The 144,179-nt window shown below is 40.7% G+C and overlaps 1 protein-coding gene and 1 long non-coding RNA gene across 7 annotated transcripts; one reads left to right on the top strand and one right to left on the bottom strand.

Annotated features, from left to right (window-relative positions):
* The first annotated feature begins 61,277 nt into the window (after window positions 1-61,277).
* On the top strand, window positions 61,278-116,482 carry LOC308387840. Of its 6 annotated transcripts, XR_013970003.1 has the most exons (5): window positions 70,049-86,938; window positions 91,487-91,646; window positions 103,574-103,781; window positions 111,751-112,041; window positions 115,319-116,482. It is a non-coding gene; the product is annotated as an uncharacterized lncRNA (long non-coding RNA). The 6 variants fall into 6 exon arrangements; XR_013969999.1 differs by lacking the exons at window positions 103,574-103,781; window positions 111,751-112,041 and adding an exon at window positions 61,278-61,513 and having other exon boundaries at window positions 78,400-86,938; XR_013970000.1 differs by lacking the exons at window positions 103,574-103,781; window positions 111,751-112,041 and having other exon boundaries at window positions 70,049-84,706; window positions 86,829-86,938.
* Window positions 87,379-91,479, bottom strand: LOC308387839 (transmembrane protein 121). Its single transcript, XM_080868141.1, has 2 exons — window positions 90,691-91,479; window positions 87,379-90,407 (listed from the first exon to the last, which is right to left on the bottom strand). Exon 2 carries the CDS (start codon window positions 90,199-90,201, stop codon window positions 89,251-89,253), a length of 951 nt encoding a protein of 316 aa, XP_080724267.1. The 5' UTR covers window positions 90,202-90,407; window positions 90,691-91,479; the 3' UTR covers window positions 87,379-89,250.
* Window positions 116,483-144,179: the final 27,697 nt, after the last annotated feature.

Here is a 144,179-nt window from a genome sequence, read left to right as displayed (position 1 = left end):
GCTTTTTGCACATGAAGATATTTTTATTGCAGCATCTTCAGGTGTCTGTCTGTAACGCGCACGTGGGTGGTTGAACTATGCTTAGGTCACAGCAGCACTTAAACTCTCTGATGTATGAAGCATCAGCAACGTGAGTCAATTATTTGCAGCACGATTTGAGGAGTGCAGGTGTTGACAGGAGCTCCACTGCCTTCACTGTGCTCCCAGACATATTGCGTGCGTCACTGTAAGATAAATATACTGACTTTATCTTTTTGTTGAAGAAAGACAGCAGTGTTTAGAGTCTGTGTATCTGCAAGGTCCTATTAAATGCCATCACTTGGGCTAAAAGGTTGAGAAGCTTGAAAGAGTTATTCTTCTTTTTATATAGAGACATTTTTCAAAGTATGCTTTTGTCACGGTCTGGCTGGCAGACCGTGGGGATGTGGGGAAGGAGGAGGACCCAGGCGCGGTGCTCTATGTATAAACAGTGTGTTTATTTACAGAGTGGAACAAAAACAACAATAAATCCCCGTGTTCTCCCAGACTCCCGTGTCGTGTCTCTGCGTGAATAGTTCGTGTCTCTGTGCTCTCCGCTCCCGTGTCAGCACCCCCCGGTGCTCGCTGCTCTTCATGCCTTCCACGCTCCTCCTGCGGGAAACAATAGACGCAGCCGTCAGGACACAAATAACCGCGGGCATACACTTACACACATTAACTCAATTCAATGGGACGACTAACGTGGAGTCTCAAGGAATGATCCCGCGCCGGTGGGAGCTCCAAGACTCTCTTAAGTAGCTCCCCCGACGAGGCCTGATCAGCAGCAGGTGTGTGGCCAGTCCCCTTGCAGGGCCACACCCTCCAGGCCTGACGCCGCCTATAAACAAGTGCTCAGCCACCCACACACACATATACACAAGCACAGGGAAGGGGGAGCAACACCAAAATACACAGCAATAATAATAATAATAATATAATACATGACTGCTCAGGGATCCTGGGTCGCCCAGTCCCAGGACCCTGACAGCTTTTTATATTAAAGCAATAATTTGACATGATTTTCTCAGTTCTGAAGGCAAAAGGGATCCAACTCAGTATTAGCAAGACATACATTTGCAGTCATCGTGGGTTGAATGTCATGATAATTTGGGAAATTTTCATTATTTGTTTGAACTGTTCTTTTTCCAGGGTGTTACATCTTTAGTTACTTTAAAGAACTGGGTTAACTAGTTTGAATTTTTATTTTTGTTATTATATTGTCTCTAATCCACAGAGAGAGAGTATAGATATACTCTCACTAACATTTGGCTAAATGTCCCTTAGCAAGTTACACTTTGACCAGGCACTTTTGGTAGCCATCAAGAAGCTTGTGGCATTATTTTAGCTGGATATCTGATCGCTCTTCTTGGTGTAATTGGTAGAGTTCATTTAAATTTGCTGGTTTTAAGACTTTTAAGCATAGTCCACAAATTGTCCACAAATTTAGGCTTTGAGGTCGGGGCTTTGGGAAGGGCACTTCAGACGCTTAATGGGCCATTTTAAAATTACTGTGGAGTTCAAGTTACTTGGATATGTCATCATTCTGCCAACGCCTGCAAAAGACCCTCTGGGAGCAAACTGGTTTAGGATGTTCTGGAAACAACCCAGGAACCACCAAGGCTCCCGCCTGCAATGGATCAGAACCCGCTGGAACACCAGCGTCACTTTTTACAGTGACGTTTTATGTTTTTACATCACCATGGACTGTGGATCAAGAAAGAAACCCCTACTTCAAAACGGACACTTTAAAGCTCGACTGAGATTTGCAGCTGCCCACGTGGACAAGCCAAGTGCCTTTTGGAGAAAAGTTTTATGGCCAGATGAGAGGAAGATATTTGGTGAGGCTGTCAAAACCTAGTAACACTGTAACAACTGTAAAGCATGAAGTTGGTTACATCATGCTCTGGGGCCAGTGGTACTGGAACATTGTACAAATAATGGAGACCTTAACCCTGTTGAAACTTTTTGGACTATGCTTAAAACCCATCTCTGTTGGAGTGGATATATACTTTTGATTTTAAATATTGTTTATTAAAGTAATTAAAGATGTATGCTGTGCAGTTGCTCCAATCGGGAAAAAGAACTGTTTAAAGAAATTATTGAAAGCCTAAGATTACCAAAACAATCATGCCCATGATACAGACTCGAAAACAGATCACAACTAAAGTGAATGTACACCATTTTTTTTATTACTCATAAACGTTCCAACGCAGTTCTCAACAAATATCTTAAAACCTTTTCTTTAATAATCTTAATGTTTTGTAAGACTTATTATGATTATAAAATTTGTGAAAGTCTGCAGTATAGGTCATGGCCAATAACTGTGTGAACTTTCACAATAACATAATTTCTAAAGCTACCAAACAGAGGTTCACAGGCACAATAATACATCCGTGACTATTTTGACGTGTATCAATTCACAGGTTTGGACCTTGAAGGTGGAAGGTGGTTGTTACAACCCACACTAATGTCTGTCTGTGAAGGTTCTCAGTCATCCAGGTCATCGTAGTCAAAGGAGCTTGGAAAGAAAAGCGTCTGGACTTCTTTAAGTTCTTTAACTTAAAGAAGTCCAGACGCTTTTCTTTCGTCTGGACTTCTTTAAGTTCTTTAACTTAAAGAAGTCCAGACGCTTTTCTTTCGTCTGGACTTCTTTAAGTTCTTTAACTTAAAGAAGTCCAGACGCTTTTCTTTCGTCTGGACTTCTTTAAGTTCTTTAACTTAAAGAAGTCCAGACGCTTTTCTTTCCAAGCTCCTTTGACACACTAATGTCTCTTATATGAAATATTTTAATTGTTTTGGGGGAATGAAAAGGTCCCTGAGACTGGTTCATATGACTCAGAAACGACTGAAGTGAATTTTTGTCTGAGTGGCAGCTCCTCTTGGCAACATGTTCCACTCCACCTACACGTCTCAGAAACCACAGATCTGCTTCTGATAATTATCATGCATAAATAATATGTAATTAGCAACCAGATATACTAATGACTGAAATCCCTCTATTTCCATTTCTCATTTAATTTCAATTCCCTAAACAAAAAGCTTCATATCAGCCAGTGTGCGTATGACAGAAATGTTACTGAGGTCCTTGACTTAGTCCTGGCTGTTGCTTCTTCAGGTCCATGAATGTGTCAAACAAACATGTCTGGGCTAACATCAGGGGGGGTTTGGGGATCCACTTCTCTTGTATGCTTGCTGAACTGCTCTCTCAGTTCCAGCAGCAGTGCTGACAAGTATGGCAATCTCTGAACTAAACAGCTAAGACAGGTTTGAGTAGCTGCACTCTGAAACACCCCAGGCTGTGTGTTGAACATCCTTCCTCATCCTAACTCTCTTTAGTGCTGAAGGGTGTGAGCAACAAACTTAAAACCTGAAATTAAGCGCGCTGCTGCTGCTGCTGTCGTACAGCTTGGCCAGGTAGGTTGCCTTATATGATATATCACAAGCTGTGCTTCTGTGCTGCAGGTTTTGGGTTTCTAGTGTCGCCAGCAAAATCCCAAAGCTCGGGCAGACAAGAATAATTTATCCCAGACTGTCAGGGAGCATTTAGACCTTTAAGGCAGCTGCAGCTTTCTTTTGAGAATTCTGAGGTCGCTCTGAATTTCTATGTTGAGGTTGGTTGTTTGCTTTCTTATTTTCTTTTTATTGTGTGAGATGTCACAGTGTACACAGCAGCAGCAAAAAATGTAGGGCATCCTGCTGATGTCTCGATTACATTTGAGATTAAATTTAGCCCACCCAGCAGGGATGTGCTAGGGCCAAAGAGTTTGTACAATGTATTTATTCAGTGTTCATCTCACATAGTAAGACAAGAAACACTGAAATTTCTCCCATTGTGTTTTACTTCCAGTTCTGCCAACTAGGTACAGCGTGCAAAATTTTATAATAGTAATGAACAGTTTGGACTAAATGTTCACAGGTGGCGAATGTTAACTGTGGAGTTTTTCTTTTCAGTTGTTCGGCGAAGCTTTGAGAGCATTAGTACCTGTAACTGCAGCTGCTAAATTCAACGGAGCCATCATTAAATTCATTATTTACCCCTGTGCGTAGTTTGGCACTGATATGAAAGCTGGGAGAATCAGCTTGACGTAAAACAATTTAAAACTGATGCACAGCTGTCTCGGCTCGAGCAAAGAAATCAAAGGGAACACGCACGCAAAACGAGGCACACAACAGCATAAAGAAATTGTTACAGTGTCCAAGAAATGCAGGGAAAACAAAGAAAGAAGGCAAAAACAGGAGACCATTCAGATGAAATCAATAACAGGCAGAGAAAACAAACAGGCTGCGGATGGAAGGCCAGACAGCACAAAGACAATCTGGCTGGATGGTAAAACTGTGGCGTAAGAATTCGTGAAACTAATTGAGGAAGCAGATGCATGGGACCAGACACTGGTCTGAAATAATAGGAGACTTACAAACGCCATACAGACAACCATAATGCATAATGACAAAAAGCCAAACTGTGTCACAAACCACCTGAGAGATTCCAGGAGACCAACAGGGAAGCTGCTGCATTGGGCCAGAGACAATTCAACCAAGAGAGTTCTTTGATTTGTTGTTTTGGACTATGTAGGAGTTTGGGACGTTGCCATCCACTTTTTAATAAAACCAAAACAAAATCTGAAATACTTACATCAAAAGCAGAGTTGGAAAAGCCAGAGTGAAATGGAAACACACAATTATTATTAGTGTTTTAGGTGCAGGGCCTCTAACGATGACAGAATTTCTCTTAGCTGCTTGGATTTCAGAGGCTTGGTGTTGCTCACACCGCCATGGTTTCCCAGGAAACCAGAAGAAGATATTTTTCCTACTGTGGCATATCAAAATGTCTGTGGGTAAGTTTCATACTGAATTGCATTGGTGGCACAAATTTTGATGTAGTTTCAGTCCAGAGGGACATTCCAGTGCACCTGATCCTGCCTGGTAACTTTAAAAAAATAGTTCTTTATTGTCATTGTGCATGTACAATGGAATTACGGGAAAACGTTTACTAATTGAATTTCATTTAAGCTTTATTCACATAGTACCAACTCATAACAAAAGTAACTTCAATGCACTTTCTGCTTTTAAGTGCCTTTAAAAAACCCTAATCTTTCTGCCAGTTCTGCTGGCAATTATTAGACTATTTCAAAATTGCCATTTATAAGCAAATTATTGGGGGGGAAATTGTTGGAAGTCATATCCTTATTATGCAAATTACAGATTTCTGAACCTTTTCAATCTGGTTTTCAAAAGCAGCACTCCACTGGACCTGCTCTTTTAAAGCTCTATAATGATCTTTTAATGGCATGTGGTTCAGAGAGCTGTTCTGTACACTGAGATCAAGTAAAATTGTTCATTTTACTTGATCTCATTGCAGCCTTTGATTCTGCTGACCCTAGTATGTTACTTAACAGGCTTAAGGTTTTGGCTGGTCTCAATAGCTCAGCATTAAACGGATTTTCCTATTATTTATGTAGCCCAGCCCATAAGAGACTACGGCAAATGAGCAAATAGTTTAAATGCTTAAATAGCTCAAAGTTCATTTTAAAGTGATACGAAGTTCATAAGTTGATTATATGTGTTAAAACAGTGGCTGACAAAATTATTTACAACATTTTAATAAAACAGATTACATCTTATATTAGTTTATTTCTATGCACCTGAGAGTGATGTGCACAATTTATTACCTACCCTGCTGAGCATCAGACTGCCAGTCTTGATTTTGTTTATTGACATTTCTTATCTGTGAATTTTGGACTAATTGGGGAATGTGAGGCAGGAGATGAGGGGAAAAAAACCTGACATATGTACGGCAAACGTGCTGGGTGAAAACTGCTAAGAATACCAAAGAATAAGTGCCTATTATCTTGGTAAATACAGAGTTTGCCACTTGGTTAAGGACTTTGAAGGTAAATAATTCCGAGATTTGTTTTGAACTGTTTCTATCAGATTCAGTGTATTACGATGTTAACAGCGGATATCATATTAGCAGCTAGAAATGTTAGCACATGTATCACCTGTAGCTGTGTATGTTACTGTGTGCCGAAGTCACAAAAAGCTCAAGAGAACTTGACATGAGTTTAAAAGGCTTTATTAATAAATGGACTGAGATGTTTGTGCATGCTCGCTAAATTATAGGACCAGAAGGCCATCCCTGGACTTTCTTTTCCCCTGGTTGAGCATAGAGGAAGTCAGATGTCTGCTTTCTCCTGTGGGATTTTGGTTGCTTGGCTGCATTTGTCTCACAGGACTTTCTCAGTTAGGGCAAGCCAGCTCTCTTCCACCACTGTTTCTCTAACCCTTGGGATTCAGCAAGGTTCAGCCTTGGGCCCATTATTGTTTTCTTTCCTTTGCCTCTCCAACAATTACCTTGTTTTAGATTCTAACAAGACCGAAGCAATGATTATAGCTCCTCCAAGTCAAGCACTCGCTTCCTTCTGCTCATCTGCTAAATTCTGTTTGTAATCTTGGCATAATATTTGATTCTTCCCTAGGCTTTGACTCTCGTATAAAATCTGTTCCACATTCCTAATTCTTTCATTTAAGGTGCATTTCTAAATTGCGCGCTATAGTATCCTCAACTGAACTGGAAAGAATTGTTCATGGATTTGTGCCATTTTGTCTAGATTACGGTAAAGCCCAGCGTAGACAAATCATCTTTTTCACCCCTCCAAGCTGTAGAAAAATGTCGCTGCCAGACTGCTAAGGCCTTCTACTAAGCAAGCTCACATTTCTCCTATTTTAAACTCTTTATATTAGTCTGTTGGATTTGTTTTAAAATTCTTGTGGTTACTTGAAGAGCACTAAAAGGACGACAAGATTAATTATCTCAGCTTCTTATTAGGCACGCTGCTGTTTGCAATCTTCAGTTAAAGGCTCTGAATTTGTTTGTAAGCAAGCCTTTCAGTCTTTGGCCCCTAAACCTTGCAACAGTCTGCCATGCAAACTTCATTTAGCTGACTCTGTGGATTCCTTTAAAAATCAGTTCAAACCTTTTTTGTATAATGAGGCTTTGTATTGAGATTTTTTTTATCCAGTTTTTCACCTTTTTAATGGGCTTCAGGAATAATTGACAGGTCTCCTTCTCTTGTAGATGAAACTGCCTCAGACTGAACCTCATATTCTTCTTATACATCATTAGCCCATTTTTGTCTATGCATGGGACCTTCACCGGACATTTTTGAAAGCTTAACTACATTTTAGCTAGGGTCTTCTTTCTGTCAGAGACGGCAAAACCTACATTTGGTGAAACACAAGAGAACAAAAAGGACGAAGACAAATAAAGATCAGCATGTAGTGTAACAAGTGTTATGTTGTGAAATTTCTGTCAGCCCAGTTTGCAAGTGTTTGCATCTGACCCTCCCCAATCCTTTGTTTCAGTAAAAACTAGTTTCGAGCTAATACCCTGTACCTTTCAAAGAGGGCAACATTTACTGCAATGAAAGCCACAAACATTATTAGCAGGTAGTTGGGTGATTTGTGTTGTGAAGACACTTTCACCCTCATTAAAATCTCCCAAATCACCAGAGTTTAAATATCAAAACAAGGAGCGATAATGAGAACCTATACGAGCTCAGAAATCCCAAGCGTGTTGAACCACAAACATGCAGGAAGGGACCAATCAGTGTTTGACGTTCCTCTTCAGACCCAACAGAGGCCAGACAGCACATCCCACTCTCACCTAGGCATCACGGACACCGGGAAGCAAAACCCACAACACCACAATATCCATACAATCCCACTATTTCTTTCATTCTATTTTGTTCTGTGTTTAACTTGGTTTTATATTGCTGTTAACTGTATTTTCATTCCATATTGTAATATTTTGACTGCATGTCTGTGTATTTAGCACTTTTGTTGCAATTATCAAAAGTTACTAATGACTCTAACATTCATACAGTTTTCTCTCATCCATGTCTGTCATTCAGTGATCAAATTGATCCATTATCAGATAAATGCTGGCACAACTCAGTATGCATTCTGCAGAATCATATGTATATCTCCCCGTTTTAACTGAATGGAAGTTAATTTCAGGCCATCTGGCTTAAATGATTCTCACCAGCTGGTTCGAGCAATAAGACTTCAATCAAAAATCCATCTACAATCCTTCTAAGATGCATTTACATTTGGCTTTTTTGTGCTTAAATAGCTATGTGATCTGCGTGGTGACTAAATGTAAATGGGTTCTAACCTGTTTCTTCCAGACTCGGGAAACAAAATACAACCAGCTGGTGAAACTGCATATTCTCACACCACATCTGCAACTCTCAGATTACTTGAACATCAATTTATACCAAAACTACACAATAGTGTTTGCAAAGAAGTGGTCAGTTTTACACCACTTGGCTGCTGCAGCTGACTTAACATAACAATGGTGAGGTATGCACAATTAGTGAGTGCAATGACAACAAGTCAAACAATACAAGGCCCGTACAAACCACAGCTCTATAATGGTGTTTCTGAGCGAGGTGGCTGCGCTCTGTTACAGTCCTAATGATTTGTTTCATTACTGGATCATCACTGGAATTACTGCATCGCATTGCTCCATCAGATTAGTTCTATCTATGATTGGAAAATAAAACATTTTGCTAAATTACACTAGCTTATGTAAGACTTAATGGTCAATTTCTTCCCAAATGTAATTGGAAGAGGCTTATTGCCACAGGCAGATTAACATAGAATATAATGAAGACAAGCGATGATGGCAAACTGTTCAAGGAGGTATTTTACAAACTGAAAATCTGAGGCTGGAACAAGGAAGGAGCTTCATGCATTTACAAGTTTTAACACAATGCATTGGAATTCTGTTTGTTATTCCTTTTTATTTTACCCTCTCGTTCAGATCTTATGTTTTATGGATTTTTAAAGAACTTTCCCTCAGGTCTGCTTTTCTGTCTTTTAATTCAAGTCTGATTTACTGATCTAAGGATTTACTGTACAAAACTGGTATTCGCTTCTACAAATTTCCAAGAGTAGCTATGTTACCATGAAACACATGTCAGCATAAATACAAATTCAAGTGGCTGGTTTATACTTGTCTTGACTGTTTTGATTTTAGTCTATCCCCCAAGGCTTTACTTTTGCTCTCCTTCTTCCCTGATTTAGTAAACATAAAGCAGAGCTCTGTATCACCCTCAGCAGTGATAAATGAGATGGACTCAAGGAACTGCTAGCAAGCTACAAAGAAGCAAGGCGTAAAGGGGCAGATAATAATAAAATGTTTAATGTTTGAGTTAAATGGCTCAGGATTTATTAGACCCGAGTGAACTTCTGCTTTTGTTTTTGGTTTTGTTGAACATCCAGAGGAAACCGCATGAAGGCTTTTCTAGAAATTTAGTGAAATAAGCACAGGGACTTGAAATGCAAATGCTTTTTGCACAAAAGTTAACAAAAGACATTTGTTCCACCTCATAAAGGATTCGTGAGCCAAAAAAAGTTTGCAGTCTGACAGTGAACTCTGACAGTGAGATAATGTCCTGACCCCAACGACGAAGTTCTGCCCATCGATTTAAAACGTCCACAAAACAACGAATGACACAGCGTGTATAGTTGGACTTTTAATGAATGAGCATCCCTCAGGTAGACAGTCCTTCAGCGAAACAAGCATATCAGCCTTTTGTTCCTACCATCTGCTACAATAAGTGTATTAAAATATATATGTGCAAGCATTTAGCAAGCAAGAAAGTATGCATAACAATGCAGGAGAGGCAGAGTGATGCCAGACTAGTTAAATAACCAGTTGGCATAAAATGTCTTTGAGGATTGTTCTGCCTCGAGCATCTCCTTTCTGTTCAGATTAGACCATCAGACATAAGCAACAAGACACAAAGCATGCACAGAGCCCAGGAGCTGTCAGGCTTGAGACAGCACTGCTGGAGTCCTTTGGACAGGGTGCACCGTTAACCAACAAAATGAAAGGAGGCGCTAGTCAATACCTTTAGCCTGAGGTGCAAAGACAAAAGGGATGTTAGGGAAGAGAAAGAGTGCAGCTTTTATTCATCACCTGCCTCCAGGTATTTCCTTGTTCTCCCCCCCTTTTTTTAAAAGGTTAAACAAAACAGCTTCAGTGACTGAAGCTGTCATCAGTCATGGACTTTTGTGTTCACCATATTATGGATAATCAAAAGACAAGTTCTTTTTGGGCCAGACATGTTTTAGCAATGGCAGATCAAAGTCATCTTGAAATGTAGAATTCAGCCTTGATTCACTGATTCATTTCCATCTACCTGCTGGCTGTTGGCCCCTGTCACTCACAAAAATTGTCTACAAGGTAATATTATTGATATCAAGGTTGTCATGCCCCGTGGGAAGGAAATAACCCAATCAGACGTGGTATTTGCGATCAAAATGAAAAACACAATTTTCTCTCTGTAGAATCTCCGCACTGCATCGCTGTGTTTTGAAGCCCTCGGGTAAACTTTACTAGATTGCTCAAATTGTCTTCAGCTGTTTCTTTCATTTGCATTCATAAGAGGGCATCTGATAGTTAAAGAGGAACTGATAATCTGAAAACTTAATAAATCCATCTGCCTGTTAGAAACAGGGTGTGTCTTGTAGTGCAGAGCTCAGAAACACATCAGTCATGTTTATGCCAATCTAAAATACCATATTACAAACATGAAGTATCTGACATTTGAAACTGGCTTCTCTTAATGTTAAAATATGTCCGGGTTTTTTGTTTCTCCAAATCAAAACAGCCCAGAAAGTTTTGCAATTGACTTTCTGGTCACTCTACCAAATGCTTCTTTTTTGCTCTGCCATGGCCAAGGCATGTAAGCAAAATATTAAATAAGATCAGCAGTGCTAAACAGTTTTAAAAGGTTTCTGAAAAACAATTGTATGATATCCCGTTAAATTAAGAGATGAAAACTTTTGATTTTTTACACGATTTAAAACCAGGAACTACTCTAATACTCTTATTTTTGGCTGTATGGTTTCTCTAATTTCTCTAAAGATGGCAAAGTTTAGTTGTTGCTTGGTCAAATATTTTCATAGACTGAAATGTTTTAAAGAAGTTCTTGTATAAACACAGCCTCCACAGAAGCAGGATTTGCAGTGATCACTGGCTTTTGGTGTGGTGCCGCCGTGAGACTGCCATGTGGCTTAAGTGGAATATCTCTATTTGGATTGCTAAGGGATTTGAAATATGCATCCCACTCATGTAGAATTCTAACTTATCGCCTATCATTCAGTGTCAATTCTTTCTCATTATGACAAAACACATTTATGAATTTAACATCAGCTGCAGTTTGCACTCAGTGATTTTTAGTATTTCAGCATGTCAGTGTTAGGATTGACATGTCTGTGACTGTGATCATGCTGACATTCATGATGAGTGAGAAGCTGGAAAAGACCATCAGTAAGCTCTCTGTGCTTGACTACATAGTCACGGCTTTTGAAATAAACACTGATATTTTGACACTTCTGAATATCAATTTAATATATCAACACAATGTTTAGAATTTAACCTGTTTCCCATCAAAAATACTTTGGTAAGAAATAGTAATAAGCAATAATAATGCACTTATTATGAAAATGTAGGAGAAAAACCAAATGACAAATAGAGATTGACCAGAGGAGCAAAGCTTTACTTTATCTTGCAAGACTCGAGAATTTTAAAAGTGCATTTTCACTGACATTTCGGTACTTATTAGCTGATCTGCTTTCAGCATATTTTCCACAAGCTCAGCATAATTCTGCCTTTTTTGATTGCCAAAAATATCTGGACAGCTTAATTAATAAGCACGAATGTCTCTGATGCTGCAGATTCAATTGGCTTCAGTTTCCTTCTGAACTCCTCATCAACAAGCATCAGGATTTCAGGACCAACAAAAGCACCTTCTTTAATTTTGGCTTCACTTTCCTGGAGACCAGACTGTGAATGTGCTGTGGTCTGTGGCTTTTGTTTTAATTCTCATTTATGTATTTGAGTTTCAGTTTCTGTTGTTTTAACTCTTGAGGTTTTTGATTCTTGAGTTTTGGTATGTAGAATTTTTCAATACCCTGTTCTTCTTTCGCCTGTTCCCTGTAGGGTTGCCACATTGAATCATCGGTCTCCATCTCACACTGGCATCCTCTGCTGTCACACCAACCCTGTGCATGTCCTATGGAAGTCTCATTCTTAACGATCCACATTTTTGATAATGCAAAGATTCTACAGTATTACTGTAGAAATACACAACCTGGATTCCTTTATTGTTTAACACTCTGTTTGTTTTTTTGGAATATTATTAAGGCTCTAGTTCCTGGTTGAATTTTACTTCCCTCCTTGTTATTGTCTTAATTATATTCATCTTTTCTTTGTTCTCCACCTGTTTCCACTTTCTTAATTAGTCCAGTTTATGTATAAATGTCCTTCTTATGTCCGTTTGTCCTGGTTTTAATGCCTGGCTGGAGATGCTGAATTCCACTTTCTGACTTCCTTACTGGGTTTCCTGGCATCATGTTTTCTGAAACTTTTATCAGCTATTAACAGCTCACTTTTTGTGGGACACCGCGTCTGCATCTTAGGTCGTTTCAACACAGTATCTGTGTATCAAGGTCCTGTTGCAATCTAAGGGATGGTGGCTGTGGAAAGTTTTAGAGAAATGTTCTCAAGTTGATAAAGAGAATGGGGCAGCTGCGTCCACATGCAAGTTTTGGATGACCTGAAAACAGAGAAATGGATACAGCCATGCCTATCACTTTTGTGCAATCAAAGAAAGACAGATAAAAGAACATTTGTGAGGAATAGAGGTTTATTTTTTCAGATAAGACAATAACTGTATAAAGTTTAAAATACTGTCAATTTAAAGTTTCTTACAACACAGTTACATACCCTTTGCCCCGCATACACACACGGTTTATTTGGAGAACTTTTGCTCTAGATCAATAAAAGTTCTTCCATATAAACATGTGAATTTCTGCTGTATGGTCTGTCTGCCCTCTTTCCAGAGGGGGTTGATGTTCTTTGGCTCATCTGTATTTCAGAGCAGCTTGTTATTTAGCACCACGTGGTCCAGTCTTACCCTGTTCCTGGATGTGGAGAAGCACTCTTCCTTCTCACTCCCCCCTGTTCAGTCTTACCACAGATGGATCAAAACATGGGAACAAAGGTTCAGTAGAGTGCACCTACACAGCTGCCTTTTGCTTATTTAGGATTTTATGGATGAGACAGTTTTACCCAAGAACATATTTCACATTATGTGCTGTAGGTCACCAGCTTTACAGACATTGTCATCAGTTTGTATCTGTGATAAAACAAAAGCAATGGACTAGAGAAATTTGTAATCTTTCATATTTGGTTTGTTAAAAAAAATGCATATTTTTAATAAGCAGAAAATGAGAATATTTTTAATGTTTTAAATTTGAAGTTGCACTCACTGGTAATTGGATAAGGAATAAATAAACAACAGCATGTTTGATTAAAACCACTATTGGGGGAAAAAACAAAATCTATTTTTTTACCAAATACTGTGCCAAGACAATGAAAGCAAAATATCTTATTTCAAATTATCTTGCAAAACATTAGTGAATTCGATCTGATAATTCTATAGCTAAAATGTTTTAATCTTTAACACAGATCAATCAAAAAGTTGACAGTTTCTCATCTTAAGTATTGCCCATGCTCTAATGGCACATCTGACTATATGAAAAATCTGAAGGTTGAATGGAGTATCTGTATGTGTCTGGTTATAGTGTGTGTGTGTGTGTGTGTGTGTGTGTGTGTGTGTGTGTGTGTGTGTGTTAGCAATTGTTTATGTTGAAATGTTGCTATGTACTGTACATTGATGCAACGTCACAGGGCCCAGGAAGAATGACTGTTGATGTAGCTAATGGAGAACTAAAGCAAATACTGGAGGAGTGCTTAACACCATCTGCCAGGCATGGTTTGAAGATATATGGTGGTGGTAAACTTTTTGTGTTGGTAAACTTCATTTTTGCAAGGCCCTAGCATACACAGTGCATGCTTATTTGGAGCCAGTGACACAGAAAGTAGCTCCACACTATTCAGCCAAGAAGCACCTGGCTTATATTCAGTCCGTCCACTGACAGAATCTCAAACCTATTGAGCAGTCTGGGAAACAGCTCGACTGTATGATACAGAAAAAGTTTCCATCCAACCAATCTAACTTGCAAGAGGCGCCTCGGCAGGTATGGATTGAAATCAACAAATTCAGATAGAATGTCAAAGGTCTCCAAGCTGTGATTGCTTTTCAAAAAACTGCAGCAAAGTTATTATTGTCTGACCACTGCAGTAACCACTCGGTTGCATTCATTCAGATAAGAATGACTTATGTCACCAGGCAGCTTCAAATGTTAATTAGATGATGTGGTAAAGAAAGAAATGAAAGATTGAAAAGTAGTATTGAAAGATTCATATTAAGTGTGTTGTATTCCTCTACTATCCTTTATACATCAAACCTTCACTAAACTAAATTATACACATTTTAATAGTATTCAGCCCGTTCCGTCTTTCATTATTTAAAGCATGCAAATTGAGTTCACTGCGAAGTACACTCTCAAAGTTCCTCAGCAGAGTGTATAAAACTCCAAAGAGCTAGAAAATCAGTTTGTAAAAGGTCACAGTCAACTTGCAAGAACACAGTGCTTTCAGTGGAAATATGAAAAAAGGAAAGGTCATATTCTGTGACACCACAGACGAACTCTTCTGATTAATATGTTAAAATATTTTTTGCATAACAAAAGTGACAAAGTTAAGGTGTTTTAATTTGGTTTGCATATGGTGTTTCCAAGAGTGTTTGCATGTATTATCATACAGTCCCACTGTGGAGTTTGAGTATGTATACTTAGTTAGGAGGATTAATTATATTGATCGTGCGCCAGAAAAATAGCTAAGAGTGTCCAAATTAAAAAGTTTAAAATCCTGTGCAGCGTATCTCATCTTCCAGACAGTGAGAAGATGCAGCAACACCTTAAATTATTGGTAAGCGAGGACGGACAAGGTAAGCGAGGAGGGACAAGGTAAGCGACTCATGTTGTAACTGACGTCAGACGCCGGAGATTTTGGCGGAAAATTAAAGCAAATGGTAGTTTAGATTTGAACAAATTCATTTAAGCTTCAGCATTACCAAATACACTTATCAATTGTCTTATAACTAACACTATTTGTCTAAATAATCTCCAACACTCTGGAGAACAACGAGGAGAGTTTAGAGACTCTCCAAGATTACATCGATCAGTGCTTTCAGGATCTCGTGATGAAGAAGACCCCGTGTGCAGCTTCCCCGGCCAAAGCTGAGACGCCGTCGTCGAAAAGACAACGCCTGGCAGATTCCCCCGGCTCAACATCGCCAGCCGGCAAAGATATTGCCGACATATTGGAGTCAATCGACAAGCGATTGTCCAGTTTCGACGCAAGGCTGTCCTTGGTGGAGATTCTTCACCGAGAATTTAAATGCTTGCGAGAATCCCTGGAGTACAGCCAGCAGCAGGTGGAAACGCTTGCTGCTGAAAATGCCACGCTAAGGGAGTCGGTGAAATGTCTCAGAGATAATGTTACCCAGCTCAATAAAGAAAATAAAAAAATAAAAGAAACAGTTATCGATCTACAAGCTCGTAGCATGCGTGATAATCTGGTATTTTCTGGTATTCCAGAAGCCGCTGGAGAGGACGCGGAGACCACGGTAAAAAGCTTCATCAAAACCCACCTGAAGCTGCCGGAGGACACTGTGAAGAACATAGTCTTCGATCGGGTACATCGCCTCGGCCCCATTCGGGCTACGGCCAGGAGACCACGTCCTATCTGTTTAACTTACCAGTATCAAATCGCATCTTAAAGTGTGATTTCATAGCAGAATTAACACCGTCACTCTCCGTCAGTGATTTAATTGGAATGTTTACGTTTTGTTTCTGTTTTTTTTTTCTTCTCGTTTTTTTTTTCCTCCTCTCTTTTCCCCCTCTTGGTTTTATGCTGCTCACCCCTGTCCTTGGTTTCTTTCTTTATTCCTTTCACTGCCTCGATCACCTGCTTCGACACTCATCCACAAACATCCTTTATTTCGACACATACGCACCATGCGCTCAACGGCAGCACATTTACATCAGTCAGACAGCGCACACAGTCATATAAGATACACACACACTTAAGCCAAGCCTACTCATATTAGTAACTATGCATACACAAAGTCAGACTCAGGGAGCATCTCGCCACACATTTTTTCTCTCTCTCCTTGTCTTTATTTATGAACAAGTGACGTATTCTCTCCACCTGTCTAAGCAACGCACACAGCATACATCCCTAGTTATACACAAACATCTATGGGTACACTGAGGTTCATTACATGGAATATAAATGGAGCTGGCTCCAGAGAAAAGAGGTTAAAAATATTTAACCAACTCAAAAAACTACAGGCAGATGTTGTCCTATTACAAGAGACCCACAGACCTCTTAGAGGTTCGAATGAACTTAAAACACCTGAGTTTCCTAATGTGTTCTCAGCTTGTTATAATTCTAGACAAAGGGGAGCAGCAATTTTAATACATAAAAATATTAATTTCACAGTACTCGATACAGTTATAGATCCAGAGGGCAGATTCTTAATCATTAAACTATCTATACGTGATAAAAAGCTATGTATTGCAAGTGTATATGGTCCAAATGTTGATGATCCCTCATTCTTTCACGGTTTTTTCAGTGCACTCTCTGAACACTTAGATGGCACACTTGTTCTTGGAGGTGACCTCAACCTTGGACTAAATGAAGACATGGATAGGCTCAATACAGCGGGAACTCAGCGTAATTGGCAGTCCACAAATATAATCAAACAGTATATGAGCGACTTTGGTCTTTGCGATGCATGGCGCTCCCTTCACCCCACCAGTAAGGAATATACTTTTTTCTCACATGTCCATCACTCCTACTCTCGTCTGGATTATTTTTTGGTCAGCAGCTCACTGCTGAACGACATTTCAGACACTGAGATTCACCCTATAGCTGTCAGCGATCATGGTCCTGTATCTTTAACACTAATGCACAAGAATAATACTACGCCAAGAAAAAACTGGAGATTTAATATATCACTACTTAAAGATGAAGACTTTATTAAATATTTTAAAAAAGAGTGGACTTCATATTTGAACTATAATGACACTCCCGAAACATCAGCTTCTGTTCTATGGGAAGCAGGGAAAGCTGTGATGAGAGGTAAAATAATTTCTTTCTCATCACATAAAAAGAAAAAAGAAAACAAAAATATTCAGGAATTAGAAAAAAACATCAAATCACTAGAAGAAGCCTACGCGTCCCACCAAGATCAGGAAACAGTGAACAAAATACGCAAAACAAAACTAGAATTAAATGAGATAATTGATAAAAAAACAAAATTCTTAGTACAAAGACTACGCCTACAAAATTATGAACATGGTAATAAATCCGGTCAATTTCTAGCAAACCAGCTAAAAATAAATAAATAAAAAACAACTATATGTGCTGTTCAAGATTCATCTGGGAACACAATATATGATCCGATACAAATAAACAACATTTTCAGGGATTTCTATAAAACGTTGTATTCACCACAAATAAACCCATCTAAAAAAGAAATTGATCAGTTTTTGGACAACATAACTCTTCCAAAATTATTGGACACTCAAGCAATGGCACTGGATTCACCACTGACACCAGGTGAACTCCAGGAAGCCCTGATAAGTATGCACAATAATAAGGCTCCAGGTCCAGATGGCTTTCCTGCAGAATTCTACAAAGAATTCTGGTCGATTCTAGCACCAGTTTTCTACAGAACGTTGTTGGAAATTAAAGAAAAGGGCAGACTTCCATCAAATATGAATTCTGCAAACATTAATCTCCTGCTAAAACCAGGCAAAGACCCTGTATATCCCTCAAGCTATCGTCCAATATCCCTTATAAATGTAGACCTTAAAATAATCTGCAAAGCTCTCTCAAAGAGACTGGAGAAAATAACCCCCCTCTTAATTCATCCTGACCAAACTGGTTTCATAAAAGGTAGGCACTCATCAACAAATACACGTAGATTACTTAATTTGATAGACTACTCATACAGTAAAAACCTAGAAACTACAATATTCTCTTTAGACGCAGAAAAAGCATTTGACAGAGTTAACTGGAAATTTCTATTTGCAACTTTACACAAATTTGGTTTTGGATCCTCTTTCATAAACTGGTTAAAAATATTATATAATTCCCCAACAGCTTGTGTTAGAACAAATGACCAGACATCCTCCAGCTTCTGTCTCTTGAGGGGCACCAGGCAGGGATGCCCACTCTCCCCTTCACTATTTGCAATTTTTATTGAACCACTAGCAGCAGCAATTAGACAGAATTCAGTAATTAAGGGCATAAAATGCAAGAACGTGGAACATAAAATCAGCCTTTATGCGGATGATGTGTTACTCTTTCTCCAAAATTCACAAACCAATATCTCTGGGGTGATTGAATTGATAAACTCTTTTGCAAGAATATCAGATTACTCAATTAACTGGTCAAAATCTACAGTCCTACCGATTAATTGCTCCTTCCATAATTCCTCTTCTACACCACTGCAATCGGGAAATATAAAATATTTAGGTATTAATGTTTCTCCCAAGCTTGCAGATCTAACTAAATTAAACCATATCCCACTTTTAAAGAAGGTAGAAGATGATCTGGCTAGATGGAAATGTCTACCCATATCACTCATGGGAAGGGTTGCCGCTATAAAAATGATGGTCTTACCAAAAATAAATTATTTATTCTCAATGATCCCAACTAAACCACCACAAGATTGGTTCAGATCTCTAGATTCATGTATGTCCAAATTCCTTTGGAAAAATAAACCCCCACGTATAAGCTTAAAAACACTACAAAAGACCAAGGATAAAGGAGGACTAGAACTGCCTAACTTTCAGCACTACTTCTTAGCCAACAGGCTTCAGTTTATCTCAGGATGGCTAAAACACACCCTCTTAGATGAACCTTGGCTAGATGTAGAACAAGCACTCTGCAATAATCTAGAGATCTCAGACCTACCATTTATCAGCTCAAACATCCAACGACATGAATGCTTTAAAAGCATCAACATCAGCTCTTCTCTGACAGCATGGTGGGAGTTTCTAAAATTGACGGCGTCTTCATTAATCCCATGCAAACGTACACCTATCTGGAACAACCCTGACATATTACAAAACAATAATATGATAAACTTTTCAGATTGGAGTGATAAAGGAATCAAATATTTAGAACATATACTAGAAGGAACAGAATTTATTTCATTTGACGGACTAGTTACACAATATGGGATCAACAAGAAAAGATTTTTAGAATATCAACAAATTAAATCCATAGTAAAAAAGAAATTTAAACCGGGTCAAGTTGAACTACAAACACCACCAAGTGTGGTTCAATTTCTTACTCTTAAACCCCCCAAATTACTATCCAAAATATACAGAATGCTTTCTAAAACAGATGAATCAATATCACTTCCTATTGCAAAATGGGAAGCGGATTTATCAGTTAACTTAGACCTAAACTTCTGGTCTCAGATTTGCTTAAAAACCTTTCATCTAATTAGAAATCCCAGTCTTCAATTAATTCAATACAAAATATTACATAGAGTGCACTATACAGGTCATCGGATGTTCAAGATGGGCTTTACGTCTACCAACAACTGCTCACACTGCCAAACCAATTCACCGGACAATTATATCCACGCTCTTTGGTTCTGTCCACCAGTTCAGAAGTTTTGGCGCGAGATATGTGAAGACTTATCGAAGTGTCTGAAATGTAACATTCCAACTTCCCCCTTAGTGTGTTTGTTGGGCAGCTTAGATAATGTCACTTCAGAAAAGAATATCGCCCATATGGTTTTCACTGCCCTATGCATAGCCAAGAAAACAGTCCTCATGAACTGGAAAAATAAAAATAATCTTAATTCTAACCAATATAGAAATTATCTATTAGATTACATTAGTCTTGATACAGCCTCTGCCACCACATCAGATCAATTGCTCTGGGCTCCTTTGATCAGCTCCATCACCTAGTGGGGGTGGGGGGTCATAGTTTGGTCCCGCCTTCACTGTTGTGATTGGTGTGGGGGTAGGGACAGGCTTAGGGCGTCGGGGGGTTCCCCGGAGGCATCTTCCTTGGGGGGCTCAACCCGGGGTAGCGGTCATGTCCGGTTAGGGGCTCTGTTGGCTCTCCGGTGACTGTTTCCTCGCGGCTGCGTGCAGCGGGGCTAGGGGAGGGTCTGTGCTGACGGACGTGGGTTACTGACCTGGTAGCCTGGCTGCCCCTGGGTGGGTCCGGGATGGGCGTGAGGTTCTGGGGGCGCTCCGTCTCTGGGCTGTGACCCGGACCGGGCCTCGGGGGCTTGGGTCCTGGTTGGTGTGTTGCCGGGGTTGTGGGCGGGTGGGTGCATGGGGGCCCAGCCCTGGAGCAGGGTGCCGCCGGTGCGTCGAGCCACCTGGGGGGCTCTTCAACTGGTGGGGGAGATTGTCACATCTTGCAGGAGCTTTCCTCTCCTCAGGAGCTGCCTCTGCAGGAGGGGGAGATACAGGAGAGGTGGAGGAAGATCTCAGCCTGGGTGTTTATTGTCTTATGTAGTCTGGAAGATGAGTGGATGGTGGGGTGGGTGCAGTTTTCTCTGTGGTGGGGTTGGGTGGACTGTCCCGGGCTCTGTGGGGCCGGGCGGCGCTGCTGCACTGGGCCCGGTCTGGATGGGCCTGGGCCCCCTTTCCCTGGCGGGTCGCGGAGTATGGGGGTGCCTACTGGGGTCAGCGGGGGAGCTGGCCCCAGGGAGGGGTCACTTGCCCCTCCCTTCCTTCCCTCCCCATCTCCAGCTGCCTCCCTCTTCCCGCTCCACCACAACCACCCACACATGCAGGGCCTTGGAGTAGGGGTATGTCACCAGGGTGCAGAGGAGGCTACCCCCCCCTCTGTCCCCTTCTGACTGCCTCAACCTCAGTTTTATCCCACAACTTAGACATTCACATTACTCACACTCTCATTACACATACATATAGGATCTTGGGGGTGGGCACGATACACGGAGTCCAAAGTACCATCAGGGTGTACACCCCACCCCTGGCATCGTTGCCCACCTCTCAATTTTAAATACACGTAGACATTGAGGGCTAGCAGGAGGGACCATGCGCTTACCTGCTGCTCTCTGGCAGGTAGCTCCAAGCCCTCCTGGGTTTTAAATGCACCTTAGAACACACATGCATCAACATTACAATGAGCGGGTGGAGGGAGGTTCGGAGTCTTCTCTCACCCCCGTTCTCTGCGACCTGCTGGAGCAGGGGGGCTAGGAGGAGGAGTTGGCCGTCCGACTGCGGTCTGGAGTGTGGAGCCTTCCTGCTGCTGCGGAGTCGGGGCGGTCTGCCTCCCCCCACCGCAGGGAAAAGGGAAACACCACCTGGGTCTGGGTGCAGTTCCCCCCTCCAGGGGCGGGGGCACCTAGACCCGGTTTGTAGAGTACGCTTGGGGAGTGTGATCGTGTGTACAACGTCTCTTTATGTCTGTCTCCACGTTGGTTGAGTGTGGAGTAAGTGCATATGAGAGCATGAGGGTGGGAATGGATGTTTGTATCTGTGTGTGCCTGTATGTCTGTGTCTATATGTCAGGTTGGGTGTCAGGCGCCACCTCTCTGGGGACATCTCAGGCCCTCCAAGGTTTGGAGGCCTATCTCCCCCTACCACCACTTCCCCTGCCAGTGGCGGACCCCCTCAGACATCGGTGCGTTGGTGGTTCTTTGTGTCCGGGGATGGGCGTCCAGGTACACACCGGCTCACTCCTTGGCGGCCGCTTATCGGGGCCTGGAGCCTGGGGCTCGCTCGGGCCACTTCGGAGGTGGGGTGCCCCCGGCCTCTCGGCCTGGGGCTCGGTCACTCAGGCGCAGCTGGCTGCCGGCGGAGCTCACGGGCGCGTCACTGCAACTCCCCCTGGCTTCTGCTCCGCGGCTGCTGAGTGAGCCCTCATCTGGGACTCTCCTCAGCTCTTTCCGGGACAGTGGCGCAGCTGCCCCTCTGTTGGTCTTCCTTGGTCTCTTGTGTTCTGGGGGCCTCTGGATGTCTGGAGTTTTGATCTCCTTCACACCTGCTTCACGCCCTGGAGGACGGGGCTGTGGCCCCCCCACACCCTCTAGCAGATTATTACATGAAGGAACCTTTTAAAAAAACAAAAAACAAGCGCGTCCATGCTCACAGGTGTACACACGGGTGATCACACCCACAAACTACACCCTTTTTGGCTCCTACCTCAAAGCACACTGTGTTCTGTTGATCTTATGTGCTGCACAATAATGTTTAACATTTAGTATTTACTGTCATATTCCCATATATCATTGTGATGTTGTTTATTCTATTACTCTTGTTCTCTTCTGCTTGCTTTCTTTTTTCTTTCTCAGCAGGTGATCCAGGTGATTGATATATGCATTTTTTTTCTCTGCCCGTTCTGTTGGTTTTTGTCTTTTGCCCTTCTCCCCCGTCCCTCTTCTCAGCTGTTTTTCTTTCCCTCTTTCTTTCTCCCCTTCTTTCCCCCAGTCAAGTCTGTCCCGTATTCAGTAAGTGAAAATAAAATAAACAATAAAAGGTGAATCAAATGGACCATTACGGCAAGGCTGGGATGGTCAGTTTGGTAAAGTAAATCCGTTGGGCATCTTTCTTTGCCTTTAGACAACAATTCTGATGGCAAAAGAGCCAAACGGGACAGGCCAAAAAAAAAAAAAAAAAAAAAAAAAAAATTAAATTATTGGTTTGTTCAAAATGTCATATGGTCATTTGTGCCATCTGCTACATGTCTACAAGATGCCTCGTGCAGTATCGGGTACAGTCACAGTCTGACAGAGGGCAGATGGTACCAGCTTAGATTGCACTATCCACTCTATGTGCACTGCCCAGGCCTGATGTGCACATCTGCCCTTCTAGAAGTGGTAACAAATCACATCTGTGTTGACTCACAGTAAACCTTAGTATAGCTCATTCGCATGTATAAGCCAGTGCATGCATTTCATAAATTTCTCTGTGTATACAATATGTCATCTGCATCTGTGCAGCCCAAAGAAGTTATCTCCTGTTGCTTCCAGGACTTCAAAAACAAAATATTACCCTGAAGTTTATCTCAGAATATAATCAGATATTCTAATAGGGAAAAAAAAATCACAGCAAAGGAGTCATATATCTTACAGGTTAAAATTATTACCCGGTAGAACTGTGTTGCATGAAATAGCTTTGACATGCTTGCTATTAACGTCATTAATTCAGAAAATCTTTCATCCCAGCATTAGCTTAAGGAAGATGAATTCATGCGGTGATCATCTCTTTAAAATGAATCAAAACATTTCTAAAATTATCTTCGATATCAATTATGCATTATCAGTGTTAATATGATATGTGGCCACATGTTTTGAATCATAGATGATGTGCTGCGAGGACTCCACCCGCAGCCACAGCTGCTGCATTCTTGCAAACCTTTTACATTACTTTGATGTTTTTGAAAACTCTATTGTGGGGTTTTGGTGAGCCCGTGTGACACTCCAGGTGTTCGGCCGCCGTAACCCAGCTGCTTCGAGGTTTGAGCTACACAATGAGAGATGTTCTTCGGTATACCTTGGTTGTAGTTTGTGGCCTTGAGGCTGTTCGTTTATTCCATTAATGAACAGTGGATCAGGTGTACCTAAGAGAGTGGCCAGTTATTGTATTTTGTAAAGAAGGTAATAGCTCACCTGGTGCTTTTGTTTCATCGTTCAAAAAAATCAAACATGAAAATCAGAAAACACGACATTTCAAAAAGCCAAACGCTGCTGTCTAGACGCTATTTTTAAGGAAATATGTTTGAACTTTTTTCATGGTACAAAATTGAATATTTTTAATAACTAGCACTGGAAGGCAACATGTTGCTTTGCCCTGATTTGGATGACTTTTAAGGAATAGCTGAAGAAATAAAAACAAATAGGAAAAATATACTTGGTTTAGCATGCTAAACAGCAGATCAGAGATATTTCAACTCACTGACTGCCTCCCACACAGATTCAGTAACCCACAACAGCCAGTGATAAGCAATGTTTTCAGCCACGGGCAAGTCCGAAACCAAAACCATGCTAAAACAATTCTAAAAGTTGGTTTTAAAATTTTCGCTGTGATCTGATGGTGTTACAGATTATAAATTTGCAATGTAACATCCCCTCTAATGGGATGTTGGGTTAGAAACGGGAGTACTTGTTTTGTGAAAAATTGTTGTAATTATTTCTTTTTATTATATAATTTTTATGAACCCACTTTCTCTCAACTTGCCTTGTCCATTTCAATTCAGTGAGTGATTTTCTCTACCAGTATGTCTTCAGAACAGCCACAGGGATGGAAAAGGAACTTAATCCATTTACAGTAGCTGTGACTGCAATATGAATGAACAGTGGTTGATTTTTAATGATTGTGAGGCTAATTCAGACTGCCTTCTATTTCGTTGGCACTGTCAAATGTATCATTCAGTATGTAATTTATATTGAAATTTGCTCAGTCATATACGGAAAGGAATCATTGGCAAAATAAATTCCTAATGGCTTGCCATTTCTAACAAAATCAAAAAGAATATGGATCAAATCTGAGAACAAGAACAATTACTCTCTCCACCTGCTCATATAACTCACAGCTTCAAGCAGCAAAATCCAGCTGTTCTCAGAGCACTAAAAAAAAGAAAGAAAGAAAACACTAATAAAGTAGAAGTAAACCAGCCAGACTGAGAGGACCTGACTGCATGAGTAGATGATATAAAAAGAAATAATAGAAGTTTTTGAAAGAGTCTCTGATTAGGTGTAGCATGTGGAGGTGAGCCAGTGACATGTCAGTGTCAGTGCAAAATACAGCAGAAATTTCTACGGTGATATCTGTCTTTAAAGGGTCTTTAAATTACACTGAGTCAGTTTCTTCTCACTGTGCTTCATAAAAGATGAATGAATAACTGGCTGAATAATTACAGAGTACAGATGTAAGAAGCTCTACAATCAAAAATGACAATGGAATGTAAAATGATTTAACGCTCATGTGGAAAACAGGATTGGAACCTGGAGGGATGTGATTCGGAGGAACGAGCTGCCAGATCTGATCCCAAGTGGCGTTTTCTTACTGGGCTTCTGTGCAAACCACAGTTTGTCCATAACAAACACCATGCTTGAACATAAGGGTGTCCATAGGTGCAGGTAGCACCAGGACAGCCTAGACTGCAGGTCGATGATCGATTTTTGGGATTGTGAAGGGAACCATCAGGCTGAAGAAGGAGTGCTATCAGGCTTGGTTAACCTGTGGAACTTTGGAGGCAGCTGATAGGTAGCAACAGGCCAAGTGGAACACGGCTTGGGCCGTGGCTGAAGCAAAAACCTGGGTGTGGGAGGAGTTCAAAAGGCAATGGATAAAGACTTTCAGACTACCTTGGAAAGAGATTCTGGCAAACCGTCTGGCAATTCAGGAACCTGCAAGATACTAACCTCAAGATACTCTCTGATGCATCCATCAGAGTATGAATGTGTGTGAATGTTAGCTAGGAAGCACTTAAAAGCATAGAAGAGAGTGCTTGTGTGAATGTGTGTAAATGGGTGAATGTGGCATGTTGTATAAATCGCTTTTGAATGCTCCTGGATTAGCAGACCTGGGTTAGTGGTTCCCATCTTTAAGAAGAGGGACCGGAAAGTGTCCTCCAATTATTGGGGATCACACTTCTCAGCCTCTCTGAGAAAGTCTATGCCAGGGTGCTAGAAAGGGGAGTCCGTCAGTTAGTTGAACCTCAGATACAGGAGGAAGAATGCGGTTTTTGTCCTGGTCATGGAACACTGGACCAGCTCTTTACCCTCTCTAGGAAACCTGAGGGTGCATGGAAGTTTGCCCAACCAGTCTACAGTGTTTTGTGGACTTGGAGAAGGCTTTCGACCGTGTCCCTCAGAGTGTTCTGTGGGAGTTGCTTCGGGAGTATGGGGTGTCTCGCCAATTGCTACAAGCCATTCGATCATTATACAACTATAGCCTGGTTCACATATCCGGCAATAATAGGACTCGTTTCAGGTGGGTGTTGGACTCCGCTAGGGCTCCTCTTTGTCACTGATTCTGTTCATAATTTGTATGGAAAGAATTTCTAGGTGTAACCAAGTGGTAGAAGGCTTCCACTTGGGTGGTCTCAGAATCTAAAAGAAGGCTGTGGATTTACCAGTGGATCTATGTCCCTACCCTCACCTATGATCATGAGCTTTGGGTCCTGACTAAAAGATCAAGATTGTGGATACAAGCGGCAGAAATGAGCTTTCTCCAAAGGGTTGCAGGCCTCTCCCTTAGAGGTAGGTAAGGCATGTCCCACCAGGAGGAGGGCCTGGGGCAGACCCAGGACACGCTGGAGAGATTACATCTCTCAGGTCGCCAGCCTCGAGCTTGTCCGGTGTTCCCCTGGACAAGCTAGAGGAGGTGGACCAGAAGAGGGAGGTCTGGGCTTCTCTACTGCCCCCAGACCTGGCCCCATATAAGCAGAAGAAAATAGATGGATGGACCTGTTAATCAACAGCTTGACAGTTGGATGCTCCAACTTATTCCTTGGCTTCTTCTTTTCTTTTGGTTACAAACAATTTTACCATAATTTTATTGATCTATAGTACAACGAGACACTATTTGTACAAGTGCCATATCTGAAATTTGCAAGTAGACTATGCCAACATTTAAATTCTGTTTTCAGATTTATTTAGTTGCACTCAGATCAAACATCTGCCTTTTAAACATTAATTTCATTAAATACTTAATTATAATCCATCAGAGTCTTTCATGTTTTAATGATAGGGGTGCGATGCTGATAAGTATGGGCAGAACTTTGTGCCATCAGAAACTGAATTTGAATAAGTTAAATGAATAACAAAATATAAGGAAACTCAGATTCAAACTAATAACAGCCACAACAAGAATTTAACATACCTTCAATATGCCTAAGAAAAGAAATATGAGTCACAAACCCAGCCCCTGATATATTGGTAACTCATTGAAGTGTTATTGGGTATTCATAACCAGCCACTTTGCGCATACAGTGAGTGAAAGCAGTGGGTGAACTGCATCAGGCTAAATTAAAACGACAGAACTGAGTGGACTCGTACTAATCAGAGAGTTACAACAACTAAAAGAAACATAGATTAATCTGAAAGGAACTAAAATAGGTTAACTGGTAGCTGATCAGGATTTAAAACCAAACCTAACCTGTGAAGGGAGAGAATCATATTTTTGTTTTGTTTTTGTTTGTTTTTCTGTTTGACTTCTTCTTTTATTTAATTCCTTCTGGGATTTGGATCCAACAACTTAAGTATGCATATTATGCATGCACAGAACACACATGCAGCTATTACCCATACATATACATATATATATATATATATAAGAGCCTTGACCTGAGCAATTCAAATTCAAACTTATTCAAATTCAGTTTCTGATGGCACAAAGTTCTGCCCATAGATAAGTCTGTTAAAATTCACAATCAGCATTTTTTTTTACTGCATTAAACTTTATTTATATAGTAGGTCTTATCCAGTCTTTCTGAGTAAACACACATTCATGCAGTGCTTTTAATACTAAACTACTGTGACTCTCACACACACTCAAGCACTCCTGCTTTCAGTCTGTATTTAGCCTCTTCATATTTTTCTATATCCCTCCTCCCTCATCAAATCAGCCTCCCTGCTGCCAGCACATTTATCCATAACTGTGATTTTTCAGATGCTGCCAACACCACCCCTTTCACATGAACATGCAGGAGAAACCTTGGGTTAGCTTGGCGAGGTCATAACAAGTTTTTTGTCAGTACTTATCCCAAATGCCAATGTTAGAGGAGGTGAATCCAGATATCAGCACGATATGCTGAATGTTTTGAGCTTGTAGTATCCCAAATGAAAGATCCAGTCTCAGGATGTTAACAGAGATAAATGTAATGTTGAGAAAAACGAAACAGAGAATAGGACTCAGTGACATCAAGTTACACAACAGTACTCCACAAAAGGTCCCTCAGCTATGAGCGGATGCTAGTGTTGCTGAGGATACAGGAACATTTGGACTAAAATAAAAACTAAACCATCATTTATCCAATTTCTCGCACCGGAAAACTGGCTCCATTCTGCCCATGTCCACGTTAATCACTAGGATTTGGGACCATAGCTACATTATAAAAACAACAGTCAGATGAACACATAATGGTCAGTTTTAGATAAACCCAAAGATAAGCTCAATTTTATTGGAAGAGAAACTGAAAGCACAACAGAGTTGTCTGTAATGTGCCCATCTACGGTAAACAACCTTCAATGTTTACAGTAACTTTCAGATTCAATCTAGCCTTCCTCTTGGCTATTCCTCAAAATAAAGACTCTCACAGTAATTTTCCATAACTCGAGACAATAAAGCCCTAAAAATGTCAAAGGTAATAGTGCTTTTTAAAAAATAATCATTCATAACATTTTACTAGATATTGAATTTATTTAATATGACATGACCTGACATGGCATCCTGAGCTTCCCAATAACAACTCACCTCTACTGCAGAAAAAGTGGGAATGATTGAGTATTCGATGGCTGACATAGCTGTCTTGGGAAGAACAAATGGACGCTGGAAAGTGGGAAGATTATCACCTGAGGCACTCACAACAGTGTTCACAGCTGTGTGATGAAATTTGAGTGAATGATTGTTTTTGAGTAAAACCATGTGAAAGCTTTTCGGGTGGCAAACAAAGAGATTCAGATAACAATGAGTGTGCCGGTTATTTGCACTCCAGTGGGTCCTCCTGTGATAAGGCGGCACCCCAGACTCAAAGCAAAGACCAGCAGAGGGGATTTCAGTCAAAGCAAGAGTGAACGGCACACTAATGAAGACTGAACAGAAGGCGATAAACTCCCTTTAGAATTAACTTCTATTACTGGTACTGGTTCCAATTGAATTTTAAATTAGATGCTGTGTAGCTTTCATCCATTGTGATTAACAAAGTGGGATAACCCTGACTATATGAGATTCTGACTGAATTCAACTATCTACTAGTAATGAAATAAAAAATATATATATATATTTTTTTACTTGAGCAAACGCAAACCCAAGAAATTCAGTGTGTTTTTAAGCATTTTTGACAGTTTGATCTGAGAAAGACTATAAATACATCTAACTCTTGAAAAATTCTCAAAGTAAATGAGCACAGATTGAAGTACTAGTTCATTTAACACAATACCCTCATGTTAAATGGAGCTGGGAGGCAGTTAGAAAGAAACAGAGGAGAAGAGCAAGGATTGCAGTCTTCTAGACTCTGTTTAAGCTATCTAACATTTCATTTCTCAAAATCATGTTTATTTAACCAAAGAAAAGATGTTTTGGGGGAATTACAGCTGGCGGCCTTGCAATAAACTACCATTCACCAAAAATGGCAATGGTGGAGTACTCCATAGTTCATCCCAAATAAGACACAGTGTAGCAATAAAAAAATCCCTTTAACTAATCATTAACAATTAAATGTTGATTGCATGGTGAATTGGAATAATGATACAATCAATGTTTTGATTTGTTCCCTATGAGCCTTGCTGTCACTGTGCTGGGTACAAAACCTCACAGGAAAACGCTTGATTGCATTTACCACGACTAGAGGAGGGTAGCAATTTTGTTTTTGGTAGCAGAAAAGATGGACAGTGGAACAGTCAGAGTGGCTAAACTATGTCCCACAAAAGAAAAGAGCTTGTTTTGGTTCCAGGAAAAGAAGGCGTGAAGTGAGAGTGAGGGAAACCAATAATAAACAGCCCTTCAGAAATAGTGCAAACCTTGAAGGAGAAGCCTCTGGGACAGGAAAGGGTTCAAAGGCAATATTTAGCTGGCATTATTTCTCCCACATCAGTAAGTAACTAAGCCTGCCTGCGTCCAGTCTTTTGCGACAGTGGCATGGTATAAGGAGGGTGCAGCTAGACTGCTTTTAATCTTAATGATTGCTTAATCGCTGCCTAATCTCCCAGCCCCATCTCAGACATGAAAGTGAGATCAGTCTTGTGAAGTCTTAGAAGTAAGTGTGTGTCAAAGTGTTTAAAAATTGTTTGATGGTAACAGTTAAAAAGATTTCATAATGAAAACTGTTTCTGCAGTTTAATGGGTGATTAAATGTGTTCTTTTTCAAGCTTTCTTGTAGAGAGAGACAAAAAAAACCTTGGAAAAAAACTAGTGTTTACAATAATAAAACAGCAATTTAGCAGCACAGGCGATGCTTTTGTTACACCATGTCTAACTTATTTAGAGTACAGGCTCGGCTCAGTTTTTCAGGAGCACTTAAGCCTTATCTCTCTCACTGGAGAAAGCATCCATATCATCTACTTTTTCCTCCCTTGCTTCCTCTCCTTTTCGTCTTCGCCTCTGTCGTACTGTTTATTTACATCCCTCTACAAAGCCGTCTCAATATCCTCCTCTCTGTGCTCCACACGCTGATGAAATGACTTCATTTTCTAGACCTCAGAAGCCAAAGGGAATCGATTGCATGACTCAGAATGTCTTTCAGCTGCAAAACTAACACAACTTAAGGTCCTTAATTTAATCAAGGGGACGGAGTGATTTTGTTATGTGTGAAATGCTGGGGTTTATCTTCTGAGATATTCTTGGGCTTACAGTGTGTACTCTGCTGGGCTGGGCATAGGGGTCATAAATAACCCATTTTCTTTTGTGTCATATTCCTCAATGTTACTGTGTAGTGCAGGACACCGAGGCAATTTTATATATGACCTTAAATCCTTACGGTGTCAGGTTGTAAGTAGTTTGAAATATTTTTTATCCTTTGTAAAGTCAGGAATACAGTGCTAAACACTTTAGGTGAGATCTACTCAAGGTTATTTATAAATTACTTGTTTTTGATCGGGACGTAAGATGCTACTTAGCGCCTGCACAGTCAATGGCTAAATGCAATTAAATTGTCATAAACCAATATAGTTTTGGACTCTGAGGCAGGACCCAAACCACAGTAATCAGCTTTTAAAGGGTTTATTTACAGGCACAAGAGTAAAAGTCTACAGAGTGAGAGAGTTTGGAGCTGTGAGTGCTTATAGGATTGCAGACGGTCTTCTTTCAGAGTGTAGAAATAACGTTAATTTGGGGTCAGCGTTGCACAGTTGAATACTGACGCTGATTTTTTAGTTTGAATTCATACTTGAGTCTCGTTTCCAGAACCAACAGAGGTGGAGGGCCAGAGTTTTACAAAAGGCTGATGCATTAGAGGGTGGACGGGCAGGTGAATGGCAGGTAAATGTACATACAGGAAAAGATCAGCTTGGAATTCCATGATCTTAAGTGTCATCCCATTCTTAATCCATAGGGTTTAATCTGACCTTGGCGATTCTTTGTACCTACGACAGTTTAACCTCTTCTGTGAAGGCTTTCCACAAGGTTCAAGAATATTTTTATGGGAGTTTCTGACCATTATTCAAGAAGCTGATTTGTGAAGTCAGACACTAATGTTGGACTCCAGTGAACATGTCTCCACTGTTCCACTGGCGGTGTGCTTTGCACCACTGCATCCAATGCTTTGTGTCACACTTGGTGATGTAAGGCTTAGAAGCAGCTGCTCGGCCATTGAAACCTGTTCTATGAAATTTCACAACTGAACTTGTTGAACAGATGGGATCCTATCACGGTACCACGCTGGAATTCACTGAGCCCCTGAGAGCATGCAGAGAGCAGTCTGCATGCCTAGGTGCTTGATTTTATGCACTTGTGGCTATGGAAGTGATTGGAACACCTGAATTCAATGATTTGGATGAGTGAGTGAATACGTTTGGCAATATAGTTTTCTTCAGGAGAGTAGAGCTTCAGCCAACCAGAGAATGTGAGTGTTTCACAAAGGCAGGGGTGTCAAACTCCAGTCCTCGAGGGCTGGTGTCCTGAAACTTTTCCACGTGTCCCTGCTGTATCACACCTGAATAAAATTAGTAGGTTATTAGCAAGACTCAATAGAACTTGACTGCATGCTGAGGTTGCAAGCTAACCCTACACAAGTACATTTAAATAAATGTAAGTAAATCTAAGTGTTTAGAAAAATATACTTCTAAAAGTACTTTTATTGCACCGTGTTCATTCACTACTACTGTAACATGAGTCAAATGGCTGAATTGCCACCTTAGCATGCCATCAAGTTCTATAGAGTCTTCCTAATGACCTATTAATTTTATTCAGGTGTGTTGCAGCAGGAACACATGGAGAAGTTTCAGGACACCGGCCCTCAAGGACTGGAGTTTGAAGGCTGTGCACTAATGCAACAAAGATCTGGCAGAGTGGCAGGCTTGAGCTGGTTTTGCGTACAAAGAGGAGATGAGCTGATGGGAAAACGTGTGTAGGCGGAAGTGTGGGAAATTGACAGAGGGGCGGGCCTTCAAAAACTCCACCTGAGAGCAGAGCGAGGATCAGATTGGAGAGTGAGAGCAGAGGGAGAGAAACCCAGACCTGCAACGGACCATGACGTAATTATTAAAGTTGTTAAGCATATTAGTCTATGAGCTTCAATATTTAATTTCATTCAGTTAGTCAAAGATTTTATGAAACATGATCAAGGCCTAAACTGTCACCTCGTGTCTCTTCTACTTGTCGGGTTCCCTTGCATTTAATCGGTTAATGGGGCTTCCAGTGGGTGCTGATTTAAATATCAGTGCAGAGTGTATGAACAGTAATAATAAGTCATTAAGCTTTCTTTATCATCTTGGATTAGACCTTGTTCTGATTGTCTTGCAGGAATGTTTTTGAAAGTAGAGCATAAATAAATTGGGTGATTAACATCAGCTTCCCAGGGTGCTACTTTACCAACAATGTGATTGCAGGGGGGAAAAAAATCATGACATGACACAGCACAATCTTGAATAATTAATCCAAAACAGAATTTATTCCTAAAAATCCATCCACATTTATGTACTCAAAGGGTAAATGGGAGCAATAATTACCTAAATGAAGTCTTAGTAGCTTTGATGTCAGTGTAAGTGGTGCAGGGTGTAATTGAATGTCAGCTACAAGCTTTGCCATAAGGTTCAGTTTGTATATTTCACTTTATGTATCCATAATTTATGATGTCTAAATAGCTACTGGCTATTCTCATCAGGTGCCTGTATTTTTTATTTATTTATTGTTCACATGGCTGAGAAAAAAAATAATGTAATTATAACAGTTCAAGGCTGATATTTTCACCTCACAAAGAAAGGCTTCCTCATGCGATGATTAGATTACTGAAACACACTAGAGGCTTGTGTAGGTGCATCTTTCTGAAGTGACTCGCTTGAATGAATTAATTTAAAACTTGTGAACTCCCCCCCCCCCCCCCTCACGTTTGCTTTTGAATAACATCTTGTATTTTGTTGTAGCCAAAAGTGTGGTTGCTGTGGCTTTAAATATGTTCAATAAATGAAGATGACACTTTCTTCACTTTATTAAAATAGTTTCTCATGTTCATGGCCAAATGCACTGCTTGCCACCCGGCAAGGCAAGACGACTGGAGGCCCCAACTGAGTCACTCCCAATGGAAAAAGGTGTGCACGATTCTGCCAATGTACAGGGATTTCTTTTACTTATGTATTAATCACATTATTTTATTGTATAATGCCTTGGTGCCACTGGGGCAGGGATAGCTCAGTAGGTAAAGTGGTCGCCCCATGATCGGAAGGTCGGCGGTTCGAATCCACTTAACGGCTACCCTGAGGTACTCCTGAGCAAGGTACCGTCCCTACACACTGCTCCCCGGGCGCCTGCTTAGTGGGCTGCCCACTGCTTCACTGAGTGAATGGGTCAAATGCAGAGAAAAACAAGTAATTTCCCCATGGGGATCAATAAAGTATCCATTATTATTATTATTTTAACAAGTCTCACACTCATACATTAAGACAAATGGTGGGGGTGTAGTAAGGAAGTTGGGGGAAGTAGACAACTCCACAGGAAGAATCTTTTGTCTCTTCAAGGACTCTGGGAGGTAGCAAGGCGTGTGAACCTTAAGGTGTGAAACAGCTGTGTACTGCCTTTTGTTCCTGGAGAAGGTATTTAACTGAGAGCCATGCTAGGCTCAGGGAGACTCTGCTGACCGTATGCCCCGCGGTCATGTAGGCTCTCCACGAGCTTGGTTGTCTGTTCTTTGTGTGTTTTGATTAAAGAATGTTAGCTACCGCTCGTCTGCAGGATTTATTTAATGGAAAACTTCCACAACACCAACAAAGAGAGGACAAAGACAGTGGTGAAATTAAATATAATGTTTAATAAGGACCTGCTGCCAAAGATACATTTTAACAACATCATTTCTGCTAGTGTTACATAATTTCTAGTGTTTACTTTGATGTTTAATATTAGTTCCTTAGCTAGCAGAGCGTTTTGTATCCAACTGTTTAATCTGATTTGAGTGTGCATGTTTTCTTTTTGTTTATTGGTGTTGGATCACAAGATAAGTGAATAGTAAATGCTGTTTGGAAGAACCCCCTGTGAATTTGTCCCCAGGGCCCCTGCTCATTGTGCAGGTGTAAACTTTTTCTTTGCAGTTTGCAAAAACAGTTCCTATCATGCACCTACAGTACAAGAGCCTGATCGGAAGATGTGCTCAGTATCATGCTGAGCCCCCCTTAATTTTAGATTACTTTTTCTCAATAGTCACTCGGAAGCACATCCATATGTGCAGAGGTGCTGGGACACTTGGGGTAAGTGGACAGCTTCTTTCTGGGGATAAGGAGCAGAAATGGCTGGAGACCTCACAGCTCGTGCACCTTTACAGGATCCCATCGATTGCGAAAAGGCGACCAATGCCCAAAATTGACTTTGAGCGATTGGAGCCATTCTAACTCAGCCGGTCCTCCAAATGGACCTCATAATGTCATACATCCCAGCAGGACACAATCACCTGGCAACACACTGATTGATAGCAGCAGGCGGCACTCCGGCCCATCAGCTCAGGCAGATTTATCCATCACCGAAATTTGGATTTGATAAGCTGGTTGATATGAGAAAATACCATTAGAGTGGCAGGAAATGCAGCTGGGTGGGCGGTTGGGGGGGAAGGTCTCAAATGCAAAGAAAAAAAAAGAAAGGGGTTTGTAAAGAACAGCTGATATTGATGAGTATCTAATGGGGAAAGGACAATTGCGCATAGGAGTACATCGACATATTATCTGTAGAAGCCGACGATGTGTCGCGTACAGTCCATTCAGGAGATTTTTCTTTTTGTCATACATCTATAATCTCACAATCATATTCACCAGGTTTATTACAGAAGAAGAAGAGTGCTTACTGTGTCGAAATCTGCTGAGGTTTGTCTGCCTTCGAGGCTGTTTGCTGTGGAGGGTGACAACTTAAATGCCTGATATAAAACCTGACACAACTAATCTATCATACATCCCCTGCCTGTCTGCTTGAAATTCCTCTTTTTAAAAAATGGTTTATTGTACAGCCATAAGTCACAGTCTACAATATTGCTGGCTGCGGCCTTGTGTGTTTACAAGATTGCATGTGTCGTGTGGATTTAGACAGCACATGCAGCCTGGAACATGGACATATCGGATCCTATTTTGAAATGCAGTCTTTGTTTGGATAGCTAAAATAAAAGGAAATCATCATGCTGGGTTTATTTACCAAACAGATTACAATATTCAGTATTTGTGAGGCATAATTTCCAAAAGTCTAGTAAGAAGAAAATAAAACTTTAATATGTTAATTATACCATCATTATGGTTGGCAGCGAAAATGATTCCTATTTAAACACAGAAAAAATGTCTCCTTTAATTAGACGTAACGGTAATACTGACGCTAACAATTCTTTAGCGCTTATAACAAAGAGCAGGGCACCCACATTCTGTTTAACAGCTTATCAGCAAGTTGAATAAAGCAAGCAAAGCTTTGTAGGAAGCCAGTACAATTCTATCAAAGGCAAGTCCTTATCTGTGAAAAAGCCCCCAAAATTGTCTTTAATGTAGTGGAAGCACTAAAGAAACTCTCTGCAACCCAAATTACACTTTAGGCTAGTTGTTTTTATTCCCCCACTGCCTTTGACAAACCCATTAAAACAAGTTAATTGTCCATTTTTATTACACAAAACATCAATTAATCATCTTCCCCTCCAACTCCTTTAGAGCCCCATTAAAGCATAAATATGAACGTCCGTCACCAGAACACTTTCAAAGCAGTCCACAGACTTCAGCGAGAAGCAGGGAAAATGAGAAAGAGATGCTCATCTGGGTCATGTTCCAGCTTGATAAACTAAAAGCAGCAGAGTGTTGGGGTTACATAAACGTACCAAATCTTCCGAATCAGATCACAATGATTTTTCATTCTGCTGCTGCTATTGAACTCCAATTTGAAACGGAGTCAGTTTGTGTTTTACTCATTGGCGTCATTGGCTTTATCGTTAACGGAGCAAAATAGTTTTAGGAGTCTCTGCACCGCTTGTTACCACATACAGTTGCGAATGTAACGCCGGGTCATTAAAACGAACCGACAATCACACATCTGTGTTTTGCTTTATGTCCTGCAGCGTTTGCAATTTACAGCGTGTATCAGCATTTACAAATCTGTGCTGGAAATAAGCCGGTACAGCAGATTGGAGTCCCATATTAAGACATCAGGGCAGCCACGGCCCTTCACTGTCACTCCCCTCAACACAACCGTCAGCAGAATGTTGAAACCTCTGGTCTGCATAATGCAACACCCTGTCAAACACAACTAACCTTGTCAGGTAATGTGCATTGCCATGGTTACAGTGGTTTAATCCCGTTCGCGTGTCTGCTGTCCGTGTGAGCAGTAGAAGAAACCTTTGTTGCAACATCAATTAACATTTAAGATGTTCTATTTTTGCCCTCTAATGAGTTCATCTCAACAGTCTGCTTTGAAATGATAGCGAGGCTGTTTTCAGCACTGTAGAATACACTGTTTTCTCATTCCATCTCTTCTTGTCTGGGAACCAAATGATGTATCGCATCATCAGTCTGAGATTTGCTTTGACGTTTCCCTTCTAGGAGAACATTGCATTGGCAATGCATTGATTTAGTCTACCCCTGCCATTACACTCCAACTGAAATTTGAATTCGCTTCACTTTTTGTGTAATGAAATACACAGTACTGACTAATGATAGCTAATTATTATTCATGCATGCAATTTCTCAATACGTTTGTGCTGTTTTGAAGGGGTTATTCCTGTTACAGCAGTTGCCTGCATAATGGCCTTGCTGGTGCTGTGTTCTATAAAACCACATTTCTTACCTTTTTAAACATTTTTAAAACACATACTTTTGACTCCTGTTGGCCTTGGTTTAATATTTTTACCAAGTAAAATTCCAACTGAATGGTAGATTGCCTACCTCGCTAGAGGGCTTTCAGAGGGGGCAACAAAGAGGAGGTGAGGAAGGTCCAGGTGTTACTAAAGGACAAGATCAGAGAGGCTAAGGACAATTACAGGAGGAAGCTGGAGTGGAAACTCCAGCAGAACAGCATGAGAGAGGTGTGGAGGGGCATGAAGACCATCACTGGATTCAGGCCAACCAACAGCAGGGGAGCTGAGGGAGGTGAGAATAGAGCCGACGAGTTGAATCTGTTTTTCAATAGATTCGACACCACAGTGTCTGCTCCCACCCCCACAACCTCACCTGCAGTCAGCCTGGAATCCAGAGCCACACCACTGTGCCAGCCTCTCTCTTCACATGTTGCCTCCTGTGAGATTCCTGACACCCCTCCCCCACCCATCACCTTCACTCAATACCAGGTTGAGATGCAAATGAGGAGACTTCACTCAGGCAAGTCTGCTGGACCAGACGGAGTGAGTCCCCTTGTCCTCAAGGCCTGTGCCCCCCAGCTGTGTGGAGTCTTTCATAAACTGTTTATGCTGAGTCTGAGTCTGCAGAGGGTCCCGGTGATGTGGAAGACATCATGCCTCGTCCCTGTACCAAAGACGCCTCGTCCCAGTGGCCCCCAGGATTACAGGCCCGTGGCACTGACCTCCCACATCATGAAGACCCTGGAAAGGCTCATCCTGGACCAGCTGCGACCCATAGTAAGACCACATCTGGATCCCCTTCAGTTCGCTTATCAGCCTCGTCTCAGAACAGAGGACGCCATCATCTACCTGCTCAATCGTGTCTACACCCATCTGGACCAGCCGGCGAGCACTGTGAGGGTCATGTTTTTTGACTTTTCCAGTGCTTTCAACACCATCAGGCCGACCCTCCTGGGTGATAAGTTAGCAGCGATGCAGGTGGATGCTTCTCTGGTGTCCTGGATTGTTGATTACCTGACAGGAAGACCACAATATGTACGTCTCCCACAGTGTGTGTCTGACAAGGTGATCAGCAACACAGGGGCACCACAGGGGACTGTCCTCTCCCCCTTCCTCTTCACCCTCTACACCACAGACTTCAGCCACTGCACAGAGACCTGCCATCTTCAGAAGTTTTCTGATGACTCTGCGGTGGTTGGATGCATCAGCAGGGATGATGAGACAGAGTACCGGGCTGTGGTCGACTCCTTTGTCACGTGGTGTGAGCAGAATCATCTGCAGCTCAACGTGGCAAAGACCAAGGAACTGATCGTGGACTTCAGGAAGACCAGGAAACACTTGACCCCTGTTTCAATCCAGGGGGTCAGTGTTGACATTGTGGAGGACTATAAATACCTTGGAGTACACATTGACAATAAACTGGACTGGGCTAAAAACACCACAGCACTTTACAGGAAGGGCCAGAGTCGTCTCTATTTTTTGAGGCGACTGAGGTCCTTCAACATCTGCCAGAAAATGCTGAGGATTTTCTATGAGTCTGTTGTGGCCAGTGCGATCCTCTATGCTGTTGCATGCTGGGGGAGCAGGCTGAGGGTCGCAGATGCCAACAGACTTAATAAACTGATCCGTAAGGCCAGCAATGTTGTGGGGATGGAGCTGGACTCCCTCAAGGTGGTGTCGGAGAGGCGGATGCTGTCCAAGATAAAGACAATGTTGGATAACACCTCCCACCCACTCCATGACATGTTGGTCAGTCACAGGAGCTCGTTCAGTGAGAGACTGAGATTACCGAAAAGCACCACTGAACGACACAGGAAATCATTCCTGCCTGTGGCCATCTCCCTGTACAACGCATCCACTTAACACACTGTTTGCTGCTACAGCTACACATGTTTCTTTTCCAACTATTTATTTATAAGTGACTTATGTATGTATATATATGTATATATTGTACTATTCTTAGTTAGCGTATTGTCTGTCTTGTCTTAATGTTGGTTTAAAATGGAGCACTGTAACAAAAAATAATTTCCCCCAGGGATCAATAAAGTATTCTGATTCTGATTCCAAAAAAAAAACAACCTTGTAAGTACCCTAACAGAGCACACTCTGCGTATAAGTACAAATGGCCCTGAGGCTGCATACCTCAGTGGAAAGTTTACATTACTCAGGTGTAACTGACCACAACATCAAATATTTTCTTGACAGTATGAATAGTTCATAATGCCACCTGTCTCCCCAGCCTCATCTCCATCTCTGCCTGTCCATCTGCAGACATGACATATTCCTTACATCTCACTGCTCTCCCTAGACGTGTCCTCTTTTCTTTCTCCCACCGAGTGGGATGGTTACCCTTACTCTTTTTCTGGTGTGATGAAATAACGTGTGAATTAGTAAAAATCTTAATGTTCCATCTTTGCATATTCCACAAAATGTTTCTGCAAATGTATTACTGTAAAAGCCTTGTTTAAAAATGAACTTCTGAAATACAAGAGTGCTTTTTATTTGAGACATATATACAATGTGAGTTTAAAGAGAGATTTCTTTCCTAATGCAGCTGTAGCTCAGGAGTTGGAGCGGGTCATGTACTAATTGGAACGTTGGTGGCTTGATCCTCAGCTTCTCCAGTCCACTTGAAGTATCCTCGGGCTAGATACTGAACTCCAAGCTTCCACTGGAGAGTGAATGTGTGCTGGATAGAAAGTGCTGTATAAATGGACCAAATTTGTGCTTGGAAACGTTCTTACCCCGAGCCAAAAATGAGGCTACATCTAAAATTATGGTCGGATTTATGACACGTTTGCACTGGTCAACCGTGCTGTTAGTGTTGTGTGCATGTTAGTTAATTAGACTCATTCCAAACCCACAGGCTTGTGCTCGCTCCGTGCAATCTGCAAACTATCTGCATAACACTAAACCCCCATTTATGCATATATGGAAAGTTTACCTTCAAAATGAAGTGAAAAGAACAGTGACAAAAACAAGCCTAAACCACAAAGAGAAGGTGACAGTCAGACTGAGGAAACAGTGTCTGAGAAGGAAGCCAGAGAAGATCCAACTTTTCAAAACCACCAATTATTATAAGGAGTGAAAAAAAATGGGGTGCGGAATATGACTTTGCTTTTCTTGCTCTCTTTCTTTCATTTGTTGCTTTTGTATGTCACCCTTTTTAACTGAGTAGTCCAAAATCAGTCAAATCCACAGTAATCTGTCATACAAAGTCAAGGAAAAAAACAATATTTGAGAATCTACTCTTGTTGGGTTCAGTTAGGATCGTAAGGAGACTGGCAGTGGTAACTCAACTTAAAGAAGGAATATCCCTCCACTCAGAATGAGACACTGACAACAACTTAAAGGGAGAAAAGTGATTTGAGTGTATTCAACATTTAAATGCTCCAAAACATAGACATGAACAAAACATTTAGACCATTTCAAACATGTAAATCTCAACAATGTACAATATATCACTTAAAGTGTCCATAAATATATTAGGTAGGCTGTCCTTTTCAGTTCAGTGCACTTAGTATTCAGTGTTCTTAGTAAGTGTTAATTGTCTTTAGTCACAGTTTTTGCTTTTTGATGCATCAGTTTTTTGTGTTAAGTGGAATCAGATCTGACCCAAAAAAAAAAGAAAAAAAGTAACAACATAAAGTGTCCTGAGATCTCAGAAAAAAAACGTTAATCCAAAAAAAATTGCAAATCGTTGTATCCTACCACCCTCCAAGGAAACAGGTGGCCTTCAGATTGAGAACGTCCTTTCTAGGCACCTCCAGTGGCATCCAGTCCTTAGATGGCACCGCTCGGTCCTTGCAGCAGATTTCTACCACGTAAACAAAAAACCAGCCTGCACACAACGTGCAGTGCAATCACTCACTTGTAAAATAAAACGTGTTTCTCTAGTGTTATCCCTTTTGTTCCTCACACATCACACATCTATACAGTTCTTATTGGCCAATAACAATTTATCAACAACAAAAATACATTTCACTGCAAATCATGAAGCATGAAAAGTGTCTCCGTGGTGTGTTAGCTAAAACTTCACATGTAAGCGCATTAGCCCAGGGAGCACATGTGGGTACGCTAGCATACTCTCCACAGGCTAACACAGCTAAGCAATCGTTAGCAGGTTCTAAGACAAATATCACATTTCCGACAAGCATTGTATCCTGACTGGTTTTATGCTCAGAAACTGGACTATGAATCACAACTGAAACTGCAACTGTGAGACTCACCAGCATATTCTTCAAAGAAAACATTAATTCCGTAGCGCAACACGTTACAGGACTGAATATCCACACAGCTTTGCGCATCTAGCTCCGTGCAGGCGGATGCAGTGAAAGAAAGTCACCACGCACGCGCTATGGTGCATTCACGGTACATGGGAAAACTCAGCATTTAACAAACAGTAACACTTCAAATTAGAATAAAAACAGAATACAATTGGCAATAAAATAACCATGGGTTACATGTACATTTAAGTTGATATAAGAAAAGACTAATAGCCTGTAAGATTAAGATGAAAACAGGCAGATATGTCAGCCAGAAAAGAGAAACCAGAATGTAAGTAACATATGTAGCAAGGGCTGAATCTCTGCCTCTGATACTACTACTACTAATAATATTAATAATATGTTTAATTTTGTTTGATTTTAAAGGTTAAAGCCTTCAGGTTTTTGGTATGTTTTGGAAAACTGTAAATAATGACCCAAAATAAAAGAAAAACACTAATACTACTACAGATGACATTATTGGTGGTAGCTAGGACTATTCAGTTTATAAATGTGTGTAAAAATGTTCTCAGACAGCCAGACCTTCACGGTTGTTTTGCATGCACGGTCGGAGGGACTTCTAAATTTGATTGTAAAGTACAAACATATTCAGGTATGAATCACTTGTACATGAAACATCCTTCTGCAGGGTTTATATGCAGATTTGTGAGTAGGTTTTGTTTGTATGTGTGTGTGGTTTGTAGCTTTGAGTGCACAGACAAAGCTGAAAAGCGGTATATGAGTACCATTCCATTTCACCATCTATTAACTGGGCGGCACAGAGCTGCAGTGTTTATGTGGAGTTTGCATTTTCACCCTGTGACTGTGTGAATTTCTATTTTCGTACTCCAGCACGTCAGGTTAACCAGCAATTCTAAATTGGCTGTAGGTGTGAATGTGAATATGTCCATCTCTCTGTGCTAACCCTGTCATGTGAATGGCTGCCAGTCTAGGGTGTACTCTCCCTCTCACCCAATGATTTCCTAGATGGGGTCTAGAACCTCCAACCACCCACACAGTGTAACTGTGTTGCCGTATGCCGCTCAGTGAAACCTTTGACAGTTAAGGCTGTTCTCGTAAATAGGTAAAAGCAGCAGCAGCAGACAAATGACAGTGTAAACGGGATGTATACTCCTTTTATTGCACAGATCAATTTTATTATCAGCTTGAACTTAATGTGGTAAAGTGGAAGAGGAGCAGCTGCAGAGACCTCACCTGGTGAAAGAAAAAAAAAGATTTTGTCACAAAAGGTGCAGAAGGAGGAAAAAAAGAAAAAAGTAAGACAAGAGTGAGCCTTGGACAGCCATTAACTCAATGAAGAGAGCTCTGAGACTTGAGAGGGCTCAAAAAGTGACATTCATACTAGATCACAAAGATTTTATATATTTTTTTTCATCCAGAGTGTCAGGAGCCTTAGCTGACATCCGGCAAGAGGCGAGCTATACCTGCAGCCAGTGTAGAATCAGCAGTTAAACTCACACACATTTCTTTGGATTGTAGCAGGAAATACAGGCTCCACACTTGAACCCAGAACCTTCTTGCTGTGCCATATCGCTCCAACATCAGTAAATAACAAAAAAGACTAAATTCCTGCCCATTAATCAAATACTAGAAATCAAGGTTGGAAAGTTGAAAAGCTCTCTATTGCAACTTTAACTGAGCAGTGCTCGGGCACCCATACATTTATTTTCTTCTTAGGAAAGCAAATTATATCTGTGAAGGTTGGAAATGAAAGTTTGAGACGGCATCAATTTCGGCTGAAGCCAAAAGCATGGCAGAGCATTTGATGAATCTCTAAAGCTCACAGCGGTCCCAAAGTTGAGCAGCAGCATATGATTTCTTCAATCTCTCAGTGCTCAGGTCAAATACATCTCACAGTTTCTGACTACTCTTGCTGCCCTCTGTTGCTCTCTGAATTTTATACTTTTTTCCCCATTTCCCATGGTGCCCGTTTCCCTGTATTTCTCAAATATAGCCATTATGTTGTCTCATCCTCACATTCTGTCAGTCAAAGCCATGTGTAAAACTTTTGTGTTGAAAGGAAATCTCACAGAAAAGCTGAGGTAGTGTGCAGACTTCAGGAGAACTTTTCATTCTTATTTACTCGTATGGGAGGAATCATAAGGATTCCCCACTCCAGCAGAAATTGCTTATATATATGTCCCAAAAGACATATATGGCTCATGCAATGATTTACTAATGAAATAGGCTTTTCTTGCAAAAAATATAATGTTTACTTGATTCATATTTTATTCTTATTCTCTTGTGCATTCTCGCAGTATATAGAAATCCAAAGTTTCTTTACAGAATATTAAATCTGAAAGCAAAATTTGTAGCTTGTTTTTTTATTGGACAGGCCTACGCTGCTTCTGGTTAAGCTCCGGTTATGTTCCACGGACTGATCACTGCTCATGCAAACTGTGTTATCAACACATTTTGCCAACCAGTAAAACCAATTCTGTTCATAAGTGACAAACTGAGCCAGTCTCTAATGGAATAGGGATAATAGGAAGTCAAAAAAACAAAGAAAACGCAGGTTGTTAGATTTGTATTGTTGATTGTCATTTATGCTTAGAAATATTTACTTATATATGCTTATAGAGTTTTGTAATTAGTTGTAGATTGGTAGAGGTTTTGATCCTTGATAGTCTGCAAACTTTGTGTGTATTAGACAGCACTTTGGGAGCATGAGAGGTCATACCGTGTCTTATTGTTTTATGGTAGGATTAACGTAGTTGCGTCTGTTCTAGTCTAAGTGCTCTTTGTTTAGATGAACTGCAGGACTTCCTCACCGTGTTATCTAGGATGAACCATCTAGGGTGAGGGGGAGGCTACCCTCTTCCTGACCAAGGATGTTTGACCCTTTGATCAGCAGGCCACACACACACACACACACACACACACACACACACACACACACACACACACACACACACACACACACACACACACACAGGCAAGGTACTCTTTGTGTGTATGTAGACGTCATATGTTAATGAACTTATGCATATTCATGTAACCTCAATAAAAGGACAGTGTACGGGAGAACGGACGAGAGCAACTGGGGTCAAGCGAAGGAACGGTGCCTGTCCGGTTCTCTCCCGTGCACGAGAAACATGAAGAAGCTTGCCTACTTGTGTCTTGCTTTGCAGTGTAATTATATTGCCTTCAACGTTCCAGCGGATGGGTTCAAGCTGCAAACCTATCATTAATTGGTCCTTCGAGAGCCGGAGCCCTGGAATCGCATTCACCGAGGGGAGGAGAGGCACGCTGAAAGACTGACGTCAGCCAGGAAGTTCCTGTGGATTCGCTGTATGTCTTTTCTCCTCGATGAATGGCGATTGGCGGGATTCGAGGCTGATATTACACGCTAAGCAACACCGAGTAAGTTTAGAGTCCAACTCTATAACTGTACGTCTTCGCCGCTCAGTGGGGCGTTGTCCGTGGCCGCTCAGTGGGGCTAAAATTCGCCGTCTAAGTGGGGCGATGTACAAAGCCGCTCAGTGGGGTTTTTTGTACAGAAGCATTAAGTCGCAGAGTTGCGCAGTTCGAACTTTTTTTGGTTCGCCGTCTTAGTGGGGCGAAATACAGACCGCTGTGTGGGGTACTGTAGTGAGTTCTCCACCGCTCAGTGGGGTGTTGAGAAGTTCCGCGGGGTCCAGATTGTGCTGGACAGTAGGCCTATTTTGTGTTGTTGTCATTGTCGTCGTCGTTGTTGTTGTTGTTGTTGTTGTTGTGTGTGAGTGTGTGCGGAGCAGAACATGTGGTCTGTGACACCGACTGTTGTTGTTATCATGGGTTTCTAAGCAACCAAGAGTGAGTTGGAGGGAGACAGACGTTTGTGCTGGACTTTGCTCCTGGCAGCTGACACAAAATGTTTATTCTTTAGCTTGCCCTGATCGACAACAGCCTGTGTGCCAGACCATAGACGTAATTGAGGTGGATAGTTGTTAAAAGTCATCTACATTAAGCTTGTGGTTGCTTAAATTCAGTACAATGACATGTGAGGTGAAGTGTTATAGGTAAATATTTAAACTAATGAAGTGCATAGAGGCACTTGACCTGTGTGAAAGACTGTCGTCTTGTTATGAGCCATTGTTGAGATATGGAGCACACCTGTGAAAACAACTAATATGCTGAACCCTGTATGAAACATCTAAAAGTACATGATGGAGAAGCTGAATTGAATATGAAAGTGTAAGACTTTGCCGCTGTGGGCAGAGCAACTACTGTGTGATGTTGCGTTGCAGTTTTTTTTCTGAGCTGATGAGCAAGCTACACATTATCAGATCGAGAGCTGTCTAAGAACTACTCTAAGAGAGGGAAACAGCACTATGTTAACTGTGATAACTGGAGTGTGCAGCGTTTCCATGAGCAGTTTTCCTGAATCTTGACTCTTGTGTGTAGAGTGTTCATAACATCAGCATCATGTTTTTGTTTATTTGTTTTGTTGGATTAAAAATAATTAAATAAACTGGTGATCATGCTTATGGATCACCATGGCACATATCTCCAGCCATATGGTTTATTTATGCAGATGAAAAAGTGAGTGTGAATGTGTCTGACATCACAGTGTTTTTGTGCGCTGTGTAAAAGTAATTGCCTTTGATTGTGAGTGAGAGCGGTGATTCTGCAGGTCACCAGCTATTGTAAAGAAAAAAAAGAGTGAAAAAGAAAAATCATAGGAAAAAGGTTTTGTGTTGATCAGCCAAAAACAACTACAATTTCATTTTCTGCTTTTAAGAAAGACTGTTCACAAAAACACACAGAGAGAGAGAGATGTGTGTTGATTAAGCAGTGATGATAATAATGAAAATGTCTTAGTTTGTCACTTTCAGGTGAAAAGCAGACCTGAATCAATTTTCCACATGCAGCAGTCGGAAGAAAGTTATAGTTTAACATCATTGGAAACATGCAGGCCAAGTTTCTGGCTGACTTATTTACAGCGCCATGTGTCTCTCAACCTCACAAGCAAGCAAGCTCTCACCCCTCCCTGAAGACAAGGAATGCAGCTCCAAAGCAATAACATGATAAAGAGACAGCAGCAAGTCCTGAGCAAAGAGTCCCAGCAAAGCAGCAGCAATGTGGACAAACAGTATCAGAGAAGAAGAGCAAACCCATCATCCTGACTGATCGGATGGATGGCACTGTGTTTACAACAGGCTGTGACTTCACTGTGCATGTGAGGAAAACGTTTGAGGAGAACTGAACAGTTGGAGTTTGACATTTGCCACCTGTGGAGTAAAATGGCAAGAAGAGACAGTGGAACACAGGACAAAGCTGAAGGAGAACTGCCGGCTGTTTGGACTGTTGAAGTGGGAGAGGACAAAAGAGTGAGAGGACAACAGAGTGAGAAGACTAGGTGAGAACACAGAGGAATGCTGTTATTTAATGTGGGAAATCAAAATTTGGGTTAGCAAACCTGGGGAAAAGAAAACTGACTGCTTAAGTTGGAAAATTGAGAAGGAGTCTGGATATATGCAAATATAAAAAACATATACATCATATACAAAATCACACACACAAGCAGAACATGCATTAACCCTACTAACACAAACACAAGAGAGCTCATGAAGATTAGACAACATCTTCAGCATGTGAGTCTGTTTATCATCTTGTCCAAGTCACTTAGTGTGATGCAAAGACCAGTGGACTCATAGCACATTAGTTAAGAAATGATTAAATAATAGCAGAGAAGTGTGTAGGAAAGGCAGCTTTAAGAACATGCTCTGCTGGAGATGCAGCTCCACAGACATGCATTAGACCTGCCTAATAACACAAACCCATGCAATGAAAATTAGCTTGTTATCTTTCATCAGTGTTAAAATAGTGTCAATTTAGCAGACACTTGTTATTAAATACTGAATTTATCCAATGCAAAAAATTGACTCTCTAGGTTGCAGGACAACAGTTTAACTTTTGTGAGAAAAAAGATCCTGGTTTGACCAACCAGTGATCAGACAATAAATTTAGATGTTAAAATGGTAAATTGGGAGAAGCTTCCTGCTTGATTGAGGCAGCACATGTAATTTACTGTATGAGGGAAATTGTCTTTTGTGATACTATTTTGAACATGCTTTTCTGTCGTCCTGTCAACTTAGTGGGTTAATAGCTGATATGCAAATTAGTTGATCGGTTTTAGATTAATGAAAGGTGACTGAATTCTAGCACGAGTGAATGAGATGTGTTGGAGTTTGTTGTGTGTTGAGTGGAGACTCTAAAACACTGAGTTTCCTGCTTTGATGTGCGAGTGAATCCTGTATTTAGATACACAACTCTGAATACGTCAGAACAAACTTCTTTTGTGAAGTGCATGACAGCATGTCACATGTTTTATGATGAAGGAAAAAGGAAAATTGAATAAAATAGATCTGTGATTTAGATGAGTGAAGAGCACAGACCTGGTAATTAAACTCATAGCTAATAAGACATTAGGGTTATGTTGTGTGTTGTGCAGCTGATGGTTGGTTTGGAGTGAATCTAGCTGATGATTTTTCTTTTGTTGTGAAGTTGAGCCTGCCGATTAGTATGATGGTATGATAAACCATGCTAATGGTATGATTTACCCTCCTGAGATGAGGAGTTTGTGTCATGACTTAACAAGGCCTTTTTATTTTGATACTTTCACAGTGCACTGAAAGTTTTGTTTGATAATCTCTGTTCTTTAAGCAGATCTGCACGTCGGGAATTAGAAGCGCTACACGTCGTCGAGAAAATTGTGCCAAGTGAGTTCTCCACATTTAAATGGGTTCTGGAGAAAGCCACTTATTGGGACAATTATTAAATGACAGTCCCAGTCCAAAAGGATTCAGCGATGTAATCCAAACTAAAGTTCTTCATTTTCTTTTGAAATGACGTCATTTTGCTGAGAGTGGAAACTAAATGCGACGATAGGTTCCACTATCAGCAAAGAAAGAAAGAATGAATGCATGAATGAGTGAGTGAAAGGAAAACAAAACTGACTGACTGGTAAAAGCTGACAAAAGCTGACAAGACTTTACTGATGTAACACGACTATGTGAAGTTGACCCCCGCCTGGCAGGGGTGCAGATGAGTCTGTGTGTGCTTCCCTTTACAGGAGCAGAAAGATGACAGCAACACTCGAGGTTGCATGATGATTTAACCTTTTAAATGCCATTTTCTGTGTCTGTGCATTTATCAGGTGTGTTATTCATAGGCTTGTGTTGCTCACAGAGATAACTGTGACAAAGTATGCATACGCCTGCGCAAGCGCTAATATTTGCATTTTCTTTTCTTACAGCATGCCAGTTCTTCATGTGAATTGATGATGCGATTTATACCAGGACAACTGGTTGATGTTTTTTCCTACTACAGGATTTCTGGGTTTATGTGTGAGGAAAACTGTGTTTACAGGTTATGAGTGGTGATGCTGTTGCATTGTGTTGATGGGAAAATGTGAAGGTTACTTTGATAATGTGAATAACATGTGTGAAATTTCCTGTGTTGAGAACTGGTGTTACTTCTTTCCACAACTATAGATGGCTAACTTTATGGTCTTTTTATGGCACCTCTGGAACCTGTCGACCTGCGTCTGACCACCAATGGTCACTGTGTTGCTAATGTTTGTTTTTCTATGACTGCGTGTAGAGGATTCGGCAGAAGCGGACAAGTGACATGAGAAGAACAAATAAGAGATACAGTGTTTCTGGGATAGTTTGATATGGGCTCATTAGCTGGCCACTTTTGAGCCCATAGTAATATATAAGTGGAGTGACTTTGCTTAAGAGCAGTCACCGATTACATTAATGTTGCCTGAGTACATGGGATGATCCATGTCTGAGGCAACTTATGAAAATAATTGTAGTTTACTGATTTGAGAAAACCTGCACATGACACTTGTCTTGCTGATGTTGAATGCTTATTGTTCTTATGATACAATTGTTTACAGGTATGAAGTTTGATTTTACTTCCAGATTTTGCTTTCCAGGCCATGATGGTGTGTATGCAGGCTCCTGGGAGAGCCAGGTGTTAAGCATACTTAATATGCAAAACACACTAACATTTTTATTGCAGGATTATAGGTCCAGGGTGGTGCTGCTCCAGGGGAGGAGATGCCCTGATGTTGCCTGGGATATGATCTAGCTAATCTTTTTCTTTAAGACAGGAATCCAGGTTTGGTGTGTTGGCGCATGGGTGTGTCCATGCGTCAAGAGGTGGGGTCCAAGGAGTAACATTAAGCAATGTTTACTATTATTGTTGCAGTGATTTGTGTGATTAGCCGTTTTATTTACAAATATTAAACCTATGCAAGTGGTGCATCCATGTTCAGATGAGGCTTTGATGGCCTATAAGTGAAGTTCACTGAACTAAAGAATGTGGTTTGATGATTGTTGACATACTCTCCAAATAGTTTGTCTTCCTAGCAAGGAAATACAGGTGCAGCAGTAATCTCCTGAGAAATCTTCAGAGGCCCAGTGAGAAGCGCATAGCTGACAGGACCAGGCAGTGGTTGAGGTCAAAGGTCAAGCTGGTTGGGGCCCATCATGAGATCAGACCTTGGAGCCACAGCAAGGACCATTTTAACTGCCTGCAAAATAGCGAGAGACCCTCCTGGATTTATCAGAGCCACTGCAAGAGGTCGAGGGCCCAGGAAACCCCGGCACCCTCAAGACAGCACAATAGAGAAATCTCACACTTGGTTGTTTCAGTGGTGAGGGGGGAGTGCTGATTGAGCCCCCGTAGGGTAAGCTCGCACTTCAACCTCCAGCCTCTGATCAACTCTAGGGCAACCAAGTGCGAGGCGTGACGGACCTGTGTGCGACCAGGACCCTCTTGGTTACCTTGACTACGACGCTCATCCTTATAGGACCCCAGCTGGTGCCGGAAACAGCTGAACCAGGAGGAAGGCAGAGGAGATGGACACATGACAACTCTCACCTAAGAGAGACAGATCCAGCAGGCCCAAAATCAGGACTATGCATGACGAGAAGGAGTGCCTGAGAGGATCGTCCACAGGATGGGAGCTGAGGCCAGGAGAGAGGCTTCAGGAGGATCAGAGATCATCTTCAGCACAGCAGACATCACACAGAGAGCTGTGCTACTGAGCTTCCAGGAGATCAAGAGGAGACTTCCCACAGCAAGATGTTAAATAAAATGAAAGATTCAATATTGACGCTGAGAAAGACAATTAAGGTGTACGACGTGCTCTGCCTTAAATCTTCAGCAGCGTTGGGATATGAAAACTCGAGGGATGAGGGGAGCGTGCCAAGCTCCATCGACAGCGCAGAAGGAGTTCGAGGATGACGTCATGATTCTGTGAAAAGCACAGGAACCAGAAGCTATGGTGGTGATAACAGCAGTTTACTATGAACATCACCTAACGCTGTGCCACTGTACTGTGCATACGATGACACTCTGAAGGCTGCTGGGATCATAACAGCAGTAAGATGACGGAACCCAGCACCCTTTCCACAGAGAGCTTTTCTGCAGAGCGTGGACAATTAAGGAGTCATAAATATCCCCCTCACAAGACGAAGGTCTGAAGTCAGGTGATGGGGGCTGGTAAGAGGCCATAAAACTGGAGTGCTGAGAGGTCTGCAGCTTGGAAATAGCTGAGACCCATGTTGACGAACAACAAAACCAACTGGTATGTTTGAATGTCTATTCTACATACATTTGGACTCTGGTCCTATGGACAGTGATGGAAACAACTGGAAGAGACATTCATGACGCCCTGCAGAGCTTAAACCACTCTGCAGAGAGACATGTGATGTGCACACCCGGAGGAAGCACCACCAAGCTGAGATGTTTTTGGAAATGTTATCTTCTTATTTTCACTATTAAATTAACAATTTCTTTGTTTGTGGGATGCAGTTTGCCATGAGATGAGATCAATGAGGAATGGGATAACTGCTAATACATTTGTTAAACTGTGTACCTTTTCAGTAATTTAGGGTGATTTGACATATGCTGAGTATAAAAATGTTTGCATTGAAACTGTCAGACATGAGGTATTCATACCTGGGAACTTTTCAAGCATAAAGGTCAAAAAGGGGGGAAATGTTAGATTTGTATTGTTGATTGTCATTTATGCTTAGAAATATTTACTTATATATGCTTATAGAGTTTTGTAATTAGTTGTAGATTGGTAGAGGTTTTGATCCTTGATAGTCTGCAAACTTTGTGTGTATTAGACAGCACTTTGGGAGCATGAGAGGTCATACCGTGTCTTATTGTTTTATGGTAGGATTAACGTAGTTGCGTCTGTTCTAGTCTAAGTGCTCTTTGTTTAGATGAACTGCAGGACTTCCTCACCGTGTTATCTAGGATGAACCATCTAGGGTGAGGGGGAGGCTACCCTCTTCCTGACCAAGGATGTTTGACCCTTTGATCAGCAGGCCACACACACACACACACACACACACACACACACACACACACACACACACACACACACACACACACACACACACACACACACACACACAGGCAAGGTACTCTTTGTGTGTATGTAGACGTCATATGTTAATGAACTTATGCATATTCATGTAACCTCAATAAAAGGACAGTGTACGGGAGAACGGACGAGAGCAACTGGGGTCAAGCGAAGGAACGGTGCCTGTCCGGTTCTCTCCCGTGCACGAGAAACATGAAGAAGCTTGCCTACTTGTGTCTTGCTTTGCAGTGTAATTATATTGCCTTCAACGTTCCAGCGGATGGGTTCAAGCTGCAAACCTATCACAGGTACTTTTTCTATTTTTCTGAAGAACGTCTCAACTTGATGCTTGTAGAGATGAACTTGAGAGACTGGTGCCATCAGCTTGTCTTTGCCGACGGTGCTGCATAGTGCTCCAGCACTGACGTCACTATTGGCGCACGCTGACTTATGCAACAGAAGACAAGGAGCCTGTCAGAGGTTGCATTGTGGAGGATTTCTGCAAAACATGATTCCACCTAAGAATTGTGGTTGCATTTGCTCTCTTGTGTGCATATCAGTTACCAGCATCAGTCCAGATTGTGGTTTGCCCTTTATTTATTTATGTGGGGCTTTCAGACAAGTGGTTTGAAGGCTAAATATGAACCTAACAGAAACACACATACCGTTTAATAGCTTTAATGTGAACAGATCTCCACGTCATACACGGTCTAGCCTCTTTGTAGTACGAGTTTACACAATCCTACCATCTGTCACTCTCTTTGGAGGATTAGAAGTAAAAGAGTTTTGACTAGCGGTCTGCAGGCAGCTGAGGGGTTGCTTTGTTTTCAGGAGTTATGAGCTCCAGTTTTAAATGTAGTTTGAGTCACATTCAGGAGGAATTCAGCCCACAATGATGACACAGAAGCATTTTTAAACAAAAGCACGACTGATCTGAGCACGGAGATGACAGTAAAATGTATGAAACTTCAACATAATCTACAACATCATTATAAACCTCTAATTTTAAAATATCGTGTCATTGCTAAAAGCGCTTCGGGCCTTTTGCGTCATGTGTTTTTCTCCATAATGGCTGAGTCCATTGTGCAACAGATTTGTTTCATTAAAAAGAATAAATCAAACACGGACTGCACAAACAGGCATATGAAATAACAAAAGCACCCAAGAAGAAATGTGTTCAGCACCACAGACGCAGCAGTATCTCATTCACCAGATCAGCACGGCTTATAACGCCGTACAAGCCGCTTCCTATTTATTTGTCCGTTCAGACATCATGCATTGTTTATGTAATCTAATGCAATTTAAAATAGTTTCGCATTCATTTCAAGCTGCAAAATGGGTTTTCTGTAATTAAGTAATCAGCAGCAGTTTTATTGTTTGCGTTCTTTAGATGCAACTATGAGGCAAACAAATTGCCGCAGCATGCCATTCACCACTTTGTAGTTTTATTTGTAAGAAATCTTATTTCATTCACATCTGCTGCGTGCTCTTTGTAAACCATCCAGAAACTTCCAAATGTCTGATGTAAATCCCCTCATTAAACCACTGCCTGCACTCGGTTTGTAATTTTATTTTATTATTTTCTTCTTCTTTTTTTTTTTTTCTTTTTTTTTTACAGTACATTACCTTATCATTATCATTAGAGCATTATTCTTACAACACTTTGGAGGCCTCAGAGCAAAAACTGAGCAGAGAGAGAGATGAGTGTGAAGCTACAGTGTTAGTGTGTGAGCATCGGTTTGGCTCGCAGCACTGATTCAGAACTTGGCACAAGACGTGTGCACAAACTTATCAATAAAAGGCTGCAGACTGCCAGCTCAGAACTTTCCCTGGCGAGTTTTTATATCAAGAATTCAGTTTAGGCTTGTGATTTCTCTATAGCTCTGGCAGCTGAAGTCAAGGGAAGGCCAAGTGGGGTAATGGGTAACAAGCTAGGCTTTTGCTGTGGCTACCAAGTTATTACTTATAATTACTAGTCTGCCACGACCCTAAGCAGTGCAGTCTTATTTTCTTTCTTGTGAAATTTTAAAAGTATACCCGCTTGGATTTTCATAGAAATGTGTGTGACCTCTTCCATAAAAGCACACAGCCTTTTTCCCCCCGTTGTGCTTGGTTTCATGTCTGTGTCTCTCTGGGACGTAGCCCCAACAGACACAGAGGGGCAGGCATGAACCTCAGAGGACATGCCCTTTTATGTCAGGGAGAGCTGGGACTGGAGAGAAAGACATGGAGGGAGATGGGGAGCTACGCTACAACAAGCCAAGCTAAATCTCCACCCTACTTTGTATGCATGCCGATGCTCCACGTCTATGCATAGTGCAGGAGGAAGGAAGAATTTGTCACCCGGCTCAGGAAATTATTCCGAATTAGACATGTTTGTTATTCTGGGATGCACCTGTCATTTATATGGTGTATTTACATAATGAAGTTGAAGACAGGTACAAAAAAAAGAAAAAGAAAAAAAGAAAATCTGCAAAATATGCTTCTGGAATAAGTGTCATTAAGAAAAAATAAAACTCTGTTAATTCATTCAGATATAAAACAAACAAACAGAGAATTTCATTTTCCTCCCGTATTGCTGCCTTGTTGGTGCATGAAATAGTGTGTGTTTCACTCAACAATATTAATAATAAAGAGTAGCTGGTTGCAAAACAAAGATTGCAAGCACAAAATTAACCTAAAGAGTTTTATGGACACTTGTTGCTCATGTATAACATTTTCAAAGATCATTTCCAGTAACTTCTTTCATCAGTTCCTATGAATGAGCCATATATTTGATATATATATTCATGATACGGGGAGCAATTTACATGATCGCATCATCAGCACTGAGGTTCAGCCACTGGTTATGAATATTTATTAGGCTCTCTAAAAATACATAATTGTCAAAGCAACTTACAGCACTAGCAGATCATTGGAATAGGTGTCTTTCTTTATTTAATTCAAAAGGTAGTGAAGGAGGGAGTTGCGGTATCTAGCAATAAATATGTAGAACACTTGGTTAATGGTAAAAGTGGAGACCTATTTAATTATATATATATATATATATATATATATATATATATATATATATATATATATATATATATATATATATATATATATATATATATATATATATATACACTGAACAAAAATATAAACGCAACACTTTTGTTTTTGCTCCCATTCCCCATGGGATGGACGTAGAGACCTAAAATTCATTCCAGATACACAATATAACCATCCCTCCCAAACAGTGGTCACAAATCAGTCCAAATGTGTGGTAGTGGGCACATCTGCTATATTGAGATAATCCATCCCACCTCACAGGTGTGCCACATCAGGATGCTGATCTGACATCATGAGTAGTGCACAGGTGTACCTCAGACTGCCCACAACAAAAGGCCACCCTGGAATGTGCAGTTTTTTGCACTATTGGGGGTCTGGGGACCCAGAACCGGTCAGTATCTGGTGTGACCACCATTTGCCTCATGCAGTGCAACACATCGTCGCATGGAGTCTATCAGATTGTCAATTGTGGCCTGTGGAATGTTGGTCCACTCCACTTCAATGGCTGTGCGAGGTTGTTGGATATTCGTGGGAACTGGTACACGCTGTCGTATACGCCGGTCAAGCACATCCCGAACATGCTCAATGGGTGACATGTCCGGTGAGTATGCTGGCCATGCAAGAACTGGGACATTCTCAGCTGCCATCTGCCCTGAACAATGTGAACCATGATTCATCCGTGAAGCGCACACCTCTCCAACGTGCCAGACGCCATCGAATGTGAGCATTTGCCCACACAAGTCTGTTACGGCGACGAGCTGGAGTCAGGTCAAGACCCCGATGAGGACGACGGGCATGCAGTTGAGCGTCCCTGAGACGGTTTCTGACAGTCTGTGCAGAAATTGTTTGGTTGTGCAAACCAATTGTTCCAGCAGCTGTCTGGGTGGCTGGTCTCAGACGATCTTGGAGGTGAACCTGCTGGATGTGGAGGTCCTGGGCTGGTGTGGTTACACGAGGTCTGCGGTTGTGAGGCCGGTTGGATGTGCTGCCATGTTCTCTGAAACGCCTGTGGAGACGGCTTATGGTTGAGAAATGAACATTCAATGCACGGGCGACAGATCTGGTTGACATTCCTGCTGTCAGCATACCAATTGCACGCTCCCTCATTGCTTGTGGCATCTGTGGAATTTTGCTGTGAGTCAAAACTGCACATTCCAGGGTGGCCTTTTGTTGTGGGCAGTCTGAGGTACACCTGTGCACTACTCATGATGTCAGATCAGCATCCTGATGTGGCACACCTGTGAGGTGGGATGGATTATCTCAATATAGCAGATGTGCCCACTACCACACATTTGGACTGATTTGTGACCACTGTTTGGGAGGGATGGTTATATTGTGTATCTGGAATGAATTTTAGGTCTCTACGTCCATCCCATGGGGAATGGGAGCAAAAACAAAAGTGTTGCGTTTATATTTTTGTTCAGTGTATATATATATATATATATATGTTAGCAGCATCAGATAATGAAAAAAAATACTTTGTAACCCACTGATGCGATGAAATGTGACTTTAAATAAAAGAGGAGCAGGAATAGGACATTGCAAGTGAGTCCCTAAACCAACCTACCTCTTAGCTGAGTCTATGCACTGTGTTTTTATGAGGCGGCCTCTTTTTCCTTTCTTTTTTTTCCCACCTCCTAAAAGGTCTGTGTTTATTTTTCACAGTGAAAATGTGTCCTTTAGAACTAACATGATAGACCAGTCCTCCTGGACAATGGGCCCGACAGTCGGCAACTCCATCAAACACTTTCTGCAATGACTTTCTGCAGCTCTTCAGCAGATAATGGGACACTAAGGGCAGCACCAGGGGTGAATTTCTGGTGATAAGCACACATTTGCTCCTTTAGAGTTGTTATCATGAAATACTCAAAGAAACATTTAGTCCAATAAGTCAGACTCCTTTTTTCTATAACTGGTAATGTTGCAGAATCGAACATTTGAGTTATTTATTTATTCATTTAAACAACGATTGTTGTGTTTGTGGGGTTCCAACATGTGTGCTACCGTAGACCGCCCCGTTGTATAGTTTGTGCCCGCTGGTGAGCAAACTACAACATCAACACTCATAACATGTTTTAAATTTGTTTCTTACTTTTAAAATGTATCCACTAATATAAATGTAGGGGAGACCGGGGATAGTTGTAACGTGGGTCAGTTGTAACACTTCCAATTTCTCCAGTCAGGGCTAAGTTTCAAATGATGTGACTCATCCTGTGCATGCCCAACTCAGTTCTGCTATCACATGTGAAAAATCAGCACATTTTGTCAAACACAGACAATTTAACATGAAAAAAAGTAATTTGTATGCCAAAAAGTAAGTTTTTCTACTTTATTTCAATTTGTAATAGCATTATCTGCTTTGCAGTTAAACTCATCAAACTTAAATTATGTTATTTGTATGTCTATGGGGATATATTCTGTGTAGGTCTTTAGTGCTAATGTTTTAGCCGTTGGCTGTAATGTTAGCTAGTTCATGGCTATAGGAGTCTGGGTCAGTTGTAACAGCAACAGTCTGGGTTAGTTGTAACAATAATGCAGATGTTGCAACTTACCACACTATTACTTTAACTTATATTAAACAAGTTGGGGCAACGGCATCAGCAGAGAGAGGTTCACTGGTCGCTTTTGTATATGCGGTTAATGCCATTGGCAACACAATTCCTCCACTGTTTGTGTTCCCACACATACATTATGCAGACCACTGTGTCAGAGATGGACCAGTAGGAAGTACTGGTAGTGGAAATAAATCAGGATGGGTGCAAGAAACAGATTTCGTCATCTTTCTGAAGCACTTTGCAAACCACACCAAGGTAAGCCATGATAAAAAGTAATGGAATTGCGATGCTGGTGCACAACTACAATTTTTCAGCTTCATTGTTATGTTCAAAATTGGTGCAAGAGCTGTAGGTTATAATGCCCACTGAGTCAATGAGGCCAAACTCAAGGAAGACCAATCAAAATTAATGAAATATTCAGTTGCAGAAAATTCCAGAATTTGTCTTTTTTGGGGGGTTGGAATATGTTCAAAAGCTAGATTTCTGCATTCTGTCACACACACACACATAGTTGCATAAATGGCTCTAAGTGCATTCATGTGTTGAATAAACAAAGATTACATGTTAATATTTTGTTAGTACCCTTATTTCATTGTGTTACATTTTACCCCAGGATATGTTACAACTAACCCAGACTATGGGGTTAATTGTAACATTTCACTCTTTGTGTTTGAGGCCATACCATGCAATGGGCAATTGTGCTGCAGAGAAAATAGCTGCACTATTTAATAGCAGAGACATGTAAATACTTTGCATTACATTTTGAATCCACTACCTTAAACGAGCTCCAATTTACAGACAGAAATGTCAAAAATGTTACAACTATCCCCGGTCTCCCCTAGATAACGATCGATTGGCGAAAGGCTAATATCAGCTAATAAAGCTTGACTCTCTTACAGCCAACAGTGTATGTGATGACTCCCCTAATAGAGAAAAAGTTAGCCAAGGTTACTGGCAAAAAAAACTGTCAAATCATCCTTTTTTCATTCCATAAACTTACAGTTTGTAAAATATCAGCAGATTGCAATTAATTAAATTCTATTTTCTTATCCCTCCATTTTCAAGTGCTCGATGTTTGCTATACTGGAGGACTAACACGCTTTAGTCAGCCAAGAGAGTTTAAAAGGATTACATTTAGGCCATATATATCCACCTAACAGCTGCAGCTAGCTGCTATGTTTTCCCCACAACTGCGGACCCTACAATGACGTGTTTTTTCTACTGTTCGTGTAAAATTTTTTGTTTCAACATATTTGAATAATAACAACACTTAGAAATCAATCGGACTAATTGTACCTTTATCTACAGAACAGGGCAAATCAGGAAATGGACACATGGATTCAGCAACCACAAATGTTGCTGTCTAACAGAGCCACCATGTAACAATAATAATATGATAGTGCCGTTCAGGCAGCAACTGATTGCAACGATTGGCCAGTCGGTATACTGTAGACAAAGGAATGGAGACAACATTGTGCAAGTACACTAGTGGCGTTTCTATCTCCTCAGATAAGCAGCTGCAGAGAGATACTATCAGTGAAACCAGGCTGAGTCACAAGCTAGAAAGGAAAAAGCCAGTGTTTGTGTGAAGACCTCTAAATCCTATAATATTGTAAACAAAGAAAAATAAACATGATCATGTGAAGTTAACCCATCCAACCAATCAGATTGTGACTGTAAAGGGATTTATTTTTTCCAGTGACTGAACCGAACAAAAATCAGTGTCAAAAGATGCTAAAATTTCTCAAATTCTTTGGTGTTTTGAAAGAAAACTTTCGATCAAACTTGTTGCCTAATCACCTTTCGTCCCTCGTGGTCCAGAATTATAATTTGACTTTGAAAGTAACCTTAGAGCAAATCCATCTAGACTCGGTGTGCTGAAATTGTGTGCTTATAATGGACTGTAGCAGTACAAGTTTCTTGACTGACATGAAAATCTACCGTGCAATAATGAGATTATTTTTATATTGTACAAGCTTTCTGTGGAGAAATTGCCTCCCTATACTGAACATGATGGAGGCTGTTTTTTTCCCAGTATGCAGACTTATCAGGATGATGTGTTCCAACCCAGCAGTCTACTTAAATTTCAATTTGTCACAGACGTGATACACAAATTGTCCTAAAACAGAAAGTTATATTTAAATTAAATATCATTTCATTTCCAGCAGATAAGACTTTTATTCCTTTGAGTGTTTAACACCCTTGTGCTTTTGTTTTTTAATTTAGTCTCACGATTCACTATCATTCCTGTTGTATCAGTTTACATCACTAAATACCATTTTAAGTTGATAAGGGCTTGCTTGATAAACTTTATGTTCCATTATTTTTATATTATACCAATTAAAATGTGATCTGACACTATAACTGTTGCTCCATACAAAATTAATTCTAAGGATCCTCTCCACTTTCCTACTTTAAATGACTGTTTTCATGCCCTCTGTGTACCAACATCATCATAAGGCAATTTATATAAAAGCTAAATAATCACAAATGTTTGCCATGCTTTAAAATAAATCTCCTCTTTGCTTTTGCTTACCAGAAACAAAACCAGCCTCATTTATTTTCTTAATGCTCAATTTGGCTGCAAAGCCTCAATTGTAATTACACAGGAAGTGCTGACAAATGTGACCATACCCTGTTGAATTGAGCAGTGTTTACTTTGGGCCGACTTCTAAAATACCTACAGCCAGTGAATATGAAAGCAGGAGACGCGTCCATCTTTCTTGACACTGTGCGAGACGCACGGCGCTATAAAGCCGTATCACTGAAGGGGGAAAACAAAGCAAGGTTATGGTCAAATGTAAAGTGGTGCAGGGTGCTTAATGTTGGGACATCAGTCTCTGTCAGAGTTTGGTTAGAGGGAGTTGTGTGCAAGGCCGCGCTACCTGGAGACGATCCAGCCATGTCAGCAGGGTGAGAACAGGCTCATTTACCTCCGGTCAGCTGCTGCATTACATCACAAGGCTTCACTTAAGGGCTTCAACTTTGTTGACTCTTGTGTTTTTGAGGAAAAACGCACACCCAGTCGACTAATGATATATGGTAAAAACCTTTTTACTTTTTAATCATACGTATCAGAAGAATGTTGTGGCTCAGACAAAGGATTTTGATTATGGAGCTGGCAGGAAGGAGGAAAAGAGAAAGACCACAGAGGCGTTTCATGGATGGAGTGAACGAGGACAGGGTGTAACAGAGGGCGACGCCAAGGATAGGGAAGAGCTGAAAGATCATTCAAGAAGTGGCGTGCGCTTTTTTTCTTGACTTTCCATCTAATATTGCAAGATTTTGAAATGAAAGATTGGGATTAGGAGTGTGTTGCATCACACACTCAAGATGGCTAATACATGTCTAAGATTTCTCTGAATTTATTTTCTATTCACATGTGATGTTTTATGTATGATATGGCTGTCACTTGTCAGCCAGAGTTCACCTCCTCTCAGACAGATTTATGCGCTGCACTGTTGGTGTGTTGCTTGAAGGGTTTCCACTGTTCTCACCCGAAAAATATGTTCTTGTGTCATGCAAATGTTCTGATTTACATCAACTGGAGGCCATAAACTGATGTACTCCTTAGTGTCAGGCTACATACCCACGGTGGTGCTGCCTCATTCATTACAATCAGTTGTGCGATTGACTTCTTTATGTGTTTAACCTTAATGAAAAGTCACAAAGAGATGAAAGAGTGAAAAAGTAACACAGTATTGTTTCGTAATCAGCCTTTTATAATTACATAGTTATGTAACGAACAGTAATGTGTTTATCTCCCGAAACACTTCAAAAGCCTCAATGTAGGACATGTTCCTGTGACGCCCCAAGTGTATGGTCACAATTGTAATTTTGTTGTGAATTGTTTTTGATGTAAAAGACCTGATTTTATGGTGGTATTGCACTTTTCATTTAGCGTTATGGACAATGTAATTGCGTGGCATTGCCACAAGGGGGAGATAGTGGTGAGTGCGATAGGCTGTTGCAACGCGTCTCGGCCTCAGACGAGGAAGAGCCTGCAGACCGAACGCAACTGATGTCTCCTGTCTCTGCTTTTCTGTTAAAAAAACAGGTCAGTAGTTCAAGTTTGCTCACCACAATGTACATATAAAGGCAAGAAACCTTTTTCTGTCTTAGTTTAAAGACCGCAAATGTTGTGAGAGAGTGTGTTTTCACTGATTGGGGGAGAGCTAACTATGCCGCCGTTTGTGGTGGCAGCCGCCATTTCACTCGTGGTCTGGATGGGCAGCTGGTCTTATTGCCTGTTTTATTTTGTGACAAATGGAGCTCTTAGACACTTCTTTTATCCTGGCATTATTGGAAGTTACAGTTGATTGGGACCTACCCAGTTCTTGTGTGTCAAATGTAAATAGTCTGATGTATACTGTTTGTGGATGATTGTGAACTGTTTGTGAGCAAGGGAAGAATATTTTTGTTTATTGGTTACAAATGTAATATATTGTTTGAATCTGTTAAAGTATAAGAAAAGTATAAAGGTGACATAAGCGGGTTAATTGCAGTGTTAGTGGTGCTGCACAGAAATGTTTTGATGCTGAAATGCAGTAAAATTGGTTACAGATTTATTGTAAATAAGGACGTTCATATACAATGATTATTTTGTAAGTTTATTCTTGTGAGAGTGCAAGGTAACCAAAAGGGTTTGAGCTATGGACCTAATTGAATGTTTGTGTTGTTAAAAGCGAAATGTGTGTGTCTAAATGAAAAGAAAAGGACGTTGTTAAACTCTGTTAATAAATCAGACGAGGAAGAGCCTGCAGACCGAACGCAACTGATGTCTCCTGTCTCTGCTTTTCTGTTAAAAAAACAGTTTTAAAACAGACCCCATCGAAGGCCTGTAACATTCCCTCTATTCTAAAATAAACCGAGTGTTTGGATTTAAATTGAAGGTAATTTTGCTGTCCAAGACTTTGGTTATTTCTGCTATTTCTGTCTCTGTCCTAAAAGCACCTCAGTTATACCATCATAAGACGCACATTTATCTGAGGTATTCTGGAAAATGGAGACGACAGATCCAGTCAGGCAGTCCAGTTCTAGTTTCTGCTACGCTACACATTCAGAGTTGATATGTTTGTTTATGTTGGACTCCAGCACACCATTTTTCTGGCAGTTGCTTTTCAGCCGTGGCCACTGTGAACACTCTATGAATCTTAATTTGCAAACTAACTAATTTTGTCTGTGCACTGGGAGCTTTTGCTTTAGAAAGTAGTTAAGAAGAAGGAAGCAAGTTCTCTGTGCAATGCCTGTGCGATAATGGCCAGTTTGTCCCACGAGTACCCACGGTCAAAGAGACTATGACCGTGGGCAAAGAGACGGTTTTACTCTTACCACCTCTTTGGTGTCTATTTAGAGTGAATACAAATTAATAAAACATAATATTATAACATTTTGCTAAAATGGTGCTTAAATCTTTTTCTTCCAAATAGAGTCACACTCTTCTAATTAATGTTGTTGTTTTGGTGTTAGCGGATGAATTAATTATGGTAGAACTCTTGGGAAATTCCCAGTTACAACAGGAACTGTTTACATGCAATGCTGCCTCTTTGTTGAGAGCCACAGAGGCAAATACTGTGAAAATATGTATTTTATTGGCACATTATTACTTTTCAATCTGCTGGGAATATTTGAGAAGTTCCACCGTGTCTCAAAAAAGCCAGGACAGACCTAATATTATCATTCTGTATGTACCGTACTGTGCAATAGCCTTGAGCCACCCCTCGTGCCTTCATATTTTGTTAAGGAACTGGGAAATGTCTGCAGAAATCTATTGGAATGTGCAAAAATAAATAGAAATACAGTATTGGAGGCAAAAACGGAGTTTGGAATCAGCTTCAAAGTCAGTATTTAGTATGACCGCCTTTATTCTTCAAGACTTCCTGAACGCTGTTGTAAGTTAAGTAGTCTTCAGGAATCGTTATCCAAGCCTATAAAAAGGACAAAAAAACCTGGAGAATTCCTCAAACCTTTTCTTTGAGTGTTGGCTGCCTGCTGTTCTGTTCTCTCATGCTGCTTCAATAATGTTGAGGTCCGTGCTCTGAGGAGGTCAAGCCATGACTCACGGTGTTTCATTATGTGTTTTTCTATCCAGGTATGCTTTTACTGTTTTGGCACTGTGTTTGTGATCATTGTCATGCGGAAAAATGAAGACTTTACCAATGAGATGCTTTCCAGATTGTATTGCAATGTGGATCAAAGTCTGATGGCACATTTTTGTGTTCATGATTTGACAACATCTCACCACTGGCTGAAATGCTCCAAACCATGACAGAACCTCCTCTGTGTTTCATAGATGACTGTGAACACTGTTGTGCTGCTCTCCTGACCTCCTCAATACATAATGACCATTATGACCACTGACTGTATTTTTTTCATGTTTCAAAAGGGCATGACTTACATATACTGTTCATTTGCTGCAGGTAGGTTTTCCGGCTAGCTACTTTTTCTTTTGCCTTTCAGTTTTTGTCCAGTTTCCTCATTTTTTTCCATGACACACTGCACACCATGCTGAGATGTGCCAGGTTCTCAGCCACACTAGCCTACTCAAAGTCTCCACTGTTGGCCTGACCCTCATACATATTTTAAGTAAAGTAAAGTGAAGTAAAGTAAAGTCAGCAAGGAGGGGGAACAATTTGGAACCACAATTTCCATTTTTATAGTGCCTCATTCTACCTTCTACACTTAAATCCACAAATATTTAAACAATAACACAATTTTGGTCATTTTGCGTCTGTACAGCTCTACTTTTGGCCTTTAAGCAAATAAAACATCTGGAGTTGTTTCCAAGAGCTGAAGCTCTATTTAGTAGCTGTTCACTGGAACTTCCAATGTGAGGCCTAAAGAGATGATTGCAGAATTCTTTCCTTGGTTAAGAAAAGCCCCTTCACAACATCTAAACACGCCAGGAACAGCCATAAAGCACTATCAAGACTGTTCTTGATACAGATGTGTCCTCAATCAAGAGACACCTAAATGAATGGAAATACAACAAGGTGCAAACTACTGGTTATACTCAAGAACAAGAAGGCCATATTAGACTTTGCCAGAAAGCATCTAAAAGAACCTGCACAGATCTGAAAATACATCCTTTTTACAGATGATTTCTTCTAATGATGAGTGAAACGTGTGGAGAAGCAGAGAAATCACTTTGAAGGATACCACAATATCTGTCAAACATGGTGGAGGCAATGTCATGGCACGGGCATGTATGGCTGCCTGTGGAACTGGGTCACAAGTGTGTATTTATGATGTGACTGCTGAAAGATGCAGCGGGATGCGTTGTGAAGTGTACAAGGCTATGCTCTCTGCTCAGATTCAGCAAAATGCTGGAAAAGTGATCAGAAAGCACTTCACATTGCAAATGGATAATGACCCAAAGCAATTGCAAAAGCAAACCAAAGCAATGAGTATCTCAAGGAAAAGAAATTGGATATTACTCAAAGGGCAAGCCAGTCACTAGATTTCGGTCCAACACAACATACTTTTTAGTTATTGAAGACAAGACTCAAGACAGAGAGACCCACAAACGAGCTGCACTGAAGGCAGCTGCATTAATGGCCTGGCAGAGCATCTCAAGAGAGGAAACAGAGCAGCTGGTGATGTCAGTGGGTTCAAGACTTCAGGCTGTGGCTGGCTGAATTTTCATCCAGCGATTAAAAACAGTCCTTGTATTTATTAATTATGGGCCTCTGAAAATGTGGAACTATGTATAAAAATGGCTGTAATTCCTAAACAGGTATTGTCATAAAAGCTAAAAGTTTGCACTACAATCACATCTTGTTTGATTTTACATTGTCACTGTCAAAGTGTCGTTGTCCAAAGACTTGTGGGGTACATTGTATAATTAACTCCTTGCAACCAAATGGAATTTGCAGCAATGAGTTTATTGGTGACTCTCGCTCTGTTAGAGCGCCGTCTAATTAGCTGACACAGGAGTCTTATCACAGCAGCTTCCCTGAGGTCAGTGTGCTGTCCTTGTCATTTGCACATATACTTTTTCTAATGTATACTGCCCTTAGGTGTTGCCATGTGTGGATATGAGCATCAAAGCATGAAAATAGTCTTGAATTTTTTAATTTTTATTTATTTATTTAATTTTTACCAGTAGTTGGACATTTGAGCTATCACCATAAGTGCAAATAAGATACCCGTTATCCTTATAACTGCTTCAACACGTGGATTGTTAATTCAATTTGTAATTGATTCTTTGGCACTTCGTGTGGATAATGACTGTTCTCCTTGCTCATAATAGCTGTCATGCTGCACACAAACTGCTAATGTCTTTTTTTTTTTTAATCATATTTAATAAGATTTTCTCATTCAGTCAGAATCTCTTCTTAAAGAGGTACACTGCTTCCAGGCACTTAAGTGTAATTTATTTCTTTAAATAGATTTAATTACTTTGTACACTTGATTCTTTTAAAGTGCCTATAGTAACATGAACGGACACAATACTATGATCTTAAAGAAGTAAATACCATCAGATTAGGTACAGCTTAAGTGCCCCCAAAAACGATTTAGAAGGCAAGCAGAGAGCAATCTTAGTATCAGTGATTTGCAGTACTATTGCAACTCCATGTCCATCCCATCTGAATAAATCCATAACTGACCATTCATGGAAATGGGAAGCCCTCTATTAAAGCCATTTGACAAAGTGGATGCTTGCCTGAATTCATTAATTCCAGAGGTTGTTCCTTAAGAATACTGATGAACCCTGGTTTAATGTTTAGACTTTGTTAGCGGGCACAGAAAGCCACAGATATTTATTTATTTTTGGCTTAGGCTTATTAGAATTTATCAGCCAACTGAGAATGTGTTTATTCCTCATAAATGTGCCTCTCTGCATTATTGAAATGATGTGCTTGTTTTTGGTCATTAATAAACTGCAGTGTTGTTAAAATTTTTCCAGTCTAGACACAAAGAAACGCCACACAATATGATTCTGACATACTGCTGGTATTATGTTTTTAAATGTGGCATCTTCCTGCTATTGACCAGCCCCTTTGTGTGGCCCCGCTAGAGAAGGTAATTTCTTCAAAGCAGCTTTTATACCTCCATAAGACCTGTCAAAAGTGTTTGGCCTTCATAGTCTGTTTCCTCCCTGGGTGCTCATGTGGCTCTCTCTACAGAGCAGTGAATTAATCCGTTGGTAGTGAATCACCACGTTGCCCACTCCCTGGCATCAGTTCGCTCTAATATTTAGTTCAACATAGGTTGCCTGACGGGAAGAGATATGCTAATTCAATACCCTTTTTACACATCATAAATAAAAGTCTGGGTTTGTGAAAACTTTATAGCCATTCTCTAGATAGTTTCTGATTCTGCAAGCATGCTATTCAAATATTGCTCCACCACTCATGCATTAGATTTGACCATCCCACAATGTGTGACACTGCAAATGCACAAAACCACAGATGACTAGCCAAGCTGCACTTTAATGTTATCTGGCTCAACCATACAATATTTTCAGTGTCTCTTATGATGGATGTCAAATTTCAGCTCATCTACTTAATAAATGAAAGCATAAGAAAGAGTTGTGGAGGATGATTATTTTGGGGCGCCTTTATAGCTCTCCCCCTTCACCCTGCCTGCGTGGTGTGATTTGTAGAGAGATTGAAATGAGGCTGGTTGGTCGAGCAGAGACTCGCTCTTGATTTACACACACTGTTAAATCACACAGACAGCTGGCTGCCGGCGCTGCCCACCACCCCACCTCAGACACAGATCTATCTCCGTGCAGGAGCTCCTCTGGATGCTGAACCTTGTGGCAGCTTTAACACACAACCCAGTGCAGAGTCCCAATTCCAGCCTGCTATTGACAACGGCGGATGCTGTGCAGCGACTGCCACTAAATGATTTCCAGCCAGGACTGCTTGAGAGGATATTGGACCAAACTTTAGAAGGCGAGGGAGAATTGGTGACAGGAATAAAAAGAGCGGTTCAGAAGGATCTGCTGGTCAGGTGGCCATTGTGGTTGGACGGATAAATCTCTGTGACTGAAAGCACAAAGAGTGCAGTCCTCCAGGAGGACTACGGATGCATTTCTTGCATGTGGCAATTTTTGGTTTAAATGCATCTGCTATTTGTTTTTGTGAACGTTTGGATGGACAATGCAGAGCGCTCCGTGCAGAAAACCACAAAACTTTAAATTTTCATATAAAACCATAAAGACAACACTCCTATAAAATTCCATTATGTTGCAAATTCAGTCTATATTCTCTGTCACAGTGTGCGTGCATTCTCAAATCGTTTAAGATTTTTCAATAACTTGCTCATATTTAAAATGGAAAGGAGACTGGCGAGAGACATTGGTAGACAATAAAGAATCAGGACACTGCACGAGACAATACTCGAGTAGTTAACAAGCACATCAATGTCAGTGATAATGAGTTGTACACACAAAACAGTCAGGGTGACTCAACTCGTTAAATTGCAATTTGGCACAGAATGCACGACCCATTAATTCCACTGAGCACACCGCCAAAGAGCACAAGATTAGCTCTTCAACTGTTTTTGTTTTATTCAAACGGGGAAAGCAACAACACTTGCGTCCAGAAACAGGAGGCAAGATTGTGTCTCCTGGCCAAAGATTTTTAGACTGAATCGCCGTGACTAAACTTCCCCTTTGAATTTTTCCAAAAGTGTGGAATGAAAAGCCAAGTGCAAGGTTGTTGCACTTAAAATGAACCACTACAGACATCCCTGTAATATCAAGTTGTGCTTGCATCATTTCCAGTGTTTAATTTGTAACTGCTTTAAAATGAAGCTCTACTGTATTTATAGCAGTGTAATGGCCTTTAATCATTGTGCTCTCACTGTGCTGAAACATCTAACACAGGTTGACTGCTTTGAACTGAGATGAAAATTTAATACACAGTGTAGTCGCAGAGTAGTCACTAAAATAATTCTGTAAAGTTTGCCGTATTCCCGTCTGATCCGCTCACGGCGCGGTTTAATTTTATGTAACGTGTTGAAATATAAGTGATAAAAACAGCTTAAAAAATAAAATTATTTTCCGTCTCCCTCGGCGATTAACACGTCTCATCAACCGCTGCGCTTGAGTGAGGAAATAGGTCATCTATAAGGTAGCAGTGTACAGACAGAAAAGGAGCTCAACCTGCCACTGAAATTCCCAGCAGTAAAAACACTTGTTTTTATGCCAGCGATGCCGAGGTTGTCACTGAAACAACAAAGGCCCCTTTCTACATTACAAAGCCGTGAAAATGCCCTTATTTACCAGATACCATATTGAGATCACTCGGAGCTCTCTTTATACACATAATCACTGTTAAGCACAGTGAACCAAGGAGGAAATGAGTTTCTGTGCAAGAGCCAGCGTTTACATCCAAACATAGCTTTGCATCTCTTCTGCCAACAGTACCATATCAGCAGTATTCTGGCCTTTGACATGGGCTGAAATTTCATATTTGACATGCGTCTCAATCTGGACAATGATCTGTCACATCAAGGCTCATCTCTTATATCTGAAATGTTGCAGCCCGCCATATTTTTAATACAGGCTTAGTATCATGGTGGCTTATTACCTTATGTGCTGCATGGTTGGCATGAAGAAACTGCTGGCAGCTGTACTGAGGCTGCTGCTGCAGACTTGTCTGAGCTTAATCTCATTAGTGCAATAGGCCTCTTTTCTTGAGGCTACTCTATGTTTCCTAAATAATTCCATGTCAGCCCTGAGTGACAGTGCTTAATAGACTTTACTCAGAATGACAGCTACCTGTGTTAGTACACACAAGATATTTATTGCATGTGTCAAAACTCACTGCAGTTACTGCGGGGGGAAAGTTCTTTAAATGTTATTTTCCTTATTGATATTGATGTTCCACACTTTTAAAGGGGGTCTATTCATGCTCATTTCCAACTCTATACATTTATTATTTGGCTCCTCTGGAGAAGCCTTGCATGAAAATGCCACAGTCATTTTCAAGCCAACTTACAATATTAAGGATGACTTTTGTAGATAGCTTGCACATCTGATGGCTATTTTTGACTTTGGCCAATATTAGCATTTACCATTTTAACAGTACAGGAAATAATTAAGCATAATTGGTTGATTTTAATTATTTGTTTGAAGAAATAGCTTGACATTTTGGAAAACCAGGGTAATTTGCCATCACACAGAGATTTGGAAGATGGAACGACACATTCGTGTGTAGTGGTCTGAAAACTAGAAATGGGGGTTATGCTAGCATATCTAGAAAACTAAATATAGGGGAATATTAATTAACTGCGAAAATGTGTTACCATAGAGTAAAAATAACACATTTCTGTTTGGGGGGGGAAGATGTTCAACTATTTCTTCACTGTGACTTATAAGCTCATTTATTGGTCTATATGTGTTACCTAGCAACTGCTAAAAGCCAAGAAGTAGTCAGGCACATAACTAGTTTCACACTTTTAATGTATCAGACTATAATGTGTTAATTGGTGAGCCTCTGAAGAGCTGCTAGGCTCCTAACTCTGGATTGAAATAGGCGAGATTGCACTTTATGCAAAGCTAAGCTAGCATGATGTTAGCTAAAATCGTATTTTTGCTGGACAGATTTGCATGTTACTCTGCAGCAGAATGCAAATAAGCAAACTTCAAAAGATGTTGTAGTAATTCTCAGTCTCACATGAGGTCTGTATGGCATCCCGTTGCTCGACTGGCTCGAACAGAGATAGAAATATCATCAACAGCATTTCTAAAATCATCTACATAAAATTTCCTTCTGGTTTCAATTTGCATATGAGTTCTGAGGTTTTGGTCTCTGACCTTGTCTCTATCACATTATGTTGTCAACCCTTACCCTCTGATTCATCTTGATTTCCTACTTTACTTTCACTAATCAGGTTACGCAATCATGGGTTCATGGGGAAGTTGTCAAATAGAGCGATTCAATCTTACAAGGTCATGTTGGTGTCAAAGATGGAAGTGAATGACTTCTGGAGAAAAAGCAGTTGAGTGCCTGCTAGGACTTCTACATAGCCTGCTGTGATCTGGAATATATATTGCTCATCAAAGCATGAGGTGCATGATTACCTCCTTTTATCTACACTATTTTATCAGCTTGGCAACTTGGCAGCTTAATATATGCCTCCTACTCATTGTCCAACACTGTTTCAGAATTTATGGTTTAATAAGCTTATAAATAATCCCCCTTGTGTCCACAGACACAAAGAAGGTTACAGAATGTCAGTACATAGCCATCGATACCGAGGCAGGTTCAGCGGTGGCAGGCAAATGGCTCCTGCCCTTTCCCCGTCTTGGCTAAACTTTTTCCCAGGAGACATCTCGGCAAGTGGGGTCATTCTTGTTTTGGTAGCTCCTGACTCATCCTCCGTCTGTTCCCTTCATCCCGCTGGCCTGAGAAAGCTCTGCTTGCTGTCTCCGTGTATACAAGTTCTTTGGTCTGCCTTCTGTGAACACCAGCAGCCATCATTCCCTTTTCTCTCAATTCCTGCACTGAGCTGCAAGCTGCCCATCTTCCTTTATCTCTCTCTAAGCTGTCCCAGCTCTCTCCTGAGGACACTTTATCTATACCACCCTGGCAGTCTGACGGTATATATTATAGCCATTTACAACTGGCTGATACACCTTTGACTGTTTCACCTCACATTAATAAGGCTCTGGTGATCAGCAGCCTCCTGCCTCATCTCTTATACAGGGGTCAAAAATGGTCTTAAAGGACCAAACCTTCCATAATCTGTTTATAGTTACATATATGTAGGAGTTTGTTACTTGATGACAAAAAAACAAAGTTGTATGGAAACATAATTCAAGGGATGGCTTATAATGGTTTTCTAAAATATTTATACCGCACAATTTTATTAGATTATTACCCTTTTCTTACATATCCAGTGGACTAAAGTTAAAAAAAGTAATTTCTGACGTTATTTAATAGAAAAAACCGCCATGCTCAGAAATATACGTTAGCTAGTGTGTAATAATGTTTTCCAACATATTGATGCAATTATCATAAACTTAAAGTTAATGCATTATAAAATATGTAGGAGCGAGTGCTGATTCGTGGAAGCTGCCATGTTGCGCCACCATCTATAACAGGATGGCAGACTTGGATGTTGCTGTTCTACTTAATAACCAGCCACATATGTACTATGCCTTCTAGGTTACCTTTAGTTTTAGGATTAGAAATAGCTTTTTCAAACCAAAAGCCAACATTATATTAGCCAATGTTAGGGCTGAGTGCCCTAAAAATCTCACTTTCCCTCTGATAAACAGCTGTTGCTGTCATTAGGCAGAAGTGAGCTTCACTGACTCATCGACACATATTGGACTCTTTTCACAAAGTTTTACAGTAAACAGACACGGACGCCCAACTGAGGTAAACAGCGGACTGACAGCCTTCACTCACTACAGGTGAACCGTGGCAAGAGTTGTTGTCCCACAGCAGCCTCCGTACTGTAGATAGGTTTACGCACTTCAGTTGTGAGGATTAAGAAAACAGAATTCAGTATCCTGCAGTTTGCAATCTGCTGCTGGTGAGATTGTACACACTGTACCTTTTAAGGAGTTTTCAATCGTTGGGCAACAATTGGGAGTCCCACTAAATATATTTGTTGGTTTGTGGTATTTTGCTCTTCTGATCAACATGCCTCCTCTTTGTGTCCTTAGTTTAGTTATAGTTTCATAAGTAGAAAGGTACTAAAAAAGCTGTGTACAGTAACGTGTCACCAGCTAGCATCTCCACACTGATTTTCAGCTCCCTGAGCTTTGGTGTTTTCATCCCTGACACTGATTAAGGTAATTGGGGAGCTGCTGAGTATGCACCTCACACCCTGTATGTTTGAGACCTCTGGATATTGCGGTGAACCTCAACACAGCTTAGCCTCGCCACCTTTTCTCAGTGAAAGCCAACGAGTGTTTTAGCTGAAGAAAAAGGAAGGAGCCAGCCTGCAGCCTGGCAGTAGTCTTATTTAAAGAAGTATCTTTAGCAAGGAGCATTGTAGCAGGTGGTGCAATCCCCTGTGGAGTACTCAAGGCAACATCCTGGAAGAGTCCAGATGCTTTATTAGTATCCTGAAACATCACGGGCTTAGCCCAGCCCAGAAATCTTTAAATTTTCACCCAATAATTTAACAATTTTCTCAACAAACTCCCTCATCACCTTCTGTTCCCATCTCCTTTCTATAGTCCTGGTCAATCAAACAAACAAACACGCAAAAAAAGCTAAACTAGATGACAAATCTTACTTATTGATTGTTTTGTTTTGTTTGTTTCTAGAAGTTATTTGAAGACACTGGCCAGTAACAGATTATATAAAAGCATTTTTTCCTTTTTTTGCTAATTAATTCACCTACAGCAGGGTAATATCTATTATATCTGTCTTCATAAGCTCATCCTCTCTTATTGTACAATTGTGTTCAAGTTTTTATCCTTTGGAAAACATTCAATTGCTGGATCATTTGAAAAGATACCAATGATTCACATATGTGCTTCAGTGAAACCAAATTATCACTTGAGGACCTGCAAATGAAATTCTACAAAGGGCAGTTTAAGGACAAAGCCACTTAAGCCTTATTCCACATTAGCATCACAGTGAGTGCCACAGCGGTTCTCAGCCTGTGTGCTGTGCCCACTGGGGAATGGATGTTTTTTCTATTGATTCACACAGTTATAATCCTATGTAAAGGTGCACTTTGGAGATACGTATTTCATAGATTGTGTTCACTTGATCAAAAACATCTGAGACCCACCGAGCTAGCTAACTCACCAGCTCTTTTCTCACCAGCCTTCCTGCAGCTGAGACTGCGATAGCCGATTATCCAGTTCTGACTCATCTGCTGCTACAGCAACAACAGGCAGTTCTTCCTCCACCTTCACTTCTCTGCCCACACCTTGTCACCTTCATGCTTTTTTTTTTAAACACGATTTTCTTATATAGCCTCGCTACTGTCATATACCAACAGTAAGTCCTGTAATCCATGTGCTCCTTTCTTTCTTCTTCTTTCTCGCATATAATTTAAGTGAACTTGAACCAAAGTCCTCAAAAGGGGAAGAGTTTCTCATTAAAGTAACAAAAGTTCAAAATGTTTTTAGTTAACGAAATTTGTTTTTTCTACTTCAATGCATGACAGGAATAGCTGATTATATACCTTCTTAAAACCCTGGATGACATGCCTGAGAAATGTTTATGCCCAAAGCGTCATCAAAACTTGCTTTCAGCTTCCTGTATCGCCCAGCCCCTCACTCACCAAGCTAATTGTGTGGAGTCACTATGAAATTGCTTAAAGATAACTCCAGACAGCCATACTATAACTGCACCAAGTTCTGCAAGCTATTTGAAAGGCCAGCTGGAAGGAATCAAACTTGCAGTAACCTTGATAAACTTTTTTTATCCTGAAACTTTGCAAGTGCTAATATTTCCCATTAAATTATGTGGCTAATGACAGGATAGGGCTTAGTTGCCTTGTTAAGTTTGTGGATAATTCGAATCCAACCAAAGTCAAACTGCTATTTTCCTTCCTGTTTTCCAGTAATAAATGTCAGTGTGTTACTGCTTTTAAATATATATCAGAAATAGTCTGTCAAATGCACTTTTTTCGCTGTGCTAACAAAGGAACATTTTAACAGGGTAGTGTACCATGGTTTAAAAGAAAGAACTAACAAGTTTAGTTAACAGAGCTCTTGTGGAATAAAGACTGCCTGATTTTAAACAGACTGACATTGACATCTGCAGCTGCATCTTGATCGCGCAGCCTGCAGACTGGTGTTAGTCCTATACATTCCTCCTGCTGGTGTTCCTTTTAGCACGACAAGGAAGACGAGGGCAGGCAAGAAGAAGACAAATTACTTTTAAGCCCTCCATTTACATGGGCAGTAGACCACTAACCAATGAACCAATGGCTCCTGTGTGTGTGTGCATGTGTGGCCCATGGTATGGAATTCACAAAGCAAGTATGTGTACTATTGCAGAAAAATACTGTAACAAACTTTTATGGCGTGTTACTTAACCTTTCACAATCTACACAGAAATAAAAAACACTGTTAGACAATATCACTGTAAACTCAGTCGCCAGGAAAAGGTATTAAACACAGTCCAGAAACAACAACCGATGTTTACAGTGATTGTGTCATTAGCCTCCAGCCATTATATAATGTTAAAATTAATTCAATAATAAAATTCAACAAATCACCCATTTTCATTTGCTCTGTTATTTCATAACTCTGCTCCAGGGTGGAAGAGGCATCACCACATCATTGTGGATTAATTGTAGAGGAGGATCAGACCAGTGAGAGCTGGAATCCTTTTTTTTTTTTTTTAACAATTATTGGTTGAATAGAAGAACCAGGCTTAAACATTTTGAATTGCTACTCCATGATTTATTCATGACATATTTTCAGCCTGTAATTAGGGATTCGTGTGCTCTGCCAAACCTTTGTTAAAAAAGTAAAGTAGTTCTGCCGACTATAAAAATGAGAAATGGTCTCTTCATAGTTCATGTAGTGAAGTGAAAATTAAGGGCACGGAGGTTTAGGTGCAGTCCAATATTCACTGACCTTTTAGTTCTGTTTTGGTCTTCACCAGAGAAAAATATCAAGGTCTGTAGATGGTGGACTTCGCTTCAGCTATTCTGCTGTTCCACACAAGCGGTCTCGGCTTCTCAGGTCTGAAGAATTAGCTTGTAGAGTTCAAAAAGTCAACAAATAAATCAAAATACAATGAAAAAAAGAAAACATTAAAACTCCACAGAGCTCCAATATTAAATGGCTTTTCACTGCAGACACTTTGGTAGCAGATAAGGAAAGATGCAGGACTTTCAGAGATCACTTTAGTCCCTATAGAATGGATGCTCCACAGTTCACTCACTGATCACTCAACATTTTTGACGCTACATCAAAGCTGTAGATTTGTGTGTTTGTAAGGCCTGCATCTCACATAATACAGTGTGGAGCTTGTGAGAGCACTTTACAGCGGATACAAGCATCCAGTCTCATTTTTTTAACATTTGGAAACAGTGAAGAGAAAAGAGCTGAAGTGTCTGTTCTATGAGCAAAAGTAAGTCAGTGTAGTATTTAATTTAATATTTCGTGAAAAGATTAAGCAAGTTCCTGGTTATTACTTTCCATATTTGAAAACCAAACTTTCACCCACTACAACCTTTCTCATTTTAATAATGTTGAACAAAAATAAATCTGGGAGTAGAGCAAAGCTACTAGGTCCATACCAGTAGACTGTCTAGTTGTAATATATGAAATCTTGCACATAAATCTGATCCTTCTGTCGAGATATGACGTGTAGTTTGTGAGTATTTTTAAAAGGCAGGAAAAAAACAACTAAGCTCATCCAGATACAAAAAACGAGTCACAAAACACACGGTTGAGAACCACTCAAAGCAAGAGGCATGCACAGTTTAACTGATTTTTCTTTTCACGTTCAAGTTTGCTGGCTGCGACACACCAAGTGGCAACCTCTGGAGCTGAAAAAGGAATCAGTTCTTGGTTCAGTTTGTGTAGAGGCTACTTGAAGCTAATTAGACCTGTGTTAAAATGCCCAATTTCATAGTATTGAAAAGCACGTTAACAGCCTGCTACAAAACATATGTTTGGCCTTTATGAATATATTTCACATTCATAACAACTCTAGGGGAGCGAATTCTTTTTATAACTCCTCCATTTGGATACTGGACTTCGAGGCATAGCTTTTGATTGACAGGTAACCTGACATAGACAGCTGGAGCTGAGCTAGTGCAGCGGAAAGGCTCCCAAAATAATTTAATATCTCTTACCAAAGGTAGAACGAAGCACAACAATGGAATAATGGAAAACATAATGGAGGCTCTCATTCGTTTCAAATTGGATATCACAATGAATAGCACCTCTACAGAATAGTACCTCTTTGAATAAACAGAAGTTCACTGTTTTGATTAATTTAGTAGAAACACTACAATCAAATTAGCAAACTAGGCAGACATTTCAAATATGAATCTGTGATGATTGTATTCATATACTTTTCAACATTATTTTTGCATGGGTTGTTGCAGAAACATCAGACATGGTTTGTTGAAAAGGATTGACTGTGCTAAATCTAGCAATATGTTTTACTGTGTTATTATGTTTATGTGATTATATCAGGTTTTGCTAGTATCATAGTAAGTACAAGCAAAATAAAGACACGTGAAAAGGGTGTAGCTATCAATTATCCACACCCTATAAAGTAACTTGTGTATTAATAGTGTGAAATATATTTTACTCAAGAAATGACTATATAATATTGGTCCAAAGTCTTTAACAAACTACATATTGTCATTGTATTGGTTATATAGACACAGTTATGGGCTAGAAAATGTTTGAACCTGTTTGGACATTAAAACACTTTTAAATTCTGATCTGACCAATCAGCATGAGATATATACAAATATATAGACATCCAGAGACTTATCTTTTTAAATGTCAAAGGTAAGTGTCTAAATAAGTTATATAATTAAAAAAAAATTTTTGGAAAAGACAAGGAAACGCATGAGTTGGTGACTGCAAGCTGCAATTAGTGCAAAGCCATACATGTATAGCAGGGGTGGCGAACTCCAAGCCTCAAGGGCCAGTGTCCTGCAGGTTCTAGATATCACCCTGGGTCAACACACCTGAATCAAATGATTGGAGAACTTCAAGACATGTTGGCGATGTAATTTAGTGATATAAATCAGGTGTGTTAGATCAAGGACACATCTAAAACCTGCAGGACATCGGCCCTTGAGGTCTGGAGCTCCCCCACCCCTGATTTATAGGGATGCCGCTTCTTTGACTTCAGCTAACAGCAAATAACACAAACTTTAATCACCTGTTTTGTTCATGTTAACTAACTTTGTGTTTCTGATCTGTTAGCTATTTTTATTTCATCAAAATTCCTGCATTTTATTTCATGTGAGCTGAATTTGTATTCCTGTCTTTTTGAACATTTGTTTTGCTTCACTGCTAATCACGTCACTGCCAGGTTCTGTGTGCACGCTTGGTGCATTGGAGCGTTTTTATTGTAATTATATGACAAATAGCATGAAGGCAGTACAGACCAACCAAGAAGTGCTTCAGTTTTTAAAGTAAAATTCTGGAGTTTTATTAGTTACTTAGAACATATCACCTGATGTCCGTGTCTGTGCATTGCTGTGTATTGCTAATAGATGCAGCTTGCTAACTAAGCTTCCTAGCATTCGCTGATAACCTACCATGCAACCCTTATAGAAATATGCCAGAGTCCGAAATTTTCAAATGTATACTTCAAAAACTAATGAGTGGCATCCAAGTGACTATATTGATTTTTTACACTCTCTTTGAGACGTGTACACACACACACACACACACACACACACACACACACACACACACACACACACACACACACACAATAACAGTGACAAGGACAGAATTACCACTAATTCCACAGTTTGTTGCAATTTAAAAGACAGGATTTCTTAATGCTGGGTATTTTTACCACTTTAAATATCCCATTTAATCAGCTGTAGCTATTTAGCTAATTAATATTATGTTGGCTCTATGAGTTGGCTAAAACATAATGACAAGATTATATTAATAATAACATTATTAATTATTAATTATTAATGTGAATGTTCTATGGAAGAGGATTAGGGCCACTGGGAAAAAAACAAGGCTCTAAACTAAAAAAGTCAGAATTCTGACTTTAATCTCAGAATTCTGTCAGAATTCTGACTTTTATCTCAGAAGTCAGAATTCGGAGAAGTCAGAATTCGGAGAAAAAAGTCAGAATTCTGACTTTAATCTCAGAATTCTGGGAAAAAAAGAGAGAGAGAAACGTACCCACTTTTTTTTCCAGTGGCCCTAATTCTCTTCCGTAATGTTCTGCTTAAAAATATTAAAAATCACACGGCGGAGCTCATGGGCGCGTCACTGCAACTCCCCCTGGCTTCTGCTCCGCGGCTGCTGAGTGAACCCTCATCTGGGACTCTCCTCAGCTCTTACTGGAACAGTGGCGCGGCTGCCCCTCTGTTGGTCTTCCATGGTTTCTTGTGTTCTGGGGGCCTCTGGATGTCTGGAGTTTTGATCTCCTCCATACCTGCTTCACACCCTGGAGCACGGGGCTGTGGCCCCCCCACACTCCCTAGCAGATCGTTACATGGAGAAACCTTTGGAATACAAGCGCGCTGATCCACACAGGTATGCACACGGGTGTTCACTGCTCGTAGACCCAAATTACACCTTTCTTGGCTGCTACCTCGAAGCACATCTGTCCTGCGTGCTGCACAACAACATTGAATATTTAGTATTTACTGCTGTTTACACTTAGCTAGATTAATGCGATGGTGTTGTGTTTAGTATGTTGCTTTGTTTTTTGGGTTTTTTTGTCTTTTTTTGCTTGTTTTCTATTCTTCTCTCAACAGGTGATCCAGGAGATTTTTATTTTTTTTCTCCCCCCCTTTCTCACTGTCCCTCTCCCCTTCTGTTTTTCCTTTCCTTCCTCTTTCTTTCTCCCTTTCCTATCCCTCACTCATGTCTGTCCCGTCTGTAACATCTGAAAATAAAATATAATAAATAATAAAAACAAAGATCGACCAAATGGACCAATACGGCAATGCCACGATGATCCATTTGGCAAAGTAAATCCATTGGGTATCCTTGTTGGTCTTCAGACAACAATTCTGATGGCTAAAGAACCAAATGGGACAGGCAAAAATAAATAAATAAATCACAGATGTTAAGCCCACTAAGCACATTATTAAAACCTGAGATCATTTCCCTAATTATAGATGACTGGATCTTGACATTGTTTCCACATGAAATATATGTTGGAAATATATGTTGATATATAGATCAGATTATAGCAAAGAAGGAATTAAATGCAATTGTCTTTGTTTGTTGTTTTTTTAAGATTATAACCCCTAATACTGTAATCACACGGTTGTGAACAATGTATACAGAACGTGTCATCCACATACACAGATTAGTTTGAGCAGCACCTGTTTGTTTGCTTTTTTTATTTTAAGTAGACATTTTTAAGCTCTTTACGGTTTTTGTATATCTTACTTCTATTTTACGTGTGCTATGGAGAATTTAAAACACTAGATTCTTAAAATGACCATGTCTCTGTCCACAATGTTGGCATCATAATCTTGGAAATGCTGTTAATCATAAATGAGGTTGGTTAGTTCACTATTGAGGTCTAAAAGCAAAGTTAAAATGGATTAAGTCAAAGTGGAAGACTGTTTTATGATCAGACAAATCAAAATCTTTTTGGAGACATGACACCGCGTCCTCTGGACTGAAAGGGTGTCATTTGGCTTGTTACCAGTGCTCAGTTCGAAATCCTGCATGTCTGATGGTAAGGAGGTGCATTAGTGCCTATGGAATTTTCAGCCTGCACATCTGAAAAGGCTCCATCAATACTGACAGATATAATCAGGTTTTAGAGCAGCATATGCCCCATCCATCTGGTCTTTTTCAGGGAAGGCCTTGCATGTTTCAGCAAGACAATGCTAAATCCCATACTGTGTCTGTTACAACAGCAAGGCTTCACAGCAGAAGAGTGTGGGTGCTGAACTGGCCTGCCAGCAGTCCAGACCTTTCACAAGCTGGAAACATTTGGCACATCATGACACAAAAAATATGAGAAAAAAGATCCAGGATTTTCGAGCAACTAAAATCCTTTATCAGACAAGAATGGCTCAGAAGCCCGGCATCTGGTCTCCTCACTTTACAGATGTTTATAAACCGGATGGAAAAGATGCTAAACACATTTTTTTGAGGGACCTTTTTTTGCCATAATCCAATTCTAAATGAGATATAAATTTTCATTTGACACAATATCTGTGTCCTATTGGTAATAAAACATGATTTGCAAATGATTGCATTCGGTTTTTATTCAACATTACACAGCATGACAACTTTTTGGGGGGGACTGAAGTTATATTTCCTACTGTGAAATGGCAAATCATCTCATGCATTTTTGCATAAGATAACTTTTCAAAAACGTTTAAATGAGTATGATTCCAGTGAAAAACATGATCCTTTTTGTGACATGGTGCTGCTCTACATCCTGGATGAATGAATATATCTGTCAGCAAACGATTTGTTGATGTTTTTTAAATGAATGCACAGTTATTAGATTCATCCAGTGTGTTTATGCGTGTAATTAAGTTTTCCTTCCATCTTGAAGGAATATTTCTGAAGTTTTACACTAGGTGCTTTCTCACCAGTATGTCTCAGTAGATGATGATACAGTCTTTTGTGAAGCACGATGTAACATTGTTTTGAAAGGTGCTGTGGGTATCAACTACAGTGCTGTTGTTATTACATTAATGAGTTGTCATTATGCGCCTTTACAAATCAGTAAACAGTGTGTTATAATGACATGAATGAACAACAGTAGCACTTTTTAAAAAATGTCTCCATATGCCCAAAAGAACAATGTATTAATGATTCAATGAGGGCGATCGTGGCTCAAGAGTTGGGAGTTCATCTTGTAATCGGAAGGTTGCCGGTTCGAGCCCCGGCTCGGACAGTCTCGGTCGTTGTGTCCTTGGGCAAGACACTTCACCTACTGCCTACTTGTGTTGGCCAGAGTGGCTGATGGCGCGATATGGCAGTCTCGCTTCTGTCAGTCTGCCCCAGGGCACCTGTGGCTACAACTGTAGCTGCCTCCACCAGTGTGTGAATGAATAGTGGAATTGTAAAGCACTTTGAGGGTCTCGAAAAGCGCTATATAAATGCAATCCATCATTATCATTATTCAATCATCAGATGTCGGTTTCATGCATTGGATGCACGAAACCGACATCCGATGTGACTAAAAGATTTAACCCTTTTTACTGCAGTTCTTTAGACCTCATCCTTTATTACTAATAGCTTCACCTTAACTGAGCACATTAACATTTTTAGTTCATACTTCGAATCGTCAGTTCTTTCATTATAAGTAAGATCCCACCTTCTCTGTGAGGCTCCATTTAATCTTTCGGGAGCCAGCTGAGAACTGCCCCCAACCAAAAATGGAAGTGCCGTCATAACTGCCTCACTGCAGCTATCATTCCAGCTGCATGCTGTGAAAAAAATGCAGTGGCTGATTGGCCTTATTAGGATGAACATAATAGCAAATATGAGAAAACTCCTTTAATTAAAATGCAGCTGGGCAACATGTATCACATGCTAACTAGCTCAGCTGACCTTCGTGCCAGAAACAGCCCTCTGAACAAAAACCCCTGTCCGCTTTGGGCTGAAAGCCATTTGCCGTGGGCTGCTTTGTGGCCATGTAGCACAGAGTGGTCACATCAGTGGTCGACTGAGGTAAATCATTGTTGTTACTCTTAAAACCTGCACTCGCCATCTCACTCACCATCTGTTTCATTAAAACCTGAGGTGACTTTTTGATGCCATTTTCCTCAGCCTTGGCCTGGATGCTGTTTCAAGGTAGACAGCTCATCAAAATGATTGACAGAGCAAGCTTTACCAACTGCAGGGGGTGGAACTGACAATATGCTTCCTGCCAGAACCAACGTGGACAAGGAGTAAAAAGCCACTTCAGTGTTTTTAGACAGTATGTTCCCTTTGAAGCTCAGGTCAACAATAAATGTGTTCCAGTAGTTTACAGCAGTGTGTCCCAACCTTTTGGAGCCATGGCACATATTTCACATTTAAAAAAAATCACCAAAAAAAACTATCACAAAAAGCATATTGATCATTTCACCAGGTACAGCGGAATTGGCTTTGTTTGTCCCCAGTATTACTTTTTTGCTTTCTTCTGACCACCACTCATGGCAGGGCCTTCATCTGGATCGGCATTTTCTCCAGGACTCAGGTCAGATTGACCACTTTTTCTTTTCAAATATTTATGTATTGCTATTATGCGTTGTCTCACAGCATGAGTATTATGTAATTTCTTCTTCGTCTTCTTCTGTTCTACTGGCAATTGGCAACCCATTTAATTAGAGCAGGTAGTTGTAATGTACGGTGGCCCCTAGAGACAAAGCACGTACAAACTCCAAAACACTTGCAAACTCCAAAACACTTGCAAAATCCAAAACAGTTGCAAACCCCAAAACACTTGCCAAGTACCACTTGGCTTGTAAACAGGCATTTCTAGGGCAAATATATCTCACAGCAAAACAATATGGATGGATATATATCATCACTAATTCCTAGAAAAGAAATCAAAAATATTCTGTTAACAACACAGAGAGCTGTAAACCATCTACAGCTTTCATATGTCAACAGCGTCTTAGCAAAAACTTGGCGAATTGCTTGGGTTGAAATTCGAAAACTGCCAAGAAGTCGAAAAATACTGAAACAGCTCTTCATAATTCACATTTACATTCAGCACTTCACAGCGCTCGGAGCGACTGGCTCTCATTTCCGACACCTGGCTTCCCTGTTGGGTCGACTGAAAGTTGCTGGCAGTCCAGCAGAGTGACCTGATTATTAGAAAGATCATACTGTAGCTGCGAGTCACAGGCTTGATCCTCTGCTGGGTTCACACTTCATAGCTGTTGTTAATCCTCGCTGAACTGTGCACGAACAAGATAGCGAAACCTTCCCTGTTGCACGGGCATTGCGAATAGCAACCGTGCCCTCGGCTCTTTCCTCGTAAAATTCATGCATGCGTGGCTGAGGGGATGTGTGAGGAATCTGTTTTGTAATTACGCTGGTTGTAATCTGGTGATTGAATGTGCTGAAAAAGATAAGTTGCACAAGTGTTTCGAGTGAAAAGCGGGTAATTACGACTCCTCAGCAAAACTGTTTGAGGATGTTGCTCACAGCTAATGTTCACGTGCTCGGAAAATCAGAGCGCGCACATGTGTTTAGCAGGACTGGGATGAGTTCAGACTGCAGACTTTGTGACCTTTCTTTGCTTTGCTCATGTGCACAGCATCTAAATTTTAGATTAAAGCATCCATAATCACGTGAACTGACTGCACCACTGTTTGGTTGCAGCATCACAGAGAAGCTTTAAATACACACGGTATTGCAGCATCGCAATAAATCTCCTGTATCCAAATAACATCCCCGTTATTTGTTTTGGGAAAGTGGCCCTTTTTAAATCTAATATCAGTTATCCTCTACGCAGCATAATCAATACTCGGTGACCATTCTTTTTCTGCGCCGCTTTGTCCTCCTCGTGCTCTAACATGCATCCCATGGAAAAATACATTTGTTACCCGCCATCCAAGACTGACGAAGGTCAGGCTGTGAATTTACTGCAGCTGTTTGTCTTCCCCGCTCGCTCGCTTGGCATGGGCTGCTTTGTCAGTGTTAATGTAGTAAGTGTGGAGGTGCAGCCTTTCCAGTTTATTAACATTTGAGAGTGCAAAGCAAATCAAGAAAAAAAACCCCCACAGTCATCTGGATGACTGTAACGTTCATTCAGGAGCTGGCAGTGCAGGACGGGTGATGCGCAGTGGTGTGTGGGGGTTGATTGGGTTGGGTGAATGCCCAAAGGGACAGCCGGGCTTTCAAGGTGTAGATAATCTTCATGCTTTTAAAACCATTTTAAGATAATAAACCTAGGCTGGCATAAACAGTAGTAAGTGCTTTGCAGATGATTAGAAGAAGTTTAAAAAAAAAAGAATAAAAGCTTTTTGTAATTTGCCAGATGTGCAATTATATAGTGATAGCAGAGGAATAGATATACTGATATTCTATTTATGTTTGATTTAACACTCTACATGCTGTAAGCAAGTGAAGACTTTTGGAGCAAGCCAGAATGAGCTCATTATCACTTCTCCAGCCATCTGGTTTTGCTGTGTGACTGTACTACATCATCTGGTCGCACTGATGGCAACCCACCATATGCATAATTTTAAATAAATTTTAAAAAAATCACTTGTTATTGTGAAACAAAGCATAACCGTGTTAAACATGCCGCAGTTGGACTGTGCATGAAGTTTACTTGGAAGGAAGGAGAGTGTGCTTTGTTGGGTGTCAGAAATGTTCAGTTATATACTGTTGTTTGTTTGTTTGTTTGTTTGTTAATTAGTTAGTTAGTTTATTTGCTTGTTTTATTCAATTTTAAATCATGCTTTTTATTTGTTCTTGTTTCTAATGTCTCTGTAAAGCACTTTGAATCACCTTGTTGTTGAATTGTGCTATACAAATAAACTTGCCTTGCCTTGCCTTGTCACATCACAGCAAGAAGGACCTGAGTTTGAATCTTAGCATTAATTTGCATAACGTTCCTCAGCACAGTGTGTTCAGTTGTTTCTTCACACAGTCAAATGGCATGCAGGTCACATGAACTGGAACCTGGATAATGCAAATGAGTGCGCGCATGTGCAGGTATGTAGCCCTAAACTCTCCAGTTTCTCTGCTCTTTATGCATTGCACTCGTCTTTCACCCTTGAAATCTGTGCCTGTACTCTGTCATTAGGAAGCAGGAGTCCTGAAATAATCTTGGTACTGCAGGATGAATGGAAGTTGCAGAATGCGTTCTCTCCGTTTACATTTTTCTTTTGTTTTTACATAAAAGAAGAATGAAATTAATTAATTACATAGTGTTTGTAGTCTGTGTTTTCAAAATTGGACAAGATAAGTGGTAAGCTTTTTGTTTGTGGTACAATTCTAAAGTCAGTATTTGGTTTGACAAACCTTTATTCTTCAACACAGCCTGAACTCTCTTAGGCAAGTTTTCGTGTCATTTCTTTAAGAAGTCTTCAGAAATAGTTCTCCAGGCTTCTTGACATTCAAGGACATTCAGCTTCTTCTTTGGATGTTGGCTGCCTTTTGTTCTGTCATTACTTATTACTCCATAAGGCCTGTTGTCACTGACAAGTCTAGTTCTTGTGTAATTTGGCATACCTCAGTCTTTTCTCCCTGTTTTTCTTTCTTAAGAATGGCTTCTTGACAGCCACCCTTTCACTGAGACCATTTCTGATGGGTCCACAGTAAGTGGATCCATCTACAGTTCGCCATCTACCACTCCCAACTGGTCGCAGTGAATGGCTGCCCCTCCCTGAACCTGGTTCTGCCTGAGGTTTTTCCTGTTAAAAGGGAGTTTTTCCTTCCCACTGTCACCAAGTTCTTGTCATAGAGGAGTCAACATACTGTAGAACATGGCAGCGTATTTTGTGCCTGTCAAACTGTGTTATCTTTGGCATTTTTCAGATTACATTCAACTAAAGAAATCAAAACAAATCATCTGTTTTTGTGACAGGCTGCAAGTAACAAAGTGCCTAAAGATAGAATTTAAATTTGGCTCTCTGCTAAGTTCTCTGTTACGTGTAGACACAACACTGGTTCATTCCTCGAGTTAGATGTCTTCTTTTTATCCTTGAATGAGTCATAGGTCTGTGTTAAGTAGCTTAACAGACCTCTAAAATGGTGAGAGACAATAGGTTTACAAAAAGTAGCCAATGTCCAAAGAAAATGTTTGAATAACCTTCAGAAAGCTTATAGAAGCTTATTGCTCAAATGCACTTTGTCTGGCTCCTTGCAAGCAAAATATAAAGAAATAAGAGGTGGCTCAAGATGTTTGAACAGTACTGTATTTTCTGTAACATATACACTCACTGGCCACTTTGTTGGATACACATTGGTGGTACTGGGTTGGACCATCCTTTGTCTTCAGAACTGCCTTATTTCTTCGTGGCATAGATTCACGGTGGCATTTCAGAGATTTTGGACCATATTGACATTATAGCATCACACAGTTACTGCAGATATCAAATGACCCCTGCTGTGGTCTTCTGCTTCTGCATACCTTTAATTGTAACAAGGTATGCAGAAGGGTTCATTTGAAATACTGCTGTTTTCCTATCCGCTCAAAGCAGTCCGACCATTCTCCTCTGAAATCATTGAGGGATTTATCCTCAGTGGATATTTTTTGTTTTTCATGCCATTCTCTATAAAACCTAGATATCGATTGAATGAGCAGATTCTGAAATACTAAAATCCTGAACTACTAAGGGGTGGCTGCAGCTCAGGAGGTTATCTACTAATCAGAAGGCTGATGGTTCAATCCCTGACTGCTCCCAGTCTGCATTCCAAATATCCTTGGGCAATACACTAACCCCAAGTTGCTCTCTGATGCATCTCTCAGAGTGTGATTGTTAGATAGAAAGCGCTTATGTAGAAAAAAGTGCTTGGGTGAATGGAAAATGTCGTATAAAGAACTTTTAGCACTCAAATGGATTAGAACGGCACTATATAAGTCCATTTATCATTTATTCAGTCCATTTGTTTGGTATCAACAACAATCCCATATTCAGAGTTGCTTAAATCACCTTTCTTTCCCATTCTGATGCTCAATTTGAACTTTCCCTTACCTTCATGTCTACATGCCTGAATCTTCTGAGTTGCTGTCATGTGACTGCCTGATTAGAGATTTGCATTAATGAGGACTGTAATAGCCCTGTGATAAATTTGCGATATGTGCCCCCCCCCCCCCCCAATTCTAAAACAGCTGGGATAGGTTCCAGCCCAACTGTGACCCTGAATTGGATAAGTGGAAGAAAATGGATGGATGGATGGATGGATAGAGAGCTTGAACAGGTGTACCTAACAAACTGGCTGGTGAGTTTATGTCATGCAGTGATGAATGTTTATATTTTAAATAAATACATCATAAGTTTCAAATAAGGAGATTAGTGTATGTAAAAATGCAGTTTTTCCTTCTCTCGGCTGCGTGTGATGTTAATGAGCGGATCCTCCTCATCCACCCGCTGCTCCAAACATCTGTTTGAAAAGGGCAGAGAGTCATAAGAAAGTAGTCCTAAAGGAAAGGGAATGGGGGGGGGTTTCAGAGAATGGATGAAGTGAGGGGCTGTGTAAGAAATAAGAATTATTTTTGACCTGTGACTTATGCAAAGCTACTCTACTGGAGTCAAAAGATGAAAATATGCTGGAAAGGAACAGAATGGCCCCCCTTTATATAGGGATTTTCATGCTTTGATTTATACAACAAACTATTTGTTTTGGGTTTGTTTTTTGTTTGTTTGTTTTTTGCAAAAATGGCAGTTTTCCTTTTGTTTGTAGAACCCAATAGAAAGCTGTTATGTGGTCCTCCATACAGCGAGAGATGTAAGGCTGCCAGTTTCAGAAAAAAACACTTGATCATTGTTTTAAATCACAAATACTATTTTAAAGGATGAATGCTTTCTTTTCATTGCATCAGTTCTGCAAAAACAATACAATTCAATTGTGTATTATAGTCCAAATTGCTGATGCTGTAATTTTACAAGCCAACAACACTGACAAAATAATGCTAGCTGCAGCAGTCTTAATGCAACAGCCTGTTTTGTGCCACCAAACGCTGCTACATTCCTGTAACTGAGCCTTGCATAGATAAAAAACACTGGTTTCGATAATCATTGTGCTTTTTACATTATGCATGCAGTGAGAAAGATTATGCAAAAAAATAAAATAAAATAAAAAGAACAAGAGCAGGAACCTTTTGCAAAAACATTGTTCACATTTTTGTGGCACCTCTGCCAGTGTCATTTGTGCACTGCATCAAATTAAAGCACCTGACCTTCAGTTTTATGTTTCGGATAGATAGCGAAGGCCCAGTAAAAAATATTCTTTGCAGCAAATATGTCATTCCCAGCATTTTTTTCTGTCTTTGACATTCATATTGAGATTTAGCAAAAAATTTAAGCGTGTCCATCGCTGAAATTGCAAACAAGCTCCAGCTCTGACTCAACTGGTGGCGGAGAGCTGAGGGCTGAAAGAGATTTATCATATTAGAAGACATGATGTTTTCTTGGCTTGTTGCGTGGATTCACATCACTGGACCGAGGTATCCATTTTGTCTTTTGTGTGAGGAACAAAATGACAGTGCTTAGAACTGCTGCCGCCACGAAGCGCAAGCACAGATAGTTACTGTTTGCCTGAGGAGGATATTAAACGGGCTTCCTTATTTGGGAATCATTTATCCGTCTGCAGTGCCGGCCCTCGGCTGTGTACTTTATCCTGTGGCTAACTGCATCTCAGTGAGCCTTTTGCTGTGATAAAACGGTTCATAACTGTGCAGATAATTCATTTCAAATGTCCCCCAAAATTGCCACCCTGGAATGTATGATCACTCTCAAGATGAATGACACTGCAAAGGCACCACTTTGCCAGTTAAGCAGCCTCTAATTGTAGATTGAACCAGAGTGAGAAAAGGGGGGAAAAAATCATTGTCTGTCTTTCTTTGTATCCCAGGTTAATTAAAGAACATTTGCTGAATTTTAATTAAAAGGTGAAATATAGTCGATTGGTCCAGTAACTTTCAAATGCCTTTATGAAAAACCCCTTTTACAGCCAGTGAGAGCGCAGGAGAGCCTTTATCTTGTACACAATACTTTATCAAAGAATCACATATAAAAACACTTCTTTCCAGAGAAAGCTTTTAACTGTTTGATTCTCTCATTGGTTGCTCCCTCTAAATCTGACACGTTGAAGCCCTCGACTACAAGGAACAATCGAGGAACAGAAAATGCACACCACACCACACAGACCCTTAAATTTAAGATTAGAATGCAACACACACAATTCAAAAATATATTCCTCTAATCTTGCAATAGTTGCAGTAGGTTGTTTTTCTTTTTTCTTTCAGTTGTACAATTAGAAAAAATACACAGGTAACTGGATTTACTGGAGGAAACGCTTTAACAAAGTCACAAATAATACTGTATTTTGCACAGCTTTGGATCCGACGCTCTATCATCACTAAGTGTCTGCAGTGTTCTCTGTGCCATGAAGCATCAGAGGAGATGTTGATCTCCCGTGTGTTCACATGAGTGTTCGCATGCCCTAAAAGGTGTGGAAAACTGTGCCCCGCCAGCGTCCTGAGGGTCATATACACTTGTATTGACATTTCCAGGGTTCGCCCCGCTGTTTTGTCATGTGTGTTCGCAAGTAGTCACCTCGGGGAGGGGTGTCTGGTCCTGCATTACCACTTGAGGAGGGGTGGGGGCAGGGCGAGCGTGGGCCACTGAGTTTTTCTGCAGCTCGACCCCGAAGGCGGGAGGAGCGTTCTGCAACTGTCTCCTGTACTGCACAAAGCTGCAGGTCTTTAGGATGATGGCCAAGATGTTCTTTCCTATTAGGATCCCAGATACCCTGGCGTCCCTGTACAAAAGCATGTTCCCCCCGCGGATGAACAGAGTGATGATGTTAATGGTCACAAGACTGAGGATGGGGTACAGGAGCATCTTGTGGGGGACAATGTTGATGCCCTGCATGCTGATCTCGCTCAAGGACACGCAGGGCAGCACGAGCAGGAGGATGTAGCAGTAGAAGAACATCAGGCCCTCGGCCCACAGAGGAAGCCCTTTCTTTTGTGGCTCCCACAGGTTGGCTTGGATGTCCAGTATGTCCAGCAAGTCCACCACCACCCAGAAGAGGCGGTTACGGATCTCCTCGCGCTTCTTGAAGGCTCGAACATACTCCATGTGGTCGATAGCCACCAGCACCACAAACAGCACTGGGATGCAAATAGACAGCAGCAAGGTCAAGGCTTTCCTCGCGAGAGCGTCCAAGCTCTTCCTGTCTGCTTTGTAGTTTTGATACACAAAGTAAACCTTGATCTCCAGCACGAAGATGTAAAGAAACCAGAGAATCATGGCGTAGCCTCGCTTCGCTGTGCGCACCTCGGCGCCCACCCACACTGCCACGTAACGCAAGACAATTAAGAAGCAGATGTCTCCCACCATCACCATGATGCAGATGCCGATCTTGCGGGGGCCGTGATTCTGCTCTACCAGGTAGGCATCAATCAGCGCCATGCTGCTCATGATCAGAATGGTGGACAAGCACACGTGGGGTTTGTTGGTGGGAGGCGGGGGTACCATCCTTGCCTGTCTGAGAAGAAGAAGAGGAGGTTTGTCGTTGAAGAGGGAGTGCAGAGGGTCCTCAGTTGTCCAGTGAGAGGCAGATCAGATAGCGCTGCTAGACAGCGGTGTTCCCCTCCATTGCTTCTTTCTTGGCCACAATCCAGGATGCATTAATAGGATTCACACAGATCACTTCAATCAATCTCCGCCTGTGCCCAAGCCACCTGCCGGGTAGACAGCACCCCTCATTTAGTAAATTGTGTTAATTGGTAAACGGTCTGTAAACATACAGCTTCACTTGTCTGTGAATTAATATCTCAGGATGTGCCTACCTTTTTACGCTCTGATAATTATTCAGGGAACACAACAGTTTAATCAGCGAGTTGCAGTTTCTCTTATTAAAAGAGAAAAGCTGCTGCGATGTGCTCTCGTTACAGATTCACTCTCGACACCCTTGTTTTCATGCAAGCTTAAGCTGGAGAGATAAAAATCCAGCTGAATACTCACTTGTGTCCCTCTTTGTACTTTATCCTAATGACTGGCAGCGAGCGATCATCCATGAGACTGCACTGGGAGATCACAAAGCCCATCTGTAATCCACAGGAGAAGAGAGGAGAAAAGGCAAGGGATCCTCTCCTTCTCTGACAGCCATAAATCCACCAATCATGGATAGGTTTCTGTCGCTCTTTCCTTCTTTCTTTCTTCAGGTGAAAGAAAAATCCCCAAATCTTGCCGTCATAATCCACTTACCAATCAGACCGAATCAGGAATAGACATCTTGATGGTCACAAAGACAGCTCTCAATTTCTGCCTCTAAGAATAGAGGTTGTTTAGTTGTTGTGCTTAGACGGAGGCTTTAAAATGCCCCAACTTCAAAAAGAAAAAAACAGGGTGGTGGTGACAAAGTTGATTAAAAATACAAAACCTCAGCAGTAAGTCCTGCTTCAAAGACAATTTCCTCTCCAGAAGTTTTCTCCTTCATCATCCACCATCCCTGGCCGAAGAAGATGAAATGTTTTGTGTTGTTTTCCTGTGCAAGTATGTGCGTTTCACAAGAAGAAGGATTTTTGTGGCTCTTTTGAAAGCACTGCGAGCGTCCCTTTTCGCTCACACTCACTGTTTGCATGTGTGTGTGTGCATGCGCGCGTGTGAGGGAGAGAGAGTGTGTCTGCGCGCAGGTTTCAGCTGTCTCCACGCTTCGTTGTCGCTGTAAAATGCTGCCCCCCTGGCGAGATCCTGGCTGCTGCACCGCTTTCTGTCTCCCGCTCAAGCAGTTTTTTTGTTGTTGTTTCTTTCTTGCCAGGGACACCAGGATCAACAGCGCCGGTGGATTCCCCTGTGTCCACTCGGCGTGCTCTGCCAACACCACCAGCACTGTTATACTCCAACGCCGCTGCTTGTCTCTGCCCGTCAGTCTCTGTGCGCTCTTCAGCCCTCTCCGAAGTCAGAGAGATGCTCCTCTGGTGCGTTGAGACACACTCCTGAGATTTTTTCCCCCTTTCTCTCCGTGTGTCTCTCTCACAGCTACGCTCCTTCTCCCTGTTCTGCCCAAGTAAAGGCACTTGCTGTGTGGAGGTGACACTCAGCAGACCACAGCTGCAGAGAGGAGAGAGAAAAGAGGTAGAGAGAGCGAGAGAGAGAGAGACAGAACACTTTTCCAGGGGGTGGAGAAAAGCAGGGTGGGAAAGAGGTTGGGGAGGGAGCCAGCGTTCTGCAGCTTAGCTGAATGCACAACTTCTCTCTCTTTCTCTCATCCTGTTTTCCCTTGCCTTTCTTTTTCTTTACCTCTCTCACTTCCCTTTCTGCTTTTCACATTGTGTCTTGCACTGATATCCTATTTTCTCGGGCTGTTTTCTGTTTTGGCTCCCAGAAAAAGCCTCCGGTCTCCGTCTTCTTTAAAAAGCCCATTATGGCGCCGTGCAGTTCTACCTCTCCCAAGTTCGAGGTGAATGGAGATGAAAAGTGATCCGGAGAGGAGAGGGGGGGAGATGCTCTCCAGTATGGGATGTAGAAAGCCAGCTTCCCAGGAGGATGTGTGTCTGCAGTCATCTGGGGAGACATGGGGAGGTTGGGGTGGGGGTAGGAGGGGGATTGAAGAGAGGAAGATGGGGGGTATTGGGGGGGGGGGTTCAACGCCTCTCTTGACAGAGAGCCTTTCTATTGATCTACCAATGGAGCACTGAATCAGGAGACTAAGACAGGGCCAGTAACCCAAAGAGATGAGGGGTGAGAAGAGATGGGGAGGTACAGACGTAGAGAAAAAGAAAGGGAGGGAAAAGTGACGAGGAGGAAGGATGACACGAACTGAGGAGAGGAAAAAGGAACACCGGGAGATGTGCTGGGTGGGACCAAATGTCAAAGGAAACATTTTTATCCCCTGAGATGTAATAATGCCTGGGCTTGGAGATAATACCTTTCTAAAAAAAAAAGAAAGTTAATTTTTTTAGAAAGGTAGGAATAGGTTGGTGTGTTTGCTTTGCCATGCAGTATGCTAACACCACCAGCTCTGTTTATCCAGCTGGGCCAATTAGGGATAATCCTCCCTCAGAGGAACCAAACTGCTTTCATTAGTACAGTATGAAGCCATTTACTGCTCACTTCATGAATTGCGGTTATTGAAGAGTCAAAAACTATTGGTCTTCTATGCAACCGTGGCTGCACTTTTCATCCGACTCTGGAATGACAACAAAACATAATTGCAATCAATCATGCTGATTTTTTTTATTTGTTGTTTTTTTCTTTTTTGCACTCAAATGGATATGGTTACAGAATTACCAGCTGCGCATCAGCTGACACCTGCAACCACGGCTGTTTATAACTTCTATCATGCCTTTATCATGGAAGCATATGGAGGTCTGAAAAAGAAGTCAAGTGAAGCAGCCATTTGCCTTTCAACAGATTTCTTATTGACTATTTCCTCTGGATTTATCGACCATAATTGGGCCATGATGATGAATTATACCCTTCTTTGCAAACTGTAAAGTTGATGTTCCATCCACAACATTTTAATGCATTTTGACAATCACAACACATTGCAGTCATCAGTTTAATACCAGCTGGTACAAAATGCTACTGCAACATATTTAACTGATTATTAAAGATGGCGGCTGGGTGGTTGTTTGAGGAAAAGGTCACAAGTTTGATCCCCACAACAGGCAGCAGACACACACTAACAGAAATGTGTCCATGAGCAGGGCACTTACGGTAGGTGCTACACCTGCTACACTATTTCACTCAAAGCCACATGGGTATCAGTGTCGGCTGAACGCCTGAATTGTAATGTAAATCAGTAGATGGTTTGCCTATACCGCTCGGGAACAGCCCTGTGATCTTAATAGGTTCACTCCCCCTAGAATCAGTATGGAGATTGATACACCGCGTGTTCTCCTCTTTCTTATTCCTCCCACATCTCGTCCACTAATATATAATTTATATCTTCATTTACATGCCTTTTGTTATATATCTAATGGAGTCCAAGACTATATAACTTCTCCATTAAACAGGGCAGTTAACCTGGGCTCAGACTGAGTCACATCTGCTCTCTATCTTCAGTTACTTTTGCGTCATAACTTTTGCACTGTCCACTTCCTGCTGTGACAAAACAAATTTCCCACGTGTGGGACTAATAAAGGTTATCTTATCTTATCTTATCTTATCTTATCTTATCTTATAAATGCTCAGCATTTATGTATTGTCATCATTAAATCTGTGAGGATATCACATCACTGTCGCTTTTATAGAAAGCTGATTTACACACGTGTTTATGCTGGGGGGGGTTGTTGTTTTTTTTACTGTCAGCTGCTGTCAAAGATCTCAGTCTTGATTAATGTAATTATACTGTTATACAAGCAAGATGTTATATTTGATGCCAAGAGTGCTTCAGAAGTCTTCTGTCCTCTTGTGCCCTCTCTCCTTCGTCCATCAGAGTCTGCTCAGCCTCTTGCAGAGGACTGTCCTTGGCTCTTGGACAGGGACACTGCATCATCACAGTTCAGCTCCAGGCAGCTAACACAACAGATAGCAGACAATAAACCCCCAGTCACATTCTCCATAATATTGTCTAGCATCAGCATTGACAATCAACTATCAGAAGGCACAAAAAGAGAAAAGCAATGGAATGGCTACAGCAGGGGCCTCGTCGTCTCATCTTTTGGACCTGCAGTTCAATCTGTTTGTCTCTAAACATGGTATTTGGCTTTATGCAAATATTTGAGCATGCTTTCTCAGAGCATAACACTCCATTTTTCAGAAATGTTCCCTTGACAACCGAGTGCAGCAGCTTAAGAAACGTGTTTTCTCATCTTGTCAAAAGAGATATCATGGGAGGAATTCACCGCTGCACATTGTACCTTGAACTCAGCTTAAATAACACATAAAGTGTGTTTTCTAAACAATGGAGCTATAAGAAAATGTGCTTTCAAGAGGAGACTCTCCTTATGGCTGGTTGCAATTCGTAGCTCAAGAAGCAGCTTTACTTTCTTTACTTTCCCATTTGTGGCCACTGTTTGTGGACCCCTCTCTCACCTAATTCCCCGACAGTCGACAGTCGATGGGCGATATTAGGATATTTTTGCAAGAAGAAAATATCTACAAGGTTTTTACTCAAAGTTATTACAAAGATACAGCACATACGTCCACTTGATTAAGGTTTTATTGTCCGACATTTAAACACAGTATGCCGTTTTCTCACACAATTCATATTAATTGCATCAATGTTCCCCCAGAGCAACACTGAAAGAGGGTATTAATGTGCACCTAAGTGCTGCAGGTAGTGGCATAATCACAAGGGTATGCATCACTGAATGAATAGGCTGATTAGATTTGCTTTGTGTTTCGACTGCAGATGATTTACTTAAGAGTCAAGAGTGGGGTATGATTAATTTCACTGTGCTGCTCTGCACCGAATCCAAATAGAAACACCTTCCCATTAACGTGAGGCTTAAAACGATGTTTCTACAAGACGTGTGGGTGAAATCTTTGAAATTTTAGCTCATTGTACATAAAGATGAGTGATAAGGGGCGACTCAAGTTTCACTGTTACAGTATGTCATGATTTGCAGATTGTTTAAGAGGAAAAAAACAAAAGGACCTGGACACAAACATGGATTAATCGTTTGGGTTTGGCAGCCGGTATTCAGTGTCAGCAAGCTGGGAGAAGATTGGGGAATTTACTTCACCGAAGACAATTTGTACATGAAGCATAACAGTGGAAATAGGACACATAAATCACATTAGCTGTAACCCTGAGTCTGCCATCGATTACCTACAGGAAAACAAATGGGGACGTTAAGCCTTAAACACCCCCATCAGGGTTCTAACCACCAAATGGGAATCATGAAGTGGATAGCCTAAGCAGGTCCCTGTGGGGCGATTAAATCAGAAGGGGGGAGATAGAGCAAATGGCCCCTGCCCCCTCGCTGTCCACTAGACAACCATACCAGAGCAGATACAGGTCACTTCAGCACCTCTAGCTATGATATAATGGCTGGCAGAGGAAATGCAGCAGCGTTTGCTGGCATCTTTGCGTTATTTGACATGACATCAGGTCAAATCTGAGACAAAGCAGAGTAGACAGAGAATTCATTACAACAAAGCAGACCTGGATCTAACAGTATTTGCATTTGATTGATCTCGCTCGCAATCCCATGTGGGTGGGCTTTACAACCAAGAGGAAGAGAGCGATTGCCACATTATTACCACAATCAGGAAATCCACAGAAAGACATTTTAATCAGCGTGTTCAAAAGCCTTGACTTACAAACCTGTCCACCTCACCTCTCCTCCAAGGAGCAACAACAAACACCGCAAATTATTTGCAATTTTCTTAACGCATCCACGGAAGAGAGTCAAATCCAAGCTCTAAGGGATATTATGCAGTGTAACAAGGTGGTTGTTTATATCTCTCTAAACGATGCCTGACACAGAAAACACAAGTGACAGGGCCTATCATACCCTTTCATGAGCATAGATTTGTTTTTATGTGAGCCTCCCACCGTGTGAGAACAGGTGTGTGTGGGTGTGTGTGTGTGCATGGCAGAACAATGCATCATCATTCATGGCTCATAATGCCTTTAGTGTGAAGCACAGCTTGGGACATGTGAGATGAAACACATGCAAATAATATTTCCCGCTGCGACCCGTCCAGCACAAACTCCCTAGACAAAGAAAAGAAAGAAGGATTCACTTGACATTAATAATGAATTAGATCTTAGAGGATAAATGTCAAGTTTTTTTTTTTTTTCGCAGTTTGAATCAGCTTTCATCAGACATCCCTTTTTATTAAAAAGTAAAATTATAGATGTGTTCTTGAGAGTTTTATCCCTGTATGACAAGTGTAGGTGTTTTAAAATCTGCTGACACTTGGAACAGCAGCACAAATTTTCACCCTTCACTAATAATGACAAAGCTCATGGTGGGCAGCATGTGACACAATCATCCGTCACATCCTCATATTATTACAGTAAAGATAAGTAAGCACGCTATCAGTGTCAAGGTCTGACATCATTGTAAGTGGGTAGCTAATGTGCTGCAGCTGAAAATAATAATGGATTAATAATACTGTGTACAACATCTGGAGACCGAAATGTTGAAGGTGGGTGAAGGGGTGAAAAAAAAACACACATAAAAAACTTGATGGACACAACCAGCAAACAATTACTGACATTTGGAACAATTTTTTAGTAAATATCCTTTTATTTGGTGCATTCACTGAAATATTCGGAAAATCAGAATTTCAACCTTAGATATTTAAGGCAAAATAAATAAATATAACAATAAAACAAATATTTGTTTATGTTCTGTAATGAATAATTCACTATGTGCAAGCCTTTAAAACAAAATGATATTTTCAATGCTGCACTGACATTCCTGAACACAAAAATTAGTTTTAAATGTTAAATTAACAGATACTAATATAGTGCTCTTCTACTCTAACTGAGCACTAAAAGCAATTTTCACAACAAGCCTCACTTGCCCAGTAACACACATATTCATACAAGTGCTTTTTTAGCACCTTGACTAATCTTCATACACACACATATGCATCTGTTGGATGCATTGGGAGCAACTCAACGCAATTCAACATCTTGCCCGAGGATACTTCAACATGCAGACCGGAGGAGGCAGGGATCTTGCTCCCGACCTTCTGACTGGTAGACGATCCACTCCACACCTCCTGAGCTGCAGTGGTTGCTTCTCAGAAAATTCCAGTGTATAAATTTGGGTATGAAAATATGAAGTCAACTTGTTATTTGACTAACAAATAACAATATAATTGTATCTTTTTTTAGTTTATAACAAAGTTTTGAGAGATCTCTACAAAATCTGTATTTTCTTGTTTTTAAGACAGGTGGCCTAATAAATTTGTTAAGCACTCTGTGTCATATAAATATAATAACAACTGCTGAGGTCATACAATTAAGGAAAACAAATCGCACATTTCACAGTTTAAGGTCTCTATAAATGAATGTATTTATTATTGCATCATTGTGTAATGAACATCTAGTGTACTTTATAACTACATTATGATGAATGATGCAACCACTATTCTACCATATATGTGTTTAATCAGCACCGTTAATCGCAATGTCATGACTGTAATAATAATAATAATAATAATAATAATAATAATAATAATGCATTTTATTTGAGGGCGCCTTTCAGAAACCCAATGTCACCTTACAAAAAACAAAATGAATAAAAGGAACAATAGTCATAAAATACATAAAATAAGTTAAAATTACAAAACAGAGCGTGACAACAGATAAAATCAGCATTAAAGCGAATAAGCCAGTTTAAACAGATGTGTTTTGAGCTGTGTCTTAAATACGGAGAGGGAGTCAATATTTCTTAGTGCAGGAGGAAGAGAGTTCCAGAGCCGAGGAGCAGAGCGACTGAAAGCTCTGTTCCCCATAGTGATAAGGTGTGAGGACGGAACAGTAAGATGAATAGCGGATGATGATCTGAGAAGGCGGGAAGCAGTGGTGATATGGAGCAGGTCACACAAATATGAAGGAGCAGATTTATTGATACACTTGTATGTAAGAAGTAAGATTTTAAAATTTATCCTGGCTTCTACAGGCAACCAGTGAAGCTGCTGAAGAACTGGGGTAATATGAGCTCTTGACGGAGTGCAAGTTATGACCCGAGCTGCAGAATTTTGAAGAAGTTGGAGTTTATGAAGGGACCTTTTAGGGAGACCAAATAGGAGGGAATTACAGTAATCAATACGGGACGTAATAAGACTATGGACAAGGATGGCAGCAGCATGGGGAGTAAGGAAGGGACGGAGTCGGTTAATATTACGTAAGTGGAAGTAAGCAGACCGGGTTATGTAATTAATGTGAGACTGGAATGAAAGAGTATTATCAAGTATGATACCCAAACTCTTAACCTGAGGGGAGGGAAGGGTGGGAGAATTTTCAATGTTAATGGAAAAACTGTGGGATTTGGTTAAGATAGATGGTGTACCAACAAGTAAAACTTCAGTTTTATTACTGTTAAGTTTGAGAAAATTGGAGGAGAACCAGGATCTAATCTCAGTAAGACAGTTTGAGAGGGAAGTAGGTGGGAGGGATGAATTGGGTTTAGAAGAAAGGTAGAGCTGGGTGTCATAGGTATTACAGTGAAAGTTTATATTATATTTTCGGAATATATGACCAAGAGGGAGCATGTAAGTAATGGATATAAGAGGCCCTAATACTGAACCCTGGGGCACACCAGCAGAAACAGGATAGAGAGTTGAAGAATGGGATTTAAATTGGATAAACTGAGTGCGCTCTGAGAGATAGGAGGTAAACCAGGTAAGTGGGGTGTGTGACTAATACCAATGGAAGCTAACCAGTTCAGGAGAATATTGTGAGAAATGGTATCAAACGCCACACTAAGATCAAGAAGGATGAGGATGGATAGGAGACCAGAATCAGCTGCCATCAGAAGGTCAATGGTAATCCTTCTGTGCTATGATTGGGGCGGAAACCAGATTGAAATTGTTCATAGAGATTATGGTCATTGAGAAGTAAATGAAGCTGGGTGGCGACAACTTTTTCAAGAATTTTTGAAATAAAGGGGAGATTTGATATAGGGCGAAGATTATCAAAGTTATTGGGGTCTGCACCAGGCTTTTTGAGAATTGGGATAGCAGAAGCCTTTTTCAGTGCTTCAGGAACAGTTCCAGTGTTCAGGGAGGAATGAATGATATTGGTTATGAGAGGTGCTAACGAGGGAAGACAGGCTTTAACTAACACAGTAGGAAGAGGGTCAAGTTGACAGGTGGATGACTTAGATTTTTTAATGAGATTAGATACATCAGTTATGGAGGGAAGAGTAAAGCTTGAAAATAACTGACTGGAAGACAGTGGGGGGACCAGGAAGTCTACTTCAGAGTCAGGAGCTCCTAAAGAGTTAAGTTGACAGTGAATGTCTGAGATTTTACAAGTGAAAAAAGAGACAAGAGAATTGCAAAAATCAGCAGAATACATGTGGGAGGGGAATGTGTCTGGAGATTTTGTAATTTTACTGAACAATGAATAGAGGGACCTGGAGTTAGAACTAATTAAACCAGAGTAGTAAGCAGATTTGGCTGAGGTAATGCAGTCCTTATAGAACAAAACATGATCATTGTGCATTTCTTTATGTACAGTAAGTCCGGTTTTCTTGAATACACATTCGAGTTGGCGTCCTTTAGCTTTAAGGTGACGCAGGTCGGAGGTAAACCATGGAGCTGAACGGGAAAATGAGACAGTTCGATGTTTAAGGGGAGCAAATATGTTAAGAAGGTTATGAAGGTTGACATTATAATGACAAACGAGTTCATGAGGGGTTGAGGAGCTGTGGAGAGATGGAAGGTCATGGACGGCAGATGAAAAAACAGCTGGGTTGATATTACTAATTTTCCTAAAAGTGATATTACAAGAGATACGGGTTTTGGAAGTGGTTATGTTCGCATCAAAAGACATAAACATATGATCAGACTGGGGAAACAATGTGGCTTTACAATGGGTGGGGGTAATGCCAGAACAACAGACCAAATTCATTTAAAAACTCCTTGTGTGGCTTAGGTGGCCGATAAACAGTACATATGATGGTGGGGGTAGATCCAAGGAGCTGTAGTGCAATGTATTCAAATGAATGGGAGGGAGGGGCAGAGACGGAGTACTTTCCAGTGCTTCCGGTGAATTATCGCGAGACCTCCGCCCTTCCCGAAATGCGAGGTTGACAGGTGTAAACAAACTCAGATGGAGTGGAGTCGTTGAGAGAAACAAAGTTGTTGCCATGTTTCAGTCAAGCAAAGACAGTCCAACTTACGATCACAGAGGAGATCATGGACGAGATGTCCCTTACCAGTGAGAGAGCGGATGTTTAATAGACCGAAGTTGATGCTGGAGTTGCCATGCTGGACAGTAGGCCTAGTTGATCTAGCTAGGTGGGCCAGCACACTGTGGTCAACACCCCGGTCAGTCTTGCAGGGAGGACGACGAGTTTTGGACCAGATGGAAAATATTGAGTTAGTGTCACTGATGATGGATAAAAAAAAACCCAGGTGAGCACGAGCCACACTAACACCCTGTGGATCCGCATCTTAATCAGGGCCGAGCACTGAACACAAACGGAGGGACCGAACAACCAGCTGACAGCTGCAGCGCAAGCAATAGAAGCCCGCAGATATTGCAAAAACAAGTCAAAACAGGGTTGCGCCTTAGATACTTGGTTCATATTGCCGTCAGCAACTGAAAAAAAATTATAATAAAAATAGTAATAGTAATAACCGGTGAGCAGCGGCAGCCAAGCGCGCCAGCGTTCACTCGACCGGAAGTGTATGTAGTTGTGGTGACGTGAGTAGGTAGGGGTGCAAAATGACATTTTGAAGTTGAAAACAAGTTTGAAATGCTCCTGGCTACTGCTGATTGGCCAAATTCAATAAACTTATTGGCTGGAAGAAATCCACATGTTCTACAACCTTACAGAGAGGTCAGTTGGACGTCTGTTTAAGTTACCATATACGGCTCAGGATTTTATTGTGTTTTTAATGTCGATGCAACCTTCAACAAAATTTGTAACATTATGAATATTGTTTGTGTTTCCCCTATGAGCAATTTTCCTTATTTACAGCCAATGCTCAGATGATAGTGGCAGTAAAGTTTGTGCCACTCTGGGATGCTATGTTTTGATGAGCTAATTAGACCACACATTTCCCTAAAAGGCTTTTTGTTAACCTGTCTACTCCAGAATAAATTTTGATGGACTCACACACGGGGTAATATTGAGCCACTAAAACAAAACAGATTGCAAGAAGTAGAAAATAAAACTGCAGGAGGTTCTAAGTCAACGTTGATGACTGTGATTCTTTCAGTAAAACGAATGAGGTTAGAGGTTCCCTCACTGAAAAAAAATCTATTTTTTAATGGAGCATAGAGCTGAGAAAGGAACATTGTATTATGATGAGTATGAAACTAAAGATCATATCGTTAGCCAGTGTAAAAGACTCTGACTAGGACAGCAATTTGTCTTCACTCTTATTAGACTTGAAATTATTGATGGCTTTCTTTGTTCGCTCTTGCCTCTCTGTGGTTTCCTCGGTCTGAGTAATCGAGCACAGATATTACCCATATAAAATATTTCTATACCCCCTTGAGGTTACTTCTGTTTACAGAAACAAAAGCCATTAATTAAAGTGCTCACAGTCTTAACTCAAAGACAAGGTTTCGCATGCATTGTTCCCCTGTGAAGGTCGCTTTGTACGCAGCCCTCTTACTTAGGAATTGTTCTGTGTTCATGCTTCTGTGTAGTTATGTTTGGAAATTATTGTTTTTTATACATGAGCTCTGAGATGATTACAAATAACTTTCTGACGTGAGTATCGAAACTAAAGCAAAAGCCTCACGCAAGCGAAGAAGACACCCTATCTGGGACCATTATTACTGTTCTGAGGGCTGAGGGCGACTGCAGGTAACCAAGACAGTACAGTTGTCCTTTTCTTCCTTTTCAAAGACAGTGAGCTTGGTAGATTCTCCATCCACACATACAGTAAGTATCCAGTGCCATACTTCCTCATTCTCCTCACAGGGGACCTGGCTAATTTGGGGAAGTTGTTTATAAATGGCAGAAACCGTACAGCCCTGACTCACCTTTCTTCGTGAGGACTGCTCCTTAGTTAGCTCAATGAGGTCAGATTGTGTGTGTGTGTGTGTGTGTGTGTGTGTGTGTGTGTGTGTGTGTGTGTGTGTGTGTGTGTGTGTGTGTGTGTGTGTGTGTGTTTATTTCTGTGTTTGCTGAGAATAGAGTGGTTCAACTTGATGTGATAAAGTTTGCAGAGTCCACTGGGGAAAACTTTCTCTTGCATGCTGCTATTATTATAAAAGTATTATCAGCTATTATTTGGCAGGTAGTCTTCGCGCTAGTGCATGTACAACAGCAATTTAAACAACTGGGAAACAAGATACTTGTGATATTTAAGTGCCTGACAGTACCTTACAGTGTGTGAGAGCCAAATAACGTTAGCACCATGTGCCATCTTGTCTCAAGAGCTCTTAGAGAGAAACAAGCTCTTGGTAAATGGCTGCACTAATATTGCACCATGAGTGACAGCACCCATTAATCATTCAGTGTGCAGAGGATGGTTTTGTTTTATTATCATTACAGCTTTTACCATTGTACAAGTATTCCAAACCCTATGCATAGCAGTAATGAGCTGAGGTAGATGAGGAACATTAACAGGGTCGTAAATCAACTCTGACTGACTGGACGTACAGAAATCTCGACCATCGAGGCTATCGAGAAATCGTGAAATTCTTCACTGAGGACAACTATGAGAACACTGGAGGAGATTCAGCTGTTTATTTTGCAGCTATTCTCTATGTGAATAATGAGTTTGATGAATTGCATACCGGTATGCAGAAGATAAGTGATTGTAATTCCAACCCACCAGTCTTTAGCAAGAAGCACAATTGATTGTTTTCCAACCCTGGCCTCCCATACTGATACTACACCTGTCAAGGCATGTTTATACTGATAAGAGGTGCAGATTTACCACCCAGGAATTTAAATCATTGAGACAATGTGTCACAGAGTTTAGACTAAAGAAGGTTTCTCATTTTCAAGCCAGCATCTATGGATTTTTCTACTCTCTTGATCCTGTTCAGGTTGACTTCTCACTTTCTTCCAGGTAGACTGATGCTGCTTTTGCTTTTGATCTTGTCCATGGCAAATGTCCCTCCAGCTCCCGTCTCCTCATGGATTGCCCAAAATGTTTTCAATCTCTGATTCAATCAACTCAAAATCTGTTCCTGAGTTCAAATCATCTCATTTTGCCCCTGTTCTTGAAACTGTGTCTGAGTCGACCGACGCCTCTGTATGAGAGTTGGCTGACTCATTTTTTTCTTCTTGGCCTATAGCTCTGTTGCCCCAGAATCGACTGCTCGCTGGTTGACCTCCTGCCAAATTCAAAGTCTTCCCTCCTGGTTGACCCCCTGCTGGCTCTGTCAGCCCAATCTGTTATTACCTGGCTGGTGTCTGACTGCTCTGATTTACAGCCTTGTGGCTTCCTTCCCGGCACTCCAGAGTCCTGATTTTCCACCTCTGCCACTGCAAGGACTAACTAATGTGAGTGGTAAACAGTGCTGTGCATGAACGCTTTAAAAAGAGTTTTCAGTGAACTGTGAACTGAATAAATAGTGTTTGCCACCAAACCATTAACAAAGGCTAAGGCCATGAGCAAACACCAACAGTGTTTCTTTAGATCTGTATTACATTAGTACAGTAATCTCCCATGAGTTGTCCTGCATTATGAGACACGTTGTTTAAGTAGTAAAACATACTCGCATTTCCCTGGCTTTTAAAAGTTGTCTGTCTCTGACCATTATGTATGCAGTTCATTAAATCTGCTTACTGTCGATGACTGCGGGGCTGCAAAGATAGGTGGAGGAGGATCGGCTGAAAATAGACCAGTTCAAAGCAGCTTAATTAAAAAAAGAGCTCACTCTTTCTAAGTGTGAACTTGCACAACAGTGGTAGTAAATACAATGCTATACTTGCATTCACAACACTTATATGTTGGAATTATTTACCCCTTGGTCAGGAAATTGAGATATTAGTTATTTAACTTAAACATACTGTTCATTCCTTACACAGTTTCTCCAACAAGTATAGGTATTTCTCCAAAATATGACAATTTTTTGCAAGATAGCCTCATACATAACACGTTAACATGCTGAGAAATATGAACCTTCCCAGACCTTCCGTGCCTACGAAGCTATGAGTTGACATAATCAATAGTGTTGCAAATTAAAACTGACTGTCTTAATTTCCTGTTTTTCTAAAATAAACTGACTCAGTAATATCTTCACCTCGTGCTAGGACATTACAGAAGAGGGTTCATTTAGTTTGGAGACTATCCCCTTGTCTTCATCTGTAATCTGCGATGGTTATCACCATCAATATCAACTGGGTTCCGGTTAGTGATGTGTAAAATAACAATGAATTTCTAATTTGACGTACAAGAGAAATGTGAGGTCATAATACTGTTGAGATATTTTCTCTTTCATGTGCTTTTTTGGCTGGAGAAAGAAGCCCGCTGGCTCGCGCAGCACTACTATCCTCCATCGTTAAGCTGAAGAAGATGCAAGATGGTTGATGTGTTTTTTAGGGGGTGGGGTTGCAGCTCGGAGAGATTGAGAGCGCTTTGAAATTCCAATGGGCTGGGAGATTCAGTTCCAAAACAGTAGTAATAAGGGACTTTTTGAAAAAAGCAGAAATTTCTGTTGCATAAATCCAGCAAGGGAGAGAGGGAATACAGGAGAGAGGATTTGTTCCAAAATGAAGTACAGACTGGGGAGTGATATTTAAAAACCTAAGCAATATTAATCAAGTCTCAGCAGGTGGTTACCAATGAAATGGCAATCATAGAAAAAGTTCAGAGGCCCATCAGATATATATCATGTTCATCTGTGAGCTGTGCGGTATGAAAATTACTCTTTAAAGACCTCATAATAGGAATACAGTAAACATGAATGATGTCCTAAATTAGCTTCACAAGTAAAACATCTAATTTGGCTCTTGATGCATGACTCACTTTTTCAGTGAGAAATGTGCTACTGCTACTCCAAACAATGTATTTGGGTCACTCAGTTCTGGCAGTCCTGCATGAGGCAGAGGGACGCCACCCAAAGGCACGAGCACTCTGAGGCATCCATAAACATAAACAGTGTGTATTTTGGCTACTGTACAGCTCTGGTGCATATTTAAATAAATTGAAAACAAGACGGGTGCCAGGCCAATGCAGCGATTTCGACCACCCATTGCAATCTCCATTGTCTTGCGCTAGAGACTTTTGGTGCTGGCTAGGTGGGAGAAAACTGACAGATTCACATGGAGCCACAGAGAAGGAGCAGTTGCACTGAGAGATTTTCTGTGTGAAGAAACTTGCCTTGAGTAGGTGTTTTTTAATCTATGTGCTACGAGTGACAAGAGATTTAGAAGAATTATTCACTAATACAATTTCTGCTTAAGCCCTCCTTTGCGAGAGAAAGATGCCATTGTTTCAGCTTTGTGTGTGTGTGTGTGTGTGTGTGTGTGTGTGTGTGTGTGTGTGTGTGTGTGTGTGTGTGTGTGTGTGTGTGTGTGTGTGTGTGTGTGTGTGTTGAGTTTTGCATAGGCATTTAGTCCTGCTTTGCTAGGAGAGGAGGAGATACAGAGGAAAAGCCCGTCGTATTTCAACACCTCCTTTTAGTCCAAAAGATGCAGCAAGGGGGGGAGGGTGGGTGGGATTGTAAAGGAGGTCTGTCTGCCCTACATTTCTGAGCCTAAAATGCTCAAAAAGGATGCTGAGAAGGAGCACAGGTTATTCTGCCCTGCATTTAGAAAAGAAACCATTTCCCAATTCCGTGATCCCTCCAGCACCAAAAAGAACCTAATTTTGGTCTCATTTTCTTGAAAATAAAGCTTTATCAAATCTTTATCATGAAAGAAATAGAGGCATCTGAGTGTCTACTCAATTCAAGTACCCTCAGGGCACTGCTCTACTAGCTGACACTTTGTAGTTTTTGTTGGATCAACTGCCCTCAAGGGAAGGATCCTCCCAGCCCACGGAGCAGGCAGGGGCTCTGTGTCTTGCTGGACTCCCCGGCTTTTACATTATTTTTAATGAGTGATTTGGTGAAGAAGAGTCAGTACAACCCCCCCCCCCCCCAAACTCTGGCATCACCTTGACTCTTAGACAGAGACAGAGTGTAAAGAGGCATGCTTATTGCACAGCCAGTCGAGGAGAGCACTTATTAGATTTATTTCGTGGTCTCGTTTCTCTCTACAGAGCAGAAAGCTGGAACTAGTTTGGAGAAACTGTTTGCTTTTCACTCATACACTTGACTTACTGTCACAGCATGAGATTTCCACCCAATAAAATCTATATGTTTCTCTATTTCACATAACGTTTAGCAGTTGTTTTATAAAATATTAAGACATCTTGTGTTATAGACCTCTTCAATTACTTTGGCAATGATATATTAAGACGAATATCTTCATGATTCATAGCAAGAGAGAGGTGTGATAAATTGACTGAAAGTTTTGAGTCAGAAACTTGAGCCCCTCCTGCTATGCATCATCTATAATGTGCTCACCTCTGCTCCGAAGAGCTCCTTTTGCCAAGAGTGCATTATGCCTATCTAAATCACAAACCTTCACAGTGGCTTTTAGCCCTTTACCATCTGCTGATTCTCAAAGTGTTGCTAACAGCATTACATACAGGTGTATGTAAAAGAATGACAGTTTATTTCACACAATTAAACACCAGATGGATTTTGTGTCTATATCTGGCATTTCTTTTCCAAGTAAAAAGGTTTTTCTTGCCATTAGCTGCAATTTCAATATCCTCATTTATCCCCACAACCTCTTCACTACATCTTAACCTTCTCAAGGGTAGTTCAACAAGCTCAGATTCATTCACTTCTTGGAATTAATCCGCTTGGTGCCACAGTTGCCTCCACAGTTATTTGCCCACAATCAGAGTAAATTATAATCTACCTTCATCAGGCTGCCAGCCAAGAAACCAAAATCAGGTTGCAGTTTTAAATAATAAAGCCTGGTCCTAAGTACTATTTTTTAAGGATTTAACTAAGCTTGTAGATTGTTTTGTTTTTGTTTGGGGTTTTTTTTTTTTCAAATTTGATCTCTAGCTCCTGTAGATATGCTGTTGAAACAAAATGTATTTTAACTGTTTTTACATCAGGCCAGTTTAAGATTATTTATTTATCTTCATAACAGTGTGCGTAAGAGTGGCAAGCAAGGCCAGTACTGCTTGTCCGTTGAAATCAAGTAACGTCTCTCCTTTAGTCTCAGATAGCATTCTGTCATAAAGTGTCTCACCTGTTTGCATCCATTGTTTACATTAATGCCATCTTGTGGGTGTAGTTGGCTACTGTCTCTGGAAGCAGGCTTAATACTGCTTGTGTTTGATTAGAGAAGTGTAGGACCACCACACCCATCGGCGTAACTTTGTGCTGAACATTTGGGTAAATTCCCAGATGATTAAACATGCAACTATTTTGCTGGTAATACCTAAAATAAGTAAAGAAAATCAACAGCCTATTTATGTAAGATAATTAACAATGTCATAACCCCCCAACCCCCCTGGAAATTACGCCCCTGATGCATAATTGCGCTTAAGTCTCTGTTAAAATGCATATGTGCATTTTGGCTTGCCTTTCTGCTATGCGTGCCACTGGTATTTACGTCTGTGAAGGTTCTCAGTCATCCAGGTCATCGTGGTCTAACAAGCTTGGAAAGAAAAGCGTCTGGACTTCCTTAAGTTGCTTGAAGACGTTTCACCTCTCATCCAAGAAGCTTCTTCAGTTCTAGAGTCAAATGCTGGAGAGTCGAAGATTTAAGCCCTATAGGAGTGTTATAGCACACTGAAGCTCTTCCCGTGAAAAACACGGTGTTATCCAACTTAATAAAACACAAATACTACTATTTCTAGTCATAGCAATATTATTATTAGTGCTATGACTCATACTAGTCAGTTTTGTCTCATTAAAATGTTTCCCTGAGTGTCTGAGAGAGCAGACAGTCTGGTTGAGCCAGTGTATTCCTTTAGAACTAAGACATGAAGTATTTGAATGACAACAATTATACAGTATTTATGCGAAGGGCCTGCCAAAATTAATCCCCTCTTTTACAAGACTATAAATGCAGAGTCAGATTAAGGCCAGACAAATCTCCGCAGATGGGTGGTGAAAATTGACTCAGTTCACTGACAATAAATGTAGAGAGGTAAGTAGTTCATGGGAGTGCATCCAATTTGGCCAAACTTGTTGGATATTACAGCAGCTGCAAATGAAGTAGAGGCCCTTTCCACTCTGGGAGCAAATAATGGAGCGTTACTTATTTTCATTAACGTTAGCATTATTGTTTACTGTCGTCTGTTGGGTGTATTAAAAAGGAAACTAAATAGGAAATAAGCTACTGCACATGTTCAAGTCATGCATAAGCACTTTTTAAAAAATCTGCAATATGGAAAATCATTTCAAAGAAGAACTTCACAAAACAAGAAGTGAAACTCTACTTGAAAACAGGGGGATGCAGTGGGAAGATCAATGTAAGAGTGCTCATTCATCTCATAATCCAGGAAGCATTCAGTACTCCACGTCAGGGTCAAGGAGTGCAAAGTTTATTACTCCATCCCTGTTTTTAGCATGGATGTGCCAGCCACCGTTAACCTCTCCACTCGTGGTCCTGGTCTATTTACATTTTTCAGTTTATTTCTGCTCATTACCAGGATATATAGCCTCAGGCAGAAGCAATTGAAGCACCTGTAATATAAAGCCCCCAAACTCATTTCCTGTCACACTGCTTTGGTTTTGAATTGATGCCATCAGCAATCAGGGGAAATTGAACATTTTGTTTTTGCTGTAGACACAAGCAAATATGGAAAAGTGATGAATAATACTATTGTACGATCTCTGTTTTTACTGACTAAATTAAGTGACATTCATTTTGAAAGCTGTGATAATTAAACACGTGTCATTCTTTTGTCCAAGACAATTAAACATTCAAAATGCACTTCTTTGTCTACAGAAAAATGACAGATATGCATATGAATGGATGATTAGGGTTCGGATTAGTATTCCAAGTATTATGAGTCTAAATGGAGGGATTTCAGTAATCACATTACATGCACTTATTTATTTTACTATATTTTGAATGTGAGTTTATAAAAAGGTTTGGCTAAAGCACACATACAACGCATTTACACAGGCTGAGATACAGCTTCATTGTGATGCAGGCCATGATAATAGTGCTGTTAAAATTGTAGCTCAGGAGCACTGACAGAACCTGACAAATGACTGAAGCATCTTAAAAGCAGAAGCAATGTCGACATTTACAAAACAAACAGTGAAAGTGCAGCTGCTTTTCTTTATGGATGAAAAGCAAAAAGAGTCTGAGCCTAGTACTTGGATTTCTCTTGGAGTTCCTGTCAAAAGTCCTTTAGACAGATGAAAGCAGTTGATTAAGCGGCCTTGTCTTTGATCAAGGTCTACACCTTTTGAGCCAGCTGACAAAAAAAAAAACAGATAAAACTAACTTTGTGCAAGCAAAAATGTGCAACACAATAGCTAACGTGTTTACTGGCTTGTCCTTAACGGTGACTGGATGTGATATAGCAAAGAAATATTTACAAACAGAAAGTACAGCTTCTATGCAGAGGTGATTATGATAAGTCTAATGGAGCCATAGGCAAAGAAGTCATTGCTATTATATTATAAATATAATATAATAAAACAGAGTAGAATAGAATAGAATCAAATAGAATAGAATATAAATTTAACCCTGAGTGTGATTTCATTTTATGATTCTGAAAAAACGTTAAATACAAAATCTTTAACATTAGAGAATTAGAATTCCTGAAATTCAACTCTGAAGGTTGCTCTTGGGTGCACCTTTTAATTTTGTTTCTATTCATTTGATAGAAGCTCTCTAATATTTCCAATACTGACAATTGATGTGCTGGCGCCTGCACTGGCACATATGGGAAATACAGCAAATTACACACACCACATGGTGTTAATTTACACCTTAGAGAACACGCCCAAACTTTCTTGCATCTACATTTCATAACGTAGCATTCACAGCTTGATAGCTATGGCTGTCAGACACAGCTTTCATCAGTTTACTACAGAAAACTGTTGTCGAAGGTAGAAGATTTCACCTCTGTTAAACAGGTTGAGTTGCTACGGGATGATGTTAAGCAGGTAATTCATGCTGGAAAACCCTCAAATGTGGCTGAAAATAAATATTTCTGCAAAGAATAGTGAGGCCAAATTGATCTCCAATGAAATAAAAGACTCCTTGCTAAATATGCTTGATTGCAGTTCTTGCTGCCAAGGGTGGTGGAAACATTTATTACGTTTAAGAGACAATTAGTGAGGACAGGTAGGTTTGGATAGCTTTTTGCCCCTTTACAAATGAAACCATTATTTAAAAACTGCATTTTTTTTAATTTACTCGTGTTATAAATTTGTTTTGATAATCTAAAACATGCATCTGGAAAAATGATATAAACACACCCTACTCAGTTAACTGATATTAAACGTCAGCATACAAAAAAAAATAATGTCATCCTGCTCGGAGTTACATTTACTCCAATTATTTAGCAGTTTATTTAATCATTATTATATGTGTAACTTATCACTGTCTTACTTTTTTTCTCATGTTTCCTTTTCTTTGTCTTTCTATTTTCAATCGCAGGAAAATAATTCCTCTTCGTTTTCATTTTCCCTAGCTGTCACGTTAGGGAGGTGTCTCTGAATGTCACTGCAAATTTTGCCTTTGTTGAAGTTTAAAGTTTGTCAGCCCTTGGGGACCCGGCACAGGCCAGGAGCCCCAAGCAGTTGCCTGCCTTGCCCAGGTGGCATGCTGCCCCTCTTCTTCTGTGTGAAGCTATGTAACTTAAAAAGATTAATATCTGATGAGTCCACCCATCTTTTTCACTTATCCAGTTCAGGTGAAGCCTATCCCAGCTGTCACAGGGGCAAGAGGTAGGGACAAGTCACCAGTCTGTCGCAGGGCTAACAAAGACAGACCACATTCACAATCATACCTACAGAGAATTTAAAGTCACCAGTTTAACTAACCCTATGTCCCAGAGAAAACCCACTAAAGTAGAGATCACACAAAGCTCTACATTGGTGGATGCAAACCTAGGCTATGCTGTCCATAACTAAAGTACATTTACGGCTCAAATCATACTTTTCTTATTTTTATAATGCCATATAAAATGAGCTGAATGACACATAAATGTGTATATCCTACATTTTCTCCATGGCTGCAGTACTCGCCATCTATCACCTGAAAACTTTGAATGGGCTTTTGAGAGTGTTGTAAGTGGCCCATTTTTAAGCAATTTCCTAGCACAGAAGGTAAATCTGTAAGTACTTTAAAGGAAATGAGACTAACTGCATGCCTCATGTAGCTTCAGCTGCAACAATTTCTCCCTTGGCTACAGATCTATTGAAAGTGTAAAACCGAGTGTCTTTCCCCCCAGCTTCTCTGTTGTCTGAAATTCCTTTTTTCCTTCCAGCCAAAAGCCAACTACTCCACCAGATAATAACCTGGACCAGCTATTCAGACAGTGCTAGGGGAGCTGATAATGGCCACTGTCACGGTCTGTCAGCAAGAGCAGGTAACACCTGTGTGTCACCTTATTGTGATACTGGTCAGTTGGGGCTGAAGCCATTCCAGGGTGCGACAGATGGGCTGCGAGCAGACTGAAACTGAAATGGCCGGCTTTTTTTGTTTGTTTATACTGAGAATCGCAATCACCAAACAACTCACCTGCCAACTCCTCCTTTTAAACATCTGCACCACACAGGTAAATATTTGTACAGTGCTTTGAGTGTTTGACTGTTAAATTTAAAAAAAATGTCAGTGCTTTCATAACAGGCAAACTGAAATGACTGTGTGCGCTCTTCTTCATGTACAGCCTCTTGTTTCGAGGGTTTTTTTTAACCCACACACCAGAGACAAACTGCTTTATATCAAAAGGAATTGCTTTAGAATGCAGACATAGCTCTCAACTTGCAACCAGGCTCTGCGATACACATAACTTCTACATTTCACCCTGCCTCTGCTGCAGCCACACTGCATGAGTCCACGATGCCTGCTGGCTTCAGCCTAAATTGTAGTGACTGGATGTAGAGAAAAATGAAGGCTTCTGTCAATCATAGCAAGAAAACTCGCATTCCTCATGAAGTGTGGCTCTAAAAAAAGAAACACCAATACTTTTCCTCCCCTATAACCCCTCAGTAAACACAGACTGACAGTGTTGGTTAATCCTGCATTTGCATTTATTATATCCTGTCTACATAATCTATATAGTGTCCAGTCATCTCCTTTTGCTATGGGAGGGAGACCTTCACAGGCGACCTCTAATCCATCTCATATGCTTCCGCAGCAACAAACCCGGTGAATCGTTTAAGACTTAAACGTACTGTAAAATTAAAAGAAATTGTTCTTGTGGGACAGCCTGAACAAAGTTTCATCGTCAGAAGGGAACAGAGTGCAGAGATGTACAGAGAGAAAATGAGCAAGTTAACACCGAATGACCTGAAAGAAATGAGATGTTTTTTCAGCAGATTTGACATTCACCCAAATTTCCTCCAGTCCTGCAAGCTCCAAATGGCCTGCGGAGGATTTTGGAAGCCAAACTGTACCGACTCAGATTTCAGTGGGCAGAAAAGGAGTTAACTAAAAGAGAAACACTGAAGAGTTACCATAATCTGCACACATGCAGGTCACACGGCTCCCATGTAAGGCATGCCATAGATTTGCATATTTTGAAGCAGCGCTGGCTGAGCCCATAATCCCTGAGCAAGAATCCACGACTGAGTAAACTCATCAGGAGTGGGCTACATATTCATGACACTTCACTTTTACTGGCCACCATCAGTTACTGCTTTCGCTGTCTTTAAAGGGACAGTTCAGTGCAAAAAGTAGATATAAATATTCTACCTCTGGCCTGTAGTGCTACGTATTCATCTAGATTGTTTTGGTGGGGATCCAATGGCTGAGCTGGCAGAAGGGCTGAGTGGAAAGGCAGTGCATAATGAGCAAGCAGGCAGGAGTTTGAAGCTGAACATGGTCAGTGGAGCTGCAAAACAGGGTGGCGGTGAGCGTGACAGAAGGTCGGTTTGGTTGGCAAGCAGATGGCTGTAGAGTAGAGCAGGCTGGCAAGTCTGACGCGCAGGGAGAAGCGGCCTTAACACGAGGAAAAACACGAGGAACAACACATAGATTTAATGCGGGCCCGAGAGTTTTACTACCTCTTTAAAGGACCGAGCAATCTGGCGGCATATGGGAGGAAAACTGGCTTGATACTCAGCGGAGCAACGGCTGCACGCAGGCTGAGTGACTAGGAATTGTGTTGATGCAAGCTAATAACACTTGGCTCCATATAAACACAGGTTATCAGCCTCCACTCTTCAACTGTGTTTTCACACCAACTTCTGGACTTCGATACTTTCTAAACTCTGATCCTGGTCTGCTTTGGCACCATTTGCTCTTTGCCACTTTCTCTCGGTGATGGATTTTTTTTCCTCTCTACAATCAATTTCCACTTTCTGGGGCTGTTATTTAGTTTCTTTGAGGTTCACCTCAACCAAGACCAAGGTCTGCATGACCCTGTTGTTTTCTTCTTACCTTACAACACCCCTCTGTGTTTTATCTGTTGCGCTTAAAGAGCTCCATTCCCTTAAAAACTAGATCCACTACACTGTTAGATTCGGTTAACATTTCATCCTCTCCTTCTTTTTAAATTGTTATGCCTGCCTCCTGTTGAAACCTTATTCCCTATCTATAGCAGTAGCACACTGTGAATTGTACCCTTAGACGAATACAAAGGCAAAAACTGATCATTCCATTGTGTGTCGTATGCATTATCAATGGTAACATCAATCTTACGTTTGCTTTGTAAAACAAGTCTTTATATGCACTCCAAAGCTGCTATCACGCCCAGTCTCAAACCTAAACCTGCTCTTTATCTGTAATTTTCCGTTACCACTATTTTCTTTTGCAAAGATGGAACCCCTTTTCAGTTTTCTTTGTATTTAATTTTTTAATTGGTGCTGGAACTCGTATTCTTGCCAACCAGCACCTCCAAAGCACACTGATTAACACACTCATCTGCTTAATCTTTGTAAATGTATATGTAGAAGAGGGTGAATCCATCCAAATATAGATAGTATTGATTCAGTAGCAATGCTGGTATTGATATCAGATCGATACCGGTGCTAATATCCAAGTTTGTTAAGTAGCGCACTGAGTTAAAGAAATTGGGGGTTTTTCATTTTGTTTTCTTTTTGGAAATGGAAAATATACCTCACACATGCATTATATGAAATATGTGAATCTTTTTGTGTTGACTGTTGCGTGCACAGCACCTTAAAACAAGAGAAGTTGACCCAAAGTCCTTTAAAGACTTTGGGTCAACTAAAACTCAGTGATTTAGTGTAGTGATTCATCTCATAAATCATGATATACTGCTCTCCCCTATATAAGCCTTTATAGTTTAAAAGTATCGGTATCAGTATTTGTAGTATTTGTATTTGTAGTATCGCACAGGAATAATCTACAGTTTGCCAGAGGGGATACTGCAAATCCACAACTTGTGGTTTCTATACTTTCGGTTTTGTACTTGCTATATGTAAGTGTATATAATCTCAGTTAACAAGCTTTAGAGAAGCTGAATGGCAGATTTTGTTTCAACTGGAAACACGAGCTAAAAAAACAAAATGAAACAAGCAAAAGTCAACAGCTCATGCTCTGCAGGGCTCCAGTGTTATCTATTCTTTGCACTGAGAAAACAGATTACTCAAGCACACCTGCTCTTCAGAATCTGATGTTTGGTCTGATGGACTGCAGATGTGCTTGGAATGTCAAAGTTGTCCTGGTTTGTTATTGGCCCAGCATCTGCATGCATTTTTGTCTTCCCCTGTTTCAGGGCATAGCGCTAAAATAATCAGTAGCTGACAGGTATGTCCTTAATTTAAAGAAATGGGTTTTTAAAAAAAAAAAAACAACTAAACAATAAAAGAGCATTTTACCCGATACGTTAAAGTAGCAATAACCCACTTTGATATGTGTGTTTCCAGGTGGCAAAGCTGCACCCAAAGTTGCAATTCGACCTACCACAGTGGTGTGGATCAAGATGGATAGAATACACGGAAAGCGAAAACTGGAGCAGAGCTGACAGTGTGATACTAAAAACAAGGTTTAGGATCACAAGGAAAATAGGTCTGAATGAAAGATGATCCCATTTCTTTCCAATGTGTCCTCGTCCCCCTGTGCACTCTCAAACCCTTCGTGGGTTTGATACTCTTATACTATGCTGTTTACTCATCGGCAGCCAGGACCTGAAACTGGCACTTGGCTTGTGTTTGTTTGTTTAATAATGCAGGAAAAATGGAAATAAGCTCAAGATGTGTGATGAATATTTAGCAGGTTTGGGTTTTAAGCAACACATGCATATTCTTGTATATACATACATAAATTAGTATGTAAATGTTGAGCACTTTTGCTTATGTCTCACTTATCTGCTTCATTACCAGTTGTTCAGTATCTTCATTATCATACTAAACATTGTCCTCTAAATCCTTCAGAGGCATCCCTTAGTTTGGATGGAGTTTTGCTTTCACAACCAACTATGTGTTTTGAAAGAAATGCCTCAAAACAAAGAAGTTCCTTGTTATTTTATATATTTTATCATTTTTTATTTTTATTTTATTAATTTCTTTTTTTATTTATATATGTATTTAGAATATGTATTTCGACCTGGAGAAGTGTTTTTTTCCCATACATACTGCCTGCTCAAATGCAGTCAAATTGATTGGGTGGAGTTTCATATTACAGACAGACAATGACCCAAAACACACAGCCAAAGACACCCGGAAGTTTATTAAAGCAAAGAAGTGGAATATTGTTGAATGGCCAAGTCGGTCACCTGATCTTAACCCATTTGAGCATGCTTCAGGTGGGTTAAGATGGGTTATACTTATTGAAGACTAAACTTTGGACAGAAAGGCCCAGAAACAAACAGTATCTGAAAGCCGCTGCAGTAAAGTTCAAGACTTCAGGCTGTCATTGCCAGCGAGGGATTTCAACTATGTATTAGAAATAAACATTTTATTTTCAGTTATTACATTCATCCACTTGCTTTGTAGCCCCTGAAATGAAGAGATTGTGTAAAAAGAAAAGCTTTATTTTCTCACATTTTTATTCTTTTTTTTTTTCATCTGAATTAAAGGTGAAAGTCTGCACTTCAACTGCATCTGAGTTGTTTCATTTAAAATTCAATGTGGTGATGTACAAAACCAAAATTAGAAAAAAAGTTGTGTCTGTCCAAATATTATATATTTTATAAACTTCACTGTTGACAACACTATTTTCAGATCCAGAAGGCAGATTTATAATACTTAATTTATGTATTCAAAATATGGATCTGTGTATTGCTAGTATATACGGTTCAAATGTTGATGACTCCTCCTTTTTTCATTCCTCCTTTTCTTCCCTTTCGGATTACTCTGATACCACGCTTATAATAGGAGGAGACTTCAACCTAGTCTTTAATCCTGAACCTGACAGGCTCAATACAGCAGTGAGTCAAAGGAACTGGCAGCCTACAGATATTCTTAAACAATACATGAGTGATTTTGGTCTTTGCAATACTTGCCGTTTACATCACCCCACTCTCAGGGATTACACCTTCTTTTCACCAGTACACCACTCACAGTCTCACTTATACTGCTTTTTTGTTAGCGACTCCATTATGCAGGATAACACAGACACTCAAATTTATCCTATCACTGTCAGCGATCATGCACCGGTATTGATCTCTCTGACACAGAAAAGAGTGACACTACCAATTAGGAGCTGGAGATTTAATACGACATTATTGAAATAACAAGATTTCATTAATTAGTACAAAAAGAAGTGGGCAATGTATTTAGATAATAATGACCTGCCAGGAATATCGCCATGTAATCTATTGGAAGCAGAAAAAGTAGCAATGCAGGCAGAATTTTACCTTACTGTTCATATAAAAAAAGAAGGGGAAAACAGTTGTATTAGAACTAGAACAAAAAATTAAATCATTAGAATCTGCCTATGCTTCCTCATCACAAGAACACATGAGTAACAACCTGAGAAAACTAAAACAATAATTAAATTAAATAATTAACGAGAGAACAAAATTTCTGATGCAAAGGCTACATTTGAGTGTGTGCATGTGTGTTTGTGTGTGTGTGGCTCGGCCTGGGTCTTGGGTTTGCTGAGCCTTGACCTCTGTAGGACACGGTTCCACTCTCCCGCTGGACTCTTCTGCTGTCCCTGGGACACAGGTGCTTCTTTGTTCCAGGGTGCGTGTCTGCATGTTCTGGTGCGGTTGTTGGCCCGCTCCTTTCGTGGGTGCCGGGTTCTGGGTGGTTCCTGGGCACCTAGAACCCTGTTCTTAACTCGTACCAGGGTTCTAGCTGGGTTGACTGCTCACTGCCTCTACGACTCTGAGACCTGGACCATGCTAAAAGGAGACCTGAGTAATAATGAGGTGTTTAGAATGAAATGTCTCAGGCAGATTACTGAGTTCAAATCTGTCTAAGACACATTACTAGTGCTGTCAGCGTTAATCTCGTTAAAATGACGTTAACGCCATAACCGCATTAACGCAGCAAATCTCTGTTAGCAAGTTAACGCGGATCACTTAGCTGGTGATGGAAAGCAGAGTGGAGGGCGGTGGAAATTGCATCCTCGGTGGACCTGTTTGCCCTATAGGCCAGGGCTCGCAAAATCGCTAGCCCGACATCCCAGTACTAGCAATTTTTCCAGTCAGGCTACCAAAATCTAACTCAGCGCTGCCCGTCTGGCTATCATAGGAAGGAAAAATATATGCGAACTGTGTATAGAGAGCGGCAGCACTGATTGGTGAGCAACAGATTAATTGCGCACTAATTCCTCTGACATCGTCTTATCACTCATTAGCTTACTATTCAAACATGACAAGAGAAATCTCCCACAGCAAGCTTAAACATGTGATAGAGGTTGATTGCGCAGGGAATCGCTGACCCTTATGTGTGTGCGTGTGTAAAAAAAGATGGATTTACGCAGGTATTTTAGTTCTGAAGAGCCAAATAAGGCAGGTCAGGGTGAAGAAGTCATATCTGCTCTTGGCTCTTGACAGAGGCGGTCACACTTTCTCCTTCTCCCTCTCCTGCTTGGCTTCTCATGTCTTTTGTATAGTCTCGCTTATTCTCTAACCCTAAGAGAGTCTCCCAGACTTGTTCTCTAAAAACCTAAAGAAGAATTATGGATTTGATCAACTGGTCCCTTAATGGAGTTGACACCCTCCTGGACTTGGGAGAGCCCGATTGTCCTGCGGAGACGTTTCCTGCCGGATACTCGATGGTTGGTTGCGTCGTGTGTCTGGTGACACTCTTGATGGAGGACATTGAACGACATCTACCAATTCGGAACTACGGTAACAGAGTTCTGGCTGATTGGAGCTGGCTCAGGCCTGGCTTATCGAAGAACAAGAAGCGGCTACAGCTGTTCAAAATCCCACAAGGCTGGCTGACATGATAAACGATGGGCATGGCTGTGAGTACTCAGACAGGGCTCTAGACTAACTTTTTGCCATGGGCGTACCGGTACGCCTAACTTTAAAAAGTTAGGCGTACCGGCACAAAAGTTAGGCGAACACAAATTTTATAATAATTTATATAATATAATGTGTTTTTCTGGATACACTGTGCTTTTTCAGCATTCAAAGATTGATGACACCGTGTCAGAGCACTGGCTATGAATTTCAGAAGGATCAGGCCTTAACTTAACAGAAAAGTTAGCAATAGTTCTTTTCCTATTACAGCTACATCCACTTCTGTCGTGCCTAGGCTGCTCACTAGGGCTGGGTATCATCACTGATTTCTATAATCCATTCGATTCCGTTTTTCAAAGTCCCAATTCGATTCAACTTAGCCTCAGACAGTCAGAAATATTATAATTCTGATCATTTATCAGTACTGACTTCATCAGAATTGTGAACATCACAGCAGATGCCTTTGTGTGAAAGTAACTGAGAATAAAACACAGAAAAACATGAAGGAGATTTTCCTGGTCTGGCTTTTTATAGCAGATAACCTTAAAAATATTCTACAATGTTCTGCATATAAAGTTTAAATTTCTTCAGTATTGAACAACAGAAAAAATAGGCTTTCTTGTCCGAGGTCATTTAAGTGAAAAAAGTGAAAAAAAGTGAAAAAGTGAAAGTGAAAAAAAGAAAAAGAAAAGAAAAAGACAGCAGCCGACAGCGCTGTAAACAACGGTAGACTGGTGGGTAATAAGCGAATGAATAACACAGAAAACAGAGATTGGAGACGGGAAACTGTTCTTGAAGTACAGAGAGAGATAGAGAGAGAGCTAGCTGTGCATGAAGTGTGTTTTTAATAGTCGTGGAAGCAAAACAGCAAAATTCATGGTGACATTGATCAAATGTGAAGCACAGTTTGCTGCTTCTTTTGCTGCTGGCTCGGTGAATTTTGGTTGGAGAGACAAAACCTGCAGCTCAGAATCAGCGCAAAAAGACGTAAACACAGCGCGGACCGGACGCATCAGGATCGCTAAGCTCCGACAGCGTGTCCGTCTACGGGCCGTCGGGTGAGAAAGCCGAGAAAGACAAAGTTGATTCTGATGCGTCGGTCCGTTCTGTGTTTACGTCTTTGTGTGGAATCCGTGTACCTGCTCTCATTTGCTGTTTGGTTGTTGTTGAAATGGTTTTGTGAGCTTTAATCTGAGAATCTGGCGTTTCTGGCAAAACACAGTTATATTTAAAAGTCGATTCAGGATTTAATGAATTGATATCGCTTTATTCAAGCTACTCACCTCCCACTTCCACCTGCACTTTCAAGTGGACCACGGCCAATCAGAGAGGTCCTGCCCCTTACTATCTCTGATTGGTTTAGTCCACGATAGGGGCATAATGTGTGTCTGTTGTTGACCACAAGGAAGGTTGCAGATTTTTTTTTTTTTTTTTTTGCTACCCGAACAGTTGGTCGCACAGGTGCAACCAAATATTTTTTTTTAGTCGCACCACTGAAAAATTTGGTCGCATTTGCGACCAAATTGGTCGCACTCTAGAGCCCTGTCAGACTATGTTTTTTTGAACGCAATATGGATAAGATCTTGGAGAAGAACAACGGGAATTGAGAGACCTGGTGACCAGTGACGGACATTAGACCTATTGTAAAAACTGGAAGCTGTGGTCTTCTACATTGTGCAATGTGATGATTCATGAGCTATGTGCTGAGGTGGGGGGGTTTTTCTGTTCTCAAACTGATCTCCCTGTTGGAGCTCAGTCTGGGGAGAGTTCTTTTTTCTCCTCGTCTTTCCTAATGTTGTGCATTTCCCATTGTTATACCTCACTGACCTGTCTCCCCCGTGATGTTTGTGTAATGTATGTATGGTCCGAAGGGTAAGATGGCGCTGGCACGGCTGGCAGCCTTAACCCAATTTCCCTCGGGATGAATAAAGTATTATCAATCAATCAATCAATCAATCAATCAATCAATCAATCAAGAAGGGACAGGCAAAGAAAAGCCTACCACAAAACGGAAAAGTTATGACAAATCAAACTATAAGGCAAAAAAGTGCAGCTTTTTTGGTTTCATGGACAAAAGAATTTCTGTGGCTGGAATATGACGAGCTAAATAACATAATGTTCTGCCGGGTGTGTCGTGAGTTTCCCTTGATTTCTGAGTCGACAAGTGCCTTTGTTACTGGGACCAGTAATTTTAAGAAAGACCCCATCAGAACATATGAGAAATGCAAGAAATGCATTATTGCTCAATCTGCAGTATCTTTCCCAGAACAAACATCAACTGCAAAAAGCATACTAAAAATAAACCAAGCACAACAAGAAGTCCTGAAAAATCTGTTTAGAACAGCGTACTATGTTGCAAAGAGTGAACTACCATTGGCAAAATTTAGCAGTCTTTGCAAACTTCAAAAAGCAAATGGCCTAGATCTTGGTTCTACTTACCTCTTACCTGTGACTTCAGTGGAAATTTCAGATTGAGGATCTGACACAGACTGATTCATGTCCTACACAGTTCTTACAACTTCATAGAAATTTCTCTTCAATTAGAACCAAGTGGCAGCACGGTGGCACGGTGGTTAGCACTGTTGCCGCACAGCAAGAAGGTCCTGAGTTCAATTCCAACATCAGGCCGGGGTCTTTCTGTGTGGAGTTTGCATGTTCTCCCCGTGTTTGCGTGGGTTCCCTCCGGGTACTCCGGCTTCCTCCCACCGTCCAAAGACATGCAGCTTGTGGGGATAGGTTAATTGGAAAATCCAAATTGCCATTAGGTGTGAATGTGAGTGTGAATGGTTGTCTGTCCCTGTGTGTTGGCCCTGCGACAGACTGGCGACCTGTCCAGGGTGTACCCCGCCTCTCGCCCTATGACAGCTGGGCTAGGCTCCAGCGCCCCCCGCGACCCTGAAAAGGATAAGCGGAAGCGAATGGATGGATGGATGGATGGATAGAACCAAGTATTTGAGTTGATGATTGTAATTTGTGTTTTAACAATTTTTTGATTGATGTTTTGTTTCCTTTACAATATTATACTTTAATGTATAATATTGTAAAGGAAACGAAACATCAATCAAAAAATTGTTCTCTTTTTTATTTGGGCTACTTAAATTTATTTTGGGCTAACAAAAACTGAAGAGTGCCTGCCCGAAGGGCTACCAGGGATTTTGGGCAGGGCGGTGTGGATGGTGGGGGTGTTTGCAATTCTCTCGAAGCGGGCAAAGAAGTGGTTAAGTTCTTCTGCTAATGAGATGTCCATATTATCTGTATTTGTCCCGTTGCCTTTGTAATTGGTAATGTGTTTCAGGCCCTCCCATACCTTTCTGGAGTTGTTATCAGAGAGGTGATCTGAAAGCTTATTTGAATAGTCCAGTTTTGCTGCTCTGATGCCTTTTTTAAGGTCTGCACTTGCTCTGCTGTAGATACTCCTGCAGAGTTACATGCCTTTAACAGTGCCTGAACCTTACTTGTCATCTTGGGTTTACGATTGGGGTAGACCCGGACCCGCTTTTCCGTGGTGACAGTGTCCATGCAGTGTGTGATGTAACACAGCAATATGTTTTAGGTGTTCCTGAGTGTTTTATGGTTTGGCTGAGATTAAAGTTATAGTTTTCACACAGCTGAATGAACGTCAAACAGAAAACTGATTAAACAGAAGTGTGAAATCGTAGAGAATTTACTCCAATGTCCTGTTATATTTTAGATAGCAAAGAGCTGCCGGCTGACTTTATTAAACTCCACTGAGACAGAAGGTGATGCAAATGTGAAGGCTAGACCGTCCCAGTTCACAGCCTCGCACTTCCAGCCTTCTAGGTCTTCGGAGGACCCGACCCACGTAGACCGCGAAGGCCGAGTCCTACGAAGGATGCAGCCCCTGAATTGAGACACAGCCTGTGTCAGACAAATGATAGGGGAAGAAAAGCCAAACATAACACAAGCAGGACAAGAGACTATCAAAATAAAACAGGAAACTAACATTGAGACTGAGACATATAGACATGACGAACGCAAAGGGAGAAACAGAGACATGACTGGGGAGACACACAGAGAATACACAGAAAACAAACCATCAAAACCACTATGAGAAAAACTAGAAGACTTCAACCAAAAATCCTTTCAACTAAACAAAAACAAGAATACAAAACTAATACTACTCTTAAGAACTGACCACACAATGTTGCATTTAAAATTACTTACCACTTAAAAAATATTACTCACTTTATGCTTGCTCATCTTGTGTAGGGCTAGCTAGATGCTGAAGTACTGCATCCACGACCTGCAGTCATTCCAATGTTGTGCAAAACAAAGAAAGAAAAACACTGGACCACTTTAACCCCTGACTATGCCATACTGTTTTGGCTCTTTCATCTATTTTTGTGGTGATTAATAGGTGAACAGGACATCCTTTCCTGTGTTGCTGTTTAGGCTCAAATTGGTTTGATGTTTAATGGCCCACAGTGATGAAATAATAACTTCCGTCAAATGCCTTAAAAAAGTAACAAGCCAATTTTGAAAATGTAAGGAGTAAAAGTACAAAGTTGTCAGAAAAATGACTACTTAAGTAAAGTACAGATACCTGAAAATTCTACTTTAGCACAGAAATGAAGTATATGTACTTTGTTACTTCCCTGGGTAACAGTGTTCTATTAATCACACACACACACACACACACGCACACACACACGCACACACACACGCACACACACACGCACACACACACACGCACACACACACGCACACACACACGCACACACACACGCACACACACACGCACACACACACACACGCACACACACACACACACATACACACAATAATAACACATTTTTTTACAAAACAGGGATTGAAACTACTGATAATTTGTCAAAGCAAAATCATCTAACTACCTCATTGGCTTGTGGAATGTTGATGTCACACTATTACCAACAAGGCTTTGATCCGTTTGAAGTTTTTGCATAAAGGGAAGTGAGAAGCAAACAACTTTTAGTCTGTTATTCGCAGCATCTGTGTTAGCAGCACTTATGTCGCAGCATTCAAGTGTTCGCTAGAAAAACATTTTAAAACATTTGGATCCTTTTCGTAGTCACTGTATACAGACTCCAACGTGTCTCAGAGAAACGATCAAGAAAGACGAGAAGCTGACCCCAGCTCTCTTCCCTGGGATGAACCCCTAGACCCTTACCTCAGCTCTCTTCCTTGGGGTGAACAAATAGCACTAGAGGAGAAGCGCTTGGAAGAATTACAGAATGAAAATCTCATGAACAGAGAGAAGATTTTGTTCCTGACGCAAGAAAATAAGAGAAAGAGTGCGGAATTTAAAAAACTGTCCTACCAGCTTCAAGAAAAAGAAGGAAAGGAGAAACAATGGGCTCTCCAAGACAAAAAGAATCGGGAGGTCCAAGGAAAACTGAAGCTCTGGAAAAAAAAGTAAAATCCTTCAAGAAAAAGAACAGCAGGACATAGAGCAGAGAGACATGCAGTGGAAACTCCAAGGCATGGAGGAAAAATACAGAGCGCTGCAGGTAAAGCACAATAAAATACTGCACAAAAATCAACAGTTGCTTCAAGAGAAGAAGCAACAGGGCATAAAACAGCAAGAAATGGACTTCAAGCTTGAAGACATGGAGGAAAAATGCATGGTGCTCAAAATAAAGCTCAATAAAACACAACTGGCCACATTTTACATGTGTCTGATCAATGCTTTCATTCAACGATAATTCATCTCAAGTAGAAGAAACAAGAAATGGGTAATAGCTGCATGTGTGTTCTGTGCGTGCATAATATACATACTTAAGTTGTTGGATCCAAATCCCAGAAGGAATTAAATAAAAGAAGAAGTCAAACAGAAAAACAAACAAAAGATAATAATATGATTCCCTCCCTTCACAGGTTTGGTTTTAGATCCTGATTTGTATCAGCTAACAGTTAACCTATATTAGTTCCTTTCAGATTAATCTATGTTTCTTTTAGTTGTTGTAACTCTCTGATCAGTACGAGTCCACTCAGTTCTATCGATTTAATTTAGCCTGATGCAGTTCACCCACTGCTTTCACTCACTGTATGCGCAAAGTGGCTGGTTATGAATACCCAATAGCACTTCAATGAGTTACCAATATGTCAGGGGCTGGGTCTGTGATCCAGCACTTTGAGTTTATTCTGTTGTTCGTTTGGAACTGAGATTCCTTCATTGTTTATGGTTTATTGGCATAAGTTTATTGGCAGAACTTTGTGCAAGAAACTGAATTTGAATAAGTTCAATTCGAATTTGAATTGCTCAAATTGAATCTGAAATCTGAAAGTTAGCTAAAGATGATGCTGTGCAAGACATAAATAAACCTAAAATAAAACGGTTTGGATATTCTTTTGCACATTTCCCTACCTTAGGGGTCTCTGCAAGCATACAGGGCTCTGAGAGGGTACACGATAACAACTGTGGAATTCTACTGGAACCAGTCGATCATATTTGTTTGTCAAATCTCAACCCAGAGAAAACTAAGCAAAATTAGCGTTTTTAGCTAATAGCTACAATAAGCATAACAGTTACTGCTAAGCTATTGATTTTTTACATGATGCTTTTTCCTTATACAGGTAATACATTTATTAGCAACCTGAGAGTTTATTCACTGGTCATTTGGCATGACGAATGACTTCTGAATACTTGATCTGTGCCCCATTGCAGCTTAAGATGCTGTCGGTCCGCTCAGTAGCAGTGGGTCCGCAGGTACAACGTAGCTCTATTTACCTGGCACTCAATGACTCTGCGGCTTTCACGAAAGACCCGGATGTATGACCCATAAAACTGAATTTACTGAAATTGAATTGTAGAACTGAAATTGAATGGTAAGCAGTAAAACTGAAAGCATTCAAGAGCTGAATTTAAAGAAGGCTGGAATACAATTTGAAATTAAATTAATTCATTTTCAAAATATAAAATTCTGTTTCAATTTAGTGATGATAATTTTCAAATCAATACATTGGATTTCAAATTAGGCAAGTTCAAATTCAGTTTTAGAAGCTTTTATTCAAGTTGAGCAATTTAGATTCAATCTGAGCAAACAACAAAGTTCAGCCCATACATGATGCCGTAAAGCACAGAAGAACATGGATAGAGTCCAACATCCAGTGGCACCTACAGGAGCGTATTAGCTGTGAAGAAAACATTGCCCTCCCATAGCCAGCTAGCGGTTAAAAAAAGTAGAATGAATGAGAATTTTTTTTCATTGGCTTGTATAAAGATGCATGTATCATCTCTCCCTTTTTAAAACCTATTTAGCTCAGCCAAGCAAGTGTTTAATCATTCAAAGGTATTTGATATATTACAGAATCTAGCCATTTGTTCATTTGTGTTCCGATTGATTAAAGTCCATAAAGATCTCTGCTCTTCATTGGCTTAAACGATGCAAACATTCTGATGATTTCATGTTATTTATATGTAGTTGATGATGTCCCATGAGGTCAAATTTCTGTGCACAAGATTTCAAATGCACACAGCTACCATGAAGTGAAAGGACTCAATGGACCCAGTTTTAGCTCCACCTAATTCTGTCATCATGCTCTTACATATAAATCATTTCAGTAAATGTGGCAAATTATGACTATATACAATATAAGAGGAGCAACACTTTAACTATTACTTTATTAACTCTCTCGTCTTAAATTGTTCAGGCATCCTAGTCAGATCCCCAAACAACCGTAGCCAGTTCCTTTTGATGCAGAGGATGAGGAGCTTTCCTCCATCTGACTGAGCTGAGGACTGAGCTGAGCTTCTCACTGCTTTGGTTGTGCTGTGCACGTCATCGCAACCCTGCCACTCTTTATTCTGATGCCTATCATTCAGGCTGTCCTGAATGATAGGTGCTGCCACTAAGAGAATCAGTGTTGGTATGGGAGGAGAACGACTTAAAAGTTGAAACTAAAACTTGCTGAGGTTTCTCTTTTTTTAAGTTTTCTGTCTCCGTAACCAAACTGTTACTGAATTTCTTCCATAATCTGTAGATCTCTGACCTCTGTATGGTTGTATAATTGAAATGGTGGTAAAAGTCAATATGATCACATGCTTGCGTCTTCAACTCAGCCATGCCACAACAGCTGAGGTACAAAAGTCAAGACGTGTACAATTGTACTGCATACTCCTTTAATGACTTTTGAAAGAAAAAAATGAAGCACATTAAGTAGGTGATACAATGTCATTTAACTTGACATGGTCTTGGTCAGTTAATTTTTCTCAATGGTCATCATGATTTACTGCAACTAGCAGTTTCTATTTGCCAGACTTGAAAAGGATTTGTTTGAAAGCAATCACTAGATTGACCAATACTCAGAACAACGGGACAGTCTAAAGAACTCTGAACTGTTCATTGGGCCGACAATGAGCTCTCCTGCTCATCCTCCGACAAACCATGGATGTCCAGGCCGATGTCCAGCATGTCATCATCGTCCTGGGGAGCGCTGGCGGGCTTCAACCCAGGCTGAAGCCCGTCAGCGCTCCTGCATGGTTCCGGCTCGTCATCGGCTAACCCGTCAACATATTCCATGTGGTCAGCCCAGCTAATTGCGGGGACATCGACCGGAAAATCCTCGTCTTCGGGCTCAGACGAAGCCGGGGCTCCAGACTCGGAAAGGAGAGGGTCATGCCGTGTGACAGCCGAGCGTCCCAGCACTTTTTCGACAAACGTCACCCGTCTTTCCAGGGTCGAGCGCCGGAGCTGGCGACAAAATGAAAACTGCTCTGTTCCTGTGCTACTGAGTGTAACTACCACCCCTCCCCCCTCTTCCCAGCGTAAAGCACAAGGCTCACATGCTGAGTGAAGCAGAAAAAAAGTGCGAGAGAGAGGGTGAAAGAAAGAAAAAAAAAAAAACACGGCTCGCGATAAGGAGCCGGCTCGCGTCGTTCACGTCAAAGATCCGGCTCTAAGAACCATTTCGTTCCCGACCGACCCATCACTAGTTCCGACAAGACAGTGATCCCAAACACACATGAAAACAGACTATTGAAAATTTGTGGAATACACTTAGAAGCTGGGCCTGTGCTAGGACACCAACAGGTTTTAAAGATCTCTACCAATTCTGTCAAGAAGACAGAAGCTTGTTGATGGCTAACATCTGGTTGAGGTGCAACTTGCTGAGGGATGTTTAACAGTAGTGATTGTAGGTTACCAAAATATAAAAAAACAAACTAACATTTGCTCAGTCTTCTTTTGCAAGGCCCACAGATTTGGTACACATTGTCACCAGAAATTAACTTAATTTCAGTTAACCAGAAGTTAACTGATCTTAAAATTTTTATTCAAGATCAGTATGAATGGTTGTCCATAAATCTTTCTATTTATTTATTGCAATTGCTTTTTTATCATTATTATTAGTAGTAGTAGTAATAGTAACATTGCTTCTTTCTAACTGTGGGGCTATAAAATTGAGTCTTCAGTAGAGTTGTAGTCCATGTTTTCTAATTGGAAAACACCTAAAATCCTAATCAGGGACAAGGTCTGCATATACAAATACAACCAAAAATTAGTGGGGGTGTGTAAGAAACTCCATTCCGGGTTTCTCTGAGGCGTGGGCTTTCATCATCAGAGTTCATCCTTTAACCTATAACAATTAAAATATTCTCAAGTATGATCAACGGTTAATTACGGCACCGGCCGGAGTACCGGGAGCAGTTTGGAAGAACAAAAAGACGCGGAGACTGTTCTAAATTGTCATCCCAAACTAACTCAAAGTTTATTCTTTGTGCAGCAGTTTTTATAGGCAGACAACACGTTTCAGTTCAGACCCTGCCCACTGGGTGGGGTGGTGTCCTTCGACAGTTGGAATCCTTTGTTCAGCAAGGGCAATAAAGATGCATTCACAAGGCCTATAAATCTTATACAGAGGTCTCCTACATCCATGAGTTCTGACACCACCCAGATGGTCTTCACATAAACATCTTCTGCAAGGGAGTGATAAGTAAAAGAGTGATTTGTTGATGTTTTCCTTCCAACCTTAGTATCTACTTTCAGTTGACAATGCAAGAGAAAATGGTTAACATAAAGAGCCTTGTTGATTCTTGTCTAATATCATCAAAAAAAGTACCCAGTACATGCTCCCATAATACTAAAATATCTAACAGGGTGTATTTTTGAGCCTTTATGTATAAATTTGACCCTGTTTGGATTTGAGAAAATCTCAAATACATTCAGTGTGGATCCAATTCTTGTTTTTTTTTTTTAATCATTAAAGATTTATGCTGTACAGTCTTTTGGGGTTTGGGCAGGTGCAAGGATCCTCTGTGTTTTCTGTTCTTCCAGGTCTTTTTCATCCTGTATCTTTTGTTTTTGTATTTTCTTTTGAAGTCTCCACACTTCGCTCCTGAGTACACTAGAGACCAATCCCTCAACTAATGGTCAGCAACCAGTTGAGTTTTAGTTGTAGCCAACCCCACAAATCTAGTAAGAAAAAATGTCATACACTTGACCCAAAAGTAACAGCCTGCAAACAGAAGCTTTCATTATTTATATGCAGTGCAATTTGGACTAAAAAAGCACCAGAAAGTGCTGAGTTTGGCCCTGGAGGGACAAGCGTGGTGTAGCTTGCTGAGCAGAAAAAGAGATGAGTGAACTTGAAGGCATAAAATTGAGAAAGGCTGTAAAACTGCAAATATCAAAGATCAAATTTAATGGCTGTTAATATAAATTAATATCTACATATTTAATGAAGTTGATTTTGCATATCAAAGTTCAAGAGATAAATATTTATCCATCCATCCGTTCGCTTATCCTTTTCGGGGGCGCTGGAGCCTATCCCAGCTGTCATAGGGCGAAAGGCGGGGGACACCCTGGACAGGTCGCCAGTCTGTCGCAGGGCTAACACATAGGGACAGACAACCATTCACACTCACATTCATTCGCACATTCACACCTAGTGGCAATTTGGATTATCCAATTAACCTATCCCCACAAGCTGCATGTCTTTGGATGGTGGGAGGAAGCCGGAGTACCCGGAGAGAACCCACGCAAACTCCACACAGAAAGACCCTGGCCTGATGGTGGAATTGAACTCAGGACCTTCTTGCTGTGCGGCAACAGTGCTAACCACCGTGCTGCCCCATAAATATTTAAAAAACCTTAAAATGTAGTACAGTTTTAGGTCAAAAGAAAATCCTTTTTTCTGTTTAATTAGCCTACTTTTCTTTGCTATTAGATTATTACGGGGGCGACCGTGGCTCAGGGGGTTGGGAAGCGTATCTGTAACCGGAAGGTCGCCGGCTCGATCCCTGGGCTCTCTGTCCTGGTCGTTGTGTCCTTGGGCAAGACACTTTACCCTACCGCCTACTGGTGTTGGCCAGAGGGGCCGATGGCACGATATGGCAGCCTCGCTTCTGTCAGTCTGCCCCAGGGCAGCTGTGGCTACAACCGTAGCTTGCCTCCACCAGTGTGTGAATGTGAGAGTGAATGAATAGTGGCATTGTAAAGCGCTTTGGGTGCCTTGAAAAAGTGCTATATAAATCCAATCCATTATTATTATTTTGCTACTACATTTTTAACTAAGGTAAATAGCAAGAACTTCATTAAGAACCCCAGTGTGATTTTATGCAATATTCATAACACATATTTTGACAACAAGTTGTAGTTAAATGCTGCTAGTGATTAAATTAATTAGGGCTCTGTATTTAAATCAACAAGAACCCCCGCTGATATCATTAATATCACACCTTTAATATCACACCAGCTGGGACATATATTCTACTTTTACAAAGCCTACACATTTTTAGCTTTTTATAACATCAGAAAGGTGATCATTCTGATTTAAATGTTGTTATTAATACTGCTTTGGCGTTTGTATGGATTGCACGTTAGTGAGAGATGTTCCTGTATTTTGCACAAGATCGGTAAAGCGTCTGCATCGCTGGTGTGTCCCTTGAACAATGTGGAACAGATTAAACAGAGTACAGAGCCGCCTGTGCACTGCATTCGCTCCTTTTTTCATCTGTCTTGAATCAATAATTTCAATCAGTGCCGTCAGTGTTTCTCCTGACAGTGATTCTTTGTGACCTTGACATAAGTTTAGCCGACAATTACAGTTTCACACGCTGTCCGGGGAGGAACGATCATTATCATTGACAGGCTGTACACACGAGTCGTGAAATGAACATTCACAAGGGCTTGCCTTTCCTAACAGCGACTCAATAATATCTGCAAGACAAAAGTATCCATTGTAGGCTATTTCAACCTAGTAAACACCCAGCCCCCTCTGTCTACCGTATAAACCCACTTTAATTTACAGCTGTGCTTTTCAGCACGGTTACTGATCAGTATGCCCCAGGTGGCTCCACATAGCAGCATACAGGGTTTTCGCTATATTGACCCTGTTGTAATGACACCGCTTAGAGCACATGGGAAGCTGGCTGCGCTGCGTAAAGGCAGGGAGGTGAAGCCGACACACTGAGCCTTTGCGCTGACTGGGAATCCAGCAGCTCCAATTTGACAGGCTTGATTTGGTTTGGTATATGCGGGGTAGTGGCCTCCACAAAACTGCTTTGAGATGCAGTTCTCAGAGACGACACGACTCAGCCCAGGCTCCTTTATGTCAAAGTTCTGGGAGAATGTCGAAGTCTGAAAAGCCTTTGTAAAAGTCTGCTCAGCTATACACGACATCCTAAGAAAGTTTAGACTTTTACAACTTGCCACACATCATCACTGGAGCCCACCAGCTTGGTAAGACACACACTGATATGAATCTGAAATATATCTTTAAAGGCACGGTTGCTGCTTTGTTCTTGACCGATGGAGATACAATTTGTAAGAAATAATCAGAAATGAGACAACAGTTGAGCCATGGAACATAGCGCCCAACGTGGATCGCTACTAGTAATACGCGGTCTGAGGCCATCTTGCTGAAAGTCTTAGAGAAGATTGCAGCTAGTGTTAGAAGAGACTGGAGACCAAGGTGCAGCATTTTTAGCTGTATTAGGTGCCTGTGGTGTGTGTGTGTATGCGTGTGTGCATGTGTGTCTGTGTGTCTGTGTATTTCATTGCTAAGCTCTTACTTGCTACAACACTTGATGGCGAGCCAACACAGTTACTTTAGCCAAAAAGAGGATTTGTTGTTTCTGCTGTAGCTCCTTAAAGTATCTTAGTGGAATTTGAAGAGGTGTCATTGTTTGGCCACCCATTACATCAGTTTTCATATTTTCATATAAGCAATGACATGTCACATCACTGTAGATATAACTTCTTGACGATTTTTGTAATTTATAAGCTGACAGAAAAGCTGCTTTCTTTTTTGGACAGTGGAAACTACTTCACCATTTTCATGACAGGCTGGATGTGTCATATACAAAATGTATGCAGTTCATTTGCAAATGTATCCCTCCACCTTCTATTTGTGCAGGTAAATGACTTCCAGGATTGTCATGTCATTTGAAAGCAATTTTTGTTCCCAACCAACAGTAAAGTATTAGTCAGGGTCCACTGAGAGCAGCATTTTCAATGTGGATAAGAACATTTACTTACTTTCTATTTTTTGATTCAGTTTCACCATTATGCCTATTTTTAAACTGTAATTTTACTTCACGTCTTGCTGCTTTTATTTACTTATTAAGGAGGAAAAATCATCTTCAGTAATGCAAGTGACTGAAACGTCTTACCAATCTGCATCAACTCAATGTAGACTGATTTCGGGGCACATACTCTAGCCATCATACTGTGCATCTTATTACAGCAGGAACAAAGTGAGCATAAAGATTATTTAGTGCAAAAATGTCAGCGACAGCCAAGTTGGATTTCTTCCAGTAGGCTGAGGTAGTTGCAACATAAGCACAGAATTAAGAGTGATGACCTTTTTCCCGCCTTTTAACCCTTTACAGCCGATCGGAGCGGGCACGCTCTGTTTTGCGTAACTATTTTTAAATCCCGGTAGCTCTGCAACCAAGTAAGCTAGCACAATAATTTTTTTTGCATATGAAACTGGAGGAGTTGTACTTACATCTTATGCCATCAGCTTGTCCTAGGTCACAGTTTCCTTCCACATATAGCTTTGCAAAAACTGCATAAAAATCACTTGCAGCAACAAAAACATGATATTCCAGAAACACGCTTCGCCGATCCATCAGCTGTTTGTAACACTTCCTACGTCCATCAGCACGAACTATCACATGACCGCATGACCTGCCCGAAACCGGAAGTGACGTCATTTTCGCGGAAATGTAGTTTTTTACGATCGGGGCCTTATGAGCTTGTGTTTTACTTGTTATGTGTTTTAAAAAGTTATGTTTGACTTTATGACTTTCTGTGTCGTTTCTGGGATGCTTAAGACTCATATTGCACTGCTGGAAATAGTTTATTTTGATGCATATGCTGTTATTTTGCAAATTTGCACTATAATATTTATTTTCGTTTTTCCTGCAGTATATAAAAATTGGTGTATTTCAAAAATAAAACTATGAAGACACTCAAAATAAATTTCCTGTGGTGGGAAACTAGTTTGTGTAACTTTTTTGTATTTACAGTTTTGAGGGATAAGCCTCTTAAATTTCTCTAACTAGAAATATATGTTAAAAAAACAAAAACGATTTTCAATTTTTTTGTAGTTTATTGCACTTTTTTGCAATTTATGTAATTACTATGCACCTAATGCAGACATATTATTAAAGTTTGGGCTATAATGGTTGTATTGATGTATAGCAACTTGAAATGCTCCCAAAAATGGCTCCACAGCATGTAAAAATATAATATAAGCTCTGGCGAACTTGGTTCTATGGTAGGTCTTAAAGGGTTAAACTGTAAGTAGAAGCCCCCTGAGAATCTTAATGACTGCGCATACAAGTGCTAATCAGTGTGTCATTAAGCACTAACCACAGGATGTAAACTTGTCCACCATCTTGGACATGGGATATTCATGGTGACAGTTTAAGGTCAAGTGATTATGGCAGTGAGTATAACAAGACAGTCACATAGGCCTAGAGACCAGTCAATGGCCATCTAGCAACCACCATATTGTAAGGGGTTAAATGTTTATTTCAACTGGTTCCAAAAAAAAATCCCTTGGACTCACGACTGGCCACCCATAGTTTGCATGGAACCTAACACCTCATCTACAAACACTCATCAACTACGCTCGGAGCAGTAGTGAAATTGTAAAAACTCAAACTACAAATGGAGACTGTTCACTTTCAAAGTAAAAGTTTTTCCTTTTGGAACATGTTGGTTTCACTGCTGACGCACAACTTTTACTTTAAAGACGAATATTCTTCGTTCAGTTTTACTATTACTTAACTAGCAGTTAGCAAGTAATAGCAAAGTAGTAGCAACTACTATCATCCATGTAGACTACAGCTGACGATGGCTATCTATTAGCAACCACCCCCCATCCAGTCTGGCAATATACAAATTTCACTAATGATGAGTGTTTTTATCATTCCCAATATTACGGACAACTGATAAGCAATGTGTGTCTGACTTCATAAGAGAACTCTCTATAAAGGAAGCTGAATATAATAATACCTCTCAGCTGTGCTGCCAGTTTTCCCAGTAGTCATTTGCAGTCCTGCAACAAGTAACTGTCATGTTTCGGCTGTGTGGCAGGCAGGAGAGGACCCAAACGCAAACTCACGGAGACAAAACGTAAACTCAAAAACACAGCTTTAATGCTGGCAAAAGGTGAAACACAAAAACAGTACTAAACTAAACTGGGAAAGCTAAACATAAAGTATACCAGGAACCACGGGGAGAATCACACACAGCATGAGGGAGACTACGACACTGACAAAGAGAAATACAGGGCTTAAATACACAGAGGGATAACGAGGGAATGAGACACAGAAGGAGGGCACAGCTGGGAGAAATCAGGACTGACGAGACAAGCAAAGCAGGACACATTCACATAAGACACGGAACTTCAAAGTAAAACAGGAAGGATCACACAGAGACGCGAACTTGACACAGTGGAGACAGCAACTAAGAAACACAGAGACATAAACCATAAGGCAGAGGACTCTAAAAACCGAAAGACACAGAGGGGAAATCAAACATGCAGACACAGACTTACACAGAACAGAGGGGACACAGAGAAAGGGATTGAGACTAGAAACCATAAAATAACTCACACAAGTACAATATTACAAACATCACAAGGAACTAAAAACGCTGGGCCAGGACCATGACAGTAACCCCTTATGAACGGTGAGGCTACTTCCTGCTGCTAGCATTAGCATTTTACTATTACTCGTCGCTTGTCACCAGGAGTCACTCCAGCAGGTCGCACCATATGTTTGATTTGGGGGGGGGTGTTATGCCGGATATCCTTCCCCTCTCCCAGCAGATTTATGTCTAAGGAGTGTAAATGAACCAGCTCACCAAGGAAATGTGTAAACCACTACTGAGTACTCTGGTCAAATTCCACAATGCGACGTAAACTAGCTATCATTTCAAAAATTCATTCAAATACAAGTTGTCCAAAGAAGTGTAGAGTTTCTTTTTACTTCCTTTGTAACTCCACTTTCGACAATGATGTTTAGGAGCTAAGGTAGAACCTGTGCAATTCTCACCTGCCAAGCTTGATCTTTGGAAGAAAAATGAAAACAAAATACTTCAAAGAGTGCCGCTGTCTGATGCTACTCGCATCCATAGGTTCCCTGGGCAGGAAGAGACGAAAGATGTTTGCCAGAAATAGATTAGAATCTTTGGGCTGAGCCAAATGTGTGAGCATACCTAAAAACGCACATTAGAAACACTAATGCATGCTCAGTGGGCTAAACAACAATCAAAAGCTGAAGTTCAAAAACTCTTTAAGCTTGTGCAAAGTGCAACTCATTTTCATTTCAAAGTAGTGGCCACCGTTTTAGACTTTCAGGTGTGGGAAAATGAAAGGACTGTTTCTGCAGCAGTGCAAAGGCATTACAAAGATTATGCTACAGGATTACTGCTGATAATATCACCATTTCATGCAAAAGAAGATCTGAAGCCTTGTTTCTGGTTTCGTAATGTCAAGATTTTACATTTTCAACACTGTCTGCTGAAAAAGTTTTAGCTGCCTAATTTTTCAACAGATCCCTCCAGTATAATTGGGGTAGCAGATCAGAAAATGCTAATGAGCCATTTTTGAAACACTGTGGCTCATTTTGGAAAGCGTTGACAAATGACTTGCTGAATTCTTCCTCCTCCCATCAGAGGCAATGTCACCATAGCAACATCAGCTAGGTGACCATGAACTGGGCTTTCAGTCCGTGCCAGCATCCGTCACAAAAGTTTCCAGAAGTAGTCGTGTAAAAGTGCAGCAGAGTAAAGTGAACACATGTCTGTACGTAGCTTAAAGAAACTTAAAGAAAATATTTGTGAAACTTGGATGACTAATGTGAAGTCAAAGTAATCCAACCACTTGGACCCACTTAGAATAACTTGTATGTTTTCTCTGTATCCACAGAATCCTGTTAACTTCTTCTTGCAACGCTTTTTCACCCATCGTCTAAATATAGGCGGTCTGCTTTTTCTCTTTGAAGCCGCTCTGCTGCTTTGCGTTTTTAATGCAATCGATCCCAAACTGAATTCGCACGGTTGTACTCCCTGTCTTCTGCTCTCCCCACTAAAAGCTTGGTCCAGAAAAAAAGAATGGCACTGCACGGCTTCAGAGGAGACTGCAAATACACAGTTATTCCTCCAGACAGGCAACATATAAATAGATATTTAGATGGGACTGAAGCTCATAACTTGTCAAAAAGGCATACTGTTAGCGCGATGATAAATGTGACATCGGATCAGAACTGACCAATAGACTGTTGCCTTAAATGCCTCAGCATAAATACTGGAGATATATTTCTACCAATTTGTCTTTTTCATAAAACGCCAGCTCCTTTCCTCGGCTGTTGTTCGTCAGCTTTTATGTCTCACTTTGCTGCTCTTTTAAACCGAAACCACCTCAATCAATTCTGCTCGTCAGCCCAACACCCTCTGAATGAAACCTTACAGCAGCAAATCCCCCCTCGAGCAACACAGAACCACCTGACAGCTTGTATTACGGTGAAATTGTGCAAGCCACTTCTCAGACATGGCATTTGAAGGAATAAGCAGTTGATTATCACTTGCGAAAATGCTTTTCTTTCAGCTTTCTTATCAGTGAGGAGGATGACCTTCAGAGCTGTGTGGAAGGAGGGGGGAGCCATCAGATTAAATTACAGGCTGCTGCCCTTGTCAGTGAAGTCCTGCTGGTGGTTATGACATGGGGGTGTGATCCCCCCTCCCTCCCCCATCTCTCACACACACACACACACACACACACACACACACACACACACACACACACACACACACACACACACACACACACAGTTTCTTATAAAATGACACCCAGCACTAAAGGCTATAATTATCACTGTATGCTAGGTAGGCAAGTACTAGATGTAAATGAGACAGAATAAAAGATTACAGGTATAGATCAACTCATAAAATAACTGAATACATCACCCTCAAAAGGACACCTGAATCTATTTTGCAATCTATCATCCATCATTTAACAAAAGGCAGAACAAACCGGGGGATGAAAAAAAGTCTGGGTGATTACGCCGCCCACTCCAGCCTCCTGACACACCAGGTCACAATGTCCCTCGAGGGAGCAGGGTGTCAAGGCCCGCTTAAAACCCCCAGTCTTTCCTTTCATAATTCACTCACATCTCACTCACTGTCTGTCACATCCACAGCTCACAGTCACACCGATTCTATGAGAAAAAATTTTCCCTCCCTTCTCTGCTCCAGACCCAGGGAGGAGATGGGCACATTTTAAAGAGCAATAACTAAAATTTTTACTGGCTCCCAAGCTCTGAATGACCACCATCAATCTAGAAGGGAGCTGACAGTCTTGTTGATCAATACCAATGACTTTAGGATCACTTCACCGCATGCTGACATTCCTCACTTTCCAAATGTTATGCCCTTATTTTGAAAACTAATCACATTTTTCAGCTGTCGTACGAAGGGAGGACAAGGAGACCGTTGCAAAAGGCTAAAAAACAACCTTGAAAGATGCCGGTAATCAAAGGAGTATTTTAAGATGATTTATAACTTTATAGGATGTATCTGTTTGTGGAAGCCTGCAAATTAATGCCTGATCTGACCTGAGAACACATCTGTCAAGAAGAGAGCCCCATCCCACCCAGAATCAAAGATGTCATCACAGTCAGTAAGAGAGTGGAGGCAATGGTAGTCTGTGGTCTGAACATCGCTGGCTGGTTTTAGAAATAAACATTACAAACTGAACTTCATGTTTTATTCATTGTTACCTGCAATTTGCAATTGAGCCCATTAAGTTATCCCATTAAGTTGTAGCCCAAGTGATGTTAATGAAAAAGAAATCACATGGAGTGCTGTAGAGTTTTGTCTGCAGCACAACTTAACTTATTTTATTGCTTGAAAGGACACCACAAACTGCAGTGTAATTAATGCATGAACAGTGCAATGCTTGTTAACACAGCCTTGCTTTTATGGACAACAACTCAGATGTCCATAAAAGCGAGGCTGTGCAGTACGCCAGTGTATCTTTCCTGCTCAAAGAGAAATTACGGCCCAGCGATGGTAGTTTGTTGGCAGTCCCCTGACAGCTTTGGACTGCCCTTCAGGGACAGTGTCAAAAATATGTGTTGCAACTGGACTGTGGGGTACCTTGTTGTTGGTCGATCAGCTAGCTGCAGAGGAGGACATTGTTATAACACACTAAGAGTGGGGAAGAGACCTCTACTCATGCTGGGCTCCTATGGGAGGACAGCATGAGAACAGAAAACAAAAAAAACCCTCTGCACAAAGAGCACATAAATGTTCACATCACAACATCATGAAGCACGTCACAAGCAACAGGGGTGGGTAAGGGGTGCGAAGTAAGCCAATGCAGACACAGCTATCCTGCCCAGCAGCTATTTTCCAGCGCTGGGCCCAGACCCGCCGTCTGTTTAAATCAACAGGACGCACAGTGTAAAAGGCTATTACATAAGATAATTTGCATTTATGTCTTAGGTTAGTCACAGTTGCCATTAGTCAAGAGGCAAGGTACATCCTGGACCAGTTTCCTGTCCATGACACTGTCACCAGTTAACCTGGCGTACACATTTTTGGACTGTGGGAGGGAAACAGAGCACCCAGAGCAAAACCACAGGCACACATATGACATAATGATTACTAATTATATGTAATGAACAGGCAGCACGGTGGCACGGTGGTTAGCACTGTTGCCGCACAGCAAGAAGGTCCTGAGTTTAATTCCACCATCTTTCTGTGTGGAGTTTGCATGTTCTCCCCGCCACAGACTGGCGACCTGTCCAGGGTGTACCCCGCCTCTCGCCCTATGACAGCTGGGATAGGCTCCAGCACCCCCCGCGACCCTGAAAAGCGGAAGCGAATGGATGGATGGATGTAATGAACACATCTGTCCAATCAATTGGAAGTAAATTGGAAATATTTTAAAAATGACTGGATATTCATTTGTAGATAGATGTTCTTCCTCATATGTGATCTTTTCGGTACTTGATACTTGGCTTAGCTTTTGTTACCTTTCCTGATGAGACGAGCCATGTCAGAGTATCATGTGATCACTCTGCAGACGAAAGGTTCTGACAGACGAAAGTCATCGCTGCAGCACCGCTGCGTTTCTCCAGTAGCCAGATACCTTGTATCTCATTTCTGGTGATGTTACACTGGCTCATGTCTAATGGGATCAACTGCAAACATTATCTGTGCACGAGCTAATCCATTGTGTCTCATTAACTCGCTGTCATTCAGCATCAGAGAATGATTCTGCCATTTCTTTGTTTTCCTGCAATATCCACGAAATTCTCTTAAAATTCCTTAACAGAGTTTTTCACCTTTGGCCTGTAGAAGGAAGTCATGCCACTGGGCAGCCATAATGAAATGCCTCTGGGAGTTTGTTTGGCCAGTTATTTTGAAGCGCTATCTAAATGTACTTAACTAACTCTAAATTAATATCAAACTGAATTTTTATAAAATAAGGAAAGTGTGGCTTGCTGGTTTAGCTCAGTGCTTTGAGCTAGCGACCGCATGCCACATGGCTGAGAGTGGCCGGCCCGCGTTCAAATCTAACCCGCGGCCCTTTGCTGCATGTCTGCCCCTGCTTTCCTATCCTTTTTTCACTGTTTCTATCAAAATAATGCTGAAAAAGGCCAAAAATAATAATTAAGGAAACTGTGACATTGTTGCAAAATTAGTTTTTAAAAAACACTTTTATCCCTAGGAGGTATATTTTACCATCATCCTTGCTTCTGTAGTTCTCAATTCAGGATTCATTTCTCTATTATAATATCTCTGATTTAGTCTAATATGAAAGGGAAAATTGCTAAATAACTTCATACTTCTAAGAATTGTCTTAGAATTTCATCACAAGGAGCAACTCTTTGTACTAGCAAGCTATATTAATACAGCCATTACTATTTTACTAGGGCATGCACCTAAAGATTGAGTAAAATAAATAAATAAATAAATAAGAGAGAGATATTTTTAATTAGAATAGGTATGCCTTTTGGCACAAAAAAAAGGTCAAAATGAAAGTCAAGAATGAAATAATACTGCTTCCTAGTCAAGTTGCTTTCTTACCTCGACACACCTGGGCAATCACCACAAGCCTTGAGTTATCAAAGCTGTCACAGGCGGCCTCTGTCACATTCCATTGTCCTGTAGTGAGGTGATTTCTGCCTGCTCTTCAACAATCTTCCAGCCACTTTGAGCCCCTGAGACTTGTTAGCAGCCAAATCACAAAAGAGCCAGTTATTAAATATTACCATGTCCTGTTTTGATAAGAACTCAAAAGCATCACATAACATCCAGTAGCAATATGGTGTAAAATACCAACTGAATGATAAAAGAATTGCAATCAAAAAAGTCTTGCGCCGGCAGTGCCAGAGCTGTCAGTGGTGTTGCGAAATATCTTAAAAATCTCATGCGGCTTCACAGCAGAAGTGCGGAGAAAAGCCTCGTATCTTTGACTGGAGACAATGCAAGTAACTAATCTAAAAGGTATGAGCCACAGTGCCAACAGTACAGAGGAGTAAAAGGGAGAAATAATGTGTTTCATGTGAAAAACATTATTTGGACATAATGAAATCAACATTCCAAACATATTCTGCTAACAAGCAGCGACATAAAGAAAGCAACTCCAAAAAAAAAAGACTCTCAGTCATTTCTCCATTCACAGCAAAAGCACAGTCTCACGTTTATCACTGCATGCAGAACAGTGAACTGCTCTCCAGTGAAAGAATTGGAGATGTCCTTGTGTGTCCTTGTGTGCTTGGAAGGACCAGAGTGACTGATTCATTGACTCTTGTCTCCTCCGAGAAGGTTTTGATTAATTCCCATGGAGGTAGTTTGACTGCTGATCCAAATGAATTTAAAAAAACGACACATTTGCCAGCTGATAAAGGAAAAGGCAGCATTATCAGCATTTTGGTTGTGCAAGTGAACCTTTTTTCAATCTGATCAAAACAATAACAAAGTTTACAGTAAAAAATGTAATGATTACTGTTCATAGAGATCTCATGAGGACAACAGCAGAGTGTTATAACAGAAGGACTAACGTAAGAGCTAAGGACATCTTTTTCAGGTGTCCAGAAGAACCATGTACAAGGGATGATGTCAGCAATTGGTTAGTCCCAATTTGAAGCCTGAATTCTGCATCTTCACAAGCCAGTGATGGATCTTATCGAGAAACTGGCGACGCTACATCCTCCTGTGGCAGCGACTTGTCAATGAAAAGGCTGCTAAGTCCTAAATCATTCTGTTTTTTTGTCTATTTTCACTCCAAATAGGAACTTAAAATAAGTATCTTCGAATTAGACTTGTAACTAGTAGTTCAGATCATGAGTTCAATAAAATGGAAGGGGTTTAACGATCCTCCAAGCCCACAGTCTTGCTCATACACAATTTTATTAGTACCAATTTTATCTGGTAAGGGTGATTCAGGAAATCCATCTTAAACAGGAGCAACCTTTCTTCCCACAGTGGGTGGGGGGAGTATTGCAACATTGGGAGACAACACAAGACTGTTGACATTCATACTGCGATTCAGATCTCAGCTTCAGATCTTTTACTGTCAGGGTTGAATGTAGAGAGAACCCAAAGGCGCGGTTTATTCACAACAACAACAAGGGATAGAGTCTAAAAGTAACAAAGTCCAAAAAGTTAAATAGACAGAGAAGCAAAAACACAGGAGGGAGTAGCATGACAGGACATCAACAGAAACTATGATAAAGACTAAGGGGAAGATACACAGAGGGCTGATGAGGGAGAGACCAACAGCGTTGTGTACTATGAAGAGAGTGCATCTTACCCAGAGTAGCTTTCAGTTATCTGGATTAATTTACCCCAACAGTCGTAAATCTGATTAAGCATTCACAGGAAGTTGCTTATCATCTCGCTAATTTAACCCAGAGTTTTTCCTGCATATTCATCTGACCAAGGAGCATTTAGTGCATCATTTGACTCTGTCCTCAGAAAATGATCCCTGTGAGGGCCACATACTCCAATCACCAACATTATTAGATGATGATAAAATGGTGGCGAAAAATCTCTAAAGAACATTAAAAAGCACTGTTGCAAAAAGGACAAGAGATTAAAGCTGCAGAAAATCATTAATCTGCTGATTTTTCCCACGGAGCAGTAAAATAAACACTTTAATTCCAGTTAATTATTTTATTGGTGAGTGCACTCTCTTGGCTGTTGTTTATTTGTAAGGTGACGGCTGCACATTAGAGCTCAGAAACTTTCAAAGTGATCCTTTTAAACATCAAAGGTTACAGGCCCATGGCCCAATAAAGGAGAGATGGAAATCGCTTTATTTTGTCGGTAGATCAAAATAAAATCAACTTTATTGATCGGATAAGTATTCTTGGTGTGGCTGCAGTTCCAGCAGTGTAACACAAACTTAGCAGCAGAATGAGGCGCAGTTTGTGCTTCATTCAGTGGTTTTAGTAATGTACAGCTTAACTCCATGCACATATAAAATATATTCCCTCAGCACAGAATCTATGACACACTTAAAACATGCTGTAAATAAAAGGATAAATAAAAACATGATGCTTTAAACCCAAACTCTGAACGTAACTCACAGAAGTTTGAATTTTTGCTCTTTCGGGGTTTGAGAGTAAAGATGAAACATTTTAAAAAAGAAATCAAACATTCAAATTTGATATGAAGTCTGCATTTACAGTGCAGGTGTCCTGTTTCAGGAACATATATTAATGCTTAAATAGGAAATAAGCAATAGAAATGTTGTAAATTGTTTGCTGTCAACAGAGGGAGAAAAATCAAGGAATAAAGAGGCATCTAAGAATCTATATTTATTTGTATATTTATGATCCTCCTGAGAAATCTTCTAGGAATTGATTTTCTGGAGCATTGATTGGTCAGTTATGATTTCATACATGGTGATCTCTAATCTAGAATCGAATCTGCTCCAGAGCAGGTTACACACCATAAGTTACCAGGGAACCACCTTGATGGTCACAGGACAAGAAACCTTCAAAGTAAAATGTACTACAAACACAGTGTAAACCTGAACAGAAGATACCACAAACCCTGAGAAACTGAAAAGTAGCAACACCAAGAGACTCAAAAATACTACAATAAAAAAACTATAAAACTATGAGTGCTCAAAAAAGTGACAATAAATAAACAGGAGCTGAGACTCACAGAATCCTGAAAAAATCAACAATAAAAAGAATGTAGAGCACCAGGAAGGCAGTGAGAGCATCCAGGAAACAGTGAAAAACTACAAATCCAAAAGCTGCAAAGCAACCTAAAGCCCTGGGAATAAAACCAGGTTCCATAACGCTTTACATCCCCAGGAAACAGGCAAATAATATGTCAGTATGATATATGTTTTCCCATTGTTCCACCTCCCCTACGTATTAAGAAAAAAATCAATAACTTAAAATCTGTTTCACTGAGTTTCCTGAGTGGAATAGTTTGCTTTCCCCAGCTAATAAAACAGTGATCAGATGCCAATACTGTCACAGGTGGAAGATCCAGATGGTGATACTGCTCATTAGAAAGGAAGCGAACATAATGGATGCCCTTTTTTTGTGCTCTACAGTCTAATTCACACAACGGTGCAAGATCAATGTTCCCGTCTCTAGTTCAGTTCCTATAAAGCTGTGATTGATCCCACACCTTCCTGACAGCCAACTAGTTCCCTTCGATTAAATGATTTTCCCTCCCAGAATTTAATATAATATCCATTTCAGAATTAAAGTTGAGTAGCATGAGAATTAATTGCTTAATTATTACCAGTTTAAGATCAAGGGTCTTTCTATATTAAGAGAGACGCCTTTCCCACAGAGAAAGCCCAAGATCCAAATCACAGAGCTCACTTTCTATTCATGTACTAATTTTTAGCTTCAGTAGCTATGCCTTTTT

The sequence above is a fragment of the Rhamphochromis sp. 'chilingali' genome, assembly GCF_963969265.1.
Source record: "Rhamphochromis sp. 'chilingali' genome assembly, chromosome: 20".
NCBI classification, from domain to species: domain Eukaryota; kingdom Metazoa; phylum Chordata; class Actinopteri; order Cichliformes; family Cichlidae; genus Rhamphochromis; species Rhamphochromis sp. 'chilingali'.
This window is presented reverse-complemented; position numbering and strand designations above follow the sequence as displayed.

Bases quoted from the DNA above. Each gene is read 5' to 3' on its own strand.
- LOC308387839 (XM_080868141.1), bottom strand. From the start codon at position 90,201: ATGGTACCCCCGCCTCCCACCAACAAACCCCACGTGTGCTTGTCCACC.